A 144,179-nucleotide genomic window follows, 5' to 3' on the forward strand; every position below is an offset into this window, starting at 1 on the left:
CGGAGTTATTACTTTGAATTAACTGATGGTAACTCTATTATCTCTGATCTCTTCTTGCCATTGAGCATCTAATAGCTGTTCTCTTTGAAACATACCTTCTCAACAGGATTGACACAACCCTCAAGGGTGCAAAAATCAGTTCTTATGGGTTGAAAATGTCTTACTCTTTTGATGTACAAGCATGGTTATACATACAGTACATAAACAGATACACAGTATATATCTATATCTATGGTATTAAGATTGAGAGGGTATGGCAAATAGAAACAAAACACCTAAAAAGTCTGTTTAGAAGACAAAATTGAAAAAATATTGAGAAACATTGCTAAAATATTTCAGAATGCAGATTTTCTTTTACAGATCTTGTATGGTACTTAAATTACCCTTACATTATTAATTCCAACCTTTATACCAATTGGACCTTGACCCTACCCCCAACAAAATACTTCTATTGAGGTCATTGTATCCTTACCAGATAAACCCAACCCATCAGAAGTGAGTATAATTTCAGAACTATCATTGTTAGAATAGTCTGTCTTCTGTTCTCTCAGAAACACTCCAGCATGCTTTGCAGGAACTATTTAATTCTACTCATAAAATCTGACCTCCTTGAGGGACCAGTGATTGATTCACTCCAGTTAAAATGAAGGATACTTATCCTACCAAAGGGGATGTACACTTCTAGTGTACTGCTGCTTCTGTGGACATCACTTCTGCTCTTAAAACCCAGCAAAGAATTTTAAGTCCATTAGCCAAGTTTAGCATAGCCTATGATTTCCTCTTAAGGAACTCCCAAGAGGGTGTTGTGTTATAGCAAACACTTCTTTCTGTACCTCATATATGTGAACAGTCAAGTAAACAGCCCATGACTAAGCTAAAAGAAAAAGCCACTTGGCACTTTAAAACAGACCTGTAAAGGACATGTTTTACTGGTCTGGGTTTGATTATCCAGGTCCCTGGTTTCATGGTATATTTCAAGGACTAAAACAATCTTATTGTCTGTGTTGCAGCTGGCTATTTGCTTTCTATCCAAAGTCTTAGGTGCTATTGCACAGCCATTATCACATCATGTGATGCAACAACTTGTCTTGACAATAGCAGCATGATGGACTAACCCTAGTCCAACTACAAATAGCATTCTCTGGAAAATCTCCTGATTCACAGAATTTCAACAATGGTGAAGATCTGGATACCACAGATTAATGTCTTATGACTTGAATTCATCTGATTGACTTTCTTTCTTTCTTTCTTTCTTTCTTTCTTTCTTTCTTTCTTTCTTTCTTTCTTTCTTTCTTTCTTTCTTTCACAGTAACATTGGATTATAACATTATATAGCCCTCAGATGTACATCACAATATACCTTGAACACTGTGCAGATCACATCATGTTCACCACCCAAAAACTAATTATAATCCATCACCACACATGTGTGCCTAATCCCCACTTCTGCCACCCCCCACCATGGTAACCACCAATCCAATCTCTTCTGCTATGTGTTTGTTTGTCCTTGCTTTTATCTTCCACGTATGAGTGAGATCATATGGTATTTGACTTTCTCCCTCTGACTTATTTCGCTTAACATAATACCCTCAAGGACCATCCATGTTGTCACAAATGACCAGATTTCATCATTTCTTATTGCTGAGTAGTATTCCATTAGTATATATACCACATCTTCTTTATCCATTCATCCCTCTATGGGCACCTAAATTGAAAAGAAGACGTGAAACTGTCACTCTTTGTAGATGACACACTTTTATATATAGAAAACCTTAAAGAATCCATTAAAAAAGTTTAGAAATAATAATGAAGAAGTCACAGGATACAGAATCAACATACAAAAATTGATTGCACTTCTATACATTAATAATGAAGCAGCAGAAAGAGAAATTAAGAATACAATCCCATTTACAATTGCAACAAAAAGAATAAAATACCTAGGAAAAAACTTAACTAAAGAGGTGAAAGATCTGTACACTGAAAACTACAAAACATTGTTGAAAGAAATTGAAGGCGACACCAAGAAATGGAAAGATATTCCATGCTCTCGGATTAGAAGAAATAATATAGTTAAAATGTTCATTCTTCCCAAAACAATCTATAGGTTTCAATGCAATCTTGATCAAAGTTCCAATAACATTTTTGACAGAAATAGAACAGAGAATCCTAAAATTTATATGGAAAAACAAAAGACCCCAAATAGCCAAAGGAATCCTGAGGAAAAAGAACAAAGCTGGAAGTATCACAATCCCTGATTTCAAAATATAACACAAAGCTATAGTAGCCAAAACAACATGGTACTGGCACAAAAACAGACACACAGATAAATGGAACTGAACCAAGAGCCCAGAAATAAACCCACACATTTATGGACAGTTAATATTCAACAATGGAGCCAAGAGCATACAATGGAGAAAGGAGAGTCTCTTCAATAAATTACGTTGGGAAAACTGGACAGCCACATGCAAAAGAATGAAAGTAGACCATTATCTTACATCATGCACAAAAATCAACTCAAAATGGATTAAAGACTTGAATATAAGACCCGAAACCGCGAAACTTCTAGAAGAAAACATAGGCAGTACGCAATTTGACATCAGTCTTAGCCGCATATTTTCAAGTACCATGTCTGACCGGGCAAGAGAAACAAAAGAAAAAATGAACAAATGGGACTACATCAAACTAAAAATCTTTTGCACAGCAAAGGAAGCCATCAACAAAACGAAAAGACAACCTAACAATTGGGAGAAGATATTTGAATTCATCTGCCTTTAACCAAAAACAGGGGATTAAGATAGAAAAAAGCATCCCTGAGGGTTCTTCATCCCTGAGAGCTCTTAGCCAGTGTGCCCTGCTTAACATTATAATTTCACAGAATACAAACATTACACAACGTCACTCTGGAACCATGATAGAGTGAGACAAAAACGAGGCCACTCCTTGATCATAGCTAAGCACAGACAAAAATCGGAACACTGTGAAAACTACAAAAATAACTAAATTATCTCCCTCTCCCAGCTAACATAAGTGATTGCAGATTCTTTCCCCATTACAACTTAAGTCTTGCTATGTTCTGCCTGCCTCCTGCATTAAAACTATTAAGAAAGCTTCAGCAATTATACAGGGTTATACAAGTGAAAGGAATCAAAAACTCCAAAATTATACTTAAGTGAAGTTTTAATAAAGGAAAAAATCTGATACCACAGGAGAAAGAAAGCACAGGTAAACATCAGGAAGATCCTAGACGTCCATGCATATCTTCCAGGGTCTTCTTCCAATCATGCAGGACATGCTCTGTCTCTGGAACATGAACCATCATGTTGTGTGTGCAGTATCTCAGTCTTGGAGAAATCAAGACACAAGTTTATTGAGTGTTCTTTTATCCCTCTCTTGTCACATAGCCAAAACCTGTTAAACCTGGTACAGAACAACAATTTACACATTTTCAGTAAAAAATGTATTCAAGCTGATATAGGGCACATGCATGTGCTTTCTGGCACATTAAACATCACATTATAAATCATTAGCTAGTGCATTCATTCCTGCCTTGCCTATGTTTTCAGATGCCCCTGGAGATAATCACGGAGCTACCAAGGAACAGCTGCAGGTTAGCCCCATCCCTCTACAATGCTCAATAACCAAACTGCTCAGTGAACCAAAATGCTGATTTCTGGCAGCATCAAATCCAGAGCAAGCCTCACTTTATTGAACTTTCCCCCAATCACTTAGCACAAAGCCAAATCCTCTAACAAGCCCTTCCTAATACCTTTCTATTGAAATGCTCAACTGTTTAGGATAAAATTACCTTATAGCCGAACTGGATAAAAAAATGTATAGTCTTATCTCTGGGGACTCTTGGTTGTCTGCCTTTGACTCTTGGCAAAGACAAGAGTAGTGGAATTGATAATGTGCTGTTTAAAGTTTAAACTCACATGGCAACCTCTAGGGCCAGTTTGTTGACTCATGGTTTTCAACCGGCACAACCAGTTAGGTAGCCTAACTTGAAAACATGACCAGTGGGGAATGAAAACTCAGAGGGGAACTTCTTTCTTGAGCTTTCCCAGAACTACAAGTCCTTACACAGATCTTGGTAGTTTAATCTGAAGGCAGAACGCAGGTGATGTGTGAATAAGAACCCTGGGGAGATTGCCCTTGGAAGTCTCCAGGATCCCAAATGTTTGTCTGCATTCTCTTTTTCTTGTTGCACTGCCTCTGTGGCCTTTAGTTAAAGGCCTTACGTGAGTATGCTCTGTGAGTCTTAGGATTTCTTTCAAGTGAGGCTAGAAATAAGTCCATGCAAAGGAGCCAAGAAGATACAATGGGGAAAGGACATTCACTCCTATAAATGGTATTGGGAAAATTGAACAGCCAAATGTAAAGGAATGAAACTGGACCTCTATCTTATACCATACACAAAACCTAACTCAAAATGGATTAAAGATTTGAATCTAATAACTGAAATCACAAAACTCTTAGAAGAAAACATAAGTGGTAAGCTCCTGGACATTGGTCTTGGTGATGAATTTTTGGATTTCACACCAAAAGCAAAGGCAACAAAAGCAAAAATAAACAAATGGGACTACATCAAACGAAAGTGCTTCTGCACAGCAAAGGAAACCATCAACAAAATGAATAGGCAACCTACCAGAATGGGAAAGAATATTTGCAAATCAAATATCCGATAAAGGGTTAATATCTAAAATATATAAAGGACTCATACAGCTCAATAGCAAATAAACCTCCAAACAATCCAATTAAAAATGGGCAGAGGATCTGAATAGACGTATTTCTAAAGAAGACAAACAGGTGGTCAACAGACACGTGAAAAGATGCTCTACATCACTAATCATCAGGGAAACGCAGCAGAATGACAAATTACTCCAAAACATAGTGGCTTTAAACAACCATAATCATTTTATTATCTGGTACAGCTCTGAGTGTTGACAGAGCTCAGCCCGGTGTTTCTCTCTTAGAGTTTCTAGTGCAGTTGCAATCAGATGTTGGCTGGGTCTGGAGTCATTGCAAAGCCTTCCTCACCTACTTATTTAGCAGTTGAGGATGGCTGTCACTTGGAACTTCAGCTTGGACTGTTGTCCAGAATACCTCTATGTGGCCTCACTTCTTCTCATCTGGAGGCTGAGTTCCAAAAGCAGACTTCCTAAGAGCTTCTCAACGTTGTCAGAAGCTACACTGAGTTTTACAATCTAGCTTTGGATGTCACATTTGCCGAAGTAGTCAAAGCTCCATCACATCCAAGGGCAGTGGGCAGAGACTCCTCTTCTCAATGGGAAATGTCAAAGGTATTGGGACCACATTTTAAAATTGACACTGAAATTATGAGGGAAAAATCAGATCAGAATCCATAATGCAAGACATTCTATAATAAAATTGGCCTAGACTCTTCAGTAAATGAATGCCATGGAGATAAGAGAAAGAGCAGAGGGACCATTCTCTGTTATAAGAGACCAAAATGACAATAACCAAGTATGAAGGGTAAACTTTGATTAGATCCTGGGTCAGGGAGAGAAGGGGTCCTAAAAAACATTTTGCAAAAATTTGGTTATAAAATATATCTTAGAATATATATTGAATTATTTTTAATTTTCATACATTTATTGATATGTTCAACTTACTTTCAAATCATTCAGAAAAAAAGATAATAGGAAGCAAGAGAGAGAGGTAAAGTTCATGTGGAAAAGTTGTAATAATTATTGGATCCAGTTGAGGAAAATATCATTGCTTATTCAACGATTCTTGAACCTTTTTGTAAACATGAAGCTTTCCCCCTAAAAACTGCTATTTTATAGTTGCAGCTGTACATTATAGTTACAAGGTGGCGAGAGACTCACTTTTGAATTTACTACATAAGAGCCTTCCTGCTGTGAAAGGAGCATTCAGAAAAAAATATTTCTTTGCACAACATGCTCCAATGCTGGCTATAGGAGGAGAGATGTGTAAAAATCTCACAAGGCAAGAATCATGGAGAAAATTCACACTACAATAGAGAGGTTAACATTCAAATAGGCATGCTGGAAAGTGGAAGAAATGCTGAAATAGAAAGAAGCAAAGACTGATCATTTGGGAGAAATCTAATTTGTAGTCCTGGCTCTGTCAATGTTTAATTTGTGACCTTACCTAAGTCAGGTGTGAGTAGCTCTCACATGTAAAGTGAGGAAATTGGACTCAGGAATCTTTGGCTTTCTTTCCACTCGTAAAAAGAGTCACTTCTCTTTTTGTTTGACTTGAATGTGGTAACTCTCTAACAGTGTACTTTCAGAGTCTTAGTCCACAGAGACAATGACACTAGAAGGAAATGTCTGATAAACTCAACTGACATTCTGTTGCTGTGAATAGGTTCCTATGGAGAAGGAAACATAGTTCCTCTTAAAATATGTACATATGTGATTACAGATGCCATAAAACATCTCTGTGCACTCTGTTTGCAGTATATGGATAGGTGTTTCCAAAAACACATTATAGATATATTGGGTTTCTGTAGTTATTACCATAGAGATACTTAATTAGAGCCAATTACTCGTCTTCCTGCTCCTATGCACTGCCATCCCATATACAAGCAAGGAGGAGAGAGTAATGTAACAAAATAATAAAGGATGAAAAGGCAGTAGGCAATAGGACATATGATGAGGACCTGGCAATTAAATGATAAATTTCTTTGATAAGAAAATGAAATAGACCTGGTTCTGAATGAATTACCCTGTGAACTTTATCTTTCTCACACATCAGGCAATTCATCTTGTTCATGATCCTCTGGAACTTTCTGACATGCCACATCCGGGAGCCTGGTGATCTTTTACTGCCTCTGGAACTTTCTGACATGCCACATCCGGGAGCCTGGTGATCTTTTACTGCTTTCCAGTTGCTTCAAAAGGAACTAGATCTTCCTCATTGTTAGAAAGCTATTTGCAGCTTCTTTTCCTCCTCAAAACTAAAGCCCATTCACTAGGAAAAACATACTTTCAAACTAAGTGACATATTTTATTGATTCAAAGTCCGTTTTTTCTCCTCCATTCTAATTTTTGTGGGTATAATCACAGAATTGTTGAATCCTTCTATTGGAAAGCACATTTTGTGGCCATCTAGTACCAATATCCCAATTAACAGGAGAAATTTCTCCATGTACACTGTGTGGAGCATGATACAACTAGAAATAATTTTCAAGGGTTACATAAAAATTGATGAAAAAATTATCACCAGTTCTGGTTCTCTACCTCTCTTTGTACCCATGCCCTTTGTAATATGACTTTGCATCTCCTCCTAGCAAGAGCAGAAGTCTGTTTCCCCCGCCCCTTGAATCTGGTCTGGCCTTTTTACTTGATTTGTCCAAAAGAATGTGGGGAGAGTGACAGTGTTCACTCACAAACCTAGGTTCCTCTACCCCTTGGAACTCTGCCCAGCCACCATGTGAACCACTTGAGATAATGTGATGGAGAATAAGAAACATGTAGATCTGTCAGCCAACTGGACAATGAGTCAACTGACCCACTGGTGACTGACGTCACCCTGGACCAGCCAGTCCTCAGCAGATCAGTCAGTTGCCCACAGATGCGTGAGTGAACTCAGACAAAATCACATGAATTAGGATCAGATCAATAGAATCTTCCAGCTAAACTGTAGTCTCACAAGCAAAACTAAATCGTGTTTTAATCAGTTGAGTTTTTGGGTGGTTTGTTATGTAGTAAAACCTTAACTGATTCAAGTAGTAAGTACAGTTGTACTTCCTGTTTTAACTATAGTCCTATTTAGCATTATATGATTCCACTATTTAAATTTGAAACATTTTTGAATAATTAGGTGCTGATTTGTCTGTTCTGATTTGATTGGTTAGAAATTTTGGGGGTTATTTTGTTTAGCAATTATTTGTCTGAACTGTTTTTGTCTGTCTCTGGCTGGTGACTGCAATGGATGTTCCTTTAGGAAAGAATACTAATAAGCCAGAAGCTGCTCAATTACATGCTAAGCCGGTGTGAAAATTTTACAATAAATATGATAAATAGCCCTAAAGACCTACATTTGTCTTAGCATGATAACAAAATTGAGAGAGAAAGAAATTGATAATATATTTAATACAAAGAATATTAACCAGTTTGAAAGTATAACAAGATTTCATAGAAAACAGCATTTACTGAAGTCTGAACCAATCATGAGTAGCTCCAGAGAAGACAGACTTAATTTGAGTCAAAAAATATTCAAAGTTTTCAACAGGTAAAGAAGAAAATGAGGGTATTCAATTAGAAAAACAGTATGAACAAAGCCATTTTTATCCCATATAGCATCTCCTGACACATTGTTTTATTAACTACCTACAATTTCCTCCAAAGCTTAAGCTCTGACATGGAATGTTTATACTTCTTTTTGTGTCATCATCCATTCAATAGTCACTGAGTGCCTACCACGTGCCCGGCATTTTTCTAGGTTCTTGGGATTCATCAGTGAAGAAACAGGCAAAGATAACTGTGATTGAAGACTTTGCATTCTAGATCCACCCCTCCATTGGAGATTAGACAAAATCACTTAATCTTTAATTTAAACATCCTATATTCCCTTTAGCACCAGACAAGAAAATGAAATAAAGTAGTAACAATTGGATACTGTTTTTCATGCCTGAAAATAATTACTAATGAATAAAAATACCTGAACAAAAACTTGGAGAAGAAAATGAGCTACCTGAAGAGCAATTTCAGTCAAAATTGGAATTACCTTTAGAGATTATGCCTACTGAATGCCTTTGCCTTGGAATTTTTAGCCATGTAGCAGTTACCTACTTCCTAAAGTAGAACATTGAAAATTTCCCATGTAGCGCAAAAGATAAACCCAAAGCACACTGTGATTGTGCAGCATTCCAATGTTTATTTTGAAAGAGCCCTGATTGATTGTTTTGAGATCAAAGAGAGCAACTGGCTTCATATACCTGGGGGATCAGACTTGGGTCCTAGCTCTCTTAGTGAATCACCTCCCAAATGTTGACAAATCATTCTATGCTGCTTGTATTATTATTTGAAAAATGGTCCTTTTAGAAAAACTGCTCTTGTAACTCAGCCACCCTGCTGAGGTTCCAGGCAGCAGTCATAATCAAAAGCCACATGTGAGTGAGGGAGGCCTGGTGATAACTCCAACCCCAGTCACCATCTCACTCCAACTACATCAGAGACCCCAAGCAAGTACCGCCTAGGTAAGCCCATTCAATGCATAAATTTGAATACATAATAATTTATTTGTTCAGGAAATATTCACTGAGCATCTACTATGTGCCAGAACCATGCACTGGTTAATAAAACCATGAAGGTCCTTGCTTTCATGGAACTCATATTCCCATGGAGAGAGTCTAATACTAAGAGCAGTAGTAGTAGTAATAGTAACCAATAATAACAGCAACAACAACAAACTAATAAGCAAATAATTTTCCAATTTCATATATTATGAAATAAGTAAACAAAGGGTTGCAAAAGGACAAAATGGATAAACCCGTTCTGACTGATATAGAACTATTTTTTCTTTGTTTTGTTTTGCTTGGTTGGAAGAGAACGAGCACAGCCACAAAAACAAAAACAAAGCCGAAAAAATCCACAAGGTGGCAGAATGGATTTCATCACAAACAGTTGCAGAAGTAAACTTGAATTGCTGCCAAGGAGTAGACTAAAAGATGTCCCCACCAGACCAGCTTAAGTTAGTTGCTTCATGACTTTATAGGTGTTTAGAACTCAAAATTTTATTTTTTTATAATTATCTTTTTACCCTTAATTCCTGGATTTTCCTTTCCCAACCTGCTTGGTATGGAAGTCTAAAGTTATTCTTGTTTACCCTACCTGCATTATAAAGAGCAGAATCTGATTGCTGACTGCCTACACATCTATAGATTGGAAACAATGGTTAAAAAAAAAAATCTAGTTTTCTCTGCTTTGGCCACGTGGGCTCTGATCCCAGGCATGGACCTATACCACTCTGTTAGCAGCCGTGATGTGCTGGCGGCCCACATATTAAAAAAATAGAGGAAGACTGGCACAGATGTTAGCTCAGGGTGAATCTTCCTCAGCAATAAAAAAAAAAAGAAAGAAAGACAAAACTAGGCTAATGCATTAAGAATATTTTATCATTTATTTTTTTCCCATCATAATTGTTTTTCCATAATACCTACTTGTTAATGCATACCTTGTATATTGAAGAGCTCTGTGGAATGGATGGGCCAGAAGATAAAACAGAAGCAAATAGAGTTCAAATCCAAGCACATAGCATAGAAAATAAATAAAAGGAATCTCTCAGGGGCTGGCCCCGTGGCCCAGTGGTTAAGTTCTCACGCTCCGCTGCAGGCGGCCCAGTGTTTCGTTGGTTCGAATCCTGGGCGCGGACATGGCACTGCTCATCAAGCCACGCTGAGGCAGCGTCCCACATGCCACAACTAGAAGAACCCACAACGAAGAATATACAACTATGTAGCGGGGGGCTTTGGAGAGAAAAAGGAAAAAATAAAATCTTTAAAAAAATAAAAAATAAAAAATAAAAGGAATCTCATTGGTCCAGCCTCAAGGTCCATTTACTACAACATAAATAGACCGTTACTATGCCATTACTCCTCTTAGCTTACTATATTGAAACGTGTCAGGGACTGTCTCTTTTCTTCCTTTAATTGTTCTGTCTTGGTATTTGTCCAACTCTAGCCAGGAGAGGAGTGGAACCAGCCTTACAAACATAAAAACAACTAATTATAATATAGCAAAAAAGAAATTAAATCATCTTTCAGAAAAGTGGGAAGAAAAAGATTGCAATTTGTAAGAGACAGAGAGATTTCAGGAAAAATTCATAAAGGAATTAACATTTGATTCAAGCCTTCCACAATTACTAGGATTTTTCTAGGCAAAGAACAAAGGGGTTGTGTGCACCTCACACTTATGGGACAACATGCATTAAACCATAAAATCATAAAATGTCAGGATGTGTCTGGGGAATGGTGAGGAGTCAATGTGCCTGAGCACGGGCTACACAGAAGAAATGTAGATGGTGGATCTTGAATGGCATAATAGGTATCTCTTTTGACTTGGCTTGGAGTGGCGGGTAGTTTATTACTGATAAACATTGACTCAAATACTGTTACCGAAAGTTTCCCTTGAGATCTAATATTTTTTAACCTGCCAAGAATGTGGTTAGACATGCTTTCTCATGGAGTTGTACCTTCATAGTTTGAGTTTCAGAGATGATGTCAGCAGTATCATATCCAATTGCAAATTTACTCTATTATCCAAAACTGCAAAAGCAAATGACAGTGACAAAACCTAACTTCTTGGGTTAGTTTAATTGTGAACGTTTCTTACAAATGTGTGCTTTAGGGGCACTTGATTTCAGATCTAGCAAGTACAGGAGACGGAAAAGGTCTATGTATGGAATGAATTCTGGACTAACTGAATGGGCTTAGGGAGCCTGAATTGCTTTAGAAGGTTGCTTTGAATATCATTTCAAAGAGATGGAAATGTACTTTGTCAATTGTGGGAATATTTCTTTCATATCCCCCAAAGAATCAAACACTTCAAAATCTCACTTTTATCAAATATTATTTCATAATGATGCTCTTGTCTAGAATGTTTCCCTAATTAGTACAAAACGAATTATACTTTGGATTTTTGATGTGTTTAAAATTTTATATTAACAAGTATTAAAAATCGTCATGCATGGAAAACAGGAATTGAAATATTATTTTCATCATTAGAGTACGTACTTTAATTTATATAATTCAAATTGACATTGAATTATCACAGTAAGTAGATATCTATTTTTCAGAAATTTTATTACATGCCTAAATTGAGTTTTATCATTTATTTAATTTCCATAGAAAATTTGGCATATGTTTTTAAAAAGTGAGCATCCAAGAGATCAATCAGAATAAACATTTCTCTTTTGTTACCTTCATATCCCCAATTGCAGAACTGAAAAAATATCACTTATTTTCCATTAGAATAATGAAAAGTTTGATAACATATTTCCTACAGATTATGTGTGAGCCGTAGAAAGAGACATTGAATGAAAATAAAGAAGAAATGAGAAAATTGAAATGGGAAGAATTTTGGAATGGGGGGCTAGAGGTAAGTTTTCTTTCCAAACTCCTTTAGTTAGGTGTCTCTGATGTAAGAGTCAAGAGAATGGACTTTAATTAATATTCTGCCACAACCCAGTTGTGTGGTGTTGTGAAAAATCACAGACTATGAGAGATGCACAAGACTTTAGAAATCGTTTACTACAACGTTTTTGGAGATCAGCTAAGGCATAGAAGGTATCAATGAAGGTTACGCATATATGCCAGGAGTAGAAACCAATTCCCCTCAGCTGGTCTAGGATTCTTGCGACAGAACATCTCTGTCTCTTAAAATAGTACACGTCTTCTCTGTGTATCTGTTGCCTCATTTATAGAATAAATAGTTTAGACATGAACTTCTGTAAGATTCACAACAATTTTAGAATTTGTGCTATTTGCTCACTTTGTGCCACTAAATGTATATTAAACCATTTTAACAGTATATATAGTTATATAGTTAAAATTACAGAGACTTGTGATGGGAAGTAAATTGAGAGGGGATATACAGTCAAGAGTCTGGACACACTTTATTTCTGACAGATTTTAGTTCTTTTTGGCAGATCCATTTATTTTCTGCCTCACAGTTCTCAGAAAAAATTTTTTCCTTCGAAATTAAAGCACAGTTATTTTCTTCAGCATCCCCAGTAATTTTTAATCTGTGGAGCAAAAGAAAAAACTTTCTTAGTGTTTGGAATTTTCTCACATAATTCTCCTCAACCAGCCAATATTTTCTACAACTTTCAGGAAGCAATGAGATGCTTAAATATTAAGCATAGAGAAAGTATACAGTCACAAATATAATGGCATAAAATTTTAATGTAACGCTAATATGAAGCTCTAGAACTTTCAAGTTCATCTTCACTGGACAAGAATCCTTCTAACATGAAATTTCGTAATGATGCAAAACAAGAGAAGCTTTGGAAATTGGGAATTGAATCTCTTTTTTCTGGTATTAACATGTCATGTGAAAAGTTTCTTCACTGAGCCTCAATCTTCTTAAATATACAGGATATAACCGCCTAATATTTGGAAGAGGCATTAAAATGATGTCCTTGGAAGTGTGGACATGTTTAAACAAAGAACGTGCTCAAAAAGTAATAAGTACACGGAGGGTGCTGGATATATAGGGTCTACAGAATTTGCATGCAGTTAGGAAAAGAGGCTCAATACACATCGTACGTAGTCAGAGATTCCTTTTTTTCACATTCCAAACAAAGGTTGATTGGTGTCTGCTTCAATATACTACTAGTTTCAAACAAGCGTGAGTCTTATGGCTCACTGCAGGTGGACATGAGAATAGAAGTCAAACAATGGGATAGGCAGTATTAGGATTGGGTTGCAAGGATTAGAGGAGTTCAAGACCCATCCATTTGTCTCAAATAGAAAGTGAAGTTGTGACCGTGGGTAGGGTTCCATCACAGCTTTTGTTTTTTCTTTTGTTCAGTTTCTTCACGCAGCCCCCTTGGAGCTGAGCAGCTAATCTCTTCCTAATGCGGACGCTCTAGTCAAACTATGAACTGCTGTCAACTGGGCTATTGTAAAAGTCTTCTCTATTTTTGTCATCTCTTCTACCTTTCTGATCTTTTCTTCAATTTTCAAGATAACTTTTTTAACACTCATCTTGCCAAGTCGATGAATTCCTTTCCAAAAGGTGCTCAGTGGCTTCCCAGGCCTTTCTTGACTTGATATCTGCCTAGTTCTCCAACATTATGTCATTTAATCCCCAAAACAATCCTGTGGAAGAAAATTATCACTCTCTGTTTTTTTCCTTCCCTGAAGATCAGGGCTGAGAGTTAAAATAAAAGCAGAGTCTAACTGATGCCCTTTCTACTATAACATGACACCTTCAGGTTTACCTATCACTACTGTTTTGATCACGCATCATTTTTATCCTCAAAATAAAATGGAATGTTCAACTGAATTTAATCCATCTACTTTACCTATATTTCTGCTTGTAGAAACTTCAGTGTTTTGCAATTTCATTTTTATTATAAACCTCAATAAAATAAACGTCATGGCCCAATGAGAAACACACACACACGTACATGCTAAACTTAATAAACCAAAATTAACCTTCACTATGTATGAAAAAATAAAAACAAGCCAGTATTGAAGTTTCATTTACATGTAAATGAAATATAGAAAATAATTCCCAGAGAGCATACAAAAAATCAGGATAGATTTTATTTAACAGAATGAGCATGTTTGCCTTTTCATAAATTTATTTCAGTCCAGAACACTTACTTTAAAATAATCTTTATTTTAAAAATAAAATAAATAATCTTTATATTAAATAAATAAGATAAATAATCTTTATTTTAAAGTCTTACGTTTAAAATAATATTTTAGAACATAGGTCAAATAATGTCAAAATTTGCTAATTAAGCCATTTCTTTCAATGTTAGTACTTTTCCACACTTAACGAGTTATCACTATATTTTAGATAAACTCGGTCCTGTGTTTTCAATTTCAACCTCTTGTCTTTGGAATGATAAAAACCTACTTTAACTCTGATTTATGCATATTTGATTAAATCATTCACAGACATAAAATGTAACAGTTAATGTTCTCTTTTCTGAAAAACTCATCAAAAATTCTTTACAGAATCTTGGTTGAATGCCTATACACTTTTGCCTGAGAGGGAAAAAACCCCCTTTGCTGTACAATTAACCTCGAATTCTGTTAAAATATGTAATTTAACTGTATAGCATCAAGGCTTCTATTTCATTTATGGTTATTTTGACCATCTTACATAAAAAACTATAATGAGACATCCAACAGAAAACAGCAAATGGCTCCTTTGTGACCTATGCATATATTTGTCACATCTCCTCAAATAACTCTTTTATACCACTGGTTAAAATATACTATAATATTTGTCACAGTGTGCTTAGTTTCCTTTAAATGTCTTGGTTCTATACTCTGATATTGTCTAATTTATTCTTTTCATATTCACGGTTTCAATCCTGGTTGTAACCTACCATGGTATATTGTCCCATAGTTTGAAAAATTCTACTTAAAAAATTCTGTGTGCCAATAGCCTCCAGTGAGAGACTTTTGTATTTCATGGGCCCCTCCCAAAAGAGTTAGCCTATTCTCTGTCTCCTACGACTCCACTGTAGATAAATACATATATTGTTGTAAATGGTTGATATCTTTTCATGTACAGAATTTTTCAACCAACCTCAGAATCATCCATCTTCTTAGCCTATTCTGAACCTCTTGAGAATTTCTAAACTAAACTAAAATTACAAAACTCAGTCTTCAATAACCATATTAATACCTCGCAATGTAAACTATGTAAATTAAACATTAAAATTAGCTTATCTAATACTCACGCATCAGGTTTTAAAAAAGAACCATTTATCCACCTCCAGTTCTTTTCTGGTAATGTAAAATTTAATCCAATCCAGTATAGAATTCCTTCATGTTCTATCAGTTTTTGTATGAGTTTCTGTAAATGGAACAGAAGAAATGGCTGAATACAGAATCTGTTTCACGGCTTGTATTCTACTCATCCTCTAAAACCCAGTGCAGGTATTGCCTCTGTGAAGCCTTTCCTAACTCTGCATCAGAGTTAATTATTCCTTCTTTGTGACATTTCTCTTTACATATTTATATTTATATCATTGTATTCATCAAATTATATTCATTTATTTGCTCATCTGTCTGTTTAGTCTCTCAGATTGTGAGCTTCTTGAAATCAAAGTTGCTACTTCCATCTGCATAGAAATTTTAGGCTAAAGTCCAAAGATGCTGATATGATTAGAAGAAACGGCTAGGTTCTATTCAAATATTTTATTTAATATTTTACCAATTCTTCCTGATCTCGAATAAGCAGCAAAATGGATTCTTTTGTGGAACAGTCAGCTAGACTGTCATTCCAAGGGCTAGGATTTTGAGAAATAAACAAGCATTTTTCTTGAATTAGATGCCAATCCGTTGGGCAGTTTAACAGATTTGGTCTCTCTAAAGTAAGAAAGAGAAAGAAAAAAATAAATAATAAATGTTACACTTCTAATCTGTTCCCACCCCACCACAACCACACACACACACACATCATTATAAATGCTCAGAAGTCTATTATCGCTGATAGAATAATCAATGAATTTATTACAATTTTGAAGTTTTTGAGATCTATTGTTCATTCTGGTACCAAGAATTTGGAAATTAGTGACATGTTATACTGAGCAAAAATGGAATCTTAGAATTTTAGAATAGGAAAAAGACCGTCGAAATAATTTGAGCAGTCACATCTTAAATTTTAAGATAGACAGAATAACTTGTTCGAGTCCATACAATCAAATAGTGGCACAGTCAAAACTATTTCTGAGTTGCCTTAAATTCGTCACCAGTGCTTATTCTATTACATGACCAATGTCAAACTTGTCTTAAAAATACTTACTTTAAACAATATGCAAAGTGTAAAGGAAATAATTAATTTTACTAAATTAATGAAAAATGCCATGAGAAAAAAATCATAAGAAAATTTCTAATTGCCAAATAATATATTTGCCTACTTAATGTGACTTATTGGATAGCATTTTCCAGAAAGATTTTTCAGATTTCTTAAAATTTCTGTTCTGTAAGAATGTGCACACATATCACATTTTGCTACAGTCATTCAACAATAGTTGTCTTTATTAACACACACCACTTACTGGAACAAGATTAATGTCTTAATAATTAATACAGTAAATATTAAAGTATTTTATGTTTGAGTTCTATTAATTAACTTCAGACCAAAATTAACTGTTTGACATTCACTAAAGTATCAAATATTCTACTTAAATGCATATTTTACTTTTAACTTGATATTTGTCTATTAGTTATTGAATATCCTAGCAGCAGCTTTTCATGAGGCAGTGTGCTGTCAGCGTGATCATAGGTTTTGAAGTTAGACCACCTGAGCACAATCCCCTGTGTCACCACTTAGTAGTTGTATGACCCTGAGAGAGTTGCTTATCCTTGCCATGCCTCAGTTTTGTCAAGCATAAAATCAGGTGATAATACTGTCTTAACATGTGGGTTGTTATGAGCCTTAACTAAGGTAATGCTTGATATCTAACAAATGTTGGCTGTTATTCTTAGGAGATTCAAGTCGCAAAATTACCTGTTGTTTCGTTCCTTCTCTCTTGAATATCCACACTGCTTTTTTCTATTGATGATTTTTGTCCTAAGAATATCACTAGTAAATATGAAGAAACCATTAAGATTAAATGCTGAAATGTGTGGTGGAATGGATGTTATCTTTATCACTTGAGAAAACTAAGGTATCTCGATAAGCTTGAATATGGACAGAAGATTAAGGCAATAGCAATGTAGTAACAGAGTCTAGTTAGAAGACAGTATATACAAACAGACAAGAAAATATATAAGTGAACCCACACAGCCATTAGGTTACCTGTTACATACTGCATAAGCAAGCTTTGGGGTGTTACTTAAACTCTCAAATTGCTTACACTCATGCCTGAACTTTCTCATTTTCAGAGTGAGTATAATTTATGCCTATACCAAGGGATAGATTGCCTACTGCAATCTGAGATTTAGTAGATAGTTAAGAAACTCTAAATAATTGGAATTTTTATTTGCTTTGTTATTGTCATGTTTTTGTCATAATTACGATCTTTTTTAAAGTTGTCAGAACACGTGTGAAATATCCCATGAAGACTATCAGAACAATTGGGAAGAGAAATGTGCAAAGGAAATATGAGCTGAGCATTGTTAGAAGCATTATTTTGTAATTATTCTTATTTCATTGGTCTTTCATTGTTTGGGGTGGCAAAATTTTGTTAAGATACTCTAATATTTATGATAAAAGCAAAATAAGTAGAGCAAGAAACAAATGACCTTGCATCACTCACCTGAAACACTCAATACAATCACAGTCAAGGCAAGAAGAAGAATTCCAGCACAACCAAGTTTCAGAGCAAATTGATGCCAACGTGGACACTGACAGATATCTGAGAAGTTAAGAAAATATACTCAGTTAACTCAGTTGGGTTCATCTGGTACAAAAAGTGAATGTGGTTTGGATGACATATAGATAGATAGATTCAGGCTGAGGGATGGGGGCAGGAAGGAACATTTATCAGCCATCTTAAAGTAGAGTCCCACAAGACACAATCTTAGTCAGATCCAACCGAGAGTTTGCTCATTTATAAAATAGAAATATTTATGCTTGTTATGTGTATGGAAGATTGGTGTCAGAATCAAATGAGACAGATGTAAACATATTTTGAAAATTGCCAAGTGCTATACAAAAGTGAAGCATATGCCCTATTGTAGGAAGTAAATCAAAGAATTTTGTGTAAAAAGGATGGCCTTCATTTATTCAAGATACATTTTTTGAGGCTCTATTTTGTGCCAATCACCATTTTAGGTACTGGTGATATATGACAGTTCTATTCTTGGACATGGATTCCTCTGCTTTACTATCATCTAGAAAAATCATCTCCAACTAGCGTCAAATGTATGTCATTCAAGGAAGAGTGTTTTGTGAATTTGCACATTATTTTCAGTATTTCAATAATTATAACGTGAACTTACATCTATAATATTGCGTAGTCTAAAAAAAGTCAAATGCCTTTGTTTTTCTCTGTAATCATATCAATAACAATATACTCTATTATTCATGTTCATCAAAAGTTGTGATTATGTTAATTAATTAATATAATGGGATCATAAATTACTCACGACTTTATCAATGTATTTTGCTTCTAGACATCTTTAAAAATATGGATTTCAGGAGCTGGCCCTGTGGCCGAGTGGTTAAGTTCGCGCGCTCCGCTGCAGGCGGCCCAGTGTTTCGTTGGTTCGAATCCTGGGCACGGACATGGCACTGCTCATCAAACCACGCTGAGGCAGCGTCCCACATGCCACAACTAGAAGGACCCACAACGAAGAATATACAACTATGTACTGGGGGGCTTTGGGGAGAAAAAGGAAAAAAACAAAATCTTTAAAAAAAAAATATGGATTTCATAGAGCAAAATAATAAAGGCACTTACTAATAAAAAAATTCTTGGAAAATACTGGGCTAAAAGTTCCAAAATTAAATCAGCTCCAACAGAAATTATTCTTGTTATTCATACATTTACTCTGCCTCAAGTTGTGTTTAGATAGCTCCTATCCTCAACTTAATTAGTAAGACCCATTTTTTTCCCATTTGGTTTATAACATGTTATATATATTACAACTTGAAACTTGGAAAAATGGAGAAAGCTCCATATAATCACTATTTTAACATTTATTGCTGAAGTATACCGGTGGTTAAGAGCAGAGGCTGTCAAATCTAGCAAATCTGTATTTGAGGACGTTAGTTTGGGCAATGTAACCTAAAAATAAACTGCAAATTTCCTCACCTGTGGAATGTAGAACAATATCTACCTTATAAGCTTTTGGAAAGGAGTATGTGAAACAATTCTAAAATGCTAGACATAGTGTCTGGTACATAGCAACTGTTCAATAAACGCTAGTTATTGTTTTTTCTAAAAGCATTTTTAAAAAATTATAGGTAAAAGGCAATTTGGAATGACTTTAAAAATATTCATTTTTGCTAAAATTTAAGGAATTGAGTGGAGAGTCCTGTGCCTGGGAGGTATGCTTTCCTGTATTAAGTTTTTCTGCTGCACTACATGAGATTGGAGTTAATGAGGTTATAATAACAAACTGAAGAGGCCAGGTAAACTTTAATTATCTGGAAATACTCACTTAGGGCTATTCTTTGTTTTGGTAAAAACAGTATGTTAACTCACCTCATTCCATTACTCCAAACCTTTCAATGGCTTTCTATCAAGCAGATCTGAGTCTATAAAAGTCTATAAATTGTCTACAAATCTGTATTCAATCTGTCTCCCCATTATTTCTCTAACTTCATCTCTTGCTGTTCTTCATATATATACGTGCTGCCATTTCACACTAATCTCCCTGCTCCTCCCACAATATGACAGGCAAGTTCTCATCTCTAGGATTTTGCACTTGCTGCTCCAACTTCTAGAAGGGTCTTCTCCCAGAAAGCATGCCTTTGTTCTTCATTTCTTTCAGCTCTTGATCCAAATGCCATATTGTCAAGGAGGCCTTCCATGATTATTCTGTTTGATACGGTACCCTCTCCAAAAACTAAATCCCAATTCCATTTATTTATGTTTCTTGATTGCACTTAATACCATTTAATCTTTTAATATATACCTAGTTGTTTGGTTACGTGTATGTGTCCATAGTAGTATAATATAAATACAATAAAGGAAACTATTTTTTCTCCATTTTGTTCACTGCAGTATCCTCAGCACCTAGAGCCTTCCTGGCAGATAGTAGGTGCTTATTTTTGAATGAATGAATAAGCTTTGCAGGCTTTTTGCCAACACCTTATCTACTCTTCTAAGAGATCAAACTCTTGGCCATAAACAATATAGGTCACCACTCACATCTCTCACTGGTTTTACTGCCTGCCTTTGATACAATCATTTTTCTACATGGTTACCACGGTCGACAGGTTAGCCAAAGAGCTCAGTTGTGGTTTCACAATAATTGTAATACCAGATCAATGTTTCATAATCACACAATTTTCTCGGACTTTATTCTACTATTTTTTTTTCTGATTTACTTTCAGGATGATATTTTATAGCACAATGATTACTATCAGACTAGACAAGTTTTCTGGACCCATTGATTTAGGATCATAGATAGTAGTTTTCAAGGAAAAACTCACTGTCTTTTTCTATATCTGTTTTTTGACATCTCCTTTCAACATTACTTCCCTTCTGCCCAATTTTGCTAGATCTGAACAGAGAAAAAGAGTCTTGCCCTTTCCCATCAGAAAATAACAGCGGCTTGAGCAAACGCTCACTGTGGTTATCAAAATCCTCCAATTTCCCTTAACCTTCATATGAGGAGTATAGTGAAATTTACTCTTTTTTTTCCTAATTTAGAATGTTGATAATTTAATGGTTTCAAACTGTCCAAGAAGATACAATCCACATGCTTAGCACAATGTAGAATGAATGTCAGGATGGATAAAAATTGCAATATTATCAATGTTAGTAAATTTGTTTAGACTTAAGAAGGTAATACTAGCTCATGATAATTTTATACATGTTTTATGCCTAGTTTCTGGTCCCTTTTTATCCATTCCCAGGCCATGGCTTCCATCACCTATTACCTTGCATTACAGTTCCTCATTCCTTTCACTCAGAATACTAACTCCTCTGACACACAGAAAAGTGCTGACTTCAACAAATGTCAAATGTGTTCATTAGGATTATTCTCTAGTGTCTTGTGGCTTTATCTCCATCTAAGCTGTGATACTTTTCAAGTTAGAAACTATCAGATTGTAATTACATTCAAGTCTTGATCTTCATTACAATTTTCTTCCAGAAGTCTTTTCTCCTTCCCTTTGGAGAGTGAAGGACGTTAGTCAGTAAGCCCACACTTTGTATTCAGAAGGGAGTGCTATGGATGCAAATGCACTAGAACTTAATCATAGTATTGTTATATAGTAGAGGGATTTGGAATAAGTTAGGTTACTATTAGAGCAAGGTAGCAATGTGTCTCTAAAAATATTCCTTTTTTCATACATGTAAAATATTTCTTCAGGGTCTTTTAACCAAGGCTCAGTAATAGGAGCCAGGTTCACCCTTCACACTGATAACTTGATAAAAAAGAAATCTATGAGGTATGTGCTTTTCTGCAGAGTTGCGATTGCTTCCAGGCAATCTATCCTATACCTATTTAACATTAATATAAGCCTGCTGCTCATCTTCAAAGCAACAATTTAAAGCCGTAAATTTAAGAGGAAAATCTAACTCTGAAAGATACACAAATGCTACAGGAAAAAAAGCCACTTACCCTGAGGAGGAGACGGGGGTGATGAACTTTTAAGGCCAGAATCCCGGGGTAAGTTTAAATCAGCATATATCACAGGTCTGTCCATTGCAAACAAGAGAATGTGGCACCAAACTCATGTATCAGGGCAAACTCCAAGTTCTGTGAGGCAAGTTCAGCAAAAGGAAGTGCCCAGTCTGAAATGCTGTGTTGTCTCTCTTGTATCCCCACCCACCCACACTTCTAGCTGTGAGTTTTCTCCATAAATTAGTGAGACAATCCACTTACTGGGTGTCCATTATACTTAAACACGTAATATCTACTTTGTTTAATTAATTGGTCCATTGTTTGACAAAATTCTAGGAAGGTTTGTTTGCAATTATTCCTCTAACCATTCCTTCTGATTACCTCTCTTGGGGCCAGGACCAGGGTGAGGGAAATGCACTCTCCCAGGGTGCAAATTTAAGGGGCCTCCAAAAAACTCAGTAATCAAGATAAATAATATTTAATACAATGTTGTAAAAAAAAAAAAGTTAATGCAAAAAACTGTAGGATGCCTTTCTAATCTCTAAATTCTTCCTGAAACCTTTGTGCTCCAAAGAAAGTTGCAAAATGTAGAAAGCGGTGTTTGTAAAGGTGGAAAAGGTCCCTGAAATAATACAATAGAAAAAGCAAAGAGCTAAAGATGAATAGACTACTCTTAGCTTAGCTCTAAAGACACACGTGAATATGTCTCCACATAAGTAAAAGAATTGGAAATCTGCCAGAATTATAGAAAGTGGAGAACTTGAACTTATGGAATTTCTTGTCTCTTTATAGGAATTTCAGGCATAGATTTTTTAGAACAGGACCCTAGATGCCACCAAGTCTGGCATTCTCCCATTACAGGTGAGAAAAGAAAACCCCAGGGATTTCCTCAAAAGTCGCTTCCTGTGATCACGGCAGAATTGTACCAGGCGCTCCAGTTATTGGACAGTGGAAGCAGTCTTCTGGCTTTGTACCCCAGAAGATAAGAAATTTTCATTCATAGCAGAAAATTTTCATTCTGTGCCTGTCATAGAGGTATACACTTATTCCTTAAAGATCACTGATAATTATGAAGGGAGAAGTAAGCATATGTGAGAGTTTAGTCACCGAAGAAGAAAAATATGAAGATTATAATTTATGCATCTTTAAGATGACAGTGGGAAAACCAAAAGTGATTGCTGCTTTTAGAAACATATGAATCATTATTATGAAAATATAACCAGTATTCTTGGTAATACTCCTCTGAACTTGAGTTAAGGTTTCTAAGATATTTCTATTATTTTTTTGTGAGAGTTTAATTTCTAGCGTGAAGCATCAATGCCAACCCACCATTGTTTAGAAGATGGATGTTTTACTCTCTAAAATATTGTGAAAGTCTTGAGTATTATATAGTCAATAAAACTAACCTAGGTTGATTATGCCATTGTATGCACTCTTTAGTTATTCAATGAAAATGTTTATCTGACGATTTTGTAACTAACAATTGCTTTATTTATGCTATGATATTTGGTTCTGCCTCATACTTCAGTTAAATTTTTAGCATAAACACAGTCTGCCAGAATTACGAAAGAGTGTCCTGGGTCATCTATATAAAACAGTGATTCTCGAGTTTTAGTATATTTAAGAATTACCTGAAAACTTGTTAATAATGTAAAATCCTGCCACATATACTCCTTCCCTTCCCAAGGTACAGTTAGTCTGAGGTTGGGAATGTGCTAAAAAAGTCATCTCAGGTAATTCATATGACTCATGGGCCACACATAAAGAACCACTCATGTGGCAAGTAAAATGTGTGGGGATATTTTAGAAAGATCAATACAGCCAGTCACCAACTTATAATGGTTTGACTTACAAGTTTTTGACCTTATGATAGTGCAAAAATGATACACATTCAGTAGAAACTGTACTTTGAATTTTTATCTTTTCCTGGGCCAGCAATATGCAGAACAATACTCTTTCACGATGTTGGGCAGTGGCAGCAAGCTGCAGCTCCCAGTCAGGCGTGCAATCATGAGGGCAAACAACCAATACACTTAGAACCATTCTGCACCCATTCAACCATTCTGTTTTTCACTTTCAGCACAATATTCAATAAGCTGTCTGTGATATTTAAGATTTATTATAAAATAGACTTTGTAATATATAATTTTGCCCAACTCTAGGCTAATGTAAATGTTCTGAGTGTGGTTAAGGTAGGCTAGGCTACCTTATGCTGAGTAGGTTAGGTGTATTAAATGCATTTTTGACTTATGATATTTTCAATTTATGATAGGTTTATCAAGATATAACTCCGTCATAAGTTGAGGAAGATCTGTAGCGTGAGTAGAATTGTAGTGATCTAATCAGGAGATTAAAACAGAGCTTTTATTGTACTGAAGTTTAATTTCAAGTCACGAAACATGACTGTGACTACAGGAATCCACAATGACCATGTTAAAAATAACTTATTTGAGGTAAGAGTGTTCCCTTCAAGCAGAAGCTGGCAAAAGCCCATAAGCTGAAAAAATATAAACTGGCTAGAAATACAAACCAAAGAAGAGTCTTTACTTGTTCATATGTAGTATGAAACATATTGATAGACCATGGATGGTTTGTTATAACCATCTTCACAATTATATTCTATCACAAAAGACCTTTTTTTTTTTTTTTTTTACAAAAGACCTTTATTATACAATCATTATTGCATACATATAAAGCAAAACCTTCATGAGAATTCACACCTACAGAATTTTTCTAGTTATGTTAATTGATTCATTTGATCATCTAATCACCTAGGTGACACTTTTGCAACAAAGCGCATTGGAATTCAGCAATATAGTGTCACCACTATATATACATACATATATGTGTATAAATATATATATATATAGAGAGAGAGATATTATATCTACACACAAACACACATAATATATATGAAATTAAAGCTAAACATTTCAGAGGGTGAATAATTATAAGTAACTCTGAGATTTAGGATGTGTCAATAGTAGAAATAATTTTGAGTAGCTCAATGAAGAATAAAGATAGATTTTTGACTACATTCCCTATTTTGACATTGAGTTTTGCTAGGTTAAAAGTGAGAGTTGGAGTGAAAAGAAAAATACAGTAAAATAAAAACAAAGTTACTTCTGAATGTGAAGAAGTACAATAAAGGCCAGGAGATGGCTACAACATGGAGAAAAGAGTGATAAGAAAGTGATAAGAGAATCATTTGTGCAAGAAGGTGAAAATACAAGAGGCAACAAGTGGTCATCATGAGACAAGAGAATCCTCTCTAGGCTTAAAATAGAAAAGAAAATGGTGACTTCAGCAAGAAGGCAGACTAGGAAGCCACAGGTCCTCCTTTTCCCACAGAGATACAAAGTTGACAAAAACATATGGACCAGAATACCTCTGTAGGAACTCTAGAAACCAGTTGAGAAGCTACAACACCTAGACCATTGTAAAACCAAGAAGGAATTCCAACAAAAGAGGTAGGACAATTCCCAGCATTTGGTGCACCTGTTAGTGTCCCTTCCTTTACAAGGCATAGTGTGGAGACATAAGGAGGAAATCCTGTATGGAGTGAATCCTCCTTTGAGATGGAAACAAAAGAGCAGATTGTGCATCCAACATTCTGGATTGTCTGGGGGCTACTCAAGGGACTGGTTTCTGTCTTGCCTGACTTGGAGTGCTTATGGGACCAGTGCAAGTTTGGAAGACACTGAAAACAGGCAAGCAGCATGCAGAGCTACAGTTCTGCAGACAGACATGTGAGGAACAAGAGCTAAGAAAGTTTTGAAAAGTCCTAGAACCTCCAACTGGGCTGATTGGTGAAGGTCTTCCTCTTCAAGAAGCCAGTACATAAAGATGGGAAGAGGTGGTTATTTCTTCAAATGCCTAAATCCCATCAAACAAATAAACATACAAAGAAACAAGAAAATGTGGTCCAATAAAAGGAAATAAATAAAATTCTGAAAATTGACCCTAATGGATTTCAGATCTATGAGCTGTGTGACAAAGAATTTAAAATAATTGCTGTAACTATGCATGGTGATGGATATTAACTAGATTTATTGTGGTGATCATTTCACAATGTATACAAATGTCAAATCCTTGTGTTATACACCTGAAAATAATATATTATATGTCTATTACACCCCAATAAAAAATAAAATAGCTGTTATGTAGATACTCAATGAGCTGAAGGAGAATATGGAAAGACAACTTAATGAAAATAAGATTATGAGCAATTGTACACCAACGTATTAGATAACCTTGAGGAAATGGATAAATTTCTAGAAATGTACCAAGACTGAATTGTGAAGAAATATAAAATGTGAAATGATCAACAATGGATAAGATTGAAATAGTATTTTAAAAACTCCTAACAAAGAAAAGCCCAGGACCAGATGGATTCACTGGAGAATTTTACCTAACATTTAAAGAAAAGTTTATACCAATTCTCCTGGAAATCTTCCAAAAACTGCAGAGGATAGAACACTTCCAAGCTCACTCTATAAGGCCAACATTACCCTGATATCAAAGCCAGACAGAGACACTACAAGGAAAGAAAACTACAGACCAATATTCCTGATGAATAATGCAAAAAGTTTCAACAAAGTACTAACAAACCAAATTCAACGGTACATTAAAAGGATTATAAATCATAACCAAGTAGATTTATTCCTGAAATAAAGGGACGGTTCAACATAGAAAAATCAGTAAATATAGTACATCATATTAATAGAATGAAGGACAAAAACCACATGATGATCTCAATTGATGGAGAACAAACATTTGACAAAATTCAACAACTTTTCATGGTAAAAACACTCAACAAAGTAAGAATAGAAGGAAACCACCTCAATATAATAAAGGCCATTTATGAAAAGCTCATAGCTAACGGCATATTCAATGGTGAAAGACTGAAAGCTTTTTCCCTAAGATCAGAAAAAAGACAAGAACATCTTCTCTCACTACTTTTATTCAACATAATATTAGAAGTCTTACACAGAGCAATTAGACAGGTGAAAGAAATAAAAGATCTCCAAATTGAAAAAAAAAAAGTAAAATTATCCCTGTTCAGAGAAGCTATAATTTTATTTGTAAAAAACCCTAAAGACTCCACCAAAAAAAACCCTGTCAGAACTAATAAATGAATTGAGCTAAGTTGCAGTATACAAAGTCAACACACAGAAATCAATTGTATTTTGTATACTAATGATGAAAAATCTGGAGAGAAAATGAAGAAATTAATTTCATTTTTAACAGTATGAAGAAGAATAAAATACTTAGGAATAAACCTAATTGAGGAGGTGAAAGACTAGGACACTGAAAACTACAAAATATTTCTGGAAGAAATTAAAGAAGATATAAATAAATGCAAAGAAATATCATGTCCATGGATTGGAAGACTTAATATTGTTAAGATGTGCATAATACCTAAAGTGATCTACAGATTCCATGAACTCCCTATTGAAATTCAAGTGGCTTTTTTTTTCAGAAACAGGAAAAAAAAAAGTCCTTAAATTTACATGGAATCTCTAGGGACCTCAAATGGACAAAACAATTTTTTTTTTTAACTTCTGAGGAACTGCCGAACTGTTTTTTTTTTTTAACGATTTTATTTTTTTCCCTTTTTCTCCCCAAAGCCCCCTGGTACATAGTTGCATATTCTTCGTTGTGGGTCCTTCTAGCTGTGGCATGCGGAACGCCGCCTCAGCATGGCTTGACGAGCAGTGCCATGTCCGTGCCCAGGATTCGAACCAATGAAACACTGGGCCGCCTGCAGCGGAGCACGTGAACTTAACCACTTGGCCACGGGGCCAGCCCCTGGGCAAAACAATTTTTAAAAAGAAGAGCAAAGTTGGATGACTCACGCTGATTCAAAACATATTGCAAAACTACAGTAATCAAAACAGTGTGGTACCAGTGTAAAGACAGACAAATAGACGAATGAAATAGAATAGAAAACTCAGAAATAAATCCCCATGTATGTGGCATATGATCTGCAACAGGGGTGCCAATACTACTCAGTGAGGAAAAGACAGTTTCTTCAACAAGTAATGCTGGGAAAACTAGATGTCTACATGCAAATACAATGAAATTAGACCCTTACCTTACACTACATACAAAAATAAACTCAAAATGGACTAAAGACCTCATGTAAGACCTATAACTATAGAACTCCTAGAAGAAAACATACTGGAAAAGCTTTATGACATTGAACTTGGCAATGATTTGTCATATAGGGTACCCAAAACACAGGCGACAAAAGCAAAAGTACACAAATGAGACTACATTTAACTTAAAAACTTTTGTGCATCAAAGAACACAATCAACAGAGTGAAAAGTCAACTTATAGAACGGGAGAAAATATTTTCAAATTATATATCTGATAAGGGCTTAATATCCAGAATATATAAAGAACTTCTATGACTCATTAACCAAAAACAATCAAAGAATCTGATTTAAAAAATGAGCAAAGGACTTGAATAGACATTTTTCCAAAGATGATATACAAATGGCCAATAAGCATATGGAAAATGATTAACATTACTAATCATCTGAGAAATGCAAATAAAAACAACAATGAGATATCCCTTCACGCCTGTTAGGATGGTTAATAATAATAATAAAAAGAACAGAAAATAGCAAGTGTTGGCAAGGATGTGGAGAAATTGAAATCCTTGTGCACTGTTGATGGGATTGTAAAATGGTGCAACCACTATGGAAAACAATATAGAGATTCCTCAAAATTTAAAAATAGAACTACCATATGATCCGGTAATCCCACTCCTGGGTATATATTTGAAAGAATTAAAAGCAGTGCATTGAAGAGATTTTTGCATACCCATATTCATAGCAGCAATATTCAGAATAACCAAGAGTTGAAAGCAACCCAAATATCCATGGATGGATGAATGGATAAAGACAATGTGATAATATACATACAATGGGATAGTATTCAACCTTAAATAGGAGGGAAATTCTGTCACTTACTACAACATGGATTCTTGAGGATACTATGCTGAGTGAAACAAGCCAATTACAAGAAGACAATAGTATATTATTCCACTTATATATGGGATCCAAAGGAGTAAAATTCATAGAAAAGAAAGTAGACTACTGATTCCCAGCGGCTGGAGGGAGGGGAAAAAAGGGAATTGTTTAGTGGGTATAGAGTTTCAGATGTGTGAGATAAAAAATTCTGGAGATCTGTTTCACAACAGTGTGAGTATAGTTAACACTAATAAACTGTACACTTAATTGTTATAAAGATAAACTGTATTTTATGTATTTTTACCAAAATAGGAAAAAGAAAAAAGACAAGTTGTGGAACTGGGGGAAAATTAGTATTCAGTAATTACAAATAAGAGAAAGGAGGGTATATTATCTGAAAATATTCGAGATGTAAGGGCAATGTTTTCAATGGAATCTCCCCCCTCTCCCGAAGCTAGAGAATTGGAAAATGGTCAATTGTTGGAGGAATGCAGTGGGACAATGGAGATGGGAGATGGAGTAAAAGCAGGAATTAAAAACTGTGCAGCAGCATCACCCCACCTATGTTCTCCCTCATTTAACACTGACACGTGAGCCTGTGTGCACCATTAACTAGCTTATTCAGATATGGAATTGTAAACAAAATGATTCTGGCTAAATTTAAACAGTTAAACAATACTTACTGCCTTCTAAGAAAATTTTAAAATATTAGAGAGTTAGGTGTGGTTTCAGAGAAGTGAGACAAACTCTGACCACTAAAGAACTCATCCTTTGTCCACGGGTTGTGATCTCTTTGCTTGGCCTTCTCACTCATTAGCATCAAGCTGTACTGCTTAAGTATCAATTTTTTTTAAGTCTCAGTACTTCAATGTTCTGTAAAAACAGATACATTTTTATCCCTTCTTCTTCTGTGTTCCTGCAGATTTTGCACACAAAATATACTTATAATTTATTTGCAATGTGGTAATATCAATTTGTTTTTTCTATTATGGAAATTTTCCCTTGAGCCATGACTATTTTTGTAATGCCAGAGAAGAATTACATGGATATATATTGAAGAAATGAATGAATGTGTGATGTATTTATTGCGTTTATACTATGTACGGGGGAATAGATAGAGAACACCTCCTGTGTTAGTTTGCTAAGGTTGCCATAATGAAATACCAGGGACTGGGTGACTTAAACAACAGATACTTATTTTCTCATAGTTCTGGTGTCTAGAAGTCCAAGATTAAGATGTCAGCAGGGTTAATTTCTTCTGAGGCCTCTCTCCTTGGGTTGTAAATGGCTGTCTTCTCTCCCTGTCTTCACATGACCTTCTCTCTGTATGTGTCTGTGTCCTAACACCAGTCATATTGGATTCGGGTTCACCCAAATGATCTTATTTTAATTTAATTACTTCTTTAAAGAACCTATCTCCAAACAGAGTCAGAGTCTGGGGTACTGGGATTAGGATTTGCATATATGAATATTGGGGTCAGAGAGGAGCGCAATTCAACATATAACATTTCCTAATGAATTTTCCACCTTTAAGTCAGGCTAATGGTTATATTTGGCTGTAAAAGATGATTTTGTGTATGTATGATTGGGTATTATAGCTGAATTTGCTGTTATTAATATAAGCAGATCATACACAGATCATACACAAATTAAAGAATTCTAAATACCAACTGAACTTACTGATTAACACAAGCCCAAATATAAACTCTTCCAAATAGCAAATGCACTTCCTACAGCTTGTTCCATAATGAATTATACCAATATTCGGAACATTTTCAACATTACAATGAGAAAAGATACCACACAGAAATTTTTTGTGTTCAAGGTCAGAAATTTCCACTGCAAACAAAATTAGATCAGTTGCCTTTATGCACAGGAAATACTTACCACAAATGTTTCCCCAGAAACATTTAAATATTTATAGTTATGGTCAATCAGTATGTCAGCTAGCCATGACCCTATTAGTATTTGCCTGAAGTCCAACCGCTAAAATGTGAATCAATATTGTTAAAACTCACTTTTATAACCTTAAGAATTGTGTTTATTTTTAGAGTAGCACAGTTCTCCTATCATTTTTATGTTATCAAACACAAAGGATATAAATGGAGGATGAGGCAGCTGCTAAAAATCCAATTCTCAAGGTCTTTCCTTTATAAAGTGATGTGATATCATGAGATTACTCCATTTTAATCATTTGGTCTATTTTCATAAATGCAGAACATATTTCTATGTTATACTTCATATTTTTTGTTGGGAGGGTTATGTAAGTAAAATTTAAATATAAAATACAAATATACAATGCAAATTTAGCAACAGAAAATGTAAAGAACTATCTAGGTCTTCAGAAAAAAAAAAAAGGTGTGTAAATTCTCAGCTGATATTGTGTGGGTGGTTGTGGGGCTGGGGATGGTGGTGAAGATAAGAGAATTTATCTAAGGGGAAAAAAGTCTTAAACCCAGGTCAAGAGACTTGGGTGTTGAGCACCACACAAGGTAGAAAATTGCATGCAATCATTCTCTATGTTTTTCATCAGTAAACATTTATAGTAAATGCATAAAAATCATTCATGTGCATTATCTGCATCAACCTCATGTTAGATCTTACCCTGGGAGAGAGGAAAGGAGAAAAATGGCTTTAGTTGTATCTGTAAATTTTATCTGTTCATTTTTTAACTTGATAGAGAGGAAATACAGGCAAAAGTGTTAATATATGTTTATATATGTGTCATATTCTTTTGAATCGCTATTTTTCCAAATTTTTTTACTTGAATATGTACTTGGCCATAATATTATTACAATATCTTTAGTCATTTTGCTTAAGTGCAGTTCATAATCAGCAATTTTTTATACAAGCATCAACTTCAACTAATATGTGATTTTATCCAATTTATTTTTGTTGATATAACCGATTACCCATGAATGTACCTTCTTATTTTGTGTGTGTATGTGTGTGTGTTATAGTTATGTTTGGCTGTATAATCTATGTTTTCTTTCTTGGTGTAATATGTGGGTGCACATCCTCCTTTTGAAAATTTGGAAGTTTCATGATCTTATTGAAGTCTTTAGTGGTAATTTTTATTTATTTATTTATTGGATGAAAATTTACATTGCCTTTATTTTGAGTGGGGATAAATACTTGTTCAATGCTTTAGAGCCATTTGTAGGTCCTTTTGATAAATTTTCTGTTTTTGTCATTTGACTATATTTATATTGAATTGTTAGAGGTTTTCTTAATGAATATTGAGTTCTTAATATATTAAAGAAATTAGCCCTTTTAACCCAAATTTATTTGTAATAGTTATTTGTATGTATTCAAACAGTTAAAGGATGTTATCACTTGACTCAAGCTCGTTCAGTACCTCGCTTCCAATTTATAACTTTTATATCTGAGGTCAGCAATTACAGGTCGATGGGTCAAATCCAGTCTGCCACCTGTTTTTTGTAGCCCACAATATAAACATTTTTTATTTTTATATTTTTAATTGTTTAAAAACTCAAAAGAGGAGTATTTCATCATATATTGAACATCTTTTTATGTATCTGTTGGACATTTCTATGTCTTCTTTGGAAAAGTATTTATTTGGTTCCTCCGCCCATTTTTAAGTCAGATTGTTTGTTATTGAATTGTATGAGGTTTTTTTAAATGTATTTTGGACATTAGTCTTTTATTAAGTAGATGGTTTACAAATATTTTTCCCATTTTGTAGGTTCCTTTTCATTTTATTGATTGTTTCTTTTGCTGTGCAGAAGCTTTTTGTAGTCCCATCTGTTGATTTTTTATTGTTGCTTATGCTTTTGGTGTCATATTTAAAATATCATTGCCAAAATCAATGTTAAGGAGCTTTTCTTCCCTGTTTTCTTCTATTAGTTTACAGTTTCAGGTCCTCTGTTTCAGCCTTTAATCTATTTTTAATTAATTTTTGTGAGTGTATATGATAGGCATCCAATTTAATTTTTTTGCATGTGGTTATCCAGTTTTCCCAGCACCATTTTTTGATGAGACTATCCTTTCTCTATTACATTTTCATGGCTCCCTTGTCAAATATTAGTTTATATTATTTTGGGAGGGGTTATTTCTGGCTTTCAACTTTGTTTCATTGGTCTATGTGTCTGTTTTTATGCCAGTACCATACAGTTTTGATTAATATAGCTTTATAGTATAGTTTGAAATAGGAAGTGTGATGTCTCTAGCTTTGTTCGTCTTTCTTGGGATTATTTTGACTATTAGGGGTTTTTTATGGCTCCATGCAAATTTTAAATTTTCCATTTCTGTGAAAAATGTCCTTGGAATTTTGATAGGAATTGCAGTAAGTGTTTAGTTGGCTTTGGGTGTTATGGACATTTTAACAATATTCATTCTTCTGATCCATGAACATTTATTTGTGTCTTCTTCAATTTCTTTTCTTTTTTTTAAAAATTTATTTATTTATTTATTTTTGGATGTACATCATAATATATTTCAAATTCCCAAAAAACTAATTATAACTAACTAATTAGCTAATTATAACTAACTAAACTATTCCCAACTAATTCAACAAATTCCCCAAAACTAATTATAACTAACTAATTAAACTAATTATAACTAATTTAAAAACTAATTAAAACTAACACCCAAAAGCTAATTATAGTCCATCCCTTCACATTTGAGCCTAATCACCCCTGTTGCCCTCCCCTCTCCCCCCTTTAGTTTTCATTCAACAGCATTTCACTTCCTTGGTTAAATTTATTCCTAAATATTTTATTGTTTTTGATGTTATTATACTTGGGATGGGTTTCTTTATTTCTTTTTCAGATATTTCATTTTTTGTGTAAAGAAATGCAACTGATTTCTATATGTTGCTTTTATATCCCACAACATTACTGAATTCATTGATTAATTCCAATAGTTTTTGGTTGGTTTTGTAGGATTTTCTGTATATGAGACCATACAATCTACAAATAATGACAATTTCATTTATTTATTTCAGATGTGGATGCCTTTTATTCTTTTATCTTGCCTGATTGTTCTAGCTAGGACTTCTAGTACTAGAGTCGTAAAAGTGTGCACACTTGTTTTGTTCTTGATCTTGGGGGAAAAACTTTCAATCTTTCACTGTAGAGTATGATGTTAACTGTGGGCTCGTTGTATACAGACTTTATTATATTGAGGTGTCTTCCTTCTATACCCAATTTGTTAAGGGTTTTGATCATGAAAGAATGTTGTATTTTGCCAACTGCTTTTCTGCATCTAGTGAGATGATCATATGATCTCTATCTTTCATTCTATTAATGTGGTGTATTACTTTTATTGATTTGCATATGTTGAACCATCTTTGCATCTCAGGGATAAATCCTGCTTGACAATGCTGTATGATCCTTTGAATGCACTGTGGAACTCGGTTTGCTAATATTTAGTTGAGAACTTTTGCAGCTATATTCATCAGGAATATTGGTCAACAGTTTTCTTTTCTTGTAGTGTCCTTTTCTGGCTTTGATATCAGGGTGTTGCTGATCTCATGAAATTAGATTGAGAATGTTCTCTCCTCTTCAATTTTTTAGAAGAATTTGAGAAAGATTGGCCTTAATTCTTCTTTATATGTTTGGTAGAATTCCCCAGAGAAACCATTTTGTCCTGGGCTTTTCTGTATTGGAAGGTTTTTCTTTACTGAGGTAATCTCTTCACTCGTTATTGGTCTGTCCAGATTTTCTAATTCTTTATGATTTAGTCTTGGTAGTTTGTATGTTTCTAGGAATTTATCCATTTCTTTTAGATTATCCAACCTGCTGGCATATCATTGTTCATAGTAGTCTCTTATTATTCTTATATTTCTGTGGTATCAGTGGTAATGTCTTCTGTTTCACCTCTGATTCTTTTGAGTCTTCTGTCTTTTTTTCCTGTTAATCTAGCTAAAGGATCGTCTATTTTGTTTATCTTTTTAAAAAAACAGCTATTATTTTTGTTGATCTTGTCTATTGTTTTTCTGGCCTCTATTTTATTTATTTCCATTGTCATCTTTGTTATATACTTCCTTCTCTAACCTTGGCCTTAGTTTGTTCTTTTTCTCCTGGTTCCTTGAGGTGTAAAGTTAGGTTGTTTAATTAAGATCTTTCTCTTTTTTTTTAATATGTGTATTTATCACTATAAACTTCCCTCTAAGAACTGCTTTTGCAGCATACCATTAATTTTTGTGTGTTGTGTCTTGATTTTCACGTGTTTCAAGATATTTTTTATTTCTCTTTTGATTCTTTTTTGACCCATTGGTTGTTTAGCAATGTGTTGTTTAATTCCATGTTTGCAATTTTTTCAGGTTTACTCATGTTGTTGATTTCTATTTTCAGACCATTGTGGTTGGAAAAGATGCTTGATATGGTTTCAATCTTCTTAAATTTGCTGCAACTTGTTCTGTTATCTGATCTATGCTGGAAAGTGTGCACTTGAGAAGAATATGTATTCTGCTGCTGTTGGATAGAACACTCTATAAGTGTCTGTTAAGTCCATTTAGTCTAATGTATGGTTCAAGTCCAAAGTTTTCTTGTTGATTTTCTGTCTGGATGATCTATCCATTGCTGAAAGTGAGGTATTGAAATCCCCTACTACTGTTATATTGTTGTCTGTTTCTCTCTTCAAACCTGTTAGTATTTGCTTAATATATTTAGGTGCTCTTATGCTGGATGTCTATATATTTATAATTGTTATATCTTCTTGAAGAATTGACCCTTTTATCATATAATGACCTTCTTTATCTCTTGTTAATGTTTTTGGCTTAAAAGCTATTTTCTGATATAAGTATGGCTACCTCTTCTTTCTTTCGGACCAGAGAGGATTGACTTGTCCAAAGCAGATCTAACATTCACCCAGACAAATATTCAAAGTTCACTGATTATGTCTCAATACATAGGAGTAATTCTCCATGGCTTTCAGCTCCACTCTCTGTTCTACCCATTGGGTCATTCTTCTTTTATCGCAAAAGTTGGTACAGATTTGTAGCTGAAAAATTTTCTCAGCTTACTTCATGAGAGTAGAAATTTGGGGGTCCAACTGCCCTTTCATTTTATGTTGTCTCTGACCTTTCAATCCAAATTGACAATGTTTCTGCTGATATCATACTCTCAAAAACCTTGGGGAACTCCTATGAATTTCATTAGGGTGTATGTCATTAAACAAAAAAAAACTAAACTCATAAATCTCTTCAAGATAACCCTTTTTCTAACTTTGACCCCTGCTGAGATACTAAGGGACAATGCCCTTAAGCATCCTAGAAGTCCTACTCTTTGGTTGAGAGGACCTGTGGGTTACAACCATAAACTCTCTGAAGGGGTCTTAGTGTGACTATAGTACTAACAGTGTCAGTTTTACTCTTTCTGAAATCTAACAAAAGTTTTTACTGCAACATCCTAGGCTTTGTCTTTAGACCACAGTATTCTTGGTATTACCCCTCATTTGGTTTTTGTGGAGAAACTATTTGTTAATGTTGCCACCATTCGGAGACGCTGCAAATCTTAGAATCCATGAAGCCCTGGCTCTATTTCGTTTAAAACATTCCTTCTCAATTTCTCTCTCTCCTCTTGCATTTTACTATAAATAGCAAGAAGGAACCAGAATGCACCTTCAACGCTTTGTTTGGAAATTCCCTTAGCTAGACCAGCACATTTAATTACAGACTTCTACGTAACTGCAGATAACAGAATTGCTAAACTTTCTGGCAGTATTTAACAAGGATCTTCTTTCCTCCAGTTTCCAATAACATGTTCTTCACTTTCTTTTAAGCCCTCACTAACAGCATCCACAAAGTCTAGATTTCTACTAAAAATCTGTTCAAGAGAATTTGGGCATTCTCTAACATACTCTCAAAAATCCTTCCAGTCTCCATCCATTCCCAGTTCCCAAACTACTCCTACATTTTTAGATATTTGTTATGGCAACACATCCTGCTACATACTAAAATGTGCATCAATTACCAATTGCTGCATGACAAATTATCTCAACCACAGCATAATGAAAACAAACATTTATTATCTCAGTTTCTATGGCTCAGGAATCTGGGCACACAGTAGCTGGGTGTCTCTGACTCAGGGTGTGCAATCAAGGTATTGACTGGGGTCAGTAATCTCAAGGTTGACTGGAAAAGGATCCACTGCCAAGCTTACTCATATAGAAGTTGGCAGGCCTCAGGCAGCCAGACACATCCATTCCTCGCCAGTGGGACACTCCATGAGGTTATTCACAACATGGCAGCTTGCTTTTGTTAGAGAGAGGGCTCTTATAGTGTTATGGGTTGAATTGTGTCCCTCAAAAAGAAATGGTGAATTCCTAATCCCCAGTACCTCAGAATATGATGTCATTCAGGAATGGGGTTATTGTAGATATAATTCATTAAGATGAGGTCATACTGGAGTAGGTGGGCCCTTCATCTAATTAAACTGGTGTCGTTATAAGAAGAGAGAAATTTGGACACTGACGCAGACACAGAGGGAAGAACACTGTGTGATGACTGAGGCAGAGATAGCAGTTATGCAGGTACAAACCAAGGAATTCCAAGGATTCCTGGTGACACCAGAATTTAAGAGAAAGTAATGGAACAGATTCTCCTCTAGAGCCTTTAATAGAGCATAATCTTCCCAACAGCTTTATTTCAGAATTTTAGCCTCCAAAACTGTGAGAAAATAAATTTATGTTGTTTTAAGCTGTGCAGTTGGTAGTAATTTGTTATGGTGGCCCTAGAAAACAGAAAGATTGAGAGAGCTTGAGAAAGAGAGATTGAGAGTGAGAAAGATTGAAAGAGAGAGAGAGAGCAAGACAGAAGAAACAGTCTCTTAACCTAATCTCAAAAGTGACATTCATGCTTTTAGCCCACAAAAGGAAGGGATTACACAATGGTAGGAACACCAGGATGCTAGGACCATTCCAGACCATCCTAGAAGGCACGTATCTTTATCTCTCATTAGATTTCTGAAGATACGAATCAGATTTATTCAACTATATATTCACTATAGTCTAAAACAATGGTTGACACATATATTACATTCTGAATGACATTTTGATGTTCATGAATCGAACAGAACAGAATTTGCAAAATTAAATATTATCTACTTTCATAATCAGAATAATCTTCAACACTGACTTAAACACTCCCTTTCTCAGTCAGGACAGTCTAAATTATGCTGTGACTCTTTGCTCCCTTAGAACTGAAAGTCACACTACACTTAGAGATTTTTCACACATTTTAAGTCTTATAAAAGCAAGCCCTCAGTATAAACACTGTTAGAATTTTCTCATAGATCTTGAATTAACATCAGATATTTTTAGAACATGAGAAATAAATGTTGTCTTAGTTGAGACATTTATCTCTTTGATAAGTGAGAAACAGAAGCCTTTCAACTGTTAAACCTGGTAGCAACAAATTATCTCAAATTCCAATATTTATTTTTTTCTCATGCTTCATGTCCATTAAGAGTTAACTGTAAGTTCGAGTTTGCGTCTAGCTCACTCCAGGAACCAGAGGCACGGAGAAGGTACCATCAAGAATGTTGCTGTCTACTATGGTAAGGCAAAGAGTATGTGGCAAATTACTTTGGTTTAAAACTTCCAGCAGTAACACGTATTGCACACATTTCATCGACTGAAACAAGCAATATGGCCATGCCTGAGTTCAAGGAGGCAGAGAAGTGTAATCCTGTCACGTCCCTGGAAAGACAAAAGCCAGAATATATTTGCAAACAGAACTAACGCTATTAACACTCCCATAGAGCATTTCAGAATCCAGACCAATATAATCCTTAATACTTCAGAGTGTATGCTCAACGATAGCACTCTTAACCATATAAATAATATAAGCTATGTGGTATCTATGAAACAAATACAGAGAAACGGATCTTTGTCTACCTTTTATATCTTTGGGTCTAAAAGTCTGAAAAGTTTTAAGATTCTTGACACCTTGCCAGTTGCTTTCCAGAAAACTTGTGTCAATTTAATTTCATGCCAATTATGTATAAAAGTGCTAAGTCTCATCTATCCTCACCACCCCCACATATTTCCTCTTTATTTCTCTCATTTACTAGCAAATTTGATAGGTGAAAATGGAATTTACTTATTTTTGTATTTTATTCTAGTTAGTTAGTCATTTTTTTCCCTGGGGCAAATTCATACATACTTTTGGCTTAATGTACTAAGCCAGCCCAGTGCAAAGGAGTGAGCAGAGCTCTGGAGTCAGACCTGCAGAACCGTGCTTGAATCTTAGGTTTCACTTAATAGTTGAAGTATATTGGGTCCTCCAACTACCAGTTTGTATCAACTGTAGAATCTAGATTGTGTGGATTCAAGTCCAAGCTTTCCCATTTACTTATTTGTTGCCTTGGACAAGATATATAACCTTTTCAAATTTGTTTCTTAATCAGTACAACATGGAGATAACGGTGCTTTGTGGAGACTAAGACAATATATGAAATGAGTTTAAGAGAGCTTCTGGCTGGTGGTAGGCTCACTCTGTGGCAGGCTCAATATATGTTACCTATACTGTCTATGTTAGTCACTATCAAAATAAAAAATAAATGATGCCTACAAAGTATACCTAGCATCCTTTACTCATACAAAAAAGTCATTGAGAAAAGTGTTATTACTTATTTTAAATATTTGTGAAGTAGAGAGGAAAATCATTATTCTCTATGTCAGATTTTTTTACCTGGAAGGGGTTCTTATTTTCAGTTTTACACAGGAAGCACTAAACTTTATCACAGGGCATACGGCCTGATCTGGGCAGTCAACAACTTGATTTTTCTCTGTGTGATTTGGAGGTAGTTAGTAAAGTGACATATTATCCTCACCACTAAAATTCCTACCTTCTCCTGTAAGCTGTTCCCCAAAGATGTTATCCCATGAACACCATTCCATGAACTACTAATTCTGACCACCAAGTCTTGAAGTGAATTTCCCTTTATCCACCTCCCAGATACGCCGGAGGCAGGAGGGAGGGACATACCATGAGCAGCTAACCCTCTCTCCTCATCTAATTCACTTTCTAAAAACACTCCTTTCCAAATTAGGGAAGTCACTTCCTACATCCATCTCAGTCACTCTCAACACCACTCAGTTGCTCCTTTGCCCTTTCACCAAAGCCAGGCTTAGAAGAAGTGGAATTTCAGGAAGAAATATTCCTTGGGCTTTGAAGAAGTCTCAGTACAGATCCTTAAATCGGCCCCAGGTAAGTGGCTTGCATCCCTTCTTGTGCCTGAATTTTGTGTAGTTAGGGTGAAGGGTGGAGGAGGCTGATGGGATCTGAAAACAGGAGCTGCTTGCTCTTCTGGGCAGGTTTCCCCTTTTATGTCGTGTGGCACGCACTTCTTTACTCAAAGCAAACTTCTCCTGATAATACGCCTCCACCACACCCTGCTCTGGGAGGGGATTTTCCTAAGGAATGTGGGAACTGCTGTTTTACTGACCTGGCAGTGAGTGTTGCTGAGGGCATGCCAGGGCGGGAAGTTGATGGAAGGTCCCTCACCGGTAGCATATGCCTTGCCTGGGAGATTGTTAGAAATGCAGAACCTCAGGTCCCACCCTAGACCCAGTGAATTCGAATCCGCAGTTTAACAAGATGCTCAAGTGATTTGTAGACAGATTAAAGTTTTGGAACCGCTGCTGTAAATGACACAGTTCCCTGATCAGTTATTCTGGTTTTCATTCCAGCATCCCCTTGGTTGCCTGTGTTGGGGGCGGGGCAGGGCAGGCAGAAGATGAACTTTGGTGCTGCTCGTCAAGACTTTGCATTGCATGTTTGTGCACACATTTGAGGGTATCTGTACATAAAGAAATGGAATAGTGATTATTAGAGTGAAACTTCTCTTGTAGCTGCTCCAAAACCTATGGGCTTTTTATCTGAGTTCATTTACTAACAGTTCCTACCAGAGGGCGCTGCAACGCCTTTCATTTTTGTCCTTAAAACTTCCCTAGACGTACTGAAGTCAGAAAATTAAAGTTATCAGTAAAACTCTTAAATCCATGTTATTTCATTTGATGCATCAACACCTGTGTTACCCCGGTATTATTTTATTGACTCTATAGGTGAGTAAAGACAGACTAAGCTTCTGTTTCCTGACTCCAAAACCCAGGTTTCCTTTGCAACATCCAGGGCCACTTGTTGCTGTTAGAGTACTACAAATATCAAATTATATGGAGAAAAAAGAACTAATACAAAATTTTGCCAACACAAAACTGCCAGGAAAAAAGTAGTTTTAGGTTTGCAGAAAAATTGAGTAGCAAATAGAGTTTTGCCTAAGCCTGGCGATACAACTTTAAAGGTAGCTCTGCTCCTGGTGAAGTAGTCTGGCTAAATTTAAGTGGATTAAAACAATATTTATTGGGTTGCTTTGCTAAGTGTCTTTTAACTGTTTGCAATACTAAATGTAATCCATATTGTTTAGATTTCTCAAACTTAAATATTTTTAGTTCTTCTGCTGAAGATTTAGAGGGTGAGTGAATATCGAAGTATCTCTGAACGAGATTTGTATGCATATGTATGTATGATGACCTAGTCAGCCTTAATGTTTCCCTCAGCTTATATAAACTTTAGACAGGTTTCTTCCTGACTATGGGCCCCTGATCTCCCTTCTTAGACCATTTAATTTAGAAAACTTGCCATTGTAAATTCTTTCTCTGTCCCTTGATGTCAGTTTTACAACCCAGGAATGTCTTTCTCAAGGATCTGGCAACCATCCCTTTGAAATATAGTCATCAAGAAGGATAGTTCCAGGGCTGGCCTGGTGGCGTAGTGGTTGTTTGCGTGCTCTGCTTTGGTGGCCTGGCCCGGGGTTCACAGGTTCAGATCCCAGGCATGGACCTATACACTGCTCATCAAGCCACACTGTGGCAGTGACCCACAAACAAAATAGAGGAAGACTGGCACGGATGTTAGCTCAGGGATAATATTGTATTGTATACATATGGCTGTTGTATACACATAGCTATTTTGTATTTTATGTTACCTTTGTTTACTCCTGTAAAGGTAAGTTTTGTTTGCTTTATCAGCTGCTATAATTTGGATGGTCAGTGTACTATTGCTACCTCTAATTCAGTACCTTCAAGGAAAGGTTGCCAATTCTGCTCACTCATAAAAAGAATTTGTGTGTCCTACTCCTGACCTTCTCATTCACAACCTCTGTTGTCAGGACACAGCCAGGTGGCTCCTCCTGCTGCTGCTGTTGGTTTGTTTGTTTACTCCACGGGTGATTCTGATATACAAACTTGGAAACCCCTGCTTTGTAAGCTGTGCTATGTTGTAAAATAAACGTCTTTAAAATTATATTTACCCTTCAGCAAAGGTAGATGGATGGTTGGATAAAAACTCCCTAAAAACTTACTGTGGTCATAGAAAAACCAAAATATAGCTATCAGCCTCATTTCTTTTTTTCTTTATGGGTTAGCGCTTTGCCGGGAGCTGCCCACCAGTCAGCTAAACCTCTACCCAAGGACAAGGTCCAGGAGAGAGTTGAGGGAACGCGCAGTGGACCCTCAGAAGACGGCGGTCGGCCGCTCCTGATCCTACTCATGCTACTAATCTTACCAATATTGCTCTTGCTGTTCCTTTTCTGTACATGGGGATATCTTGGGGAAAATCTCTCCAAGCAGGGGGAAAAGGTTGATGTAACTTGGCCTTCTAGGGAAGGTTCAAGGGAGCAACAGCCTGAAGGGAAAAAAAGTTCTGACCCCTCCTGGAAAGGCGGAAAAGGGAGCTTGGACAGCCCTCCAGGAGGAAGCCTTCCAATAATCAGCCTCAAAAGAGAACATTCCCTCCTCAAGTATTATTATCCTAGGCCTGTTAGGACAGGAGGTAAATGGTGGCACCCACCCAGGAGCAAAGGTATGCAAAAGGTGCACTCTCCTAAAACAACCCATAACCCTGATGAGGTTGCAAAGAAATATCATAATATATTGACACAGAGGAACTGGGATTATGATGAGGATTGGAAACCCTATAAAATAGTTAATGGTAAAAGAGAAACCCCAGGCACTGTGCCTGTATGGCTTTCGCTCAGACGGAGATGAGGGCCTCCGTGTACTTGGTCCCCTTATACTTTGCAATACTCCTGCTTTCGTTATTACAGGAATAAAGATAGAGGCTTAGGGTCATTCGACCCACGGGGAACTGAGTCTAGATGTGGCACCCCGTTTTGCAATCAGTCTTAGGCATCAAGACGCCTAGTAGACATATAGAAAAGGTCAATATCTATATTTAATAAAGGTTGCTTGCTTCTCATAGACATACTGTGCTAATATTATAACAAGATATGCTTGTGTACCCATTTTGTCTGCCAAAATTATGTACTGAGACAATTCCATGAGATCATAAACACGTGACCTGGACCCTATATAAGTGCTTGAATGCTCCGAATAAATCAGACTTGGAAACCTCACTTCCAGTCTCACCTTGTCTTCTTTCTTCGCCGACACCGTCCATCCCTCAGGAAACCTGGACTTGGCTGGAGCTGGACTCCGGCAGCGCTTTAATTTGTTTGAGAAGTCTCCTGCGGTTTCTAAGTTTCCAGATTTGTGTTTAAGACATCCTGCAGCAAATGACCTTTTATTAGGATCTTTAACTCATGTTACACATACACAGCGCATTTACTAGAGCTCTGTAACATTTGGTGCTAGGTTAAGGCTGAGGGTAAGTTCCTATGTGACTGAGCTAAAAACAATTATAATCTGACTAAAAGTCATCTGCTTTTTTTTTTTTTTTTTTGATTACTGGCCTTTCTTTTATGTTTGTGGGAAAAAGAGCAGTTTTAGGTTTGCAGAAAATAGAGTTGCCACATGCCTTTCTTCGTCTATTATTAACATCGTGCATTAGCGTGATACATTTGTTAAAGTTGATGAACTATTGCTACATTATTGTTAAAGTCCATAGTTTATTTAGACTTCACTCTTTGTGTTGTATATTCTATGGATTTTGATGAATTTATACGGACATGTCCATTTGACTATAGAGGAGCTATTTTTAAATGGAATCAGAGCTGCCTTTCCAGAGAAACTGCCTTGCTGTCTTGAACCTTGGACTGGGCCAAAAGGCAAATTGCTTTACAAGTAATTGTTTGAAAAGTTAACAGGAAAACATGTTACCAATTAAACTTTCTCACTGGCGGGGGAGGGAGAGACATCTTACTTTCCTTGAATACAAATGTGTTCTCTTTATTTACTCTTAGTAGCTTTAAGTACCTATATTAATCAGAATTTTTAACCCCTGTAGACTTTAACTTCTAGTGAAAACAAGGAGTAAGCAATCATAAACAGTCTTTTCCATTAGCATTCTGTGGCTTAGCAAATTTATAAGTACTTTTTATAACTTCTGGAAACATGTTACTTTATAGCACAATTTTTAAATAAAATATAAGACAAGGGTGCCACCTCTTTTCTTTCCTTATTTGGTTATACCCCGCCATTCCCATGGCAATTGTAAACTCATGGTGCAGGTGAGTGTGTTAGGTAGCACGGTAATGTATTACAATAAGCGTATAATAAGCTGTGGGGCCTATGTCAGGTCAAGTCAGACCCCCTTGTTGCCTTCAACTGGTGTTAACTAGTTTCAGCTATATCTCTCAGCTATCTCCTTCCTGTATTTGTGGTTTCCTGTAAGCTAAGGGGAACATGTTAGGCTTGTTCTGAGCAGGGCTGTGGTTAATATTTATGCAGTCAGTGGGTTCGGTAACAGACATACTGATTACAAAGACTGAGAACTGTAGACTTTCTGAAGACAGAATCAACAGTCATTGTTTAGCCAAGACTAGCTCTTTGCCTCCAACTCCAATTAAAATTCTTTGTAATACAACCTCCCTTCGTTGCCTTTAAAAGCCCCCGACTTTTACTCCTATTTGAGTTTCTACCTGAATCTATTCTCCCTCAATTGCTGTTCTTTGATCCCACATAAATACTTTGCCTCTTAAACTGGTTTCTGTTTATGCAGGTTGACACATGTATCCATCATTATGGTATCATAGTTTCACCAACCTGAAAATCCCCTGTGCTTCTCCTATTCCTGTCTCCCACGCCTGCCCGCTCAGCCCTGTGAGTCACAGATCTTTAAACTTTCTCTATAGTTTGGCCCTTCCCAGAATGTCAAATAATTGGAATGTCACAGTTTGTGGCCTTTTCAGATTGCCTTCTTTCACTTAGCAACATGCATTAAAATTTCCTGTATGATTTTTCTTGGCTTGAGAGGTTTTCTTTAAGTTCCTGAATAATACGCCATTGTTTAGATGATCCACAGTGTGTATCCTTTCACTTACTGAGAGGCATTTTGGTTGCTTCCAAGTTTTGGCACTTATGGATGTAACTGCTAGAAACACTCGTGTTCAGGTTTTGTGTGGACATGGTTTTTAACTCATTTGCCTAACCGCCAAGGAGTGAGACTCACATGATGAGTATATTTAGTTTCTTAAGCAACTGCCAAACTGTTTCCCAAAGAGCCACCTGCTTTTCATCACCACCTGCTGAAACTTCTAAATAATTTCAGAGACTAGAATAGTCCACCAGAAGAAAAAAAAATATGTTGATCTAAGACTGATTTCTGCAGTTACTGTCCTGTTTTAACAGTATTTAAGTAAACACTGCTCGAACCAGAGCACTCTCAATGTGGGCAGATCCTCAATTTGAAATTTGATCACCTCAAGAAAGTCCAAGAAAGGGTGATGGAGACAGGCGTAACTCCAACGGGGCAGAGCCCTGTCCTCATCTTTGGTAGGCCAAGGCGACTCTCAGGCTGTGGACCGCTTAGCAGACCCACCCCTGCTCTACCAGGAAGGGACTGAGTTTTGGAGACCCACTTTGGTGGAGGCCTCAGCTCGGTCCCCCACCAAGCCTGGGGTTCGTCGGTTCAGATCCCAGGTGTGGACATGGCACCGCTTTGGCAAGTCACGCTGTGGTAGGCGTCCCACATATAAAGTGGAGGAAGATGGGCACGGATGGTAGCTCAGGGCCAGTCTTCCTCAGTGAAAAGAGGAGGATTGGCAGCAGATGTTAGCTCAGGGCTAATCTTCCTCAATAAATAAATAAATAAATAAATAAAATAAACTCTCTTTAAAAAAAAACTGTTTACAAGTTTTCAGTTTTTCTCTTCTCTTGGGGGCTGGGGGGTTGTTGGCCTTTGTGAAGCCTCCTTTCTCTTCTCTGAGAACGTGGCAGGAAGTTGAGGCCTGGCTGGGAGGGGTTCTGCAGATGGTGAGGAGCCTTGAGGCCACCGGAGAGGGCGTGGGCCTGGGGAGCAGCAGAGAGTTCTGCAGCCCTGAGATCCGTGGGTCCGCACATCTCTACTTTTTCTCCAGAGCTCCTAGTTAAGGTAATTTATTTTATTTTATATTTTTTTATAATTAAAAAAATGTTTTATTGCAGTAACATTGGGTTATGACATTATATAACTTTCAGATGTACATCATAATATATTTCGAATTCCATGTAGATTACATCAGGTTCACCACCCAAAGACTAATTATAAGCCATCGCCACACACGTCATCCTAGTCATCCCTTTCACCCTCCCACCTCCCTCCTTCCGCTATGGTAACAACCAATCCAATCTCTGTCTCTATGTGCGTGTTTGTCACAGTTTTTATCTTCTAGTTATGAGTGAGATCACATGGTATTTGCCTTTCTTCCTCTGACTAATTTCACTCAGCATAATACCCTCAAGGACCATCCATGTTGTCACAAATGGCCGGATTTCATCATTTCTTATGGCTCAGTAGTATTCCATTGTGTATAAATACCACATCTTCTGTATCCATTCGTCCCTTGATGGGCACCTAGGTTGCTTCCAAGTCTTGGCTACTGTGAATAATGCTGTGATGAACATAGGGGTACGTATATCTTTATACATTAGTGTTTTCAAGTTCTTTGGATGAATACCCAGCAGAGGAATAGCTGGATCATATGGTAGATCTATTCTTAATTTTCTGAGGAAACTCCGTACTGTTTTCCATAGTGGCTGCACCAGTTTGCACTCCCACCAGCAGTGTAAGAGGGTTCCCTTCTCGCCACATCCTCTCTAACACTTGTTGTTTCCTGTCTTGTTAATTACAGCCATTCTGATGGGAGGGAGGTGATATCTCATTGTAGTTTTTTTTTTTTTTTTTAAGATTGGCACCTGAGCTAAAAACTGTGGCCAATCTTTTTTTTTTTTTTTCCTGCTTTATCTCCCCAAATCCCCCCTGGTACTTAGTTGTATATCTTTAGTTGCAGGTCCTTCTAGTTGTGGCATATGGGACGCCACTTCAACGTGGCCTGACGAGCGGTGCCATGTCCGGCCTAGGATCCGAACCCTGGGCCACCGCAGCAGAGCACGCGAACAAAACCACTTGGCCACGGGGCCGGCCCCTCATTGTAGTTTTCATTTGCATTTCCTTGATAGTTAATGATGTTAAACATGTTTTCATGTGCCTGTTGGCCATCTGTATATCTACTTTAGAGAAATCTCTGTTTAGATCTTTTGCCCATTTTTTAATTGGGTTGTCGGTTTTTTGTTGTTGAGACTTATGAGTTCTTTGTATATTTTGGATATTAACCCCTTATCCGATATGTGGCTTGCAAATATCTTCTCCCAATTGTTAGGTTGTCTTTTCGTTTTGTTGATGGTTTCCTTTGCTGGGCAGAAGCTTTCTCGTTTGATGTAGTCCCACTTGTTTATTTTTTCTTTTGTTTCCCTTGCCTGGTCTGACATGGTACTTGAAAATATGCTGCTAAGACCGATGTCAAAGAGTGTGCTGCCTATGTTTTCTTCTAGAAGTTTCATGGTTTCAGGTCTTACATGCAAGTCTTTAATCCATTTTGAGTTGATTTTTGTGCATGGTGTAAGATAATGGTCTACTTTCATTCTTTTACATGTGGCTGTCCAGTTTTCCCAACACCATTGATTGAAGAGACTCTCCTTTCTCCATTGTATGCTCTTGGCTCCCTTGTCAAAAATTAGCTGTCCATAATGTGTGGGTTTATTTCTGGGCTCTTGATTCTGTTCCATTGATCTGTGTGTCTGTTTTTGTGCCAGTACCATGCTGTTTTGGTTACTATAGCTTTGTGTTATATTTTGAAATCAGGGAGTGTGATACCTTCAGCTTTGTTCTTTTTCCTCAGGATTCCTTTGGTTATTCTAGGTCTTTTGTTGTTCCATATAAATTTTAGGATTCTGTGTTCTATTTCTGTGAAAAATGTTATTGAAACTTTGATTGGGATTACATTGAATCTATAGTTGCTTTAGGAAGTATGGACATTTTAACTATGTTAATTCTTCCGATCCAAGAGCATGGAATATCTTTCCATTTCTTTGTGTCTTCTTCAATTTCTGTCAACAATGTTTTATAGTTTTCGGTGTACAGATCTTTCACCTCTTTGGTTAAGTTTATTCCTAGGTATTTTATTCTTTTTGTTCCAATTGTAAATGGAATTGTATTCTTAATTTGTCTTTCTTCTACTCTACAGTAGTTTTTGTAATCAAACATTTACTGCTGGGGGAAACTAAGTAAGGGGTATAAGGCTCTCTCTGTTATTTCTTAAAATTTTTCCCTCACAACAAGCAATTCTCTGCAACATCAGCTGGATGTCTTAAAATTTAACTCAATTCTAACACTAGGTACCAGGAGATAGTGTCAGCTTCCACAGGTTCCTGGTTCAGTCCCACAAGACTGCTCCCCACCCCACTTTACATGCCAATCGCAAGTCGTAGGTCTCCAGGTTACCTACAACTTATATCCGATTTAGCTACAAATTGGAGGTTTCTACAACCTCCTTCTCAGGTGTGATTAATTTTCTAGAGCAGCTCACAGAACTCAGGGAAACACCTATTTTATGTTTACCAGTTTAGTAAAGGATATGATAAAGGACACAGATGAATAGCTAAATGAAGAGATGCATAGGGTGAGGTCTGGGGGTCCCCAGCACACGGGAAGTTAAGGTACGTCACTCTCCCAGTATGGATATTTTTGCCAACCTGGAAGCTCTCTGAACCCTGTACTATTGGGATTTTATGGAGGCTTCTTGATGGAGGCATGATTAATTATTACCCCATTTCTAGCCCTTCTCCCCTCTCTGGAGGATGGAGGGTGAGGCAGAAAATTTCAAGCTTCTAATCGTGACCTGGTCTTTCTGGTGACTAGTCCCCATTCAGCAGCCCACCCAGAGTTACCTCAATAGAACAAAAGATGCGCCTAGTGCTCTTATCAGTTAGTGATTTACAAGGGTTTTGGGAGCTCTGTGCCAGGAACTGAAGAAAGATATATATATCTCACACACACATATATATATATATATATATATATATATATATATATATATATATATATCTCACACACACATACATATATATATATATATCACACACATATATATATGTGTGTGTGTGTGTTCTATTATCTCACAGTTTGTTAGAGGGGACCAGGCCCCCATTTAGTCTATGGCTACTGGTTCCCCACTACTGAAGCAAGATGTTTCTGAGTGCTCTTGAAATGCCCCATAAATGATGCGGTTCTCCAGTCTGACTGGTCTGAACAGGCATTGTTCCCATCTGGATGGAGCCTGGATACTGTTTCCTCTAATCATCTCATGTTTTTTTTCCTCTGTCCTCTGGTAGCTTCCTCAAACACATCCTGCTGAACACTCAAGGAGGACACTCTGTAGATCTCCAGAGTTCTCTCTGTGTGTATCTTTCTCCTTTCTGATAGTCTGTCTCCTAGAGGCATTGTCTCTGAGCTTTGCTTGCTCAACTCACTGACTCCATTGGCGTTTGCTTGGACTTCTCCTTTTTAATCTATGCCTATAAAGCTGTCTCAGCAGTAAGTGGAGGCAACTGTGGAGCTCAACAATTTTGTTTTCAGAGGATCACTGCCCTTCATTGCATGATAGCCAGACTTGAAAAGGATTTTTTCATATATTTTATCTTTTTTTTTCTTTTTAGTCGATTAAGGCAGAAGAATAAATCTGGTCCCTATTATTCTATTTTGACAGGGGACAGAAGTTTGTAGAGTTGATCTTTCTAAGTTGAAAGCACTTTGCGTTTTAAAGTTCGAAAGCCGGGCTCGCATTTTACATAACACATTATCTCTCTTCTTCTAGCGTGTTCTGCTTTCACTTTCATGTTCCTTAGAGCCGACCTTCTTATAAACAGCACAGAGGTTTTGCCGCTTTTTCAGAGGATTTGCCATTTTTTTCAGAGGCTTTGTCGTTTTCAGACGGTTTGTCGCTTGTCTAAGCAGCAAAATGACAGAGGCTTCACCGAAAGTACTGCAGACAGACCTTATTTTCAGAGATGGCATGGAGGATGCGGAATCTGGTAATGTGAAATAGATTAAACTTGAAAAAACTAAAAGAGAGGAGAGGAGATTTTCCTCAATTGAAGTATGTTGGAAACTGCATTTCATGAGTGTTAGCACTTCAGAGTCAATCTCTAAAAAAGGAGATATGTTTTGAGGGAAAAGAGGTAGGTGGGAGGACAGGTAAATAATTGTTATGTTAGTTGTTGGATTACTGTGTATGTTACTTAAGCATTTCTGGGGCAGGAGAGATGAACAGTGAATTAAATTACAAGAGGATAAGGGGAAAATGTTCTTTGTGTTAGTTCTAATATTTTTCACAGGTCCCTGGCAACTTGCACCCTGGCAAGTCACATTATGATGTTAAAGAACAGCTCATTTATATCCCAGAGTGATGGCAAACCCAGACTCCAACACTTTGTAATGTATTTACTAACAAAAGTTGCTTGCAAAACTGAGGCTTTGGGTGTATGTATCCTTTGTAATTTAAAAACACATGTGGAGGGTCGTGGTGGGGGTGGAAGGCTGAACCAAACCTCCAGCAAATCTCTTAGCATTTTTAGCTTGTAACAAATTTGATGAGAAAGAGGAAGAACATAATGGATGCATGTTTGTACTTAGTCCAGCAGAAAGGTGCTTTATACTGAACCTCTTATCTTCTGCTGTTTAAAAAACATATCTTTCATTTTTTTCTTCTTTTTTCTCCTCCCTCCTTGAATTTATTTTTTATTTGCAGAACAGGATATTGGATTCTCTGAAAAACAGTGTTTATATTTAATGAAAACACAAAGTTTTTAAAGAATGTTAATGTTTACCAGCTAAGCCAAGTGCTCACAAAGCTGAAAGTTATACTTGTTAACACTGAGCTATCAGAACGTTACACATTGCAGTTATGAAACATGTTTTGAAACGCCAATGATTTTGTAAATTAACTAAGTATTTTGGATGATGAAACTAATAATTAAAATTAGACTAGTTATATCGTTAATTTATTTGTTCTCCTGAGATAATTCCTAATACCATTTTTCCAACTAGAAATTTGAAGATTAATGTGTTCAGAGTGTAGTATAAGAGACATATGAATTTGGAGGGAGACTGGAAGAGGACATACCATAAGAAAGGTAGAAGAAAAATAAGTAAGCCAGAGGGAGAAATGGAGCATGATATAAGGGAAGATGTTAGTAGCAGGAGCTAGATATAGAGAAATAAAGGAGAAGAGAAAAGGGGGCTTTTAGAAGATTTGTAAGATGGACAAATAGGAGATTTATTGGGGAGATTTACATCTTACCCTTCTAACAATGAAAAAATTGTGAAAGTCATGATATTCTGAGTTTTTAAGACACTTTTGCGGTTAGTGTAGAAACAGAAAGAATGAAAGTTGGGATTTTTATATGGAGTCAAAATCCATTTGTCATTGTATACTGTTTAAGACAATCCAATCCTATTTTCTTCTTCCCTGCCTAGAATTTAAACTGAAGCTCCCTGTTATTATGGGAGATATATATGAAATGAGTGAGACATAGTTGTTGACAGAAAGTCAGCAGGAACTTTTTTTAAAGCATAATTTACACTCAGTAAAATTCACTCTTTTGATGTCCATTTCTATGAGTTTTGACAAACACTTACAATCATTTAGCCACCATCACAACCAAGATACAGAATAGTTCGTCCCTCCTCTACGTCGAATATATCATCCCAGTCTCTCTTAGTCTGCAAGGTTTCTGCTGAGAAAAACACTGATTACCTTATGAGGGTTCCCTTATATGTGAGAAATTTGTTTTCTCTTGCTGCTTTTAAAATTCTCTCTTTATCTTTGATTTTAGACAGTGCTACTATTGTGTGTCTTGGAGAAGATTGTTTTGGCTTGAACTTTTGGGGTGATGTGTTAGCTTCGTGAACTTGGACATCTAAGTGTCTCTCCAGGTTTGGGAAGTTCTCAGCCATTATTTCTTTATATAAGCCTTCTCTTCCTTTCTCCCTCTCTTCTCCTTCTGGGAGTCCAATCATACACAGATTATTTCTTTTAATGGTGTCCCATAATTCACATAGGCTTTCACTCTTTTTCGTTCTTTGCTCGTCTGACTGTAAGATTTCAAAAGACCTGTCTTCCAGTTCACTAATCTGCTTGCTTGAGTCTCCTTGATCTCATTGAATTCTTCAGTTTAGTCATTGTAGTCTTCAACTTTAGGATTTTTGCTTGATTTATTTTAGTGCTTTCTATTTCTTTGTTGAACTTCTCATTTTGTTCATACATTGTTTTCCAAATTTCATTTAGTTGTCTATCTGTGTTTTCTTGTAGTTCACTGAATTTCTTTCAAGGATTATTCTGAATTCTTTGTCAGACAATTCATAGATCTCCATTTCCTTAGGGCCCATCATTGGAATTTTATTAGTTTCCTTTGGAAGTGGTATCATGTTTCCTTGATTATTTATGATCCTTATGGTCTTGTATTGGTGTTTGTGCACTTGAGGATGTAGGCACCTGTCCAGTCCTTACAGAGTGGCTTTGGAAGGCAAAGGCCTTCAATAGTCAGCCTGTCTAGAGATTTTGGGTGGGCTGTGTAGTGCTATTCGTAGGTGGGCTTGCTGTTGCAGTCCTTGGGCAGCCCCATCTTGAGAATGGTTAAAAGCCTGGGCAGCAGTATTCAACATGGTATTGGGCCCCATGAGGACCCTGGGTTCACAGGTGCCCCCCTGGAGCCTGGGTTCATAGGTATTGATTGGGAACTTGAGTTCACAGGAGTCACCCAGGGCCATAGGGGCCAGCTAGTGCTGGGATGTGCCAGGAGACTTTTGAGGCCAGCTATTTGCTGGAGCTCACTGAGAACCGCCTGGTGACATAGGAGTTGTGAAGTGCTGGGGTGAGCCGGGGATACGGGTTCATGGGAGCCTACCAGGAGTCTGTTAACAAAGACCAGAAGCCTGGGGCCACTGAAACTGCCTGGGGCCATGGGAGCCTGCAGGTGATGGAGTGGATCAGGAGCTTGGGTTCATGGGCTCCCTTTAGTAACCTGAAGCCTTGGAAGCTACCTGGAGCCATGAGCACTCCTTGTGGGCCCTCTGTGACCACTGAGCCACCTGGAGCCACTGGAGCTAGCTGGCACCCAGGTTGGCCAAGAGCATAAGTTCACAGGGGCCCTCTGAGAGCCTGGGGCTGAAGAAGATGCCTGAGGCCATGGAATCTGCCGGGGGCTGCCAGAGACAGCAGGTTACAGGGTGAGCCAGGGTCTGATTTCATGGGAACCTTCCTGGAGCCTGGTGCCGTGGGAACTGCCTGGGGCTGTGAGGGACAACAGGCACCAAGAGCCTGGATTCACAGTGGCCTGCCAGCACCCTGGTACCAAAGATGCCACTTGGGGCCGCTGGAGCCTCCTGGAGCCACTGGAGCTGTCAGTTGCCTGGGTTCTCAGGACCCTGCAGGTAGCCCTGCCATGGGAGCTGCCTGGAGTCATGGATAGTATCTGGGGCCTCTTGATTAGGCAGGCACTGGGGTGAGCTGATTTCTTGATCCCTGGGAGTCTACAAGGTCACCACAGGAGCTGCCAAGGGCCACTGGAGCCAGCAAGCACCTGGATGAAAAGAGGTCTGGGTTCCCAGGAGCCTGCCAGGATCCTGGTGTCACAGGAGCCAGCTGGGGCTACTGAAGTTGGCAGGTGCAAGGGTAAAACAGGGGCCTGGGTTCCCAAGAGCCCAGAGGAAGCCCTGCTGTGGAAGCTGACTGGGGCCACTGGAGTAGGCAGCTCTAAGATGAGGCATGTGGGGAGACCCTGGAGTCCTTGGCTCTTGTGAAGGTATTTTTATGTGCAGATAGTTTAAATTGATATTTCAGGGTGAGGAGTACCAGCTGATGTTACTTCTAGAAGCACTTTTATTTCCTCCTAATCTATATGTCTTTTATTTCTTTTTCTACTTCTTGCCTTTTTGTCCCCATAAAACCTCCAGAATGTGAAATTGGGCTACTGAGAGCAGACATCTTTACCTTCTTCCTGCTCTTTAGAGGAAAGCATCCACTCTTTTCACCATTAAGTATGATGCTAACTGTACTTTTTCTGTAGATGACTTTTATTGGGTTAAGAAGAGTCCTTCAATTTTTAATTTTGGGAATTTGTTATCGTGAATGAATATTAAATTTTTCATGAATTTTCTTTTTATTTTATTTATTTATTTTTTCCTTTTTCTCCCCAAAGCCCCCTGGTACTTAGTTGCATATTCTTTGATGTGGGTCCTTTTAGTTGTGGCATGTGGGACACTGCTTCAGCATGGCTTGAGGAGCAGTGCCATGTCCACGCCCAGGATTCGAACCAATGAAACACTGGGCTGCCTGCAGTGGAGCGCGCGAACTTAACTGCTCGGCCATGGGGCCAGCCCCTGAATATTAAATTTTTACATGCTTTTTCTCTATTTATTGAGATGATCTTAAGCTTTCTCTTTTCGTATTCTGTTAAGGTGATGAATTGCATGATTTATTTTCTAATGCTTCTCTCAGTACTTTTAACCAGATTTCTTAATTATGGTGGTAAATCTGGATTGTTTGTCTATGTCTTTTTCATCCTGATTTCTACTCTTTTTGTTTTTTACTCTTTCATTAACTTTTCTTCCAATAACTGGAAGATTCTCTAGGGGAAAACAATTCAGTTTCTCTTATCTCTGGCCCTCTTTGGGCCATGGCTATCATTTATAGACCAGGACCTTTTGTGAAAGGGGTTGACAGTAGGAGAATTGAGGTACAGCTTACCTTAGAGGTTGACTCTGTGATGAAGTTAAGTTTTTTTTTCCCCTAAGGCCTTCATGAGGTTGTGATTATGACATTTGTATTTTATAGGTAAAACTCTCCAAAGAAAATGTGCAGCAATAATACCTCCTGTAACCCTTGCCAAGATTTATTGTTGCTTCAGCCTTATAGCAGTTCTAACTGCAAGTGTGATTGTGCTTTCTATTCTTTTGGCAGGTAAGTTACTTGTTCTCCAAACTTAACAATGTTCTCCACGCATTTATGTCATCAATAAATATTTATTGAGCTCTGTCACATGCTAGGTGCTGTGGGAAATGTGGAGGTATATCAGCAAACAAAACACACAAAAATCCCTGCTCCTGGGAACTTATACTCTACTAGAAAGACACAGATACTATAATAAATAAAAGTAGGGGTGGGACAGTTTGTGGTACACATATAGTAGCCAAGGTAAGCCTCCTTGAGAAGATGATCTTTCAGGAAACTTTTGAAGGAGACAAAAGAGTCATGTGGCTACCTGGGGACAGCACTCTGGGGAGAGAGCAAGAAGAGTGAAGGACCAGGAGAGGAAGCTCCCTGGTGTTTCTGAGGACCAGCAAAGAGGCTGATGCAGCTAAAGCAAAGTGAGAATAAGGAAGAGGAATAGGCCGGGGGCAGGGAGGTAATAGCTTTGTAAGTCATCTAAAGACTTTAGCTTTTACTTTGAGTACAGTAGGGAAGATCAGGAAGAGGGAAGTTGTAGGAGAGAATGTCATGATCTGACTTTCATTGCAGAATAGCCATTTTGACTACTACGTTGAGAATAGATTTTTAGAAGACAAGGGTAGAATGAGAGAGACCTGTGAGGGCAATTCTGCAGAAATCCAGGTGAGAGATGATGATGGCTTAGGCCTGATGATAACGGTGGAGGTGGGATAGGGTGGTCAGGTTTGGATATTTTAAAAGTTGAGTCAAGAGTATTTCATATCAGATTGGATATAAAGTTTTAGAAAGATAAAAGTCAAAGAAACCTCTAAAGATTTTTCTTCTGAGCCGTGGCAAGAATGTAGTTGCCATCCCTGATAGGAGAAGGGCTGTGGGTGTAGGAGTTCCATCTGTGGAGCTACTTCTTAACGTATCCTAGTCAAAATTGCCATTTGATTAAAGAAATACTCAGGTGAGATCTGAGTTTTTATCTTCTACTTACACAGATTGAGAATGTACAAAAGTAAAGGAGAACTATATATTAAAAAAAATTCCATTGTATATAGAGGTGATAGGTTCTTAGCATTGCTTAGCACGCTAAGGTCTGTTCAGGAAGAAATAGCATCATTTTAGTGAATAACTATTATGTATATTCTGATCATATTAGTGATATTCAAAAGCTTTTTGTTTCTACAACTCCTAAATGTGACCTGAACATTTTGAAAATTAAACATCCCCAGCAAATTTTTGTGTTTTCATCTAACATTTTTCATCAGAGATTTAAATAGTTGCAATGATGTAACTTCCAGCTCATTGTAAATGTTGCATTTTAAAATTAATCTGTTATATTGTTCTCTTAAACGTATCTCATGGAATCCAAATTCTGTTGTGATTTGATACTTGCCATTATCCATTTAAAAAAATACGTGAACAAAAACTTCCTTAATCTTGGAAAAAAACTTTTTTTTTTTTTTTTTAAGATTGGCACCTGTGCTAACAACTGTTGCCAATCTTCTGTTTTTTGGGGTTTTTTTTGCTTTATCTCCCCAAACTGCCCCCCATACATAGTTGTATATCTTAGTTGCAGGTCCTTCTAGTTGTGGGATGTGGGACGCCACCTCAACGTGGCCTGACGAGCGGTGCCATGTCCACGCCCAGGATCCGAACCCTGGGCCTCTGCAGCGGAGCGCATGAACTTAACCACTCGGCCACGGAGCCGGCCCCAATCTTGGCAAATTTTACTTTGTCATCTTCAAATGCTTGTTTGTATGTTGTATTTCTACTTGATAATTTTATCACAGCATAATACGTAATATCTTTGTATCCTTAAAAGTCACTTAGCTTTTATTATTTAATACATTTTTGCATTTTTTCTGCCACAAAATACATATATACATTGAAATTTAATTTTAAAAAATCGTATAACCATAAGCCTCTCTTAAAATAATTTCTTCTAGATTAAGTCAAAATTATAACTTTTAGTAATACTCAATATTTTAAAGTAACATTATAAATTCTAATAATTATCAAGAGAAAAGTAAATTTATGTATTTTATTAGTAAATCATAAAATGTGAATTAATGTATATGTTGTTCTTGATAGTTTGCCAAAATGCAGTGTCTGTCACATATAGCTAAAATTATAAGTTGTTATTTGTGGAGTATGACAAAAAGCATGCTAATTCTTCAGTACATGCCTGCACATAGTGCATTTAACTCTAGTAGTTTCCTTTTGGTGTAATTAAATTAGAATAATTTATAAAATCTCAGAGATATCTCCATTAATAAAGCTAGACGTTGTGATGAATTTTTTCCTATGAATATAATGAAAGAGATTGTTTAATCTACTAATCTCCTCCACCTCAAAAAACAAACCTTAATTGGTCTAGCAGTAAGCATCAAATTTTATTTTATTTTATTTTATGTTTTTGGCGAGGAGGATTGACCCTGAGCTAACTCTGTTGCAAATATTCCTCTTTTCACTTGAGGAAGATTGTCCCTGAGCTCACATCTGTGCCAATCTTGCTCTATTTTGAATGTGGGATGCTGCCACAACATGGCTCAATGAGGGGTGTGTAGGTCCATGCCCAGCATCCAAACTCACAAACCCTGGGCTGCCAAAATGGAGTATGTGAACTTAACCACTTCCCTACTGGGCTGGCCCAAATTTTATTTTTGTTAATAACAGGAAGAACCAGGGCAGGCTCCATGGCTGACTGGTTAAGTTCACTTGCTCTGCTTCAGTAGCCCAGGGTTTTGCTGGTTCAGATCCTGGGTGCGGACATGGCACCACTCATCGAGCCATGCTAAGGCAGTGTCCCACATAGCAGAACCAGAAGGACCTACAACTAGAATATACAACTATGTACTGGGGGGCTTTGGGGAGAAGAAGAAGAAAAAAAGAAGATTGACAACAGATGTTAGCTCAGGTGCCAATCTTTAAAAAAAAGTAAAAATTAAAATAACAGAAAGAACATATTAAATGTTTTATATGAGAACATAAGATGAGCATTATAATGGAAGTAAATATTTTGTGATTTTATTTGGTAAGATCAACTTTAATACCTGAAAACAGTTCAGTTATCTAAAAAAGAAAGCAGTCATACTAACATTTACAGCTATTCGTTTTCACTCCATTATCCGTTGACTTAACTAGGGATGAGGATTAAGAATAGCTGTAAAGAAATTGCTTACCTTTAAATATAAGGGAAAATAAAAGCCATCTTTGGTATTTGGTATTTCTCACCAAATCTCTTTTTGCTTTGCTTTCACTAGAACTTCCAGGAAGCAATGTATTCTTTCTTAGATGTTAAGAGAGGAAAAGGTGAGGTTATGAAACAAAAATTTGAATCTTTCAATAGCCTACACTCTGTAATCTTGCTGGTTTCAGAACAAGGACAAAAATATTTTTTATACATATTTAACAGAAATACATATAAATGAGAAAACTACAGGAATCCATATGTTGTATTTTTGGTACCCAAGTCAATATTTGAATTGTGTTATGTTTTGTCTACTGGAAGCTTTTGTACCCCTTAAGAAATGTACCATAGTAAAACCTAGGAAATGTAAGGAGTTTGCCTTTCTTTTGTCAAGAGGAAAGAGGGCTAATACTAAAGAGGCTGTGGGAAAGGAGAATCTATGATACTAGAAAAGAGTACTACTGTACTGTGGAAGTTAAATCCTATAGAAATTGACTTCCTTAAAACCATTAGTGTCTATGTATCCCTTGGAAAGTCAGGTGCACGGCTACCTGTTTCAAGACTGATGACTATTGTGCTTAGGATAAGACTCTTAGTGATGAGTTGGGAAAGCAAATATTGAACATACATACTTCAAAATGGACCTCAGGATGGTAAGTAGAAAGATAGATAAAAGGGATGAGAAAATTTATTTATTATACTTTCTTGTGATTTTCCATGTTTTAGTGGGACAGGCAACATCAGTCTTAGAGGTCCCTGTGTCCGTTGGCTGCCCAAAACAATGGATTGGATTTGGAAGTAAATGTTTTTATTTTTCTGAAGACGCAAGGAATTGGACATTCAGCCAGGCTTTCTGTGTCTCATTAGAAGCTGATCTTGTTCAGTTTGAAACCCTGGAAGAACTGGTAAGAAATGTTTTTAGATTATGTTCTTTATTGAACACTTAACCCCTGAGAAAGGGAGACTGTACAGAGTTAAAGCGGAAGGATGAAGGATCCCATGCCGGGCAGACTTGGGGATATGGGATGCAGAATACTGCCTAACATTTGTTGGGGCTGTATTCTCTGCCTGGAACTCTGTTAGACATTTTAGATACATTTTTTCATATAATCCTCATAGTTAACCTGCAAGCTTAGAAGAATTGTTCCCATTGTACAAAGGAATATGGTAATCATATAATTTTATCATCTAACTCAGGACATTTTGGGGAGTGAAAGTGACAATATTGATATTATGCTGGAACAACAGGCATAATCTGGGACTTTCCTAGTCAAACGGGGAAGTATGGTCACTTTAAATAAAGTAATTTGGGATCAGAGACATTGAATTACTTAAGCTGAAAATTGGGGAAAAAGTCTAATTCCAAAGTTTAAGCTTCTCAATTATACCACGCTGCCATCCAAAAAGAGAAGGCTGAGGGGAAGGGAGACTCAAGAGTAATACGAGAGAAAGAGACGTGTTTTCACTTCTGTGTTTTATAACAGAATTTCCTGAAGAGATACAAAGGCCCTTCTGATCATTGGATTGGTCTTAGCAGAGAATCATCATATCACATTTGGAAATGGACAGATGACAGTGAATATAATGCCTCGTACGTTTTGCGACCACTTTTTCTTCTACTGTGCTTATGTGTGGTTATGTATGTGAGTTGTGTTTATGAGACAATAAATTTAATTTCCTGGAAAGCTAACTGCATTATGAGGGGAGAAATATAAATGTTTTTTATACTCTTCCATTTATTAGCTGTGCCTTTAGAAAAACTTCACTTACTGATTTCAGTTGAAATTCTTAACATGATGATGACATTTGACATAGTTCTTACACTTTCATCAACTGATTTAAACTTTGCTGAAATCCCTATTTAGAACGTAGAGAGAACAGCTGATGCACAGCAGGGGACCTAAAATCATAGAAAGCCACTGAAGGACTGATATCCAGAAGATTCTAAAATCCACTCTTCCAGCTGCTGCATCCATTCATAAAAGGCAGGTCTCCAGGAAACATATGGAAATCTCTTCTGAAGTTTTATCACCAAAAGAAGGATCTTAGTAATAGTTCCTTGGATTGTGAACATTTCAATGGGGGTATTTTGATTGTAGCCATTACATTGAAGCAGATAAAACGTAGGGTCTCAATCACTCCCATCAATCAAAGCTAAGCTCTTTTAGGATTTTGCAAGTAAGTAACTATAATTATTTTCACATATTTGTGAAACAGTTCAGGAGAAGACTGAAAATAATCTTCACTGAAGGCCACTGATGCAGCAGTTCATTTAGCTACAACAGCAAGTACTGGTTAAATACCTAATCAGCATCATAACTGGGTTTGGTATAGATGGATGAAAACTTGTGATAGTCAAGCAGGGACCTTCAGAACATAAAAGGAACTGAATACAGAAGTGTTGTATATTACTAAGAAGCCATATTAATGACAGATTTTTACTTTCCTCTTATTCACATTAAAAAAAACCCTGGAGTGGGGATGCTGAAGATTATAGTAGAGAAATGAACGTAGGTGTCCAACCCATGAATTTTTAACATTTTTGTGTTTGGTTTTAGGTATGTTATCAAAGGAGTTGGAGAATGCGCCTACCTGAATGACAATGGAATCAGTAGTGCCAGGACCTACACGGATAGGAAATGGATTTGTAGCAAGCCAAATGATATCTACAGGTGCCAAAAGAGTCCAAACCCTTTTTAGGAAATTTAGAAAAGATGCATTGTAAATTTGTTATATGCAGTTGCTGCTCCGTTTCTTGGTCTACCAAAAATATTACCAATATGCATTCATCATATTCGTTGATGGTAAAGATGCAAACTATCATAGAGTGTATAATACACAGATTTGGAAGAGCATGATTCTAAATTAAATGGGGATTAAATGGTATTTATATTTTAAACACAGAGTGTAATCAGTATCAGTGAACACCTCTTTTCCTATACAGATATTCCTTTCTTTGCATACATGGGACCATAAAAATGACCATGCTAGCTGGAACCATGCAGAATGATTTTAAAAATCAATGAGAAAAATAACAACTGTTCTATGACCTTTAAAAAGATTTGTAAGCACATTCAAAATTCTCTCACTTTCAGTTACAAATATAAAGGAAAGTTTAAGAGTACTAAAACTAATATTTATTTTGTACTCTGTATTTTAAAACATACATACACTGATGAAGTGCTTTTTATACTTTAATTCTCAGTGTTTATATTTTAAATTACAGTGTGCTAAATAAATGTTATACCTATAAACAAATACATTCTTTATTTTACCTTTTCTTGGATTTAAAATTCTGCTTTTATACCAGATTAAATCACAAATAGTTACATTACTTGAACTCGTTAAGCATTCAATGCCCAATCTCAGAACTCTTTATATACTATTGAGTTTTAGAAATGAAATGTTGTAACTTTTTAATGGCATAAGCTACACTGTACTGATGAGTCCCAAAAAGGACGAAATAACAATTTACAATGCATCTTTTCTATTTGGTACTTTCATTTCTCCTATTTTATTGGTGTATTTGTCAATTTCTTTTTTTAATTCTGTTAAATTTTATTGTATAAAGTTTAAGGTTATGTTGTTAGATGCATACAAATAAATTTCTTTCAGGAATTGGATCTTTTTTTCAGTGAGCAGTAACTTTAGTTAACTCTAACAATGCTTTTTGCTGTACAATCCATTTTATCTCAAGTTTTCTAAGAAGCAGAGACTATGTATAGTTCACTTCTGTATCCTCAGAGACTAGCACAATGTCTTAAATGTAGGATACTTTCAAAATACATCTGTGGCTATACTTTCATGGCTGTGAGACTCTGCCCTATTTGCTTGGTTTCTGCTACCTTTCTCACAAAGAAAGCTAAATTTCTACAGAAATCTAGAAAGTTGCGAAAAACCAAGATTTTATATTTATAAACTGTGTGTGACCAACTCACAAATGAAATTTGAGTCAAACTTTTACGAACTAGTTTCTAAGCCAAATATCTAAAGCGTAAATTCCATTTCTTACTGGCTGTGACCTTGATACATTATCTAGCCCCTCAAGCAGAGTTTCTTCATATGAAAAATTAATGTAATAAAACAAGTTTCAGTGGCCAGTTGTAGATTCAAATGAAATAACAGATGAAAATCTCTTGCCAGCATATCTGACTCATGGTCAATGTTTAATAAATTGTTGTTCTTCCATTATCTTTTTATGGAAATAAAAGTAAAAATAACAGCTATAGATCTACTTTCAGAGTGGGAACTTCTAAGTAACGTTAAGTTCATTGTCATTTTTGAGCAGAAAGTCAGTGAGCTGTTTAATCAATTACTAATGCTTCAGTGAAAATCAGTACTCATTGAATTAATCATTCAAAGCACATGTGGGAAACATTTCTTCACAGGAACAAGGCTGCAAAAGTACATGGTGTATCACATAGGAAAAATCTACATCATTTGGGACTTACCCCCTCCTTCCCCTTTAAACCCATTCTGATTCATTTGTTACATTGCAACCAAAGTGATCATTATAATCCAAAAAAATGATCAGGTCATCGCTTGCATAAAATCTTTCAGTGACTTCTCCTTTACTCTTAGTATACAACCCAAACTCCTAATGGTAATCAAGATCATGTGATTATATCACTGCTTTCCTCTCCATCTTCTTCTCCTAGTCGTCCCCTTCGAAATCCTTGCCCTCCCCCAAAATTTGACACCAAAAAAAGTAATAATAAAAGAAATTATATATCAAGTACATTTCCTGCTAGTGTACAGCATCCCAGCTTGTAGAAAGATCCAAGAAGGTGCAAATGTCAAGCCGGAGTTTATACAGAAACTCCAGAGTGATCATGTCCATTGGAAATAATATTACTGTTTCAGCAATTCTAGAAGCAATCAGGGCACAGCCATCTATAAGTAATTGGGATTAGAGCCACATCAGCAGCTCAAAGATCGAAAGAACTGAATTCCAGTGTAGAGGATGAAAGCTCCAAAGGAGCCAATCAACTTTTGGGGTGGCAAATGACTTGAGAGATGCAACCACAGAGACGAAGTTTGATCGGTTCATCCTTAGTTTTAATGTAATCATCACCTTCCATGGAAGTGCTTTCTGATCTTTACATTAGGTTATATTTTCCCATCCCTGTGTTCTCAAAGCTGTTATTTCCCCCAATATAAACCTCATTACTTTGTATTGCTATTGCTTAATCAGTTTTCTCATTTCTCTGTGAGGATGTAGCTACATGCAGGGAGGGGACACAGTGACTTTTCCTTCACTATGTTCTCAGTGCTTTGTGTAGTCCCTAACGGTAGGAATACAGTTAATATCTATCAAATGAATTAATGTTGAATATAGTTTTCTGTTGTGTATTTTTTAAAATCATGTTTACTCTTAATAGTTTGTGGCTTAAAAACATGGGTAGTCCTTCTGTGCCATGGAATATACTTAACATCTTCTGAGTTTCTTGGTTTTGAGTCAAGGAAAATACAGCAGTTACACAAACTCTCCCCAAAATAACCTGGAAATATTTAAGATAAAGTATCTATTCTAAACATAGCAATGATGCAAATTATATTTAAACATTTTTGAGGTCATCATTCATCATACTTATATTATGACTAATAAATAAATAAACTGGAAATAGATTTTGATGTTTGTTCAATGGAAATGAATGTACAATGTATGTATAACTATTATTTTTCAATGTGTGAAATAGATTTAGTGCTGATATTTAAATCTTTTCAGTGGGAATCCCATTTGAGATGTTTCATTTTGCAAATTGGATGCTTTTAATATTTCAGTCAGAACTAGACTTGGACTTCTAGTGTGTCTCAGAATATGATGTAATGACCAGAAAGGACATTGAGACCTCAAGAGCAGAGATAACCAAAAAATAGGTGGAGAGCAAGAAATAGAAAGACTCAAAGTAATAAAAATGGAAAAAGAGAGGAGCCAGGACAAAAGAAGTGAACTCATATTAGATTTGTTGCAACAGGAATTCAGATGGAAATTGTGGGTGGGACCACAACTTCTGGTGGGACAAGCTAGGGTAGATTCATGTCTCCCTGAGCCTCATCTGAAAATAGCACAAAGGAAAACCAGTAGAGAATTTTTAAAGATGACAAGATGAAGGTGAGCTGGTTTTGGACCCCAGGACTGGAGAACCAACACAGTGGCAGGGCATCTTGTGTCCTCTTCTCACTACATCCAAAAGAAAGTTACTATGACTTGGCATTTCCTGACCCCCAACCTAAGAATAAAAGGCAACCCAGGCAGACTCTTCCCTTATCCTGATTGATGGCTTCCCACTGACAAGATTAGGTGAGTCCAGCAGCACCAGCAAAGAGGAGATATTGGGAGACCCACTGACAATGTGCAGCCAAGGAAAGCACTCACCGTTCCAGACCTGAGACTCCCCTCTCTCACTCAGAGACACACAGGGTCAGGAACACCAGCAGAGATGAACCCACCACAACAAGCACACCATCCAGGAAGCTTCCTTTATCTTTGGGCTGGAGACTCCCTTCCTCCACCTAGATGCGCGAGCCTGAGCAGCTTGGAAAAGCTCCTTCTGCCCGTTCCAGCAGCACCAGCAGAGACCAGGGGAGCCCTTGTGGTACCAGAAAAACCAAGAAGACCAAAATAACACTGTAAAGTCTCTGAAAATTAGAGTGTCATTGGAACCACAGATCACAAAAATGGACTAGAACATGAATACTAAATCTAAACAGGGTGACTGCCTGCTGAAAGAAAAATAAATAAATACTTCCGAGAGTCTCCATACATAATAGCCAAAATGTCCAGGATACGATAGAAAATCACCCATCATATCAAGAACCAGGGAAACTCTTGACAAAAACTCTTAGAAAATTAAGAATGGGAGGAAGTACCTCAAGTCAATAAAAGGCATCTACAAAAAACATACTGCTAACATCATATTTAATGTTGAAAGACTAAATGATTTCTCCCTAATATCGGGAACAAGGGAATTATTGTGGCCACCTCTTGCCACCACTGTTGCCAGTGTTCAACATTGTAGTGGAAGTTTTAGGCAGTGCAATGAGACAAAAATAGATAAATAAATAAGACATAAAGATTAGAAAGGAAGGAATAAAACTACCTCTATCTGCAGAGCCCAAGTTTGTCTATGTAGAAAGTCTACAGAGTATAAAAAACAAAACAAAACAAAAACCTCCTAGAACTAATAAGTGAGCTCAGCAAAGGTTGCAGGTTACATTCAACACACAAAAATTAACCACATTTCTATATAGTACCAACAATTAATACGTGGAAACAAATTAAAAACACAATAGCCTCCGTAATCATTCCAAAGAAAGTGAAATACTTACGTATAAAATTAAAACATATTCAGGACATGAATGCTGAAATTTTAAAATGCTGATGAGAAGAAATGAAAGAAAATCTAGATAAATGGAGGTACATACTGCCTTCATGAATTTGAAAACTTAACATAGGGAAGGTATTCCCAAGGTGATCTACGGTTCTTCCCAAAGTGATCTGTAGCTTTAATGCAATTTCTGCCAAAATCTCAGCAAGATTTTTGTAGGCATAGACTATAGACTAGCTTACTCAAGAATTTAAATGGGAAGACACAGAACCGAGACTAGCTAAAACAATATTGAAAAAGAAGAATAAAGTGGGAGAAATCATTCTATATGATGTTAAGATTCACTGTATTGCTGAGATCATCAAAGTAATATTGACAGAATTCTGGACACACAGATTTATATAACAAAATAGAGAACCCATAAATAGACCCACATAAACGTGATCAAGTTTTCACAAAGGTACAAAAGCAATTCAGTAAACGATGCTGGAGCACTTGGACATCCACTGGCAAAAAAATGAACCTTCACCTGAGCCTTACATCTCAAATATTAAGCCTAAAGGGATCATAGACTTAAATCTAAAACACAAAACTAGAAAAATTTAGAAAATAAATAGGAGAAAAATTTTTGCATATAGAGCTAGGCAATGAATTTTTAGGCCTGATACCAAAATAAAAAATCGATAATCTGGACCTCATCAAAACTAAAAACTTTTATTCCACATAAGACCCTGTTAAGATCATGAAAAGACAAGCTAGGGACTGGGAGGAAAATTTGCACACCAGCTGCCTGACAAAGGACTAGTATCTAGATTATATAAAGAACTCTCAAAACTCAACAATAAAAAAATCAATTAGAAAATGGGTGCAGTGACTATTTTTAAGAAAGATTTCATGTTTTTTAGAGAAGTTTTGGGTTTACTAAAAAATTGAGAGGAAGGTACAGAGATTTCCCTCTCAATTTTGTTGTAAAGCCAAAACTTCTCTAAAAAAATAAAATGAACCTACATTGACACATCATCATCACCCAAAGTATATACTTTACCTTAGGTTCATTCTTGTGTTGTATATTTTATGGATTTGGACAAAAGTATAATGACCTATATCCATAATTATAATGCCATACAAAATATTTTCACTTCCCTAAAAATCCTCTTTGCTCTGCCAATTTATGTCCTCTACCTTCCCACCCCTTAACCTCTGATCTTTCTACTGCCTCCATAGTTGTACTTTTTCCCAGATGTCATGCAGTTGGACGCATACCCCCTTTTCAGATTGATTTCTTTCACTTAGTAATATGCATTTAAGTTTCCTCCATGTCTTCTTATGGATTGATAGCTCATTTCCTTTTAGCTCTGAATAATATTTCCTTGTCTGAATATTCAGTAGTTTATTTATCCATTCACCCACTGAAGGACATCTTAATTGCTTCCAAATTCTGGCAATCATGAATAAAGCTGTTAAGAATATCTTTCTGCAGGTTTTTATGTGGACATAAGTTTCCAACCCCTTTGGGTCAATGCCAAGAAGCGCGACTGCTGAATCATGTGGTCAGGTATATTTAGTTTTGTAAGAAACCACCAAACTTTTTCCAAAGTGATGACATCACTTTGCATTCCTATCAGCAACGTATGAGAGTTCTTGTTGCTCCACATCCTTGCAAGCAGTTGGTGTTGTCAGTGTTCTGAATTCTGGCCATTCTAATAGGTGTGTTGTGGTATTTCACTGTTGTTCTAATTTGCATTTCCCTGAAGGCATATGATGTGGATCATCTTTCACATGCTTATTTGCGTTTGCATATCTTCTTTGGTGAAGTGTCTGTTAAGGTCTTGGCCCAGTTTTCAATTGGGTTGTTTATTTTCCTATTGCTGAGTTTTAAGAGCTCTTTTATATTTTGGATAACGGTCTTTTATTAGATGTGTCTTTTGCAAATATTTTCTCCTGGTCTGTGACTTGTCTTCTAAATTCTCTTGATAGTGCTTTTCACAAAACATAAGTTTTTAATTTTAATGAAGTTCCATTTATCCATTTTTTATTTCATGGATCATGTCTTTGATATGTCTAAAAAGACTTCACCATACCCAAGATCATCTAGGTTTTCACCTATGTTATCTTCTATGAGTTTTCCAGTTTTGCACTTTCCTTTAAGTTTATGATCCAATTGAGTTAATTTGTGAAGGGTATTAGCTCAGTGTCTAGATTCTTTTCTTTTTTTTTTTTTTGCATGTGGATGTCCATTTGTTCCAGAACAATTTGTTGAAGAGATTATCTTTGCTCCAATGTATTGCCTTTGCTCCTTTGTGAAAGACAGTTGACTATATTTGTGGTAGTCTATTTCTAGGCTCCCTATTCCATTCCATCCTTTGACCAATACCACACTGTCTTGATTACTGTAGCCACGCAGTAAGTCTTAAAGTCAGGTAGGGTCAGTCCTCCAACTTTCTTCTTCTCCTTTAATATTGTGTTGATTATTCTGAATCTTTTGCATCTCCATATAAACTTTAGAATTAGTTTGTCAATATTCATAAAATAACTTGCTAGGGATTTTTGATTGGGATTATATTGAATCCATAGATCAAGTTGGGAAGAATTGACATCTTGACAATATTGAGTCTTCTTATCCATGAACATGGACTATCTCTCCATTTATTTAGTTCTTCAATTTTGTTCATCAGAGTTTTGTACTTTTTCACATATAGAACTTGTACTTATTTTGTTGGATGTATACCTAAATATTTCATTTTTTAGGGTCCTAATATAAATGGCATTTTGTTTTAAATTCCACATTCTACTTGTTCATTGTTGGTGTATGGGAAATCAATAGACTTTAGTATAGTCTCCTTCAACTCCCAGACATAAGGCTAATATCATGTGGCTCAAAACCCCAACCTTCTACTCACATGGTTATTTTTTCTGCTGTGTGTGGCTAGCCTCACTTTAGCATAAACTATCTAACCAGGATGCTTTTATTACTTGGGAAATTCTAAAGGTTTAGAGGTTACTTCCTAGCAAGCAGGACAAGGGGTCAGACTTCTCTTCGGGTAAAGTTAATTCTTCACTACACAATGGGCAAAAGACATGAACAAATATGAACAAAAGAGAATATACAGATGACAAGCCCGAGAAAAGATGCTCAACATCATTAGCCATAGAGAAATGCAAATTAAAACCATAATGATATATAACTACAAGCCCACCAGAATTACTAAAAAAGAGTCACAATACTAAATTCTGATAAGGATGTAGATAAACCGGCTCATACACTGCTGGTGAGAATGTAAAATGTTACAGACATTCTGGAAAATAGTTTGACAGTTTATTTTTTTTTAATTGTGGTAACACTTAATAGGAGAGCTCCGCTTTTTACAGATTTTATTTTTCTTTTGAAGATTGGCCCTGAGCTAACACCCGTTGCCAATCTTTTTTTTTTCTTCTCCTGAAAGCCCCCCAGTACGTAGTTGTATCCTAGTTGTAGATCCTTCTAATTCTGCTATATAGGACGCCGCCTCAGCATGACTTGATGAGCGGTGCTAGGTCTGTGCCCAGGATCCGAACCAGTGAAACCCTGGGCTACCGAAGCAGAGTGTGAGAACTTAACCTCTCAACCACAGGGCTGGCCCGATTCTTTTATAGATTTTTAAGTGTACATATAGCATTGTTATCTATAGGCACAATGTTGTACAGTAGATCTCTAAAACTTATTCATCTTGCCTAACTGAAATTTTATACATGTTAATTAGCAACTCTCCATTTTTCCCTCCTCGCAACTTCTGGAAACCACCCATTCTGTTCTTTTCTTCTATCAGTTTGACTATTTTAGATACCTTATATAAGTGGAATCATGTGGTATTTGTCCTTCTGTGACCGAGTTATTTCATTTAGCATAATGCCCTCCAGGATTCATCCATGCTGTTTTGTATTGCAGGATTTTCCTTTTTTCTAAGGCTGACTAATATTCCATTGTATGTATGTATAACATTTTAAATCTTTATGCTTGTCCAAACCTCTATCTTTGTTCTTAGAGGCCCCCAGGAATTTAGAGTATGCCACGTTCCATCAATATTAGCATGTGCTGGGCCTCATTAGCTCTCTGAGACAGCAAGTTACAAGCCAGACCCTTGGGTAGAAGCCAGAAAAGTTGTGGTTCAAGTACGGTCCAACTCCTTCTAATGAGAAGCTGGGAGCTGGTTTTATCACCTTTTCACTCTACACTGAGCTGAAGGGAGGAGCTGTCGGAAGTGCACTCAGGCTTATCCAAAACTGCCCCTTTGTTCTCTGTAGTTCCCAGGGGATTAGTCTATGCCCAGCGTCATCAGCTCTTCAAGACATGCAAGTTAGAAGCCAGTTCCTTGGTAGCACCTGGAAAAGTTGGGATGCTAGATGTGCTGTCCAAACTTCTTGTTTTTCTGGGAGACTCTGGGAGCTAGGCACCCCCTCCTGATTATATGGCACTATATATGAGGGATGGAGAGTATGATGAAAGAATGTTGTCAGTTTTTTCTACCAGCTTCATGTAGGCAGTTTCACACTTACCCAGGGTGCAGGGAAGAGTCCAGAGTCTCCTATTCTGCCATCTTGTTGGACCTTGACAGTTTCTTTTAAAACTAAACATGTAGCTTTATTTCCAGTGGCGAAAACTTGTAAAGAACCAGATGTCCCACAACAGCTTAATGATTAAACAAATGCTGTTACAACCATGTTACAACCACACAATGGAATGCTACTCAGCTGTAAAAAAGAAATGTACTATTGATACCCGCAACAACTTTGTTGAATCTCAAGGGAATTATGTTAAATCAAAAAAGCCAATCACAAAAGATTACATAATATATGATTTCATTTATATAACCGTTTTGAAATGACAAAATTGTACAGATAGAGAACAGGGGCTAGGGACGGATGAAGGGAGAGGAAAGAGGAGTGTGGTTACAAAGGAGTTACAAGATGTATCCATGAGGTGTTGGAATGGTTCTGTATCACAATTGTGTCAATATCACTATCTTGGTTGTTATATCGTACTGTAGTTTTTAAGATGTTACCACTGGGGAAAACTACGTAAAGGGGGCACGAGATCTATAATATTTCTTACAACTTCATGGAAATCTATAATGATCTGAAAATAAAAAAGTTTAATTAAAAAATAAAAGCTAGGGGCTGCCCCCGTGGCCGAGTGGTTAAGTTTGTGCGCTCCACTGCAGGCAGCCCAGTGTTTCGTTGGTTCGAATCCTAGGTGCGGACATGGCACTGCTCATCAAACCACGCTGAGGCAGCGTCCCACATGCCACAACTAGAAGGACCCACAACGACGAATATACAACTATGTACCAGGGGGCTTTGGGGAGAAAAAGGAAAAAATAAAATCTTAAAATAAATAAATAAATAAAAGCTATATTCCTCCCTTTCATGCACAGAGTCAGAACCCACTACTTAAGTTTAAGGGTCAAGTGCAAAATAAATATGTGGAGTGCCTTGTTTAAAAATTATTAACTTCAATACATTGATGGTAGATTCTTAAACTAAGTGTGGGGCCCTTTTGAGCATGGCAAACTGGACTACTGGACAGACTGCATGCCCTTGTAGCTTGTCTTGCATATAGAATCACTTTTTGGCCAGTCACAATTCACTATTGACAGCTCATGCTCAGTGTTTTTGCTTCTTGAAGATGGTACTTTTCTGTGTCGACCTACTTAATAGTAGTTGCTTGGCTTAGCGGACTTCACTCATTTCTCTCAGGTCCTTTTCATGAGGCACTAGGGTGAAACACACCACTTCTCCTACCCTTGAAAACATTGACATTCAGAATATCTGAACTCAGGCTCTGGCCAGTCAGAACAGTCTCTCGCCAGTGTTGTACATTTGAGGGAAACAGCTTTATCTGAGCTCAGGAAAAAAAAAAGGTTGCAGGTATCTTCCAGATCAAAGCTTCATCAGGAAGATTTTAGATACTAAAGTTCATAATATCTCCTTAACCAAGCAAGAATTATTAGTGACTGAATGATAGCTATATTAACAACTGAAGTTTGGACATCTTTACCTAAATCATAGATTTCATTCTTCAGAACAAGGCTGTCACCATATGGATCTTAAAGGTGAGAGAACTTAATATGCTATAATAACTTGTAGAACAATAAATTATCACATTAGCATTTTAAGAACAACAGGAATTATTATCTTACAGTTCTGGAGGTCAGAGTTTCAAAATGGATCTTATTCAGCAAAAATCAAGATGTTGGTAGGGCTGAGTTGCTTTTGTGCTATAAGGGGCAATCTGTTTCCTTGCATTTTGCAGCTTCTACAGGCCACTTGTATTCCTTTCTTGTGGCCTCTTGCTCCATCTTCAAAGCCAGCAGCATGGCATCTTCAAATCTCTCCAACTGTAATACTGCTGCCTTTCTCTGATAAGGATCCATGTGACTAAATTGGGCTCACTCAGAAAATCCAGGATAAATCCAGGATAATCTACCATCTCAAAATTCTTAACCAAAAAAAAAAGAAACAAGAGGAAAAAAAGGTGGCTGGCCCCGTGGCCAAGTGGTTAAGTTTGCACACTCTGCTTCGGTGGCCGGGGTTTGCCAGTTTGGATCTTGCGTGCAGGCCTATGTACAGCACATCAAGCCATGCTGTGGTGGCATCCTACACAGAAGAACTAGAATGACTTACAACTAGGATATACAACTGCTTACTGAGGAAAACTGGCAATATATGTTAGCTCAGGGCCAATCTTTGTCATCAAATTTTGGCTCTGGAGCCAACATTGAAAAAAAGAAAATCAACCATAAATGGTTGGCACCAAGATTCTGTGGCCAAAGGCAATCAGCAACATCAAAAAAAAAACATTCTTAACTACATCCTCAAAGACTTTTCTTTTCATGAAGAGTAACATATTCACAGGTTTTTGGGATTAGCACATGGCATCTTTGGGGGGCCATTATTCTGCCTACCACATATGTGTAAAGTCAAACAGCTATCAGGCTACAAGAATCATATTTGGGTTGGGTTTATTTTTCTCCAAAGGCTGTGTTCTTTCACATTATAGCGTACTGCCTTTTATATTCCTTTCTCATTGAATATATCTACCATACATTCTGTTGTCAAAGGCAGAAAGGCCCAAGGGAAGTGGGGCAGAGGTCAGCTAGGAGTTAATAATTTTCATGAGGTTTTGCTGTTTCCTGTAACTTCACATCAGTGAGCTGTTCCAATTTTAAAAATCTGATAATATTACTTTTATATCAGTCGGTTGAGATAGTCATTTCTTCTATTGAGTAGTAATGGGTATCCTGAAGGGGCTTTTTCCTCTCCTTTCACGTCCAGTCTCTCATTTCTGTCACAATTAGTCTCTCATTTCTGTCTCTCAAATATAGGCCCAATTCTAACAGTCTTTTTTTGGAAAAGAAAAAAATCCTTTTCTTGAGTGAAATTATAAGAACACTCTTTCTGTGTACTCACTCCCCTCACACTGCAACACCCTAGGGACCATGTAAAAACATGTCACTGTCAATGGTTTCAGCTATTAGACATAGGGTTGCATAAGAAACAGGGTGACATGTCTTAGAAGTTATGAAATTCACATAGTTTAATATAAAGCCCTTGTGTTAATTGGAAAGTTATTTTCTCACATTTCTCATTTCATAATTTGTGCTCAAGCCCTCTTAAATTTCAGGTAATTTCCCAACGATACTATATATTCTCTTCTCTCTGGGCATAAATGAATGCAGTACCCTTCACCTGAAACACTTCTCCCTCCATCTCAAATGCCTCACTTTTGCATTTAGTTAACTCCTACTCAGTTCTTCAGTTTGTAAATTTAGTTAACACTCCCTTGAGAAAACGCTCCCTGAGATAGGTATCCTCATTAAACTTAAACTTATTCTACCGTCTTTTGCAACTTGTTACAATGAATCAAATATACCCATTTACTTTTCAAGTTCCTATTAAGTTCTTCAAAGGAGATGTGGGGACCTGGAATTGGCCACCCCAAGATATGTCTCTTTGGCATCAGGATTATTTGAGGCTGATTGCTTTTGATAAACTGGGACAGGGAAGGAGGCTCTGAGGAATGGAACTTGCCCTTTGTTAGGACACGTTTACATTTGTAAGGTAAATCTCTATCTGTAAAAGGTGCCTCCCTCTCTGTACCAGGAAGAAGAAAGGAGATGACTTTCTCTCTAGAAACTCTTAATCAATACCGAAGGCAAGGACTTAAATCTGCATTTTATTGTGCTTGTCTGGTAACCTCCTGTAACTAATTTCCCTCCCCCTCCCAACTTTGGCATTTCTTTAAGGATTAAGCATCTTTCCTTAGGCTAGGAACTGATCGTTGAGCTCACCTGTGACTGCCCAGCTCCAGACAATCGACTTGCCTCCTGCTACGCCCACCAAGATAGCAGACCATTACCTGCTGTGTCCACCAAGCACTGTGCCAACAGGGCAATCTTGTGACTATTGTGGGAGGGATATTTCAATCACATGTGAAACACCCTGTTTGGGGGTATATAACCACTATGTGCACCCCACTTCTTGGGTGTCCTTTCTTCCTTCGGGAAGAAAAGCCCCGGGCCATGGTTCCTCATAAAGCTTTGTTTAATTTTCTCTTGCTATTCTGTCTTATGTGAATTTAATTCGTTCTCCGGCCAGATGAACCCACTTTGGGAAGAGGAAATGTCTTCCTCCCCTACAGAGAGTACAACATCTTGTTCATTAGTGTATTCTCAGAGCCCATCTGGCACAGTGGTTGAAAGCTATGAGGCTCTGAAAATACATGCCAAATGGCAAATGAATCACTTCACCACTGCACGCCCTTACTTTTCAGTTTCCATTTCTCGTACTGAGGAGCAATTACAAGAATGTAGAAACTGAAAGATTTTTTGTTCATGGACTTGGTGACTAACACAAATGCCAAGTAAGGCAAAACTATTTCGTGATTTCTCAGAGCAGTAAAATGTCAAACTGTTTTTCAAATCAGTCATTTAATTGTGGACTTTACCACTGATGTGTGAACTTGGACAAATTACTTAGTCCCTCACCCAAGGAGTTCATCTTAAAGCAAAAGTAATTATCAGCCTCATTATCTAGTTGTACTAATTAAATGAGAGTACATATTTAAATCTTTTGTAAATGTTTCTGGATCATAATAAGTGATAATAAACTGTAGTTTTATGTTATCATTCCATGATAATAACAGTAAGAGTAATATTATTAGTTCTGCCACCTGTGTTGAAATTTTAGATGATGTGAAATTTTTCAAGGTTTACTTCTTGTCCTCTTTAAACTGATAACAAAATCATAAAAAATGTAAAAAGGATAAACCTAAAAGTTTATATCCACTTCTGTATATGATAATACAAGTTGAGAGAGACCAAGCTCACTGAGATCAACTAAAAGAGCCAGGTTTTGTTTTTTTTTTTAAATCTCTTTTAATGCATTGGAGAGATTTCAAGGTAACTGGAGGAGCAGCAAATACTCTGGAAGGGGGACCACAAAGAAGTGAGTCAACATTTTGGGAGTTACTGTTCTCCTAGGGGCATCTTGGCAATGAGTCACATGCTGAGAATCCGGGCAGAGGCCATGGCTAACAGTTCCTCTCCTAGGGGAGATACAAATCTCTGACGAGGCACCTGAAGGGCCAAAATCCCAAAAAGAAGGGAGGGCCAAAGAAGTGAGATCAATATTTTTCCCTCAAGCCATTTGTCAAATTATCAAACTTCACAGGGAAAGACACTAAGAAGAAAACTGTGAAAAGCAGAGTGGAGGTTTGGCAGTCACGCGCTGTTGAAAGAAAAATTCCGATTCAGCCTCTGACAAGGAGAAGGAGCTTTAGTAGAGGTTTTACCATAGGAGCTAGGACAAACAAGCATTACCCTGACAACATTCAAGCAAAAATTCTTTTATTGCAGCAAGAGGTAAAATAAATAAACAAACATATATAAATAAGAAACAGACACATAGATGACCCAGCTATTAGAATTACCAAACACAAATTTTAAAATCACTGTGATTAACATGCTTTAGAGAATAGGTGACAAAAATGAAGGGTTTCACCAGAGAAGTAGAATCTCTAAATAAAAAGCAAATGGAAATTTTATAATTGAAAAATGCAATAGGAATTGGCAATGAAATAGATAGGTTCAAAAGCAGATTGATCTCAGCAGAAGAGAGAATTATTGAAATGCAAGATAGTTCAGCAAAAAATCCAGACTAAAGAAAGTACAGAGAGCCAATACAGAAAATACTGTACCAGATACAAAGCAATGATAAAAAGATCTAATGCAGTGCAGTTGGATGCTCAGAAGTGGAAAAATAGGATAAAGGAAGAAAATAATACTTTAAGAGATAATAGCCAAGAATTTTTAAAGAGAATAAAGACGTCAAGCTACAAGTTCAGGAAGCTCAGCATATTTTAACCAAGACAGAGTTTAAAAATTTCACCCAGGAAAATCATAGTAAAAATGCTGCAAATTAAAGGCAAAGTTGAAAAGAAAAAGCAGTAAAAAGAAGGAGGAATGATAAGAAAGAGCTGTGGATCTGTGCCTTTATAATGAAAATAATGGGAGCTAGAAGACAAGGAAATGACGTTTTTTAAAGTGGTGAAAGGAATCAACAGAAAACCTAGATTTTTAAAACCAATGAATGCCGGGAGCCGCCCACCAGTCCTCTAAGCCTCTACCCAAGGACAACGGTCCGGGAGAGAGATGAGGGAACGCGCGGTGGACCCTCAGAAGATGGCGGTCGGCCGCTCCTGATCCTACTCATGCTACTAATCTTACCAATATTGCTCTTGCTGTTCCTTTTCTGTACGTGGGGATATCTTGGGGAAAATCTCTCCAAGCAGGCGGAAAAGGTTGATGTAACTTGGCCTTCTAGGGAAGGTTCAGGGGAGCAACAGCCTGAAGGGAAAAAACGTTCTGACCCCCTCCTGGAAAGGCGGAAAAGGGAGCTTGGACAGCCCTCCAGGAGGAAGCCTTCCAATAATCAGCCTCAAAAAAGAACATTCCCTCCTCAAGTATTATTATCCTAGGCCTGTTAGGACAGGAGGTAAATGGTGGCACCCACCCAGGAGCAAAGGTATGCAAAAGGTGCACTCTCCTAAAACAACCCATAACCCTGATGAGGTTGCAAAGAAATATCATAATATATTGACACAGAGGAACTGGGATTATGATGAGGATTGGAAACCCTATAAAATAGTTAATGGTAAAAGAGAAACCCCAGGCACTGTGCCTGTATGGCTTTCGCTCAGACGGAGATGAGGGCCTCCGTGTACTTGGTCCCCTTATACTTTGCAATACTCCTGCTTATTACAGGAATAAAGATAGAGGCTTAGGGTCATTCGACCCATGGGGAACTGAGTCTAGATGTTGCACCCCGTTTTGCAATCAGTCTTAGGCATCAAGACGCCTAGTAGACATATAGAAAAGGTCAATATCTATATTTAATAAAGGTTGCTTGCTTCTCATAGACATACTGTGCTAATATTATAACAAGATATGCTTATGTATCCATTTTGTTTGTTAAAAATAAATTAGATAATCAAGAAATAACCTTTGTACTCAGAGATATTGAGTGGGATTCTTGCCAACCACACAAAACTCTGCTTGGGTTTGCCAAAATTATGTACTGGGATAATTCCATGAAATCATAAACGCGTGACCTGGACCCTATATAAGTGCTTGAATGCTTTGAATAAATCATACTTGGAAACCTCACTTCCAGTCTCACTGCCTTTCATTCTCCGACATCGTCCATCCCTCAGGAAACCTGGACTCTGCTGGAGCTGGACTCCAGCAGATGAAGATATGTTTCAGAGTTAAAGTCAGCACAAGACATTAAAAGAGGGGGTCATTTATAAAAGCAGGGGGAAAAAGGCTGTATACTTGTTGAGAGGGGCTGTCCCTGGTACAGCCAGTATTCCCAGGAATAGTAGCTCACGTGGAATGGCTGCATTCCTTTAAGACCTGATGTTCTTTGAGTAGGATAAGGTGAGATCCCGACTGGCCAGGCCCTGGATCATTATGAATCCTAGCAGCTGAGCACCCTGCCCAAGGTTGGCATACTGCTCCGAAGGGGGCCAGAAGGTCACATGGCTGTTAAAGTGCACACAGGCTAGTGCCCCTACGCTGCCAAACCTACACTGAAAGAAATATTAAAAAGAATTCCTCAAGCAGAAGGATAATGATCCAGACAGAAACACGGAAATGCAGCAAAGAAATGAAGAGTCATGGAAAGGGTAATATAAATTAATGTTGATTGTACAAAACAATAATAAAATACCTTGAGAAGTGTAAAAATGAAAGTAGAATCAAATGCATGACACCAATAAAAAGTTGGGAAAGAAGTAATTTGTGCAAAAGCGCTCTAAGATCTTAGTATTTCTTGGGAGTGGTAAAGCACTAAAATATATTAGACACCATGAAGTCAAGGACAATATTTTAATCTTAGAATATTCACTAAAGCAATAGTAAAATAATGGTTAGCCAGTTGACATAGAGAACACGCTAACCAATAATGAGAATATACTTTTTTTCTAGGGAATTTGAAACGTCTAGTAAAATTGATTACATGCCAGGCTATGAAGTAAGTTTTAATATATTTTAAGGGATTGAAATAATTCAGAGTATTTTCACCAACCACAGTAGACTTAAGATAGATATCAATAAGGAAAGGATAATTTAATAACCCAAATATTTGAAAGTTAAACAATACACTTCTAAATAACACCCTGCCCCAAAACAGAAATTAAAAATATTTTAAATGGATGAAATAAAAACAAGATACAATTGAACCTCATTATTCACAGTTGTATTGCAAAATAGCCTCCTGGCTAAAATTTATTTGTAACTCCAAAATCAATACTTGGGGTGTGTTTATAGTCATTTGAGGACACGTGCAGAGTGGCAAAAGCTTGTCTCTCAACAAGCACTTTCTTAGCTGAGGTTGAATAAGATGATGCTCTATCTTCTCATTTCAGCTCTCATACTGTAAACAAGCATCCTTTTTGTCATCAATTTAGTGTCATGTTTTTTGTTTTTGCATTTTTGTTGGTGATCTCACTGTTTACAATGGTCCACAAGCATGGAGCTGAAGTGCTGTCTAGTGTTGCTAAATGAAAGAAGACTATGATGTGCCTTATGGGAAAATACGTGTGTTCTGTAAGCTTTGTTTAGGTGCGAGTGACTCATAGTGCTGTTGGCCATAAGTTCAATATTAATGAATTAATATCTATCAAATAAGATGTCTTTAAACAGAAACACACACAAAACAAGGTTGTGTACTGGTTGATAAAAACTTTATGACTAGAGTATCACAGGAACTTAACCTTGTATTTCTCCTAGGAACAATGGCTCAATATTCACTAATTCAGTGTTCCTGGAAATTTTATAGAACATAGCTACCACAAATAATGGCAATCAACCTATATCAAAACTTCTAGGACTTAACACTGTGCCTATGAAGAACTTTATAACCTTAAATGCACATATTGGTAAAAGAGAAAGGATGACAATCAATGAGCAAGGTATCTATCTCAAAAAGTGAGATAAACAAACAGCAAATTGACCCTCCTCAAAAAAGAAAGAGGAAAATTTAAAGATCAGAATTTAAGACAATAAAAAAGACATGCATAGAGAGAATTAGCCAAACCAAAAACTGGTTCTTTAAAAAAATTAATGAAATGGAAAAATTAATAAATCTACTAAAGCTAAATATAAGCAAACCTATCACACAGAAGTTTCCCTCCTCAGTAAACACCCAATAGAAAGGCGTACATATGTTCAGAAAATAGAAGCAACTCAAATGTTCATTAATAGCAGACAAATAAATGAGTAAAAAATGGATAAGTAAACCTACTCAGCAATAAACATTAACAAACTACTGATAAGACTAACAACACAGATAATTCGTAGACATTCTGTTAAGAGACAGAATCCAGACTCAAAAGACAGCATATTGTACAATTCTGTTTATATAAAGTTCAAGAATAGCCAAAAATAGTTTATGGGGTCAAAAGTTAGGATACTGGTTATATTTTGGGGTAATGAGTGTGACAGGGCATGTGTAGGACATATATGTTTTATATCTTGATCTGGGCACTTATACTGTGTGTCAAATTTTAAAAATTTGTTCACTTATGATTTGTGCACATTTCCCCAAGTTTATAAACAAGAGAGAGATAAATTTGATAAGATGCTACTGCTACTGAAGAGCCTCTTTGCCTACGGGAATACTACAGCGGGAGCAACTTCTTCAGCCAGAGCTTACACAGGAACTATATACTTTTCATGTCCATTTTTTAATAACATTGAGTTTTGGGAGCAGCTATTGTAGCAGTAACTTCTTGAAATATCTCAAAAGGTTTTAGAATAGCTGAAGTTGTAGCCAAATTGTAATGGCACTGCAACAAACCTCTAATTTCCAGAGCAGAGGAGAAAGATTTCTCTTGGGTCATTCGTGGAGCAAAGGGCCACCATCGGGTGAGGGGTGATGGAGAGAGAGAGGCGGCTGCTGTGAGGGAGTTGAGTCTGTTTACCCTTATTGTTAGTTTAATCATCTCTCTACTACAGAGTCATTTCTTGACCCCCTAAACTAGGTTAGATTTCTCATTCTTGATGTTTTCACAACTACTTTTCTGTATGTATCCTATATTTCAATGATAAAAGAGACTGCTCAAGCATCTTGAGACTTAAGAAATCTTTAGATAAAGACAATCTGTGCACCTTTCGAAAATAAGAATTTTTTAAAAACTTAATGAATTAGCTTCAATGTCTATTAAAAAATTCTTACAAACTCCAGTCTATTCTTTTACTTTATGACTAAAAGTTGCCTTCTGACAAGTTACCTTCTGACTAAAGGTCACGTTCTGCCTCACTGTGTTCTTCTTTGACTCTTACTCATATTTAGCTTAAAAGTTTGACATTTTGTTATAGAGGAAGCTGTAATGGAAGTTTTGCTGGCTTTTCTTTTTCAACTTATTTTTTGAGGCTGAGAATTCTGGTTGACTGTAGGTTAGCTCACTCATGGAAACTAAAGGCAAGAATGTATAATTCTAATAATAGGGAAAAAGATTTCATACCAACTGAATTGCTGGAAAACCCAGGTAAGAAGGTGAGCTGTATGGAGTGAGTGTGGACCTGAGTGGTAAGGTAGAGGCAGTGGTGGGATACAGTTTCTACACAGGAAAAATGATAACAGGCGAAAGGTTTCCCAAGATGAGAGATGGGGTCCTAGAGGTCATAGATTCATTTATAATTTGTGTAAAAATATGCACGTACTTAAATCCTTGTCCGAACAAGTATGGAAAGGGAACTATTAGATAAAGACGTAAGAAAATGGGATTAGGTTAAATTTATGATTGAGAATAAAAATGATTAATTTCACTGAAAAGAAAGTCCAAACTGTAAAGCATTACACAGATGCAAGGTATTATCCTTTTAAAATAATACAGAAAACCAATCATGGAAGCTCATAGGAGAGGAAAAATTAAAAAGTAAGTAAACGACACTTACAAATAAAATAGTAAACATAAGTCCAAGGAAAAACCTAGTAGAGCAATCAAATGGAATTATCTTACATTGGATGTAGTGCAAAATGAAAAAAATATAATTATAAGATATATGTTTAAAATATTTTAATATTTAATTTAAATACTTTAACATTTAAATATATTTTTAAATATTAGAAAATTTTTTAGTTAAAGAATTTAAATATAAAACAAAAAATCATATGTATAATATCATTTATATTACATATTTATATGAAGGTTGAAATTTTAAAAAAGCCTTGCATTTGAGGATTAATATGATGATTTAATAAGTAAAAAAAGTAATTTTATACCACTTGGGGAAAATTAAGGTGTCATAATTTAGGACTAAAAAATGTTTTTGTCCTTGATAAAAATAATCAATTTAGAAAGAAGCCAATTCAGATAAGGAAAAGATGATTTCTAATTCTTGTTAAATGACTTCATTTATTTCGCATTCATTTGGTATTTTGAGTATTTTTATAGAAGCTGCTTTAAAATACTTGTCAGAGAATTCCAACATCTGTGTCATCTCAGCATTGGCTTCTGTAGATTGTCTTTTCCCATACACGTTGAAATTTTTCATGGTTATTCATGTGCTGAATAATTTTGCACTGTATTCTGGACATTTTGAATATAATTTTGTCCTGAGAATCTTGACTTTGTTTAAATTTGAGGGGTATATTGATATTTTTGGTTTTAGCAGGCAATCACTCTGGCTAGGTTCAGGCCTTCTTCTGTGGGCTCTGGGTCCAATGTCAGTTCAGTTTTCAGAGACTTTGTAGCATTACTCAGATCTTTCTTGCATGTGCATCAACCGGTGGTCTGGGACCTGGATCTGGGCAATGTTCTGTTCATTAGTTTAGGTCTCCATATCTTTGGCAGGTTAATGAAGGTCAGATCTAGGCATGTGCAGCTTGTGGGGTGGTAAGGAGTGAGTCCAAGAGTTCACAAATAAGATTCAGGGTTCCCTTTTCAAAGTTCCTCTCTCTCCACCATCTGCTTAATACTTAATGGTTCCCAGGGGCTCCTCTTTTCCATTCTTCAGCCAGAAATTTGTGACTTCTGTTACGCTGCTCTACCACGCACTTCTGCAATTGCAGCTGCATCTGTAAGTCCATGTGACAGGAGAAAAGAGAAGAAAAAAGGCAAGAGATTTGGTCTCAGACTCCTAGAATCACAGCGCTACTGAATGAAAAGGAGGGTTCACCTCCCTCAAGTTTTGGCTATTAGGTGTTGTCAGCATTGCCACTGCCACTGCCATCATGAAATTGCCTGAGGTTTGAGGCACTCAAGAATGGAGAAGAAAGAGAAAAAAAAATGAGATATGTTCATATTCTCTCTCGATGTTAGGAGGTCACTTTCCTGCTCCTTAAACCAGAGCCAGAGTGCTTCTTCTGGTGCTCTGTTTGTGCCTTGATAGATGCTCAATTCCAGCTCCCACTTTCCATTTGAGGTCCCTTGACTGGCCTGTCCTCTTGCCCTCACAAATGCTCATGAGTGCCTAAATTTTCTAGTTTAGGCTTAGCCTGAGATCTCTGTTCTGTCCTATACTGTAAGGTATATCAATTTAGTATCAGGGCCTAACAGAGAAAACTGTCTGCTAATGGACTTCAGATTTCTGGTCTAGCATGTCAGGAGCTTGGAAATCATTGCTCTGATCTATATAACAAGAAAAAAACTGAAAAAACTGGAAATCAACATCTTTTCTTAGATCCATCAGAGAACCGTGGTTACATAGAAAGCCACTGCTCCAAAATTGAAGAAAGATACAGAGAACCACAACTTATCAGAGCAGGGAAAAGGAGGGACACTACATAATACTAAAAAGATTAATTCTCCAAGAAGATATAACGATTCTAAATGTATACGTGCTTAACAACAGAGTGTCAAAATATGTGAGGCAAAAATTGACAGAATTGCAAGGAGAAATAGACGAATCCACTACTAATTGAAGACTTCAATATCCCTCTATCAGAAATGGACAGATCCAGCAGGTAGAAAATCATAAGGAGTTAGTTGAACTAACAGCACCATCAATCAACTGGATATAACGTAGTTGACATTTATAGACTACTTCATCTAACAATAGCAGAATATACATTTGTCTCAAGGTCATATTGAATATCCGCCAAGTTAGACCACATTCTGGATCATAAAGCACACTTAAAAAAATGAAAAAAATAGAAATCACACAATGTATGCTCTCAGACCATAATGGAATTAAACTAAAAATTAATAACAGAAAGATAGCTGTAAAATATAAAATACTTGGAGATTAAACAAGTTTCTAAATAATATATGAGTCAAAGAAGAAGTTTCAAGAAAATTAAAAAACTTTTCAAACTAAATGAAAATAAAACTTAAAACTTGTGGAAGACAATGAAAGCAGTACTTAGAGGAAATTTATAGCATTGAATGAGTATATCAGAAAAGAATAAACTTCTAAAATCAGTCATCTAAGCTTCAACCTCAGGAAACTAGACAAAGAAGAGCTAATTAAATACAAAGTAAGCAGCAGAAGAAAAATAATAAAAATTCAAGCAGAAATCAAGCAGAAAATAAGAAATTAACAGAGATAATCAATAAAACCAAAAGTTGGTTCTTTGAAAGATCAATGTAATTGAGAAGACTCTAGCCAGGCTAAATAAGGAAAGAATAGAGAAGACACAAATTAATCATATCAGAAATTAATGAGATGACATCACGACAGAAACCATGAACATCAAAATGACAGTAAAGGAAAAGTATGAACAACTCTAAGCCTACAAATTCAATAATTTAGACAAAATGGACCAATTCCTTCAAAGACACAATCTGCCAAAATTTACACAATAAGAAACAGACAATCTGAATATATCTGTTAAAGAAATTGAATCAATAGTTAATAACCTTCCAAAACAGAAAGCTTTAGGCCCAGGTAGGTTTATTGGTAAATTCTACCAAACATTTGAAGAAGGTATCATACCAGTTCTCTACAAACTCTTCCAGAAAATAGAAGCAGAGAGAATACTGCCTAACTCATTCTACGAGGCTGGCATTATGCTAATATGAAAACCAGACAATCACATTATCAGAAAATAAGGGTACAGACCAATATCTCACATAATCATAGATTAAAAAAAATCACCAACAAAATGTTACCAAATCAAATCCAATAATATATAAAAAGAATTGTATACTACCATCAGATGGGATTTATCCCATATATGCAAGGATGTTTCAACATTTGAAAATCCATTAATGTAATCCACTAGGCTAAAGAAGAAAAATCCCATGATCGTATCAACAGATGCAGAAAAAACATTTGACAAAATTTAACAAGTATTCATGGTAAAAAGTCTTAGAAAACTAGGAATAGAGGGGAACTTTCTCAAATTGATTATGAACATCTACAAAAACATCTATGGCTATCATCATACTTAATGGTGAGAAACTAGATGCTGTCCCACAAAGACCAGAAACAAGGCAAGGATGTCTGCTCCCACACTCCTATTCAACATTGTATTGAAGTCCTACCTGATGTAATAAGACAAAAAAAGGAAATAAAACGTATATAGATTGGGAAGGAAGAAATAAAACTCATTTTATTCACAAATGATATGACTTTCTATGTAGAAAATCCTTAAGAATCAACAACAACAAAAAAGCTCCTGGAACTAAGAAATGAGTATAGCAAATTTTAAGGATACAAGGTTAATATACAAAAGAGTAATTAAAGACACAATGGAATTTTTAATTAAAGACAATGCCAGTTCTATTAGCACTAAAAAATAAACACTTGGATAAGTTTAACAAAATATATGTAAGATTTTATGAGGAAAACTATAAAACTCTGATGACAGGAATCAGTGGAGATGTAAATGGAGATAGATTCCATGTACATGGATAGAAAGACTCAACATTGTCAAGATGTTAATTCTCCCCAACTTAATCTATTGGTTCAATTCAATCCCAATGCAAACCCCAGCAAGTTATTTTTTGTATATCTGCAAACTTATTCTAAAGTTTATACAAAAGAGCAAAAGACCCAGAACAGACAACACAATACTGAAGAACAAAGTTGGAGAACTGACACTACCTGACTTCAAGGCTTACTATAAAGCTACAGTAATTAAAACTGAGTGGTATTGGTGAAAGAATAGACAGATCAATGGAAGAGAAAAGAGATCCCAGAAATAGACGCACTCATAGTCAACTGATTTTGACAAAGGAGCAAAGGTAATGGAGAAAGGATATTCTTTTCAACAAATGGTGCTGGAACAATTGGACATCTATATTCAAAAAATAAATCTAGACCCAGAGCTTACAGCTTTCACAAAAATTTGAATGGGTCAAAGACCTAAATGTAAAACACAAATTTATAAAACTCCTAGGTGATAACATAGCAGAAATTTTAGGTGACCTTGGGTTTGGCAATGACTTTTTAGTACAATGCTAAAAGCATGATCCATGAAAGAAAAATATTAATAAATTGGATTTCTTTAAAAACTTCTGCTCTATAAAAGACACCATTAAGAGAATGAAAAGACTTGGGAAAATCTTCAAAACACATATCTGATAAAGGACTATTATCCAAAATATATAAAGAATTCTTAAACTCAACAGTAAGAAGGCAAAAGTCTAATTAAAAAATGGGTAAAAGATCTGAACCACACCTCATCCAAGAAGATATGCAGAATGCAAATAAGCATATTATGCTCAACGTCATACGTCACTGGGGGATTGTAAATTAAACAATGTGATACCATTGTGTGCCTGTTAGAATGACTGAAATCCAAAACACTGACACCACCAAATGCTGGTGATGATGTACAGCAACAGAAACTCTCATTCGTTATTGAAGCGCAAAATAGTACAGTCACTTTGAAAGACAGTTTGGCAATGTTTTACAAAACTAAATATATGCTTACCATATGATCCAGTAATCACACTCCTTGGTATTTACACAAATGAATTAAAAATTACGACCACACAAAAAAACTGAACATAAATGTTTAGAGCAGATTTACTTACAATTGCCAAAACCTGGAAGCAATCAAGATGTCCTTCAACAGCTGAATTCATAAACTGGTACTTACATACCATAAGGTATTATTAAGCGATAAAAAGAAATGAGCTTTCAAGCCACAAAAACATGCGAAGGAATCTTAAATGCTTACTGCTAAGAGAGAAAAGCTAATCTGAAAACGCTATCCTTATCAGAGGAAGACGCTTGCTGTCCAGCTCAGAAGTCGTCCATGTATTCTGCACCATTAGCTCTTCTTTCCTCCTATGGATAACACTAATTTGACTTTTATGGTAATCATTTTCTCACTTTAGTTTTGCCTTTGAAGTCCCTTTTAATCAATCACTTGATCACTTTTGAAAATCTCCTTTATACTTTTTTTTATGGAATCAAGATGAGTTATTATGTAGAAATTTCAACAGTCTGGATTTTGTTGATTTCCTCCCTGTTTTTAATTGACATGATTCTCTCTCTCTTATATTTCTAGTAAATTGGTAGCTGGGTCTGAAGGTTTAATCAGATTTGTATTTATTTTGGGGGAGCGGTGCAAGGTTACTTTACGAGTTGTATGCTCAGGATTAGTTTTAACTAGTGTGAACAAACCCCGGAGACAAAACTTTAAATTCATAGCATAACAGACAAAATTGCTCCCTCAGGTGAAAAGGGAAGAGATTAAGTGGAAGTAATATTTTGATGGTTAACGTTTTTAGTAGTCTGATGTCTGCGTTTAATGTAAAAGATGTCCTTCAACAGGTGAATTCATAAACTGGTATGTATATTTCAATAATTTTTCCAGGTTATCTGCCTTCCAAAAAGCATTCTAGTCAAGTTACCTCAAATAAATGCTTGGTTTTCATCATAATCACATGTCGGACAATCACAGTGTGTGGAGTGAGTACTGCTTTGTTAGGTAAGTGAATTGTAATATTTGTGAATCCAGAGAATTCCACTTAGCAAAAGAAGACTTCTTGGTAATTTTTATATTCTTTACACCTCGTAGTAATTTTTAAAGTTTCACTAATTGAGTTAAACTACAGTAACCTTAGAAGTGGAATCTAAAAATTAAACTGCGTAAGATAGGGGTCACATTATTTCAAGTTTCATGAATGAACAGAATCTGCAGAAGGTGGAACCCAATTACTAGTCATGTTATACTTTAACATATTATTGCTAGGCTTTTTATCTTGTGGTTTTACTATATATATGGGTTTTTTCCTCAGAAATTACTTTTTCAGATAAAATTACTTCTTAGTCATTATGCATGGGTCCTGATGGAGGGCATTTCAAAATAGAGCAGTAGCAGCCTATGTATATGACTTATGAAATTGTGTTTATGCTGAATATTGGACAAGAATTCAGCACGTATTCCTTAAACAATATATCCTTTAAACAATTTATGGTCTGAGGTAATAGTCAAAAGAAGAGAGGACCGAAAAAACATGGTGGTTTCCAAAACATAGACTTCCTTGACCTCTAATAATCCAGAGACAAGTGAATTAGACTGTGGGGTTGCTATTTTCCATCTTTCTCTAGGATATCATTGGCTTCTGCAGGATGTCACCATCAAGCTTGGATTTCCTGAAGGAAAGGAAAAGAGTGTGTTGAGGAGGGATACACAATCTTTTAAGACCTAGAACAGAAAGTGGCATACATCTCTTCCACTCAAGTTTCAATTGTGGAAATTTAGTAACAAAGCCACAAATAAACGAAAAGAAGTCTGGGAAATGTGAATTTGCCCAGGTTCTACTAAATTGTTATAGAAGGAGAAGAAAACAGATTTTGATAGACAACTTACAGTCTCTGCCAAAATAACATATAACTGTAACCTCTAATCATATTTAAACTTTCCATAAATTTCCAGGAGGAGAAAAGATCTGCTCTTTGAAATACAGAAAAGTCACCTTCACTAATTCGCCATCCAGTGATCATGGTCTCATTTCTCTTTCTGTCTCTCATTCCATTCTACTATACAGAGACAAAAATATTTATTAACAAAAAACTTTCAGAAACGGATATTAGGTCAGGAGTTTATAAACATTGATTATGAATGTAATGTTTTTTGTTGAAAATATTCAGGAAATAAAGAACTGTAAGAAATAAAAATCATCCATAATCTACTGTACTGAGTATAGCCTTCCAGATGTTCCTTCTATGTTTTAGACTTGGCGTGAGTGCTTTCTTTTGTATTTTTCTTATTGTGGTAAAATATACATAACATAAATGTTACCATTTTAACCATTTGAAATGTGCCATCTAATTGTTTTAAGTATAGTCATCATATTGTCCAACCATAACCCCTATTCAGTTCCAGAAACTTTTCATCATTCCGGCAGAAACTCCATACCTATTAAACAATCAATTCCCATTCTCCCTGTGCTTCAGCCCCTGGTAACCATCATTCTTCTCTATATCTCTATGAATTTGCTTTTCCTAGACACTTTATATGAGTGGAATCACACAATGATTGTTTTTTTATGTTTGGCTTATTTAATTTTGCATAATATTCTCAAGGTCCCTCCATTTTGTAGTATGTATTAGATTTGCATTCTTTTTTAAGGCTGAATAATATTTCATGGTATGCTTATACTATGTCTTATTTATCCATTTATCTGTTGCTAGACATTTGTGTTGTTTCACCTTTTGGCTATTGTGTCTAATGCTGCTTTAAACATTGGTGCACACATATCTGTCTCTGCTATCAATTATTTTGGGTATATACCTAGAAGTGGAATTGCTGGATTGTATAATTCCATGTTTAACTTTTTGAGGAACTGTCAAACTGTTTCCACAGTGGTTGCATCATTTTACATTCCCACCAGCAAGGTACAAGTGTTCCAATTTCTCCACATCCTTGCCAACTTTGCTATTTTCCTCTTTTTTTTTTTTTTTTTGTAATCACCATCCTAATAGGGATGAAGTTGTATTTCATTGGGGTTTTGGTTTGCATTTCCCTAATGCTTGGTGAGGTTGAGCATATTTTCAGGTACTATTTAGCCGTTTTTACATCTTCTTTGGAGAAATGACTATGAAAGCCCCTTGCCCAATGTTTAATTGGGTTGTTTTTCGTTATTTAGTTGTGGGAGTTCCTTTTGTATCCTGCGTATTAATTCCTCATCAAGTATGACTTTAAATATTGTATCCCATTCCATGAGTTGTCTTTTCACTCTCTTGATAAGTCCTTTGAGGCACAAATTTTTTTATTTGATGTAGTCCACTTTGTCTATCTTCTTTTGTTGTTGCCTTTGTTTTTGGTGTCATATCCAAGAAATCATTGCCAAAGCAAATATAATGTAGATTTTCCCCTATTTTTTTTACCTAAGAGTTTTATAGTTCTAGCTCTTAAGTTTAGGTATTTGATCCATTTTTAATTGATTTTTACATGGTTTAAGAGTATAACTTCATTCTTTTGAATGTGGATATCCAGTTTTCCCATCACTGTTTGTTGAAAATACTGTCCTTTCCTCATAGAAAGGTCTTATCACCTTTGTCGAAAACTGTTTGACCATATATGTACGGGTTTATTTCTGGAGTCTCTATTTCTTCCATTGATCTATATGTCTGTCTTTATGCCAATATCACACTTTTTTGGTAACTGTAGTTTTTACTAAGTTTTGATATCAGAAAGTGTGGGTTTTTCAACTTTTTAAGGACTGTTTGGATAGTCAGATTTCCTCAAGATTTCATATACATTTTAGGATGAGTTTTTCTATTTCTGCAAAAACATTATTGGGATTTGGGGAGGGATGGCATCAAACATGTAGATCTCTCTGGGCAGTATTGTCATCTTAACAATGTTAACTCTTCCAATCCACGAACATGGGATGTCTTTCCATTCATTTGTGTCTTCTTTAATTTCCTACAGCACTGTTTTATAGTTTTCAGTGGCAAGTCTTTCATCTCCTTGGTTAAGTCGATTCCTAATTATTTTATCCTTTTTTGGTGCTGTTATAAATAGAATTGTTTTCTTAATTTCCTTTTTGCACTGTTCATTGCTAGTGTAGACAAACAAATGATTTTTGTGTGTTGACTTTTTATCCTGCAACTTTACTGAATTTGTTGATTAGTTTTAACATATTTTTGTGGGACTTTAAAGATTTTCTATATACAAGATTATATCACCAGTAAATGGAGATAATTTTACTTCTTACTTTCCAATTTGGATTTTTTAAAATTTTTTTTATTGTTGAATTGTTCTGACCAAAACTTCCAATACCATATTGAATAGAAGTTGTGAAGGTGGACATCTTTGTCTTATCCTTATCTTAGTACTAAAGTTTAGGTGAAAAGCTTTTTGTAATTTACCACTGAATATGATATTAGCTCCAAGTCTTTTATATATGGCCCTTATCACGTTAAGGAAATTTTCTTTTATTCCTAATGCTTTGTATCTCTCTCGTTCTCTTTTTTAAAAAAAATCATGAATAGGTATTAAATTTTGTCAAGTGGTTTTTCTTCATCCTTTGATACGATCACAGGTTTTTTCCCTTCGTTCTATTAGTGTGGCATACAATCATCCCTCAGTATCTATGGAGGATTGGTTCCAGGATCGGCCCCCTCCCCCCCGTGGATACCAAAATCAGTGGATGCTCAAGTCTCTTATATAAAATGGCATAGTATTTGCATGTAACCTACACACATCCTCCTCATTACTTTAAATCATCTCTAGATTATTTATAATATCTAATATGATCTAAATGTTATGTAAATAGTTGTTATACTGTTATGTTTAGAGAGTAATGGCAAGAAAAAAGTCTGTGCATGTTCAGTACACACACAACCATCATAGGTCTTTCAATTTGCACTTAGTTAAATCTGTGTATGCAGGACTCATGGATACAGAGGACCAGCTGTATTATGTTAATTGACTTTTGTATGTTGAACCATCTTTGCATTCCAGGACTAATTGCACTTGGTCACAGTAATTAATCTCTACCCCCCCCCCCAAGTTTTCTGAGGTATAATTGACAAAATTTGTTTATATTTAAGGTGTGCAAATTGATGTTTTGATATATGTATACATTGTGAAATAATCACCACAATTGAGCTAATTAACATATCCATCACCTCTCATTACCTTTTTGTTGCTGTTGTTGGAACACTTAAGAACTACCCTCTTTATTAATTTCAAGTATACAATACAGCCTTGTTAACTATAGTCACATTGTTCAACATTATATCTCCAGAACTTATTCCTCTTGCATGACTGAAACTTATACACCTTGAGTAACATTTCAATGTTTCCCTCACTTCCCTACCTCTAGCAATAACCACTCTACTCTCCACTTCTATGGATTTGACTATTTTATATTCCATATATAAGTGAGATCATGCAGTACTTGTCTTTCTATGCCTGGTATATTTGACTTAGCACAGTTTCCTTCAGGTTAATCCAGATTATCACAAATGGCAGGATTTCTTTCTTTTTTAAGGCTGAATATTATTCCAATGTATGTGTATACCACATTTTCTTTATCCATTCACTAATTCTTTCCTACATAATATCAGCTCTACTTTTTAAGAGTTCTAGGTTATTTCTTATCTAATTAATTGTGTTCTTCATATTTAGAATTTTTTATTTTTTTTGTAGTTTCAATCTCTTTGGTGAGGTATTCCTTCTTATTAACTTTATTCCTGAGCTCATTGAACTGTCTTTCTGAGTTGTCTTCTAACTCATTGAGTTTCTTTTTGGCAGCTATTTTGAATTCTCTTTTATTTAGATTGTAAATTTCTGTGACTTCAGTGTTGGTTCCTGGTGATTTGTCATTCTCCTTCTGCTCTGAATTGTTGCTGTAGTTTCTCATGGTGTTTGATGAAATAATCCTTTGCTGGTGCATTTGTGGCAGCATCAGTTCACAGATTGCACCTGCTAACACTAGGGGGAAGCAGCAGCTGTGTTTCTGATACCACTCCATCTGCTAGAAGTTGTGTGGGTATGGTGGTTGCTCTTACCAGCTGGGAAAGCATTTGCATGCAAGCTTAGGGCTACTGCCATGCTGAGGTGCATTTCTACTTTTGGGGCTGCAGGAGTACTATGGGCACTTGCGCAGGCTATGAAAAGCTTTTGTGTGCATGTATATCTGCCTCCAACTCTTCTTACGGTTGTGCCAGCCACTGTGCTTGGTGGGTGGGGCTTCTTCATAGGGTCCAAGCCTGGGCCACTTATTGGGACTGCAGTGGCGGGTGGGACCACAGTGGACTCTCCCACTGGCTGGGAAAGCATTCACGTACAGGCCCAGGGCTGCTACTTCCCCTTTCCACAGTTGCACTGAGGTGCATTCCCACTTTTAGGGCTGCAGTGGTACTACAGATACTGGCTGGGAAATCATTCAGGCACATGCACAGGGTGGCCAGGGAATGGTAGTGGAGTGTTCACCTATCTCTACCACTTCCTGGGGAGCCAGTCCATCCACCTTCAGATGTATAGCTGTGTGGGTCTCGTCTCTCAGGTGTCCTGTTGAGCTGTGTGGGTATCCTCTGTTGGTCAATGAACGTCCATTTAGTTGTAGTTGAAATGGGGAAAGATAAAGGGAACACCTCACTCCACCATGTTGCTGACATGTCTCTCCAGCCAGATTTACTGAATTTGTTTATTAGTTCTAACAGTTTTTTTCTTTTCTTTAGTCATTAAGATTTTCTACATATATGATCATATCTGCAAACAGAGATAACTTTAATTCATCCTTTCTGATTTAGATGCTTTCTATTTCTTTTTCTTATCTAATTGCTCTAGGTATGACTTCCAGTACTATGTTGAATAGAAGTAGCAAGAATGCACACCTTTGCTTTGAACCAGATCTCAGAGGGAAAACTTTCATTTTTCACCGTTGATTATGATGTTAGCTGTGGGCTTTTCATATATGGCATTTACTGTGTCAAAGTAAGCTCCTTCTACATCTATTTTGTTGATCATTTTTATCATAAATGAGTGTTGTATTTTGTCAAATACTTTTTTTGTCCATTGAGATGATCATGTGAGCTTTTTGTTTGAGTCCCTTACTGTGGTGTATCACATTGATTGATTTGTATATATTGAACCATCCTTGCATCCTAGGGATAAATCCCACTTGGTCATGGGGTTTAATCCTTTTAATGTGCTGTTGATCTCAGTTTGATAGTATTTTGTTGAGGAGTTTTGCACATGTATTCATCTTGAATATGGGCCTGTAGCCTTCTTTTCTTGTGATGTCTTTGGCTTTGGTTTCAGGTTGATGCTGACCTCATTAAATGAGTTTGAAAGTGTTTCATTTTCTTCAATTGTTTAGAAGAACTTAAAAAATATCAACACTAATTCTGTTTGAATGTTTGGTAGAATTCTCCAGTGAAGTCATCGTTCTTTCTTGAGAGGTTTTTGATTACTGATTCAGTGCTTTATTTGTTATTGGTCTGCTCAGATTTTCTATTTCTTCATGATTCAGTCTTTGTAGGTTCTGTTTTCCTATGAATTTGTCCATTTCATCTAGACTATCCAATTTGTTTGCATACAATTTTTCATAGCATCTCATATTTTTTATTTCTGTAAAATTGGTAGTAATTTCCCCATTCTCATTTCTCATTTTAGTAATTTGAGACTTTTCAGTGTTTTCTTGGTCAATCTCATAAGGGTTTGCCAGTGTTGTTGATCTTCTCAAATAAACATCTTTTGCCTATAAAGGTGCTTCTCTTTTGTTTTTCCATTCTCAATTTTATTTCATCTGCATTTTAAACAATTATGTCCTGTCTACTAGTTTTGGATTTAGTTTGCTCTCTTTTTCACTAGTTCCTTAAGGTGTAAAGTAAGGTTATTGATTTTCATTATAGTTACTATACTTTTCATCTCTAGAATTTGTTTGATTCCTTTTTATAATTTCTATCTTTTTTGATATTTTCATTTTGTTCATGTATCTTTTTCCTAATTTCTTTTAGTCTTTGTCCATGTTTTCACTTAGCTCTTTTAGCATATTTAAGATAGTTGATTTAAATTCTTCATCTGGTAAGTGAGATGTCTAGGTTTCCTCTTGGGCAGTTTCTGTCAATTTTTTTTTTACTTTTGAATGGGCTATAAATGCCTGTTTATTTGCATACCCTGTAACTTTTTGTTGAAAATTGGGCATTTGAAAAAAGCATCACCTCCCTCTCCCAGGCTTTGCAGAGTGGTAGTCCTTCATCATTTATCTTGGTTTTCTCTAATCCTAGGAATCAAACTGAAGTGAAGGTTTAAGGTCTTTTCAGGTATTTTCTGATTATGTGTCTTTCCTGAGCCTATATGTAGCTTTCTAAGTTCCCCTATATGCATAGATGCTTTTGAGTCTTAATTTTCTAAAGGGTCTCCATCTAGTTTCTTCTCAGCATCTCAGATGGTCTATTGTCTTTGTCTACCTGTTATCACTGGTCCCAGGCATTTGCAGGTCTGTAATTCCCTTGAAGCTTTCACAAACATTGCCTGCTGCTTTTTCTGTCTAATACCCAGGTTAGGCAAAACAGAGATCAGGCCTTCAGGCCCCCACCCCCAGACTGGTTAGAACATTGCAAAAAGGTCTGCTCTGCTCTCTCTATTTTGAAAGAAGGAACAGAGAACTGGTTTGCCTCCTTCTTCATAACGAGTCTGCTGCTGCATCTAGTCAGAGTGAGTAAAAACACTACAAAGTTCTCCTACCATTTGAAGATGACTCTTTCTTGATTGAATGTTTGCTTGGTTTTTGCAAACCTTTGACTATTTTCCAAAGGTCTTATAAGATTAGTTCAGCTAATTTCTTGGGGTGTTTTTGTTTGTTTGTTTGTTTTGCTGAGGAAGATTTGCCTTGAGCTAACATCTGTTGCCAATCTTCCTCTTTTTTTTTTTTTGCCTTGAGGAAGATCAGGCCTGAGCTAACATCTGTGCCAATCTTCCTCTATTTTGTATGTGGGTTGCCACTTTATCATGGCTGATAAGTGGTGCAGGTCCACTCCCCAGATCTGAACCCATGAACCTGGGCTGCTGAAATGGAGCATGCCAAACTTAACCACTACACCACAGGGCTGGCCCCTGTTTGTTTTTTATAAAATGTTTTTCTAGAGAAATGAGAGCTTGGAGTTTCCTTGTCCACCATTTTGCTGCCTTCCAATCCCAGGGGGGTGCTTTTGAGGAAGATATTCAAGTGCACACTCCCTGCAACTGTTTCTCCTTTTTTACTACAAGAAATATGCAAGAATTGCTGTAATAAAAAAAATCTTGGATTAATATATAGTTTTATCAGGAAAAGGTCTGCTGTTGAGGTATAGCCTAGACAAACTTACACGTCCCAGGAGACAGTGATAGATTACACTAAGTCAGACTCCTTGATAAGTCTTGGTATTAGCAGAATGTTACAGAGAAATGTAACCTTGAGTAATTTAAAACAAAATCCATGATTTAAGTCAAACACAGGTGCTAACTTATTGAAATATATGCTAATTTCTTCCTATATTTTTATGGCCTTTCTTCTCCTCACCACATTTAAATACATACTTGTTCATTGTTTATTAAATTTCTCTTGGGTTACCAAGTTGTCAGCCAAATTATAAATTAGTCAGAGTATAGAGTTTAAGAGCACAGATTTGAGTGTTGATTCTGGATTTAGTCTGCTTGGGCTTGAATTCCAGCTCTTTTACTTGTGAGGGTTTCTCACTTTGGACAACTCTAATAACTTTCCCATTCTTCAGTTTACTCAAAGTTGTTGTAATGATTAAATGAATTTGCATAAACTCGGGCAACGTTTGGAACATAGTAAGTATATAGTGAATATCACTGTTCATCAGAAAACGCAAATTATTTTTATTTAAAATATGATGTTACAGTTATGAGCATATTTCTAAAAATGTCAAAGTTTTCTAAAATCACATGAATCCATAATGTAGCAAAATTTGACGAGAATCAGAAATGGTTAGATAACTGTCCCAAAGTCATGTATTTCATATATGGCATAGACAAAATTCTGACCCATTGTTTTGAATTACCCAGAATTTATTCTCCTTTGCAGCAAATATATTTTCACACAAATTTATAAAGTGTTTTTATCTTTCAGGAATAGTATATTAATTAATACTGGTTTTATCCTTTGAATTCTTATAGCATCTGTGTAATTATTTGTTGTGTCTGTGTGTTTTATGTTTGCTGTTAGCAACTTCAGGGAAAAATATTATTGTTTCTGTATCCTTAGCCCTTAGCCCATTTACCTGGTACAGAGTAAGTATTCAATAAATTATCACTGATTGAAAAATTTTTAATATTTTACCCTTTTGAATACAATTTTAAATATCTAAGATTCATTTTCCAACTTCTCTAACCATACTGTCCATACTAAAATTTTGGATAGAGACTTTTCCTTCTAAAAGTTAGAAAGGGATAGTAGTCAAATGGTTAGACACATATACATTACACCACCAAACTATCTGGGTTCAAATCCCAAATCTGCAAGTGTCTGCTGTGCAAATTTGGGAAAATTACTTCACCTCCTGTTCTTAATTTCTTCCTATATAAAATGGGCATGATAAATCCACCTTATAGAGTTGTTATGAGGATAAATAAGCTAATATAAATAGAGTACATAGACCCCTGCTGGGAATCTAATAATACGTTTAAAAGATAATTCTTATCAGTTTCTGCTTTGGTTTTCTTCTGTATGTTTTACAACATAATTATGGTTGATATCTAACAGGCACATTTTCCAATCCTGTGTAAACTACACTATTTATTTATTTTAGTTCTTAATTTCTTGTATTATTTTGACTGAAAACTTATTTTGGGACCAATGGTACAAACCACTCAGCATGACGTGACATGTAAACAACTTTCTAATAGTGCCTACCTTTACCTGTGACTTTTGCCCTTATTATGTCATACCATAAGTTTTGAAATCTGTGACTCTGCCTTATGGTGTCAATAAGAGATTATATAGTGTCTTTTAGTTGAAAAGAATCTGCTTTTCAGTATCTAGGTTGAAAAAGGCCATTAGCGGACGAGAGACACAAATCTTACCCTTAGCTTTATAGTGGAAAGGTAATGGAATAAATAATTGCAATTTTAGTGCAGTAAAATGCTATTAAGATTAAATATCTTGATGCATATGTACTGATTAGATCACTCCTGATAAAAATAAAGCCTTCAAAAACTGTTTGCTGCTGTTTTTATTACCATAATCAACATCACTACCACAATTATCATCCTTAATGGAAATGTTATAAGGTTACAGATACAGAAAAGATAGAAGGGGTAAAAATTAACCTATCATGGTCACCTTTGGTTTAAAGATTTCTCAGCATGATATTTACTCAGGATGATCCCTGGGAAGAAACCTTGAGCAGAGTGATTATTCATCACTTTCTCTACCTAAACTGAACCTTGTAAAACAAATATCATTTATCAATATGTTTGTCCTCTGGTATATACTGCAGTCTCTTGTCTCATCTGTCATAGCTAAGGACAAAAATTTAATTTTACTTCCAAAACACACATATTGCATGAATAAGAACAGACCAGATGGTTGGGTGATTGCAGGAGAGAGGGAAAGAGAGAGAATCTATGCTACTAATCTATGCACTGTATAACAGTGCAGGCACAGGTGCATTATGGTCTTCTCTTCTAGATACTCCAGCGTGTTCCAGCCCTTGTTTTTTTTATTTGGCAGATACAGCCAGTTTTCCTTGACAAAAACTTCTTTCTTGGATCACATATCCTGGAACCAGCTTAGCTATGAAGATGCCCTTATAGTTTGAAACATGCTTGCACTGAATCCAAAATAAACCAAACTAAGACATAGAAAACTATAAGGACGTTTCTCTTAATTCTACCCCAACCCGGCTTCAAAACTAACCCTGTTACTACATCCACAGGCAATATCATAACTGAGCCTTCAAATACTGCTTACAAATCTTAGAGTCAGCAATACTTGAAATAGTCCATGTTCTAGGTGATCCTCATTTCTCTTGTAATATTTTTATGAATTCACAGAGGATGGTCTGTTCTCATTTCTCTTGTAATATTTTTATGAATTCACAGAGGATGGTCTATTCTTGTCATTCTGTAAGCAAAAATAAAATATATTATACATTGATGAAGCAAAAATAAGTACTTAAGGTTGTAGAAATTTAAATCAACAGTACCTATTTAATAAAGGAGAAAAGGACAAACTGGAAGGAGGCATTTTTTCTGTTGTGAATATCTCAGTATTAATCAAGAAAATGTTTTTTGAAACACATTTTAAATCTATAGCCCTCATTCTTTGAATGATCATAAGGACTTAATAGATACTTATGACTGCCTTCCTTCATTACCCATACTGTGTTTCTTTTCCTTTCAACCAGCACTTTAACTGGAAAAGATTCCTCATGAGGAGTCAATAGCTGCAGTTATCTTCTAATCTGACCCTCGTCTTTAAATTGGTTGATATAGAAGCAGTGATAGCATAATAGGTATGCACAGATTTGGAGGAAGGCAGTCTGCTTTCAGGGATAGCCCTCGTGGGTCATAGAAGCTGAACAGTTAGGTGCTAGCAGCTCAGTAAAAACCATCTGGAGAGACTTTCCTAGCTCTCAATCCCACTTGAAGAGAGCATCTCTCCTGGTTATATGGGAAGTGAATCAGAAAAGCCTGACCAATTGAGTATTGTTGGCTTCAAAATACAGAAAGTCTCACAAAATTTGTTTAGTTGAAGGAAGCTCCTCAGTAGAAGTATCTAGAGCACTTGGAAAACTATCTGTTCTCTAAGGCTGATTAAATGTTGCTATTGATGTATCTGACTCTTTAAAGAAATGTAGCATTGCTGAAATCCAAGAAGAAAGGTACTTGACTCAGAGTTTAAGGCATTACTAACTCCTTCTTCAGCTCATCTATTACTTAAAGCATTAGATACAATCTCAGCTTTGCCATTTGCTATGTCATGTACACAACAACTTTCATCATCGTACTCTTCATTTGAAAAATGAGGATAACACAGTTAGTATTTCACAAGACTACTGGGAAATGTATTAGAAAGTATTTGGTAATATATAAAGGAAAATATAAAAGTAAGTTGTTTTTATTTTCAGTATCTAGAAGTACATTCCATGAAAAGCCATCTGAATGTCTTAAGCTGCTTGCCCAGAAAACTGGATTGGTTTCCAAAGAAATTGTTTCCATTTCTCTGATGACACAAAGAATTGGACTTTCAGTCAGAGGTTTTGTGACTCACAAGGTGCTGATCTTGTTCAGGTTGAAACTCTCCAGGAATTGGTAAGAAAATAGTTCTTGCTAGAATAAAAAATTTGGCCCTATGAAGACACTATGTCATTCCATGTGAGAGTGTCTAAGATACAGGTTTAGACACCTGCCTAGACATTGATTTTTCAGTATAAAGAGGGGGGAGCCCTGCAGGTACTACATTCTGCAGTGGACCCTCTATTGTTACCTTAACATTCATAGCAGGAAGATAGCCAGTGCCTTCTTTGAGTTATCAGCAAGAGTTGTGAAAATAAAGTTTAGAAAATTAAAAGTGGAAACATAATTTAAAATTTTTATAATAACATGTTGAGTTAATAACATCGCTTTGAAATAAAACAAGTAGAAGTGATGTCTGAGAAGTTGTTGGAATAAGAAGCTCCTGAAATCTGTACCGCCCCTAAACAAGTATTCAACTGGAAGAAACTCTTTAAAGTAATTACTTTGAAACTCTGGAGTCTAGTTGAATATTTGCATCATCCAAAGGAGTGCTTGATGAAGATGTCAGTAAGTTTAGTTAATCTCAATGAATTTTGGGCTTTCCACTCAGTAGTGGCTACAATTCCCCACACCCTATTGTGACAGGGAGCTATGAGGACTACTTTCATGTTCTTGATGTAGCTTGCTGGAGCCAGGGTGGGCAAAAAATTCGTGTTCTCCAAATATTGGGGTTATGTATTGTTATTTTAATTGCTACTTTTCATTGCTGAGTGGCAGGCATGGAGGTGGGCTGCCATCTTTTTCAACCCCCAGCAAATGAAGCAGCTTTCATGAAAGTTAAAGAAACAGTGCATGCATTTTTTCTCCTTTTGGGAGTCAGGCATTTAAGAAAATCTTTGGCAGATAACTGGCTGATCATGGAGATTACAGAACAGAAATTTCAGGGACCACAGAATACAGGGAATACACATTATGCAAAAATAGTTTGGAAAAGTCACAAATAAATGGCTCCACACCTCAATAATCAAAATTCAACAAACCTTGAAAAGCAGGAGAATTAGATTCCAAGAGTTACCTCAACAAAATACTCATAATGTCCAGTTCTCAACAAAAAATAACAAAACAATACAAAGGAACAGGAAGGTATAGCCCATCCACAGGAAAAAATGTCTGACAGAATCCATCCCTCAGGGAGCCTAGACATTGGAGTTATTAGTCAAAGATGTTAAGTCTACTGTCTTAAATATGTTCAAGGAGTTAAAGAAAACCATAGACATAAATATAAAAGAAATAAGTAAAATAGCATAGAAATAAAATGAAAATATCAATAAAGAGGTAGAAATTATAAAAGAGAACCAAATAGAAATTCTGGAGCTGAAAAGTACAGTAACTCAAATGGAAAATTCACTAGAAGGGTCAACAGCATATTTGAACAAGAAGAAGAAAGGATCATGAGACTTGAAGATAAGACAATTGAAAGTATCCAATCTGAGGATAAGAAAGGAAAAAGAAAGAAGATAAATGAACAGATCTTGAAGGAACTGTAGTACACCATCAAGCAGACTAACACACACATTATAGGGATCCCAGAAAAAAAAGAGACAAAGGAGAAGAAAAAATATTTAAAGAAACAGTGGCTGAGAACTTCCCAAATTTGAGGAAAGAGATGAATATAAACGTCCAAGAGGCTCAAACAAACTCCGATCAGTATAAACTCAAAGAGAACCACATTAAGACAAATCAGAGTCAACTTGTTGAGACCCACAGGGAAGTTTGAAAGCAGCAAGAGAGAAGCAATTGGTCATGTACTTGTGATTCTTAACAACATTAACACCTGACTTATCCTGAGATACCATGGAAGCCAGAGAGCAGTGGGATGGCATATTTAAAGTCCTGAAAGAAAAAAACTATCAATCAAGAATTCTGTATTTGGCAAAACTATTCTTCAGAATGAAAGAGAAATTAAAACATTTCTAGATAGACAGCAACTGAAGGAGTTTCTTATTAGTAGATTTATCCTACAAGAAATTATAAAGGCTAAAATTAAAGCACATTAGATGGTAACTTGGAGCCAAAAGAACAAAAAACACTCGTAAAGGTAACCAAATAGACAAATATAAAAGCCAGAATCACTGTACTTTTACTTTAGTTTGTAACTTCTTTCTTTTCATGTATAATTTAACACGTAACATCATAAAACAATAATTCTAAATCTATATGAATGGGCATACAATGCATAAATATGTAATCTATGACAATAACACAAAGAGATAGGGTTGGAAATGCATAGGGGCAAAATGTTTGTACACTATTGAAACAAAGCTTGTATTATAAACTAAATCGTTTAAGATGTTAATTGCAATTCCCAAGGTAACCACTAATAAGATTACTAAAAAGTATATATAAAAGGAAAGAAGGAAATCAAAGAATCAAAAAAAGAAGGAAATCAAAATGGATAAAAAATCAACTAAATACAAAAGAATACAGTAATAGAGGAATTGAAGAATAAAAAACATACAATATATAGAAAAGAAGAAGATAAATGGCAGAAGTAAGTCTTTCTTTGTTAATAATCACATTAAATGTAAATGTATTCAACTATCTTATTAAAACGCAAAGACTGGAAGATTGATTTAAAAGAACAAGATCCATCTATAAGATCTCTACAAGAGACTCACCATTGATATAAGGACACAGGGAAGTTGAAAGTAAAATGATGGAAAAAGATATTCCATGCTAAGTAATAAAAAGAGAGCTGGGTGGCTATATTTTTGTCAAACTTGTAGACTAAAGCAAAAAAGTTTACAAGAGACAAAGAAGGACATTATATCTCAATAAATTTTTGAGGGGCCAGCCTGGTGGCCCAGCGCTTAAGTTTTCACATTCTGCTTCAGTGGCCTGGGGTTTGCCAGTTCAGATCCTAGCTGCTGACCTACACACCGCTTGTCAAGCCATGCTGTGGCAGGTGTCCCACATATAAAATAGAGGAAGATGGGCACAGATGTTGGCTCAGGGCTAATGTTCCTTAGCAAAAAGAGGAGGATTGGTGGCAGATGTTAGCTCAGGGCTAATCTTCCTTAAAAAAAAGTTTTGATATAGCAGGAAGATCTAACAATTATAAACATATGTTTACCTAATAATACAGCCCCCAAATAGATGAAGAAACCTTTGACATAATTGAAATAAAAAATAGAGAGTTCTACAACAATAGTTGGAGACTTCAATACTTTACTTTCAATAATGGATAGCGCAATAATAAGAAAACAGAGGTGTTGAACAGCACTATAAACCCCTTAGACCTAACAGACATATGCAGAACACTACACCCAAGAACAGGAGAATATATGTTCTTCTCAAGTGCACATGGAACATTCTCCAGGACAGATCATATGATAAGCCACAAAACAAGTCAATAAATTTGAAAAGATTGAAGTCATACTGAATTCCTTCTGCAATCATAATGGAATAAAAACAGAAATCAATAACAGAAGGAAAACTGAAAAATACACAAATGTTTAGAAATTAAACAGCCCACTACTAAACATCCAATGATCGGAAAAAAAAATCCCAAGGGGAAAGAAAATCCTTGAGACAAATGAAATGAAAGCATACCATATCAAAACTTATGGTATGCAGTGAAAGTAGTAATAAGGGGCAAACTTATAGCTGTAAATGCAGAGCTTAAAAAAGAAGAGATATCTCAAATCAATAGCCTAACTGTATACCTCAAGGAACTAAAACAAGAAAAGCAAAAAGAAAGGTCATCTTTATGCCTTCAAAAGAGTAAAGATTTTCCCTAAGAAGTTAGTAAATCCACGAATCATAAAGGAAAATTATACATTTAATTACATTAAAATTAATACCTGTAATCATAAAAAGACACTATAAGTGTTGACAAGGATGTGTGGCAAAGGAAACTGGTCTACACTGCTGCTATAACTATAATGTGGTACGATTAAATTAGAGAACCGTTTGGTATCATTTGGTAAAGCTGACAATAAGCATGCGCTGTAGCCTAATACAGTTGTCTCTCAGTATCCATGAGGGATTTCTTCTAGGACCTCTCACGCATGCTAGAGTCCCCTATATAAAATGGAGTAGTATTTGCATACAATTTCTGCACATCCTCTCATATACTTTAAATCATCTCTAGATTACTTATAATAACTAATTCAATGTAAATTCTATGTAAATAGTTATTATACTGTATGTTATAGGGGATAATAGCCAGAAAAAGATGTCTGTACATGTCCAGTACAGATACAACCACCTTAGGCCTTTCAATCTTCAACTGGTTGAATCTGTGGATGTGGGACTCGTGGATATGGAGGGCCAACTGTAATTCTATTCCAGGACAGGTGCCAAGAATGTCATAATAACATTCCTAATAATCTCAAACTTGAAATAACCCTAGGGTCAATAAATAGTAGAATAGATAAACAAATTGTGGAATAATAATACAAAGGGGTATTATGCTGAAATAAAAGCAACAAGTTATCAACTATTTCACTCAGTTTTAATCTTCTTTATGTATGTATGATAATAAAGCATACCTATCCTCTATTAACATTACATAATACAAAATTAAAAAGAAGAAAATTACAAGAACAGTTAAGAATATAGCATAGATGCCAGATTTCTTCTGGGAGAGGCTGAGTAATGGTGGAATAATGAATATCATCTCTGTGTCTTCTGAAAGGGTTTTCTACTGAGGTATAAAGGCCCCTCTGACCACTGGATAGGGTTGAGCAGAGAACAAGGCCAATCTTGGAAATGGATAAATGGCAGTGAATGGATCCGATGGTAAGGTTTTAAAAATATGGCAGCAATATTTGTGTTTGAATTTACTTTGCTTGAAACCTAGTGTTCTTCAGTTATAGGCTGTAAAAATTATTTTAGGTTTAGTCATAAAGAAAGATAGTGTCAACTTGTATGTTGCACAGGTTGCTCCTTGAATCAGTCCAAAGCCTATCACAGGTGGCACGGTGAGGTAGAATGACTGTGAACTTGATTCCAGCCTCGTCTATGTCATTTACCAACTCTCCCACTTTGAGCATGCCATACAACATCTTGATGTCTGTTTCTTACCTCTACAACAAAATCAGCAGCACTTGTTGATCTCACAGAGTTGATGTGAGGATAAGAGGTTTTGTTGTATATGACTGTACTTTTCAAACTGTAAAATATACAAGTGCAAATATAATTACTAATACAACTACCATTGCATCAATCTTCAGCCATTTACAGGGGGATTATGAGTGATGGTAATAATACTTATTTATAATAAGATCATAGTTATAATGTGTAGGACAGGTAAAGTTTGACATTGTTGAATTTAATCTCAATTGTATATGCATAAGACCTTTATATTACTGAAAAGATTTTGAATAATGTTGGGAAGTTTGGATTCAGACAATTTCACTAAACATCTGCTTGTCTGAGATGAGGAGGTTTTGAAAAGTTGCTTTATGATGATAAAGTAGTCAACACTGGAAATATAAATTTATTTGGTGAAAAGGGCACTGGACTGGACATTGGCAGGTTTGAAAACTAGTTCTTACTCGTTAGCTTTTTGACCTTGTACAGATGGTAAGTATAAGTAATCAACGAGAACTTTTGTGTTTACACATTGTTGTATCTGCAGTGTTTAGCACATTGTGCATACTTGATAAATATTTGGAATTAACCTTTATTTCTTTCTTTACAACACTGAAATAGCAATATTTACTCTGTCTAATTCTCAAAGAGTTTTAAGGATCAAATATATTGTTAACTCTCAAGTTGTTGAAAACTGTTCATCACTATAGAAATGAAAAATATTATATTTATTAAGGCCTAGGATGTTTCAACAATTAGCAAGTCACGTCAGACTATAGCAGTTTCATCAAGTAAAGAGGAGAAATTTATAATCTGAATGCTGGCCCAAATTTCTGTGTCAGGCCATTTACACTGCTGAGATCTTCAGTTGTTTAAGACAGCAGAATACTGCTGAAATCGTGGAGAGAAAACAGGTGTCAGACCTCTTCTACCAGCAAATCAGGCTTTGGATGCAGTTGAAATAACACTATGCTTAGAGATACAAAATATGTTTGATTTACTGTATAGTATATTGCTGGTTTATTGTATATCCAGCTAATCAAAGCCCATTGACTGGTTACTGATCACTACATAAGGCAGGAGAAAATCAGGGCCTAAGAACAACAATAAAAATTACCTGTGGGGCTGACCCCATGGCTGAGTGGTTAAGTTCGCGCGCTCTGCTGCGGCGGCCCAGGGCTTCGCTGGTTTGGATCCTGGGCGTGGACATGGCACTGCTCGTCAGGCCACATTGAGGTGGCGTCCCACATACCACAACTAGAAGGGCCTGCAACTAAGATATACAACTGTGTACCGGGGGGGATTTGGGGAGATAAAGCAGGAAAAAAAAAAAAAAGATTGGCAACAGTTGTTACCTCTGGTGCCAATCTTTAGAAAAAAAAAAATTACCTGTAACAAGCAGCATTTTTCCACTCTTCTCTTTCCCAAAGTGAAGAAGATGAAAATAGCCTAGGCCCTGTTGTTTCATTGATCTAGGTATGAATCTTAGTTTTACTTGTTATAGGATCTTGGGGAATTCATTTCCTCTAGCTGTAAAAAGGGATAATAATACATATCTCACAGGGTAATTTTTAATGTTAAAGAGATGATATGTGTAATCCATCTTATATTTAGAGGCTGAATTAATGTTAGCTTCCTTATTTTCTCGTCTTTATTCTCTCTGCTTTTGAAGAAATGTCCAGAAGCCAACTGATTGATTCTCCTTCTTCTATTACAGCTCTCCTATCACAGGAGGAGGGGAGTGTGCCTATCTGAATGACAAAGGTGCCAGCAGTGCTAGGCGCTACACGGAGAGGAAGTGGATTTGCTCTAAACCTGACACATATACCCAGATGAGGAGGGAAAGTCTTAACTGATGTATATGTACATAATAAAAATATATAAGAAGGAGAGGAAACAGGAAGAACCACAAGACAAGATTCCTTCCATGTCTACTCCTTCTGCTTCCTTGCCTGGACCATTTGGAAACAGGTATTTGATGGAGGTTTTTTGAAGCCATCTGGAAAAAATAAATGATCTACTCAGCTTTTCTTTAAGTTTAAAGTTTTCTTAAAAACTTTAAGCTTTTTAAAAAAACTATCTAAATACATGTTAAGTATTTCATATATAGACTTTGACTTTTATTATAGTTTATAGGTTTTCTCTCAACATATAATTTTAAAGAATTGAGAAAGCCTAAAAATGATTTAATTACAATAAAACCAAATTTTTACAATAAAAAAATCCCAAGTTCAATAATATTGAATCCTATTGTTCAGAACAGAGAATGAATAACATTCACCAGGCAGTCTGAAATGAACATGGAGTTGAGAATCTGAAGAAATGACTTTAATGAAAAATTCCAAAATGAACTGATTACAAGATCTTGAATTATTCCCAGAATCTCTCTGAGGCTCAGTTTCCTCAGCTCTAAAATGAACATAATATTAGTGATATTCCTACTTCATAAGATCTCTGTTTTGCTTGAGATACTAAAATATAGGGTCATCAGCATAGAACCCAAGATTTGTTATTTTGCAAAATATAAAAAGTGTGCTGAAACAAGGTGCTCAAAATAAAGCTAATAATGGGGGCTGGTCCCGTGGCGCAGCAGTTAGGTTCTCACGTTCTGCTTTGGCGGCCTGGGGTTCACCAGTTCGGATCCCAGGTGTGGACATGGCACTGCTTGGCATGCCATGCTGTGGTAGGCATCCCGCATATAAAGTGGAGGAGGATGGGCACAGGTGTTGGCTCAGGGCCAGTCTTCCTCAGCAAAAAGAGGAGGATTGGCAGCAGTTAGCTCAGGGCTAATCTTCCTCAAAAAAACCCAAAAAGCAAACAAAATAAAGCTGATAAGTACTATTCAGAAGAGTGCCCCATTCAGACCCTGATTCAAACTTAGTTATGTAGCTACATGATGCACAATTCTAATGGGTTTCCTTATTTGGCTAGCTCACAAACTATAAATAGTAGATTAGAAGTAAGGGATGAACACATGTCTAGAGAGGAACATGAGACCAAGCAGCAAGGGAAGACAGCTGGGAGAAAAAACAAATAATACAAAGAAGACATATTTAACAAAAAGCTTGTCACTTTGAGTCCCTTAGTTTGGAGCTGTGTAGCAGTATGTATCTCCATTTTTCTTGATGTTTTCATTATATTCCAATATTGTTTAAAACTCCATGTTCAAAGTGGGTCATTAACACAAGCTTCATTTTGTTCCATATGCCCCGTTTAAGGCAGCAGGTTGAGAAGAGTGGAATAAAGTGTGGAGACAATACACACACCGGTGAAGAAAGATGAAGAGTTACAGTGGTCACACTGACACTTTGAACTCAGGGCTTGCTGTTGGGCAAGCCACATGTTCAGCAACCATATGCCTTAAAAGTGTTCTGATTTTTTTTTTTTTAAAGATTGGCACCTGAGCTAACAACTGTTGCCAATCTTCTTTTCTTTTTTGGGGGCTTTATCTCCCCAAACCCCCCTGTACACAGCTGTATATCTTAGTTGCAGGTCCTTTTAGTTGTGGCATGTGGGACACTGCCTCAACATGGCCTGATGAGCGGTGCCATGTCTGCGCCCAGGATCAGAACCCTGGGCCGCGGCAGCAGAGTGCGCGAACTTAACCACTCAGCCATGGAGCCGGCCCCAAGTGTTCTGATTTTACCCAGAGCAACACCTGGGGGTGGGGGTGAGCTAACACTCTGCTTTAAAGAAGTAAGAAATGACATATGGAGGAGATTTCAAGAGAAATGGAATATCCTATGCACTGTGAACATCTCCTTTAAGTTTCTCTATTAACATGAAGTAACACATATACATCCTGCTAATGGTTTGAAATGAATGGATTTATTATGGTGGGATGGTATTGAGTCCTGCTTCAAGGATGTCATGGAGTGAAACTAAATATTACTTGGCTAAGTTCCAGCGCTTTGTCATAGGGCTAAGGAGATATAGATAAAAGCTTTGTGTGAAGAGTAGGTCATACCTTATTTGAGAAATAACAACAAAAAACCTCTCCTAATTTGAAAAAAAGAGGCAAAATTAAATTCTTAGCATTTTTTTATTTTGAGCAATTGAGCAAAAAAATTGATCAGCAATTTTGAGCAATTTTCTGACAGTCTTTTTGAAAGGCAAAAATCATTTACTCTTTCTGCTAATTGACCCCTATAATGCCTAGGAGATAATAGTTTATGACACCTCTATCTAATAGATCTATGGAGTTAAAAACCTTCAGGATATATTGGATTTCCTGGAAAAAGAAGGGAAAGAAGACTGTTCCAAGGAAAGAGCTGTGAGATAGAAAGACAGAAAATGCTGTGTCAGAGGAATATGGGGGAAAGTTATTTGGAAAAGGAGATTATTTGGAAGCTACTTGACTTCCTCCTGAAAAACTACTTCCAAACTCCCTTTCCAGTTTTATTTCATTTTAAAAACAGTAGCTACTCAGTACCAGGCCTGTGAGCGATGAGACAAAAACACAGCTTCCACTTCTCGGAAAGCCCCCTCAACTTCCTCCACACCCTCAAGCCACTGTCAAATTATGTTTTCTAGTTAACTCTTACTTCAAATTCATCTCAGGCTTTTTACCTCCTCAGATAAACTCATGCTCACCCTCCAGTGTAAACACTTGGAGTGGAGGAAGCTGTCTGTTTCATTTCCCAGGAGCCAAAAACCGTAACAAGTAGGTAATCCCTCAATGAGAGACTCAAAATACCCTTCTTACAATGGATTATTATTTTTTTAAGTCACAGAAAGGAATAACATAAAAATATGATTGCAAAGAAAATTTCTTTGCTAATAATTAAATATTAAAACTATGAATATTTTCAGCCATGATTAAGTCCTCACCAGTTCATTTGGATCCTGGATCATGACTATTGCATATGTTTTTCTTTGGAGATCGTTCTGCTTTTCAGCTGTATTTCATCTTTCTTTGAAAACTATTAGCATGTTTTGTCACAAGGTTTCATCGCTGATGGACAAAGTTGAGCTCTAGAGACCTCTCGTGGCAAAACGCAAATAAGATAATGAGAAGATTGTCAGCATGGAGTGTCTTGAGCAAAATTGCAAAGAATGTTGTGTTTTTCTATTCCTCTTCAACACTGTTCCTTCAGTTTATTCAGTTTCTAGTACCCAATTTGAAACTCTGACGCTCCAGTCCTGCCTCTGTTGTCCTCTGCCAGGTCACCCTTTTCAACAACATTGCGCTTAGCAGATTTTTCTCCATCATTAGCCATTCCATCCAAACTCACTTGTTTTATGCCCTATTCCCTATTCCCTAAGAATTTGGCTCTCTGGCAGGAATAAAACAATCAATGGTTTCAAGCTAACTGATTTAACTCCTAAATAAGTTAACATAAAGCACTGCCTAGGAAAGTTCAGGATTCCTTTGGGTTAAAGATAAACAGCTGTAATCACTATTGCACTGTAATGAGTATAATTATCAGCTATTTCAGTGCTCCTTTCACAGCACATCTTTTCAAAAGAGATGTGTATAATCCCCCTCTTCAGTTAACTCTCCTCCCATTCTCTCCTGAACCCATATAGGGAAATTGCAGTGTTTTTTCTTCCTACCAGTTGACCAAAACTGCTCCTGTCAAGGTCACCAGTGACCTCCATTAGTCGCAATCCAGAGCTACCACCTCTCGCCTCCTCCACACACACACCCCCCTTCTCCTTCCCCTGTGTCTGGCCAGCTGCCTCCCTGGCCCACATGCAACCAGTCTCGCTCCCACTTCCAGACAGTGGTCCAGCGGAGGTGGGACCAGGTCCTGAGCTCAGGGCAGGAGAATGGTTCAGGGCCTGGGAAAATCCTTGCAGCGCCTGGGGAGCCCCAAGGAACCCCGCCCGTGGGGCAAGGGAGGCGCTGGCCTGAGCTACGGAGAAGTTGCCACTTTCTTCTCCATTCAAGTCCCGGCTGGAGAGCTGAACCGCGCCTGCCAGACCAGGAACAGGAGCGATGAGTGGGAGGAGAAGCCTGGGGAGAGTGCAGAGCTCTGCAGGGCAACGGACAGTTGAGTCCCTTTGAGAGCAGGATGTCCCCACCCACCTATCCGCCAGCAGCTCCCCGCACCTGCTCCACCCCCTCTTCCGCAAAGACAAAAAACCTAAAGCCAGTGCACCACTTCCTCAAGCTGAGACCAAATACACTGTATCTTCCGTTGACGTTCTGAACAATCTTCTACTTTCCTCATGGAACAGAAAGAAAACATGACATAGACATTTATCTCTCTACCGGAAATGTTATCCACTCTACTACATTCCTGGCAGTAAACCGATGATGGACTTGTTGATATTCCTGTGTGCACAGTATCGTTAAATCCTTCAAGCTGCGCTGTTGATCTGTCAGTTGTAAAGAATTTCTTTATCTCTAAGCCAAATACTCCAAACGGAATGTTGGAAGACGAGAAAGTAATTTTAAAGTAAACAACTTTGGAGTCGAAAAGAACCCGACACTTATAATAGGAGAAAACTGTGAGACGAGTGATCAATTTTAAGAAAACTCATAAGTCCTGTATTTGGGTGGATTGAGGTGGTGCTACCTCAGCCCAGAAAGGGCACCTTTTGTAATTCTTTAACTCAGAGGAGGTACCTTTATAAAAAAGTATCCCCCCCCCAAGGGGTGTTTTTCCTCCTGTGTACAAAGGGCACTGCGTGACTAGCAGTGGTCTTGTCTCAGCCCCTCACGGTTCAAAGGGGTTAGTCTCAGAGTTAAATTCTCTCCAGTCATATGGGGAAAGACAGCTCCAAACCGTAGGCCCCTGGGGCTTACTTGAAGGAGGTACATCAACAGAAGCACCTCAAAACCGGAGAGGGATAGGGCTGATTATGGAGCTTGAGACTCTTAAGACTGAGAAGTCTCCTCTGACTGTGCTCAGAAGGCAAGTGGCTTTGCCAAGAGCACTAACACGTAGGCCCAAGGGCAATTTTGTGTGACAGTTTAGGATTAAGGTGTAGGAACCAGGCTTCCTGGTGGGAATCCTTGACTATCTGCACTATACTGCCTCTGTGATCCTGGACAAGCTACTCAAATTCTTTGAACTTCCGTTTCATCTGCTGTGAAATGGGCCAAAGAAAAAGTGTGCAGCTGTCATCTACAAATAGCTTTATTTTACTCTGACACATGTCTGAAGGGTCTGCAACCAGCTAGAGGTCAGAGTTTGTGACTTCAAAGAATAAGGACCACCTCAGAGCTCCATAGATCAGAAGTGCACCAGGCACTTCAAATTCCCTGCACTCCAAAGAATAGACTCTTGGGGACAAGCTTCTGGTGGCTTTGCTTGGACAATGCTCAGCCCTTTCTAGTGTGCTGATCAGGATTTCCAAACTCTTTTCAGTTGAGAAACAGACAACTTCACGAGGTTGCTAAGCCAAGATCCAGTGGAATAAGAATTAGTGACATAAAGCTGAATGAATTGTTGAGGGAAATTTTACGTGGTTGTTTGGAATACTGTTGATGTTATTTTAATGTTTGATTTTCTATATCTGTAAGGAAGGCCTTATTCTTTTGAAGCTGTGTGTAACGCTTAACAATCTAATAGATTCTTTGGTAAATTGAATTGAAACGTTTTTAAGTAATATCTGATTTTTACTGTCTGCCTTCCATCACTCCAAATTCAGAAATGTATTTTAGTTTTCATGGTAATATAGTCATTGCAAAGTTCCAAAAAGAAAAGAAAATCCAGAAAACAATAGTGAGAGTTAGTTACGTCTCCCTGTTATTTGCAGCAACTGTTGGTTTTGATCAACCCACTCTGTCAAACTCAGGAGCTTCTCTACCCAACAAAATCCCTTAATGACCTGGGACAGAAAGAATGATATGCCGTGGACGTCAGCAAAGAGTCTTGCCCAACATCACAAAACCTAGACATTACGGAAGAGAAAGAAAAATGGTTTCTCGGCTTTTTCCAAAGTAGTAAGAGAAAGCAGGAGCAAACTGCAAGTGTTACATCAATATTTACTTCTAATAAGTAAGCCTTGTCTGAATTTTAGGACTTTCACTATAATTTCCAAATTGTGTATTTCAACTCCCTGCCATCAGATCCACCTAAGAAGACATGAGATCCATTGCCTTCAATGCTAGAGCCTCAGAGTGCCCCACAGGAACTTTCCCACACCCAAGGGAGACCAGCTTTTTTGCAGTGCATTCCATGAATGTCGATGAAACAAGTTAGAGTCTCTGTGAAACAAGTATAGTGAGAACAGGCTTCCCACAGCTCAGTACCACATCTTTGGGGATTTGTCTTTGAGAAGAACAAAGCAAATATCACCCTCTCCACCCTCTAGAGTACTTCCCACATAAAAGTGATGAGAAGAACCACATGAATGCTCTGCAGTCAGTAGAAGCTGTTGATGCAAATAGCACTCAGAAAAAACTCTGCTGAAAAGTTACCCAACCCAGTTACGTCCTTGGCCATTGACTTCCCAGTCATCAACAGTGCCCTGCCCCCATGCTGACAGGTGAGACTTCTGTGTCTGATTGCCCAGAAATGACTTTTGCAGCCACAGTATCACTGAAGTCTGGAATAAGTTCTTAATCCAGGCTTGAAGAGATAGATAAAAATGAACTGAATGCAATGCCTAAAAAAGAGGCTGAAAATATTTCTCTGAAGTCACAAGACATTTTTTCTGTATCTACTGATGTATAAAACATATGCCAGAAATGATACTGACTCAACCCCTGGCAGTGATACTGGAGAGTCCTCACAGAACTCCATGGAATAAAGCAAGAAGCTGGAAACACAGATGGAGAAGGACCATATGTTATGACACACCATACAAACAATGACAAGGTGGCAGTTGGCTGAGTAAGAAAATTGAGTTTTTGGGCCCAAACCAAGAAAATGATAGAATGAAATGTTTCTTTCCAATTAACACAGAACATAATATGACAAATGGAGTGAGGAGAACAGAAATCAATGTAGGGGATGTTGGCAAAAGTAACAACATGGTCCTGGAAGTTGACAGACTATCAAACTATCAGGCATATACAACTCATATTGCATACATTACAAGGAAAATGCTTTAGCAGCTTGGATCAAAAATTGAATCAACCCAGTGGAAAGGTAAAAAGGCAAGATACACAATGTAATGATGATCTTTTGATTCCTTTAGATGAGATTGATAAAAATTCAACTGCTTTTTATCTAAAGAATCATCCATTTTTATAGACAAGACAACAAACCCAAGTCAAAACGTCAAATGAAATTACAAGACAGCATATATCCAGAATTGGAATGGCTACTCACTTAATCTGAAATCTCATCTGTGGAGTGGAGCATCAGGTGCACAGTGCAATGAGCATGACTGATGGGGCAGAGGCTAACCTTCTGAAACCCACTTCCAGATCGAGGAGAGATGCTGGGACAACTCCACTTGTGCCAAATTTAGAAGACATAAACATTATCTTGGAGTTAAAACTTACATCAAAGTTTTCAAATCGCCAGGTCAAATCAAGTTCTTTCTTCTTGCAGAAGCAGAAAAGACTAAGTGACATCTGCAGCTGCCAAGAGCGTCGACGTCACTCCCAATCCTACTCAAAATGACTAATAAGATACAGAAGTGAAAAGGAATGCAGTCATGTGTCCCTTAATGATGGGGATTCTGAGAAATGTGTCATCAGTTAATATTGTCATTGCGTGAACATCATAGAATGTACTTACACAGCCTAGACATTATAGCTTACCACACACCTAGGCTATATGGTACTAATCTTATGGGACCACTGTCACGTAGTGGTCTGTCGTTGACCAAAGCATCATTATGTGGCACATGACTGTATGCTGTTTCCCCCAGAGCAAACTCTTTCTCTCGTACTAATCAACTAACTTTTCTCCCCAGCCTCATATTAAAAAACAAGAAAAACAAATAAAAGAGTTAGTGGTGATATCGGTTGGAAACTTGTAGACATCTGTACTCCTCCAATAATTCTGAAAACTGTTCTTCTTCTTGCTGCTCAGTTAGTAGCACTAAATCTGAAACCGAAAATTTTCAGTTCCCCACAACCAGGCTAGTTCTTTTTCAACTTTTACCCTTACAATAGTGAGATCACAGTCTTTCAGTAAAACAGGTACACTACCCCTAAGGAGTCATCCAGTGAAGGACTTCTACCAGGCCTCCAGTGAACACAGAGGAAGGGAAGACTAGTTGTGCAAATAACCTAGTAGACATCCGACAATCCAGATAAAATAACTCTGCTTATAATGAACTGAAATCTCAATTACTGTGTCCTATGGCCTGTTCATCATTCATCTTTAAGAGACAAACTTCTTTAACATTCCAAAGATCTGATCCAGAACAGATCTAAAAGTTTTTTGACTATTATCTGTTCTGAAGAGGTTGCTGTCAAATCAAAAAAATTTACTGTTCATTTAAGTATATTCCTTTAAATACTGTTGCTTTAAGTCTGTGAATTGATGATTATGACTCATGCTCCCCAACGCACATAATAGCTGTTAAATGTTTTGTCTCCAGTTCACAAACCAACTTCACAGTACTGAAGAATATTTCCAAAGTGTGTGTGAGTCTGTGTATATATATATAGTCTTAAGTGTATGTGTGTATATATATATATAAGTCTTTTGTATAAGACATATGGGGGCCGGCTCCGTGGCCGAGTGGTTAAGTTCATGCGCTCCACTGCAGCGGCCCAGGGTTCAGATCCCGGGCGCGGACATGGCACCGCTCATCAGGCCACGTTGAGGCGGCATCCCACATCCCACAACTAGAATGACCTGCAACTAAGATATACAACCGTGTACAGGGGGGGTTTGGAGAGATAAAGCAGAAAAAAAAAAATAAAAGATTGGCAACAGTTGTTAGCCCAGGTGCCAATCCTTAATAATAAAAAAAAAGACATATAAACTTATAGACATATATATAGTGTAGAAAGCTAGAGATGTAAAAAATGTGTTTAGTTTGACACTTTTAATGATGAATCATTTAATATGCAAGACATCTTGTATTTTTTATGTAATTACAAAATCAGTGCCAAGTTAATGGGGAGCTCATATTATTTTAATGTTTTATTAACGTATGACTCTGGTTTTTTGCATCTTTAGAACTTAAATTGTACAAGGAGAATTTCAAATAAATATTTTCTGTATATAATTGTGACATTATTGTTTCACAAACATTAGACATTCCATGTGCCCAAAGCTTTAAAGAACTTATGAAAATGCTGCTACATTGTGACAGTTATTCACAGTTGATATGTAGAGAAGAAGAAGGGTTCATTTATGTCCATTTGAAAAAACTTAGACTATTGAGAGTTCCAGAGATCCTGGCTTTAATTCTAGTGAAATGATAAAATAAAATAATTATGTAGGGTTACATTGAATGTCAGCCAAGAGTTCTGGCAAATATCCCAAAGTTAGTCATTATGAAGGATAAAGAGAATAAAGAGTTCTATACAAATTTGCAATCTTAGTATCTGAACCTACATAGCAATTTTAATTTACCATTTTATTAGAATTGGAACCCTGATTTCTGGAACACGTATACGTACATTAAAGCTAGAACTGTTAACAGAGACAAAGCCTAATTTGCTAGCTTACACCTATTTTGGATCTAGAGGTTCTTGGCGTTCTGTTCCTACCTTAAGAATTGAAAAGGTTGCTTCCACTAAGAGCTGATTGTGGTGTTAAGTTGGTTTTCACTAAGACTACTGGGAACTTCACTAAGTAGCTTCACAAAGCCTTTTTGGAAAATGTGTTGGCTATTTCCTGGCTTGGTAAAAGTAAGTTATTTTTTAAAAAAGTATACAGTGACCACGTCTCAGCTATCATCTTACCTAACCATCAGCAATATTTAACATATTTGATTATTACCTCCTTGAAATTCTTTCTTCAAAACACCAATATTTTTTCCAGGATTCTTCTTCTTTTATCGTTGGTCCATTTTCAATTTCCTTTGCTGGTTTCTTTTCTTCTTTCCACTCTCTAAGTGTTGGAGTACTCCAGTTCTTGGACTCTTTTATCTGCACTTACTTCCTAGATGTCATTCAGTCTCATCTGTGGGCTGATGCTAGCCACATTTATATCTCTAGACCTAGTCTCTTACCTGAGCTCCAGTCTAATGTATTCGACTAGATTCCTGACATCCTTGTGATGATATTTAATAGGCACTTAGCATTTAACATGACCCAAACTGAAAGTGTAATCCTTTACTCTATACAGGCTTCTCTCTCTTTTCTCATTAATTATCAAATACATTCTACTAGTTGTTTTTCCTCTCATATTTCATATCTAATCCATCAAAATAAATCCAGAGCATATCCAGATATTCTCTCCCTTCAAGATATATCTACCTTAAAAATGGATACCAACCAGTGCAAATCATTTTCACCTCTCACCTGATTATTGTGATGGGCTCTTGACTGGTGTCCTTGCACCTATCTCCTCATCCGCATAGTCTATTCTGCACACAGAAATCAGAATGATTTCATAAAAATGTAAATCTGATGATGTAAGCCTCATGGCAAAACTTCAGTTGCTTTCCTGTCTCACAGGGTAAAACCTGAAGGTTTTAGAAGTTCAAAAGTTACTACATAATCAGGCCCCCATCTACTGTCCTTCTTCAAATTTGTATCTTACCACAGTTCTCGTTGCCTGTGGTACTGTCACACTGTTCTCCTTGAGCCAAGCCTTCTGCCTCAGGCCTTCGTATTTGTTGTTTCTTCTTCCTGGAACACCCTCTTCCCAGGTTCCAACATGGCTTGTGTCTTATTTCCTTCAAATTTCTCCTCAAATGCCATCTTATCAGAAACATTTTTCTGACAATCTTTTCTTTCCTCTGTAATCACCCAAATCTGTTTTATTTTTCTTCAAGCTATTTGTAGCTTGACATATAATATAGCCTGACATGTAATATACGTTTTTTTTCATTAGTGAGGAAGATTCGCTCTGAGCTAACATCTGTTGCCACTCTTCCTTGTTTTTGCTTGAAGAAGATTGTTGCTGAGCTAACATCTGTGCCAATCTTCCTCTCCCTATTTTATATGTGGGATGCTGCCATAGCATGGCTTGATGAGTGGTGTAGGTCCACACCCAGGATCTGAACCAGTGAACCCAGGCCACGGAAGTGGAGCACGCTGGACTTAATCATTACGCTACAAGGCTGGCCCCATAATATGCATTTTAAATGTCTTCTGCATCTTCTTTCTAGAGTGGAAATAGAAACTTCACTTTTTTAAAAAAAACTAATGTGTTTGTAGTACCTAGAAATGTATGTGGCTTATAGTAGATGCACAATAGTGAATGAATGAATAATTGATTAAAAATCCATATTGTGGATTTTGAAACATGTTATTGTCACATATAAGATGAGGAAAAGTGTTTAAAATTCTGTATTTCTCAATCAATGGCACAGGAACTACAATATATATTTTACTACACTGTACCAGACAACCTCTCATCAAGGCTTAGGGAGTGGCAGGTTCCTATACAGGGAATTATAAACTATTGAGTCATTGTTTGAAGTGAAAATTGACATTTTTGCTTTTCATAACTGTCTTCTGATAGTTCCTTTATGTGATTATTTTTCATTGTAAAGATTACCTTTTAAAATTTTTCTTTGATTCTTATTTTTCAAGACTTTTATTTTGAGATAATTCACATACAAGTGTAAGAAAAAATACAGAGAGATTCTATAAATCCTTCACTCAGTTTTCCCTGATGGCATTTTGTTGTTTTTAGTATACATATCTTATAAAAATGTTGTTAAATTTCTGCTTAAGTACTTCATTTTCTTTGGAAGAATTGTAAATGGTATTGTGTCTTTAATATTCACATATAGAAGTTTTTTGTTGTTATATACAAACTTGTGTGTGTGTATTTGTATGTGTTGATCTTATATAATGTAACTTGCTGAACTCATTAGGTGTAACTTTTTTTTTTTGAGATTCCTTGCGATGTTGTACATGGACAATCATGTTATCTGCAAATAGGGCCTGTTTTATTTCTTCCTTTACAATATATATGCCCTTTATTTCTTTTTCTTGTCTTATTGCACTGGCTAAAATTCCTAATACAATGTTGAGTAAAAGTGAGAGTGAGCATCTTTGCCTTTTTTTCTGATCTTAGGGGGAAAGCACTCAAGTCTTTCACTATTAAGTATGAAGGTAACTGGAGGTTTATTGTCTTTATCAAAATCAAACTTTCTCTCTTCCTAGGTTTATGAGTTTTAATCATGAATGGTTACTGGATTTTGTCAACTGCTCTTTTTGTATCAATTGATATGATCATATGAAGCTTCCAGTGTAAGTATAATTGAAACCCAGAATCAGAGGACTGAATAATTAGTCCTGCCTTTGAATAAAATATTTAAACATATTAAATATTTAGTAGCCATAAAAGAAATAAAAACTATGTAGCAGCTCATTTCATATTACTATTTCACAAGGAAAAGGGAATTTAATAAAGGAAATGAAAATCTTAACCCAAAATTCACTAATATAGGCCTCTGTTAGAACATATTAAGCAGACACATACAAGACATATCACCTGCCTCCAGATCCTCTGGATGTAAACTGGGGAAAGGATTAAAGGTATTTCAAAGAGACTTATTAAAATGTGTTCACTTTTTTCTGCAGATGACATTATTTAATAAACTATAAATCTAGCTTAGTATCTTTTAGCTTAAAATTTTAGCTGAAAATTTAGTAAATTTTAGCTGAAAATGAGTCATTCAAATACAACATATACAGTGACAGCCTAGCTCTTTAGTATTTGTGTCACAAGTTGGAAAAACTATAGAACAATTTTAGATCACTGTCATCTGAATGGGGCAATTTCAACTTTTTCCAGCATTGCCATTAGCTTGTTATCAGGAAAATTGTAGCAGACTTATCCCTTTGGTTGAAGTAGGAAAGATTCTCCAGTGGGTAAGACATATCTTGAGATTGTTAAATCGACGTAGGTTAGTTCTCCAGCTGTGTCTTACACAGACACTTAGTAAGCATTCTTTGTTCAAGGACAGAGTTGGGCTTCTTTAAAAAAGGAAAGAAAAAAGACGTATTGAAATCTCTAGAAGTGACGTCTTTTTCCATTAATGAATTAAATTATTTCAGAATATAAGCTGCTGACAAAGTCCTTAACTCTAAGGACATTAAATTTGGCTTGTTTTGGGCCTTAAAAAAGGTTGAATTAAAGATTACACATTTTATGTGAAGATGATTAGTCACAGAGGTTTAATAACAACTATAAAATACTTTGTTATATGTATTTTTTCTTTCTTATAAGTTATGGAAATATATAAAAGATCTGTAAGCCAAAGAAAAAGACAAATGTAAAATTCTGCTATCCTAATATAAACACTATTGCCATTTCCTACCATTTATATACCTATTTATGGCATTTTTAATGACACAGGTTAAACAAATTAATAATGTTTGTTTTTATTTTTCATTAGTCTTGGTGACCTTTAAGCTTGAAATGAGGAGGAAGAGATTGTCCTTTGAGAGCTGGACTATGACATCAACATTTAGATCATAAGCAAAAAATTTTAACTAAGAATTGGAAAGCCTCTTTCAATCAAACCATTAGAATACAGCTCCAGGCAATTTGGACTTTTTTCATGAAAAAAAAAATAATGTTAAAGCTAACATCCAACATTTAAGGAAAAGAAAGTAAATAAACAGAAGAGGAGGATAGTCCAGTGAGAAAGTAAGAAATATATAAAATTTAGTTGGTGTTTGACCAATGTTTTCTAGGGAAGAGGCATCTTAATTAAGGAATTGCGTTACCACAATCTTCTCGGTAAGTTTCTTTGTATATATTGGCTGAGGGACTTTTAGTAAGAGTCTCAGTTCTTTGCTTTGACTGACCACAGAAAGAGAATTCACAGTGGAGGAGGACTTATGCTTATGGTTCTTATAACTGTCCTTCTGTGTAAACATCGATATAGCTGCATTTCCATGTGTACCTGAATCTCATGTTTACTTTAGTTTCCATAAATTAGATTCCCTGGACACAAACAAACTTCTGAATTTTCAAATCAAGTGGCCAAATTCTTGATATGGGTATCCAGTTCAGTTGGAGCCAGCTTTCCTTTATAGATAAGAAGGAGAAAGCTGCCCCCGACATGTGGGAATGGCCCGGCACCAAGAGCCAGGACTTGAAGTTGCCAGGAGCTGGCCTGGCATTCAGTCGGCCCTTGGCATTTTCCTGCTGAACAGACAGAGCATCACAGGACACCAACCTCAGCCAAAGCCACTCTGTGACCATAATAAAACAAAACCAAACCTCCAAAACAAAGGAATGAACAACAAAAAAGCCAAGACCATCTCATAATTGTCTAACTACAACAAAACAAAGTCACAAAATCCGTGAAAATACCAAATAACTCCCCTCCCCCCGCTAACATGATTGACTACTGCTTCTTTACAGATTACAGCTTTAGTCTCGCTTCATTTTTTCCTCCTGGATAAGATTCCTTAAAATATCCAAACAAAGTCACTCTCCCTTCCTGACTGTTTCCAATTTAGAGCAAAGCCTTACTTTCTTAACACTCCCCCAAATCATCTAACATAAACCCAAATTCTGTAATAAGTCTTTTCTAACATTCCTTTACTGAGAAGCCCATTGTTCCCCATGGAGTGGAGTCTCTCTCAAGGCAAGAGGAAGTAAAGCAACTTTGTTTGATTATTGGTTTATTCTTGGTCATCTTTGGCTATTGGGCATTGACACATGACATCATACAGTTTAATCTCTAAATTTCATCACTGTATTATTAGTCATTAGGGGGGAAAAGCTCTCTTATTCCACATTATTACTGTAACTATAATTTTATTTGCTGCGTCATATTCTATCAGTTAAATTTTCCATAGTTTAGTTAAGAACTCTCTTATTGTTGGATAGAAATTATTTCCAATGTTTGTTTTTAAAATTATTGTGGCAAGAAATATACCTGTAGAAATTGTTTTTCTTATTTAAGAATTTTTAAATGTATAAATTCCTAAGAGTGCAACTACTTGGTCAAATTATTTAAACATTTTAAATCATCAATAAATAATGAATAATCACTTACTTATTACTTAAATAATAAGTGATATATTAATATTTTAGTTATTGCCAAATTGTTTATAAAACAACTTACATGACCACAAACTACGTATGACTGGCCTTTTCATAGCACTTAAAAAATACTAATTATTATCATTTTTATGTTAATTCACTAGGTAGAAAATTGTAGGTGGAACTTCTTTTAGGTATGATTTTAGTGTCCTTGATTATTAATCTGTAAGTTAGGTTAATAACACCCCATACATTAAATTATTACTTATATTTACTGTTTTACTAATAATTTTCTGATTTTTTTCCATAAATCTATTGGAGTATTGATGTTTTTTCTTTTTGATTTGTGTCTGTTATTTAGAAATCCCATAAGGGGAATGCTAATGTGGAAGGACAGAGCATTAGCATTAAAGAAGGATCCTTTTCTTGCTCAGAAAGACTTCCTCTTCAACCAAGCATACGTTTATGGGAAGGATATCGTGAAGCAGCAACAGACAGAAAGAACAATTTCTTGGGCATCCAGATTGGCCAAAATGAATCTTAGCAAACAAGATGTTGCTGATGTCCCAGTCAGAGTCCCTTCATGTCCTATATGAGATTTTTATATAATCAATGTATTTACTATTTGCAATATTCACTGAAAATATTTCAGTATTTATTATTTTGAAATTTAGTTATTTTTGTCTATAGAGTTAAATATGTTGAGCTTAAATAGCCATTTAACCCATTATACAATTCAATATTTTTTTAGCTTTTAAAGACAGAGTATTGGTATTCATGGAAAATTCCATTTAGATTCATACATGCATACATATTTCATTCACCTAGAATTTATCTTGGTGTCTAGTATAAAATAAAATAATTTTTCCACAAAATTGTGACCCATTTGGTTCAACACATTTAGTGAGTGATGTGTTTATTCTCCACTGATTCATTTTACCATCTAGAAAACAGATTTAATACTTTTGCATGAAAATATATATTTATAGATTACATATTTTGTTTCATTTATCTTTCTCTTATGTCAGATTCACATCAGAAAAATTAAGTTTTGAAATATGTTCGATGTCTGATAATATTCAATTCTCTCTGTTATTTCTTTCAGAGTTATCTTTGAAATTTTTGCTGTTTATTCTCTTTATTTCAACTGCTCTGAACACTTATTGTTTAATATATTTTCAAATTTGGAGAGTTAACTGAGGTAAATATTTTTCAGAGTAATAGATTTTTTCTGTTTCTTCTCATAACATTATTTTTCTTCTGCACAGAGGAATGTGTTCATAAAATGCATATCTTTCTGTTTTCTCATCCTTGGATGGAGATACATCCTGCTATGCAACCAAATATCATTAAATTTGAAAGTATAGCCCTCAGTTTCTGGACATTTTCATTAAAGAATTGGCAACTTTTAGAACACCTATCTCTAATACAGAACTGGAGAGCAGTTTGGTCATATAGTGATATTCTAATTTCTAGTACTTGACAGTATTACCAAATGCTGCTACTCCTCTCCATGAGTAAACCTAAGTGGCCTCTTAGGCCAGTGGAAGAAGATCACAAAGTGTGTTTTTGGTTCAGAGGAGAAAGAAGCATTCAGGGTAGACAGGCCCAAGCCTTCTGTTACTGCTGTCGTCAGGACTCTAAGAATGGAGGTGCTCCAAACCAAAAGCGATGCAAAGGGACTCTTTGCTGAACTCTTTATTCCAGCTCTTTAGGTGGAGCTATGGACTATATTCTACCCTCAGTTGTGAAAATTCTATGACTGATTTATTGCATCTATAAAGTTGTGGTGTAGCTAGTGTGCAAAAATCAAAGGAATCCTCTTCTCAAGTAGGGGATCTTCACTGGCCTGCTGCACTATTCCTAATGTCATTTCCTAAGTTAGCATAGGATTGCTCATCTGTGCAGTTTCTCCTTCTTTTCTCCATACTTATTTTAAAGATGCCCATTAGAATTAATGCTATTAGTACTCAAAGGCTACTTTTTTAGTCCCTTCTCAGTTGTCTATCTATCGTGGCTAAGGTGGTAAAACACCTACTGTCCATTAACGAACTCGATTAATTCTGTTCCATCAGTTGCTGTATTTGTAGAAATTTCTTCCGTATTCTGACACATATTCATTTTATAATTTAATTAATGGTACCATTCTGAACTTTTCTCACGTCATCTGTGTTGCAGGATGTTTTAATGAGAAGTTGGAAGAAATCACCCTTCACCAGAAGTTTCTTTCATTTTCAGACTTGTGCTGCTATTTGCTTTAAAGGTATCTGTACTTGATCCCCTATTTAAAGGTTCTCTTTAAACACCCTCATCATATATCCAGTCTTGCTTCACTTGGTTCTTAAGGTCTATACTTCTTTGTTAAGAGGGTTATTGTTCACAATTGCCTTAAAATGTATTGAGTTATACGATGTTCATTGTTTGAGAACAAATGGGCTGAAATTCCTTTTGCTCAGCATCTGGAAGAAAACTGTTATCTTTATTCTAGACCAGCCCTGTCCAGTTAACTTTCTGCAATGATGAAATATTCTATATCATTGCACCCAAAATTGTAGCCATTAGCCACATGTGACTCTTGAGTACGTGAAATGTGGCTAGATTTTAAAATTTTATTTAATTATAATTAATTTAAATAGTCACATACGATTAATGGCTATCTATTGGACAGCAGCTCTAGAGCTGTTCTTTGGATCTAGGCATTAAAGCATTTAGGGAAGAATTTTTTCACCGTCAATCTCTTTGTCAGGAGTGGAGTGGCAAAATTAGTGCACACTTCAGAACAAGCTCTTGATTACTTATCATGGAAAAGTGGTACATTCATAGATCATAGGGTAATCAGATATTTGTTTGTTATGCTTAACAAATTAACACCTGAACAAGGTATCAGTCAAAGAATGATTTTAAAAGATCTGAAGCTTTTGGTGGTCAGAAGATATTGTGTTGGAGAAACAGTAAACAGACAGTGAAAGAATAGAGCCTCAACCAAAATTATAATTAGGGTAAACTATAGTAGGAAGTGTAATTCATGCTTACTAGGATGGACTTTGTAGGAGAAGTGAGTGTGAGCCTTTGCTTGGCTTATACTAGCTGCATTATATTGACAAGTTACATAGACTTTACAAGATTTACTTATTTCACTACTAAAGTAGGAATAATAATAATAGTTCCATAACTTTTAGGGTACGTAGTACAATGCCTGGGATAAAAATAAACATTCCATGATATTAACTATTCATATAATTAACTCCTCCCAACATGTCCAAAGCATAAAATTATATAAGTTCAGAAAGATTCAAATATTGAAAAAGAGCATGTTTGATATACAGCAGAAATTACTGTAATGATGGACAAGTAAACAGATCTTCAATCTTCCCAAATCCGTAAGAAAGGGAAACAATATAACTGTTTCCAGATGCCTGTGAATACAAGTTTGTACCACCAGGAGGTAGCATAATACATTAGATAAAACAGAACTTTGGTGCAGGAACAGATTTGGGTATAAGTCTCAGCTATGTTATTCAATAATTCTGGGACCTTGAAAGAATCATGTAAGCTTTCTAAATCAAGTGATGAGTGGAAATAATATCTGTCTTGACTACATCACGTGAGAGCTGTGAGAATCACTTAAGAATTGTGTTAAAGCATCTTTCACTTTAACCTGTTATGATGAAAGGCCTCATTCTCCAAGCTTTCATCCACAGAATCACTGCAGTTATGAGGTTATGAAAGAAAGCAATAAACACTAAAAACGTTATTTTAAGCAGAATTATTCACTGAAGAACAGACGTCTACAAAATTGGCTCCCATTCACCCTCTCTTCCAACCTGGCATTAGCCTCTATCTCTCTCATGACATCAAGAACATGTGAACTGTCTTTCACTAGCTGTCAGATGCTAAAACTTGATAATATAGTGCAAAAGTAGTGTGCTATGCAAATTAAAATTGCTTTCAAAGTATTTATGATTTTATGAGAGCCATGAAAGTAATATTAGAGATTTGTTTAAATCACAGGCAAAGTCACTGACAAAAAGGAGAATATCAGAGTTACACAAGTTAATGATTAAATATAGAAAATAAGCGGGGACATGAAGAAGATTGGTAGATGCTTCAAAGGAGAGCGAATTGAAGAATGAAGTATTACGTGACACTCGGGAAAACTAAAATCTGGAAAGTATTCCTTTTTTCTTGCAAAATGGCACATTATATGATCATGTTACAAAAGTCAAACGTGAGGTACAGTTGTGCTGTCATACTATTATAAGATGATGTTCAAAAGTAATGGCCTCCAAAGATCTCAACACTTGTTTCTTTCCTCACTCTAATAATTACTGCATATACACAATTGCAGCTTAAATTTTAAGTACAAGATCAACTTATTTTCAAAAATATTTTGATGTATTTTTCAAAATAAAGCCCAGAGAAATCCACTCCCCCACCATTTATTATGAAATGTTAGTCCTTCTTTTATGTCAGTTTATATAAATAGCTTTTTCCAGTACCAATCATCCTTATATAATGAGAACCTCTAGTATGTATTAAGGTGATTTATTTGGGAAAAAATAAAATTAGATTTGGCAATTGCTAAAATAATTTGACATGATTAGCTACATACCTTGCTTTTTCCACTTCATGCCTTTGCATCAACTGTACCTCCTCCTGACATTTACCACTCTTCTGAATATATAATGCATAAAGTTAGAACAAATTTTTTAATAATGTGCTCAAAATATAAAGAAAAACCAGAAAAACAAAATCTAGACAAATAAAATTATTTATATATAATTATATATAAAAATTATATATATGGTGACTTTCTTTAATATTATGTTTGTGAGATCCAATTTTGTTGTCAAATGTAGCTACATAGATCATTAATTTTAATTACTGCAATAGTAATTAAATTAATTCTTTAAATGGACATCTGAAGTGTTTCCTGTTTTTTGGGGCTTTAATGAAAATGGCAACAAGGAACATTCTTTACATGTATCCTGGTGAATATAATCCCAAGACCTTCACTAGTTTCTGTAGAAAAAACACCCAAGAGTAGAATTCCTTGTTCCTTGGGAATGATTATCTGCTACTTTACTTTACTTTAGATAATATTAAACTGTTTTTCAAAATGGTTGCACATTTCCATCTTCGATGGATCATTGTTGCTGTTACTTCATAATCTCTTTGATATTTGGTAGTGCTGGAATGTACTAAATTTTGCCATTCTAAAGCCTATAACGCTATCTTGTGGTGGCTAAATTTTGCGTGTTTTTCTGATTATGACTAAGAACGGTCATCTTTTTATATGTGTACTAGTTATTTGGATATCCTCTTGTTGTGAAAGGCTTTTATAGTTTTTTGCCCATTTTTACTTGTGGGTAGTCTGTATCCTCTGTTTTTGTTGATGTTTTCAAATACGGTTGGATGCTAGTCCATTGTCTGTTGTAAGCGTTGCAAATATCTTTTCTGATTTTTCCATCTATATTCACCAGGAATATTGGCCTGTAGATTTTTTTTTCTTGTAGTGTCCTTATATGACTTTGATATTAGGGTAATGCTAGCTTTGTAAAAGAAATTTGGTAGTGTTCCTTCCACTTCAATTTTTTTGAAGAGTTTGAGAATAATTGACATTGATTCTTCTCTAAATGTTCGGTAGAATTCACCAGCGAAGCCATCTAATCCTGAGGTTCTTTGTTGGGAGGGTTTTTGATTACTAATTCAATCTCCTTGCTTATATTGGTCTGTTCAGATTTTCTATTTCTTTGTGATTTAGATTTGGTAGGTTGTATGTTTCTAGGGATTTATCCATTTTTTCTAGCTTCTCCAACTTTTTGGCATATAATTGTCAAATGATCTTATGATCCTTTGTATTTCTGTAGCATTAATTGTAATGCCTCATCTTTCATTTATAATTTTATTTATTTGAGAACATTTTTTTCTTGTAATTCTAGCTAAAGTTTTGTCAATTTTGTTTATCTTTTCAAAAAGCTAACTCTTAGCTTCATTGATCTTTTCTATTGTTTTCCGATTCTCTATTTCATTTATTTTTGCTCTGATCTGTGTTAGTATCTTCCTTCTGCTAACTTTGGGCTTAGTTTGTTCTTTTTTTCCTTGTGGTGTAAACTTAGGTTGTTTATTCCAGATCTTTCTTTTTTCTTAACCTAAGTATTTCTTGCTATGAACTTTCCTCTTAGGACTCCTTTTGCTGCATCCCATAAGTTTTCATGCATTATGTTTCCATTTTTGTTTGTTTCAAGATTTTTTTTTATTTCTTCTTTGACTCTTTGGTTGTTCAGAAGTGTGTTAATTTCCACATATTTGTAAATTTTCTAGTTTTCCTCCTTTTATTGATTTCTAGTGTCATACCTTTGTGGTAGGAAAAGATATTTGGTAAAGTTTTAATCTTTTAAAATTTTCTGAGACTTGCTTTGTGACCTAACATATGATCATATATCTCCATCTTGCAGAATATTCTGTCTGTGCTTGAGAAGAATGTGTGCTGTGCTGCTGTTGGATGGAATGTTCTGTGTATGTCTTTTAAGTCCATTTGGTCTAAAGTATAGTTTAAGCCCAATGTTTCCTTGTTGATATTCTGTCTGGATGATCTGTCTATTGTTGAAAATGGGGTATTGAAATCTCTTACTATTATTGTACTTTTGTCTGTTACTTCCTTCATATCTGTTAGTATTTGCTTAATATAGTTATGTGCTTCAATATTGGATGCATATATATTTACAATTGTTGCATCCTCTTGATGAATTGACTCCCTTATTATTATATAATGACTTTCTTTGTCTTGTTGCAGTTTTTGACTTAGTGTATTTTGTCTGCTGTAAATATAGCTACTTCTCTCTTTTAGTTTCCATTTGTGAGGAATATCTTTTTTCTTTTCTTTGTCTCTATGTGTGCCTTTGAACCTGAAGTAAATCTCTTGTAAGCAGCATATAGTTGGGTCCTGTTTCCTATCCATTCAGCCACTCTATGTATTTTGATCAGAGAATTTTCTCCATTCACATTTAAAGTAATTACTGTTAGGTCAGGACTTACTATTGCCATCTTACTAATTGTTTTCTGGTTGTTTTGTAGTCCCTTTGTTTCTTTCTTCCTCTCTTGCTGTCTTCTTTTGTGAATTGATGCTTTTCTCTAGTAGTATGATTCCCTTCTCTTTATCTTGTGTACATCTACTATAAGTTTTTGTTTTGTAGTTGCCATGAGAATTCCTTAAAACATCTTAGAGATATACTAGTCTATTTTAAGTTGGTAGCAATTTAACTTTGAATGCATACAACAGCTCTGCCTTTTTATTCTCCCACACAAACATTTTATGTGATTGATGTCACAATTTATGCCTTTTATATTGTGATCCATTAGAAAATTGTTGTAGTTGTATCTGCTCTTAATATTTTATCCTTTATGCTATGCTTTATCCTTTACATTAGAGTTAAGTGATTAACACATCGCCATATTATAGTATTAGAGTATTCTGAATCTGACTATATAGTTATGCTTACCAGTATGTTGTATATTTTCATGTTACTAATTAGTATCTTTTGGTTTCAGCTTGAACTCCTTTCAGCATTTCTTGTAAGGCAGGTCTAGTAGTGATGAACTTCCTCAAATTGTGTTTGTCTGGGAGAGTCTTTATCTCACCTTCATTTCTGAAGGACAACTTTGCTGGCTAAAGTATTCTTGGTAGGCAGTTTTTTTCATTCAGTACTTTGACTATGTCATCCCATTCTCCTTTGGCCTGCAAGGTACCTGATGAGAAACCCAATGATAGCTTTATAAGGGTTTGTATGAAAAAAATTTGTTTTCTCCTCCTGCTTATAAAATTCTGTATTTGTCTTTGATATTATACAGTTTTTATAATGTACCTTGGAGAGGCTTATTTGGATTGAAATTTTGGAGTGACATATTAGCTTCATGAACTTGGATGTCCAACTCTCTCCCTAGGTTTGGGAAGTTCTCAGTCATTATTTCTTTAAATAAGTTTTCTGTCCCTTTCTCCTGCTCCTCTTCTTGGACTTCAATGATGTATACATTATTTTTCTCAACAGTATCTCATACAACCCTGTAAGCTTTCTTCATTTTTTTATTCTTCTTTTTGCTCTTTTGATTGGATAATTTCAATTGATTAGTCTTTGAGCTCATTGATTCATTCTTCTGGTTGGGCAATTCTGCTATTGAAGTTCTCTATTGAATTCTTCAGTTCAGTCGTTGTAGTCTTCAGCTTTGAAATTTCTGTTTGGTTCTTTATTATGTTTTCTATCTCTTTTTTGAACTTATTTTGTTCTTGCATTATTTTTTTGATTTTGTTAAGTTGTTTATCTGATTCTTTTGTCACTTTCTGAACATCTTTAGAACAACTACTTTGGATTTTTCTTTTGGGTAATGAATTGATCTCCATTTCTTTGGGGTCAGTTATAAGTTCACTGTGTTCCTTTGGTGGTGTCATGTTTCCCTGACTCCTTGTGATCTCTGGAGCCTTGCATAGGTGTCTGCACATTTGAAGAAACAGTCACCTCTTCTAGACTTTATAGACTCACCTCAGTAAGGAAAAACCTTCACCTGTGGTGGAGGCCTACTGGAGTATGCTGTGATCTTGAGTTTAGTGGTGCAGGGGCATGTGGTGACTCCAGGTCTCAGGAGGCACGATATCTCTTTGGTTCAGACTGCTGGGGTACACAGCATCAACAACTGAATTATACTTGGTGAGTGCTGCAGGGGTCTTCAGTGGCTGTAAGAGCTATTGAGGTCCTCAGCAGCATCTCCAGGTCCAGCAGTTAGGAATCAAGGCAAGTAGTCGTTGTGTCTGTAGCCAGTGGTGTGCACACACTTGCCTCAGGGGCCTATCTGCAGGTCCCTGTGCAGTGGCAGGGACCAGTTGCAGACACATATGTAGTGGTGGGGGCCAGGAGCAGCAAAAAGGGCTGTGGCCAACTATGGGAACACTGGCAACTGTGGGAGCCCTGGCTCTCAGCATGCACTGCTGGGTCTCGACATGGGTACACAGCAGTGGAGGCTAGCATTTGGAGTCAGGCTGGGGCACACAATTTCACAGCTGAAGGGGTTAACTGCAGTGAGCCCCATGGTGCAGGTCCGTGACAGTAGCTAGAGCCAGATCCAGGCCAACATGCAGCTATGAGGGCCTTGGCTCTTGGCGTGCACTTCTATGGCTGCAGTATCTTGCCATAATGTCAGTGGAGGCCAGTGGTGGGAGTCAGGCTGGTGGGGTTCAGGTGCACAGCTGGAAGGGTGTGCCCTGAGAGCATGCACGTTGCTGGGAAACAGCCCTGGGGATCTAGGCTGGTGTTTTGCACTTGTGCAGGCACAGAGGCCTGGGCTGGCTACTGTGTGGGTCCTGGGCTTCCTCAGGGGTAGATTTGGGGAAAGGGAGCCAGGAGAGACTCTGGAGGCTAGAATCTACTAATGTGAATATCTGTGGGACGAAACCCGATGAAATCTGCAGTGGTTCCTCGGTGGTTGTACTGGCCCTTGGTTTCTTCAGTGGTGAAAGCTGCTGGAGTTCTCTGTAGAGCAGATGACTAGAAACCACAATCACACCTATGTGTGGCTGATACTGGTAGCCCCTGATTTTCTTCCTTGTTTCTAGTTGTCTCTATAAGTCTCAGTTTCTGGTCAGGGTGAAACCAAAACAGTTTCTTTCTCATGGTGCCGGGAAAGGCTGGGGAAGCTGGTTGCTCACTCTGCTCTTCCTTTCCCAGTGAGGGGAACTCTATCTGGGGAGTTCCCTCTTGCTGCTGAACAATGCAACCTTGGGTTGGGATGATGAAGGTAAAATATAGCTGCTTTCCTTCCCTTTTAGTGTGGTTATTCTTTGGTGTTTTGTTCTACTGCATGGCTGAAATTTCCTAAGTGGATTCCAGATCTCACTCAGAGCTGTTTTTGTTCGTGGATAGGTGTCTAATTACTGATATTTGTTGGGGAACAAAGACTGGGGTCTCCTATGCCACCATTTTGGTGACCAGGTCTCTGCTTTCCTACTAGATATAAGTTGAGGGCCATGCCCAGCTTTTAGAAGCTGCTGCACTCCTTGGCTTATGGTTCCCTTCCTCCATCTTCAACGCCAGAAAAAGGTGAGTCAACTTCTTGGAATCCTTTTCACATTCCATCTCTTCCACTTCAGGGACTCATGTGATTAGATTAGGCACACCCAGATGATCTGTGATAATCTCTCAAGTCAAAGCCCTTAATCATTTTCTCTTTAGATTATTTGATTTTATTGAGGTAACAGTGGTTTATAACATTACATAAATTTCAAGTGTACATTCTTATATTTCTATTTCTGTGTAGATTACACAATGTTCACCACCCAAAGACTAATTATCATCCATCACCATACACATGTACTCAGTCACCCCTCTTGCTCTCCTCCCTCCCCCTTCCCCTCTGGTAACCACCAATTTAATCTCTGTATCTACATGTTTGTATGTTGTTGTTTTTATCTTCTATTTATGAGTGAGATCATATGATATTTGGCTTTCTCCCTCTGACTTAGTTCGCTTAGCATAATACCCTCAAGGTCCATCCATGTTGTAGCAAAAGGCAAGATTTCCTCCTTTTTTATGACTGTGTAGTATCCCATTGTGTATATACACCACATCTTCTTTATCCATTTCTCCCTTGATGGGCACTTAGGTTGTTTCCAAGTCTTGGCTATTGTGAATAATGCTGCAATGAAGATAGGAGTGCATATATCTTTACATATTAGTGTTTTCACATTTTTTGGATGAATACCCAGCAGTGGAATAGTTAGATTGTATGGTAGTTCTATTCTGAATTTTTTGAGGACTCTCCTTACTGTTTTCCATGGTCACTGCACCAGTTTGCATTCCCACCAGCAGTGTATGAGGATTCCCTTTTCTCCAAAAGCTCTCCAAAAGTAGTCTTTTCTTGTCTCGTTAATTATAGCTATTCTGATAGGAGTGAAGTGTTATCTCCTTGTTATTTTGATTTGTATTTCCCTGATAATTAGTGATGCTGAAAATCTTTTCACATCCCTGTTGGCCATCTGTATATCTTCTTTGGAGAAATGTCTGTTCATATCCTCTTCCCATTTTTTTTGAGTAAGTTGTTTGTTTTTTTGGTTATTGAGATGTATATAAGATCTTTATATTTTGGACATTAACCCCTTATCAGATCTATGATTTGAAAATATCTTCTCCCAATTGTTAGGTTGTCTTTTTTTTTGTTGATGGTTTCTTTTGCTGCACAGAAGCTTTTTAGTTTGATGTACTCCCATTTATTTATTTTTTTCTAATGCTTCCCCTGCCTGGTCAGACATAGTATTTGAAAATATGCTGATAAGACTGATATCAAAAAGCGTACTGCCTATTTTTTCTTCTAGAAGTTTTATGGTTTCAGGTCTTACATTGAAGTGTTTAATCCATTCTGAGTTAATTTTTGTGTATGGTGCAACATAATGTTCTACTTTCATTCTTTTGCATGTTGCTATCTAGTTTTCCCAACACCATTTATTGAAGAGACTTTCCTTTCTCCATTGTATGTTCTTGGCTCCCTTGTCCAAAATTAGTTTTCCATAGATGTGTGGGTTTATTTCTGGGCTCTTGATTTTGTTCCTTTGATTGTGTCTGTTTTTGTGCCAGTACCATGCTGTTTTGATTACTATGACTTTGTAATATATTTTGAAGTCAGGGATTGTGATCCTTCCAGCTTTGTTCTTTTTTCTCAGGATTCCTTTGGCTATTCAGGGTCTTTTGTTATTCCATATAAGTTTTAGGATTCTTTGTTCTATTTCTGTGAAAAATGTCTTTGGAACTTTGATAGGGATTGCATTGAATCTGTAGATTAAAGCTCTTAACCTTAATCACATCTTCAAAGTCCTTTCTTATGACAGAAGGTAACGTAGTCATAGATTCCAGGCTTTAGGGTGCAGACCTCATTGGGGGTCATTATTCTGCCTCCCACAGCAGGCCTTTTTACTTTCTTTCACTAAAGTTTTATTATTTTCCTTCTTTAGCTCTTGCCCATGTGCTTTTTGGTTTCAGATTTACTTTTATGAACTTTATATTCTTAATATTATTTACATTGAAAATAATTTACCCATTTTTTTTAAAAACAATTTGACTATTTGTTTTTACCACAGCATTTCCCCTGTAATCTTCCCTGATTCTTTGCAGCAGATTTGGGAATGCTCACTCATGTTCCAGTCATGTTTAATTCATGCCACAACTAGAGCACTCTCATCTTGGGAGGTATTTGTTTTTAGTCTCTCTTGCCCAGTTTACTACTTTGAAAATTTCTTTCAAACAAGAACTCAGCTTTTCCATCTTTATAGCCTCATTGCCTGGGGTATCGCCTGGCACATAACAGGTACTGATTAAATATTGTAAGAATTTGTTGAATGAATAAAAATATTTTTTTTCCTCTTTGGAAATTTTAAAAATTGTATCAATCATTATTATTAGGTAAATTGAATATTGTGAAACAAAAGGGATTTTTTTAAATAGGATAATCTTGGGTGAATTTGCATTCCAAGTTTCCAAGAAACTGTGGAACTAAGTCGTGACTCACTCATCTGGACCCTGCTGCTGTTATTTTATAGCTGGATCATTTAAGATTGAGCAGCTCACATTTTGAGAAATGTACTAATTTCACACCATTGTGTGTTTATGGGAATGACCATTTCTATGGTTATCCAAATTAAGGTGAAGTTCATTTGGGGCAGGAGACAAGGGCTTAGAAAGAATGTCTTCCATTTAGATGAAAGAAAACACTCTCCTCTGTTTGAGGCCCGGATATTTTGGCTCATACCACAAGGCTTGGGGATGGCAGCAGCTCTTTCGGGTGTTGGGAGTGGAGGAGGAGGAGGAAAACTGCTCACCATACTGGGGCGGATTGGTGCGTTGTTCCTGGATGGCTCTAGCTCTGTGTAATTGGGGTAAGAGTGATCTTGTGGTGTACTTCCCATCTAGTATTCTAAAAACTTTTGATAAACTTTACCAAATTTTCAGCCTGTTGTCTGCTGTGTTACAGGGAATTAATGAGTAAGATTTTTATAATGCTTGAGGACAGGCTGTATAGGGAAAAGCAACAACAACACAGGAAACCTATTGATGAATGGTTGGGAAAAAAAAAAAGGAACTGTTGAAATGCATGGTACGTATCCAGAGTCATCCCAGCTGAAGGAGTAAACAACATTTAATGCATAGTTGTAAAAAATATAAAAATCTCCCTGGAATTATTGGAGATTTGGGAAGGGGAAACTTGTCAATACCGACTTTCTTCTGTAAAAATGGACTATAGCTTGGATATCATGATTTGGGTACTAAAGGGAAACATTACCTGGCATACAACCTAGCTAGTAAAGTTTGAGATATTTAGGGTAATGAGAAGACACTTGAATTTACTTTTCTTACAAGGTATCAATTTCATTTTAGTCAAAATACATTTTTTTTAAAAAAAAGAGTTACTTTTACAATCACATATGCAGTAATTAATAGAGTAATATTGTATGCTAAGAGGAATGCTGGAGTCAGAATCAGGTATACTGTGTTCCAATTTCTTAACTACAGTTATCTGGGTTAGCAATTAACATCTCAAGATTTATTGTTTCTTTTATTTTCTTTTTCAAAACTGGACTGTTAGTTTATATCAATAGCTCCAAATTATGATGTGTGTCATAATAATCTGGAGAGCTCTTTGTTTAAAATATATATTCCCATGTACTATCCCAGGTCTATTGGATTAGAATCTTTGGGCTGGGGACAAGGAATCTGAACTTTTTAAAAGCTGTGATGACAAACTTGGAACAATGCTTATATCTATGGTTGATTTCAGCTCCAAAGTTACAAATTTGGTTCATTATCTCCTTGCACACTCAAATTCTATGATTCTAAGTTATGTATTTCACTAGTTTCAAAGACACTTTTTACAATCTTATAATTATTTTTGTGTTGTTTCAATATATATTGCCATATGTCACTTTCTAAAGCATCCCAGGGTCAACAATTTGAATTTTTATGCTAACTGGGCATTACCAGAAGAATTATGAAGCAAGACCCTAAAAAATGTTTTGGTTCTGTTAGCTCATGGTTTATTTTGAATTGTATTAAGTTTTCATCAGCACAAAAAAGACAAAGGAAATTTTTGCAATAATGTGTTGAGTTGCAGTGACCAAATCCTGTATAGCTTGTGACCAAGCTCCGCTTTTCTCTGATCATTAGGTAGCAATGACATCAGATTACGTGCAAATGGGAGATCTTTGCTTTTCACAGAGATTGTGTCTGATTTCTCTGACTGGTACTTCCTTTCTCTAACACTCCAGAAGCCAACTCTGATATTCAGAATTAGTATTGTTGCAAAAAAGACCACAGAATTATCTTTCATAAGATCATTCAGAATACGTGATAATGACCAGAGAAAACAACTGAGATTATTTGCATGTTTGCTCAGAAAAAAAGTGTAAATTAATAATTCAATCCCTCATTTCTGACTGGAGAATTGTAAACTCATAATTTTTTCTTCAAATAATAAGACATTGTTGGAATGTGTGAAAAATGAAGAATTTGAATGAGCATTTTAACTAAAGTAAAAAAAAAACCCGTATATTTCTATCTCATTTTATGTATTTCTTCACTGTAGACTAACAATTAAAAAGTCACTCTATTTGTGTGATGTGAATTGGCATTCATTATAGAAAAATAGGCAGCAAATATTTTTAATAATTTTGTGAGGGGAAGGCATTTAATTATTTCAACTGACTTATTTATAAGGGATAAAAACAATTTTAAGATATAAACAGATATCAAACTCTCCCATCATCTGATTAAAATTTTTTTTTTAAGATTTTTGTTTTTCCTTTTTCGCCCTGCAGTACATAGTTGTATATATAGTTTTTTTTTTTTTTTTTTAAAGATTTTATTTTTTCCTTTTTCTCCCCAAAGCCCCCCGGTACATAGTTGTATATTCTTCGTTGTGGGTCCTTCTAGTTGTGGCATGTGGGACACTGCCTCAGCGTGGTTTGATGAGCAGTGCCATGTCCGCGCCCAGGATTCGAACCAATGAAACACTGGGCCGCCTGCAGCGGAGCGCGCGAACTTAACCACTCGGCCACGGGGCCAGCCCCCTGTATATATACTTTTTTAGTTGTGGGTCCTTCTAGTTGTGGCATGTGGGATGCTGCCTCAGCGTGGCTTGATGAGCAATGCCATGTCCACGCCCAGGATTCGAATCGGCGAAACACTGGACCGCCACAGTGGAGGGAGCAAACTTAACCACTCGGCCACGGGGCCAGCCCCTGATTAAAATTTTTAAAAATGAGATAAAATAAATAAATGAATGGAACATAATCTCAGTGTTGAAACAGTAGTATGATGAATTTCTCAGTCCTCAAATTATAGATAAACTGTCATGAAGAGGACCAACTGGAACTTTAACTTCTCTGGAAATTCTGAAATCTAATACAAATTCAGTGATTCTCTTGGTAAATTTACATTGCCTCACCACACCTTTAACTGATCTTGGCTACCATTTTATTACTTTTTCTGCATAAACCACCAGTAACAAATTTTTATTTCTGCTTCAGAATTAAACGCTTTCTTTAAAGACTTAGGTTATATATTCTTATACTCTATAAGTCACTTTTTTAGTCTCAAGAGCAGCAGATTATTCCCTCCTATATTTGTTTTCTCTTCTTCTGTGCTGTTGGCTTGTCATCACAAATACAGACATATATAGTTTCCACACTGCTATGACCTCAAAAAACATTTGTTCATAGTTTTGTTTGGTGTTATTTCTTTTATGATTTTTTTTTTTTTTTTTGGTGAGGAAGATTGTCACTGAACTAACATCTGTGTTAGTCTTCCTCCACTTTGTCTGTGGGATGCTGCCACAGCATGGCTTGATGAGTGATATGCAGATCTGCACCTGGGATGTGAACCTGTGAACCCCAGGCCGCCAAAGTAGAGCACGTGAACCTAACCACTACACCACCATGCCGGGCCCCCTTTTATGATCTTTTAGATTTGTTCATAGTGACAGTGTTTCTGATTTTTACATATAACTCAGATTCCACTGTCAGCTAAGATGCAGCAAGAGGAAATGGATTTATCTCCCCATTTGAAACTACTAAAAAGTCAGGTTCAGGAACACTGCACATCAGGCAATGGATCATAGTCATCTTTGAGAAATGGGAAACAAATGAGATTTGTCCTGTGATTGCACTAGCTCACTGACTTGAGAATGTTTTCAGGTTGCAATGAAGTGAGAACCCAGACAGATTCCATCCTGGCAGTGTCTCTGAGTTGAAAAGGAGCCTAGAGATCAGAGAAACTAAAGCAGCTACACTTCAAAGGACAAGAAAGGAGAATGCTGCTGTTAAGTCCTTAATACCCATATTTATAAGTAGCATCCTGAACACATCTTTTCATGTGCTTATTAGTTATTTATCTATCTTCTTAGGTGAAATGTCTATTCTCATATTTTGAATTTTTTTTTTGAGGAAGATTAGTCCTGAGCTAAGTACTGCCAGTCCTCCTCTTTTTGCTGAGGAAGCCTGGTCCTGAGCTAGCATCTGTGCCCATCTTCCTCTACTTTATGTGTGGGATGCCTACCACAGCATGGTATGCCAAGTGGTGCCATGTCTGCACCCGGGATCCGAACTGGCGAATCCCTGGCCGCCGAGAAGCAGAATGTGTGGACCTAACCACTGCACCACCAGGCCGGCCCCCTGAATATTTTTAAATTAGATTATTTTCTTCTTGAGTTGTAAGTATTCTTTACATTCTTAATAGAAGTTCTTTATCATTTATTTAACTTACAAATGTTTTCTCCTAATCTGTGGATTGCATTAGTTGGCATTTATGGAATACTCCATCCAACAACTGAGGAATACATATTCTTTTCAAGTGCTCACAGAATGCTTAACAGAATAGATTATACTCTGGGCCATAAAATGGGACAAGTCTTAATAGATGTAGAACTGTTCAAATCATACAAAGCCTGCTGTTAGATAAAAATGGAAATAAATTAGAAATCAACAGCTGAAAGATGTCTAGGAAATCTCCAAGTATTTGGAAGTTAAATAATACACTTATGATTAATCCATGGCTCAAAGAAGAAATCAAAAGAAAATTTTGAAACTATTTGGAAATTAATACAAATATAAAAACTTGTTAGATGACAGTAAAGCAGTACTTACTCAAAAATTCTACCTCTAAATACACATTAGAAAAGAAGAAAGTCTTAAATGAAGGATTAGAGTTTTTAGCTTACAAAACTGGAAAAAGAAGGCAAACGAAATCCAATGTAAACAGAAGAAAGGAAACAAGATAAAATTGAAAAATCAAAGAAATAGAACATAAAAATAATACAAAAATCAATGAAAGAAGAGCTGATTCTTTGAAAAGAACAATAAAATTGATGAACCTCCAGCCAGAGAGATGAGGAAAAAAGGAAGAAGACACAAATTCCCTATACAAGAAATGACAGAGACTACTACGTATTCTATAGTCATTAAAAGAATAGGGAATAATATGAACAACTTAGTGCTAATAAATTCAACAACTTTGATGCAATGGACAAATTCCTTGAAATATACAATCTTTTATTCACTAATACATATATAACTAGGAAAGCCCTATATCTATATTAAAAAAATTGAAACTGTAGTTCAAAATATCCTCACCAAGAAAGTCCAGGCCCATGTGGCTTTACTGTGGACTTTACCAAACATTTAAGAAAGAACTAAAACAGTCCTTCCAGAAAATTGAAGCAAAGGGAATACTTGCCAACTTATTTTATGAACCTAGCATTACTCTAATACCAAAATCAAAGACATTACAAGAGAAGAATAACAGAAATTAATATTCTTCTTGAACATAGATGCAAAAATTCTTATCAAATTGAATATGTAAACATAAATATAGATAATACATAATGACCCAAATAGAGTTTATGCTTGAATGCAATGCTTAATGCTGAAAAATTAATAAATGTCATTAACCTATTAATAGACTGAAAAAAGCAAGAACATATGATCTTTTCAATAAATGCTGAAAAAACATTTGACCAAATCTAACTTCCATTCTTGATAAAATTTCTCAGCAAATTAGGAATAGAAGGGGGTTTCTCAATCTGGTAAGGGGCATTTAATAAAAACCTACACCTAACGTCATACTTATTTGTGAAATACTGATTTCTTCCCCAAATCCAGAGCAAAAAAAACAATGTCTGCTATCATTACTTCTACCAACCCTTGTACTGGGATAAATAACTGCAATAAGTTAAGAAAAAAGAATAAAAGGTATCCAAACTGGAAAAGCAGAATTAAAACTTCTTCACAGGGGGCCAACCCCGTGGCCGAGTGGTTAAGTTTGCATGCTCCACTTAAGCACCCAGGGCTTGACCGGTTCGGATCTTAGGCTCAGACCTAAGACCGTTCATCAAGCCATGCTGAGGTGTTGTCCCACATAGCTCAACTAGAAGGACCTACAACTAGAATATACAGCTATGTACTGGGGGGCTTTGGGGAGAAGAAGGAAATAAAAAAGAAAAGAGGAGGATTGGCAACAGATGTTAACTCAGGGCCAATCTTTAGAAGAAAAAATGCTTTTTCACAGATGACTTGTAAAGAATACTAGAGAAGACAGAAAAAAGTTGCTGTAACCAACACTGAGTTTAGCAAAGTTGTAGGGTATATGATCAATATGCAAAAAAAAAATGAACTTCGGTCTGCAACTCATATACAAATATTAACCTGGGGATAAATTCAATTATTTCTAAATTAATCTATAATGGATCTTAGATGTAATCTGAAACCTTAAACTATGATATTTCTAGAATAAAGCATAAAAAAATCTTTGTGAGTTTGAATTGAGTAAAGATATATATTTTTTAGACTCAACCCCAAACACAAGATACATAAAAGAAAAAATGTAAATTGGACTTCATCAAATTAAGAACAAGTCTTTAAAAGATACTTTTAAAGAAAGGAAGAGACAGGCCACTGACTAGGAAAACCATTTTGCAAATCACATATCTCATAAAGGACCTGAATAAAATACATATAAATCACTCAAAATTCAATGATAATAAAACAAACAATTCAAAAGAAGACAAAAGATTTGAATAGACACTTTACCAGAAGAGATATATAGATGGCAAATAAGCACATGAAAAGATGCTTATCATCATTACTCATTAGGAAAATGAAAATTAAAGCCAAAATTAGATACCAGTACACATGTATTATAACGTACAAAATAAAAAAAGATTGCTGACATCAAGTGTTGTAAAGGATACACAGCTATTGGAATTCATATGCTGTTAACGGGGGAACAGAAAAGGGTGCAAATTCTTTGGAAAACAATTTGGCCACTTCTTAAAGATATAAACGTTGTGCCAAGTCAAAGATACTGGTGACAAAGGCCACGTATTATATGATATTATTTACATGGAATGTCCACAGTAAGCAAATCTGTCGAGACTGTAAGTAGATTAGAGATTGCTTAAGGTCTGGAGCAGGTAGGGAAGAGGGTGGAGAGGGGGAATGAGTGACTGCTAATGGTCACAAACTTTTATATATGGTTGCACAACCCTGTAAGTATACTGAAAACATTGAGTTGTACATTTTAAGCTGATGAATTTTATGGTATGTAAATTATATGTCAACAAAGCTATTTATAAAAAGGTAAAATACACACACCATATTATTGAGCCATTCTACTCTTAGGTTTTTATTCAAGAGTAATGAAAGTATATGTTCACATAGAAACTTGTATAGAAATGTTCATAACAACTTCATTAGTAATAGCCCAAACTGGAAAAAAGCCAAGTGTCCATCAACAAGTGAATTAGTTAAAGAAATTGTGGTATATTCTCATTTGTCTTTCATTTTTGTTATGGTGTACACTAGTTTTACATTTGAATATTAATAAATCTATCGATTTTTTAAATTGTTCCTATATTTTCTAGACAGTTATGGAAAATCATTCTTTATATAACCTATTTCCCTTGTAGAATCTTTTGGTCGAACCTCTCCACGACTAAATTGTTCTATGGCTGTCTAAAGACCACTTTGCTCTACTTTCTCAGTCTTGGAGACCCTACAGTTCTCAATGCTTATTTTGATTATTTTCCCTATCAAAATGTTGCTTTCTCAATAATATGTAATTAGGGCGATATCATTCTTGATTGAACCAAGTTCACAGTAGGTGATTAAAAAGATGACTTATTCACATATTAATACTCACTAGTAAAATTTCTCGTAGGATAAAGGGAAATTAAGTCAAGACTTTTAGGTGACATGAACAGATATCTTTTAGAAAAAAAATTTTCTGAGAATGATATAGCCATGTGTTTAAGAGTCGTCTCTATATCAGACTGCACAGATTCAAATTCTAGTTCCAACACTACATTAAGTAATTTGTTCTCTCTGCCATTGTTTCCTCATCTATGAAATGGAGATAATAGCCCTAATTGAAGGATTTGAATGGTTAAATGAGATTATATTGTCCCTGAAATATTGTAAGTACTCAATAGTATTTTTAAAAGAATATTTATTATTGGGGGCTGGCCCCGTGGCCGAGTGGTTAAGTTCGCGCGCTCCGCTGCAGGCGTCCCAGTGTTTCGTTGGTTCGAATCCTGGGCGCGGACATGGCACTGCTCGTCAGACCACGCTGAGGCGGCGTCCCACATACCACAACTAGAAGAACCCACAACGAGAAATATACAACTATGTACTGGGGGGCTTTGGGGAGAAAAAGGAAAAAATAAAATCTTTAAAAAAAAAAAGAAAAAAAAAGAATATTTATTATTTAAATAAGTAATATAGATCATAAAAAATGTGCTTTAGTGTTTTCCAAATAAGTGAATACCCTTCTCATCTTTTCCATTACTTGCCTCCAATCATATGTGTGTTTATGTAAGCGCTTTGTATCAACTGGGCTTTGTCAACCCCATTCATGTATTTGTTTATTCAACACATATTTTTTTTAAAGGTACATTTGTCAGGCATTCTGCTAGGTGATGTAAATCCAAAGATGAAAACCAGACTATTCCTGATACACATATAACTCCAATACTCATACAGTAAGGACAAGGACATAAAAATTCATAGTTACTGAATGACCTTGAGGTCCACTTTAGCTTTGTACTCTGTTTTTTTAATTCTATAAATTTCATTGCCATAGTATTGTCATCATTTCCTTTCTTTTTAAGCCATTTTCTTTTTTCTTCACTTATTTGCCATATTCTCCCCTCTATTTCCCCCCACTTCCTTCTAATCTCTTACAGAATAGTCTTTTCAAGTAAAGACTGTTGAAGGATCTCCTTTAATTCCAAACTTTCTCTTTTTCAGAGCAATTCTTCTGATAATATACCTGGCTCCTAAGCAGTCTGTTCGCTGCTTCATATCTACTTACATGCTTGCTGGTCTGAATTATCATTTTTTGTGAAAAATTCAAAAAAATCAGGAACCACTGGACATACATAGTAAAATTTTAGGTAAACCGCAGACTTCAAAATATGTCCAAGAAAAGCCATACCCACTGCTGAGAGGAAGTAAGCTGCCCACAAAGAAAGAGATTGTGCTTGTCTTTCCTCTTTCCGCAGCTGCTTTGTTTTTGATATAGAAAAACAACTTAGAGATCCGTGCACAACTCTTGGTAGATGAACCAAATGTGTCTAGAATTAAAAGCATGGAATAATCGTTGCTCTATGCACTAAGAATATCTATTTAAAACCTATGTCTCTATTACTACAGTAGAAATAATCTTTGTTCCTATAAAAAGCCAACCCAGCCATTTGTACTCTGGAATCCAGCTCCTCTTGACCTCTCAAAACATTACTTCAGTAATTATTTCTCTTCTACCCTTCTCTTGCAGGATCAATTTTTCCCTTTTCACTGATTTATTTCTGTTGCCATAAAAATGGTCTAGAGCCCACTATATTTAAAAAAAAAATCATCTCCCTTGACCATACATATCCTCTAGCTATTACTCCATTATTCCTCTCCCTCTCAGAGCATACTTACCAATAGATTTGGCTAAATACACACTCAAATTCATCATTTTATGCCTTCTTTTCAACTCCTTCCATTTCTCTTCTCTCCATAAAATCAATTCTGATCAATGTCAGTAGGGACTTCCACATTTCCAAATTACATGGCCATTTCATTGTCTTTATATTTCTTGACATTTCATCAGCGTTTGACATATTTGACCACCTCTTGCTAATAAAAACTTCCTTTTATGGGTTTCTGAACATGTCTCTACTTTTCTTCCTACAGCCTTAGACGCCCCAATAGCAATCTCATTTACTGGCTTCCTTTTCTCTGTTTTAGTTCTAAGTGTTGAAATTCCTTAGGGGAAGTAATCAGCCCTGAATATGTACTCCTATCTAGGTGAGCTCATTCTGCTTCGTGTACAGTTCTGTTCTTTTCTTTTCTTTTTTTGGTGAGGAAGATTGGCCCTGAGCTGACATGGGTGCCAATCTTCTGTACTGTGTATGTGGCACGCTACCACAGCAGGGCTTGATGTGCAGCGTGTTGGTTCAAACCCAGGATCCGAACCTGTGAACCCTGGACAGCTGAAGCAGAGCACATGAACCTAACCACTACTCCACTGGGTTGGCCCCTCATGTACAGTTCTTTTTCCTGAGCTCCAGGTTCAAATAGCTAACTGCCTATTTGACATTTCCATTTGGATGTTCTATAGGCATCTCAAACTTATGTCCAAAATCAAATCACTCTTTTTTCCTAATATGTCTCCTCAACTCTTTCTTCCCCAGTCTTTTTTATTACAGGAAAGACATATTTAATTTCTCTTATCCTACATTTACTCCTTCTGTAATTTCCTT

The 144,179-nt window shown here is 36.3% G+C and overlaps 3 protein-coding genes, 2 long non-coding RNA genes and 1 pseudogene across 11 annotated transcripts in view; 4 read left to right on the forward strand and 2 right to left on the reverse strand.

Moving 5' to 3' along the window:
* The window catches only part of LOC139083334 (uncharacterized), a 5,787-nt gene extending 1,891 nt beyond the window's left edge, over nucleotides 1–3,896 (reverse strand). The window contains exons 1-3 of the long non-coding RNA XR_011539973.1: nucleotides 3,806–3,896; nucleotides 3,202–3,417; nucleotides 1–1,705 (exon numbers count right to left, since the gene is read on the reverse strand). The exon at nucleotides 1–1,705 is cut by the window's left edge and continues 1,891 nt beyond it. This is a non-coding gene — a long non-coding RNA (uncharacterized lncRNA). The remainder of the gene's footprint in view (nucleotides 1,706–3,201; nucleotides 3,418–3,805) is intronic.
* An 8,327-nt stretch (nucleotides 3,897–12,223) lies between these two features.
* On the reverse strand, nucleotides 12,224–22,176 carry KLRB1 (killer cell lectin like receptor B1). Of its 3 annotated transcripts, none has more exons than XM_008537497.2 (6): nucleotides 21,926–22,176; nucleotides 17,944–18,042; nucleotides 17,193–17,267; nucleotides 15,894–16,048; nucleotides 15,418–15,533; nucleotides 12,224–12,735 (listed from the first exon to the last, which is right to left on the reverse strand). In XM_008537497.2, the coding sequence occupies exons 1-6, from the start codon at nucleotides 22,008–22,010 to the stop codon at nucleotides 12,588–12,590; spliced, it is 678 nt and encodes a 225-aa protein (XP_008535719.1). In that variant the 5' UTR covers nucleotides 22,011–22,176; the 3' UTR covers nucleotides 12,224–12,587. The 3 variants fall into 3 exon arrangements, with proteins under 3 accessions (XP_008535719.1, XP_008535720.1, XP_008535721.1); XM_008537498.2 differs by having other exon boundaries at nucleotides 17,193–17,255; nucleotides 21,926–22,113; XM_008537499.2 differs by lacking the exon at nucleotides 17,193–17,267 and having other exon boundaries at nucleotides 21,926–22,173.
* A 24,453-nt stretch (nucleotides 22,177–46,629) lies between these two features.
* LOC103562458 (C-type lectin domain family 2 member H-like) lies at nucleotides 46,630–74,065 on the forward strand. 5 transcript variants are annotated; one of them, XM_008537496.2, is made up of 6 exons: nucleotides 46,630–46,721; nucleotides 54,985–55,110; nucleotides 56,660–56,844; nucleotides 59,006–59,184; nucleotides 59,764–59,870; nucleotides 60,838–63,907. In XM_008537496.2, the coding sequence occupies exons 3-6, from the start codon at nucleotides 56,769–56,771 to the stop codon at nucleotides 60,977–60,979; spliced, it is 504 nt and encodes a 167-aa protein (XP_008535718.1). In that variant the 5' UTR covers nucleotides 46,630–46,721; nucleotides 54,985–55,110; nucleotides 56,660–56,768; the 3' UTR covers nucleotides 60,980–63,907. The 5 variants fall into 5 exon arrangements, with proteins under 5 accessions (XP_008535718.1, XP_008535717.1, XP_070475138.1 ...); XM_070619037.1 differs by lacking the exon at nucleotides 46,630–46,721 and adding an exon at nucleotides 49,990–50,182 and having other exon boundaries at nucleotides 60,838–61,165; XM_070619035.1 differs by lacking the exons at nucleotides 46,630–46,721; nucleotides 56,660–56,844 and adding exons at nucleotides 49,991–50,182; nucleotides 73,893–74,065 and having other exon boundaries at nucleotides 60,838–60,951.
* A 6,572-nt stretch (nucleotides 74,066–80,637) lies between these two features.
* Nucleotides 80,638–106,341, forward strand: LOC103562463 (C-type lectin domain family 2 member D-like). The gene is given in 5 exon segments (XM_008537501.2): nucleotides 80,638–80,698; nucleotides 99,150–99,188; nucleotides 99,191–99,333; nucleotides 103,958–104,061; nucleotides 106,073–106,341. Coding segments are annotated over 5 exon segments (486 nt in total). The 3' UTR covers nucleotides 106,212–106,341.
* A 3,786-nt stretch (nucleotides 106,342–110,127) lies between these two features.
* On the forward strand, nucleotides 110,128–113,507 carry LOC103562462 (cordon-bleu protein-like 1; annotated as a pseudogene).
* An 8,908-nt stretch (nucleotides 113,508–122,415) lies between these two features.
* On the forward strand, nucleotides 122,416–126,152 carry LOC139083686 (uncharacterized). Its single transcript, XR_011540599.1, has 3 exons — nucleotides 122,416–122,550; nucleotides 123,528–123,612; nucleotides 125,361–126,152. It is a non-coding gene; the product is annotated as an uncharacterized lncRNA (long non-coding RNA).
* Nucleotides 126,153–144,179: the final 18,027 nt, after the last annotated feature.

This window comes from Equus przewalskii, chromosome 5 (genome assembly GCF_037783145.1).
Source record: "Equus przewalskii isolate Varuska chromosome 5, EquPr2, whole genome shotgun sequence".
Classification (NCBI taxonomy): Eukaryota; Metazoa; Chordata; class Mammalia; order Perissodactyla; family Equidae; genus Equus; species Equus przewalskii.

Bases quoted from the DNA above. Each gene is read 5' to 3' on its own strand.
- KLRB1 (XM_008537497.2), bottom strand. From the start codon at position 22,010: ATGGACAGACCTGTGATATATGCTGATTTAAACTTACCCCGGGATTCT. The intron at 17,268-17,943 runs GTGAGTGATGCA...CATATTTACTAG, and splicing joins GATTGTATTGAGTGTTTCAG to TGATATTCTTAGGACAAAAA. The intron at 16,049-17,192 runs GTAATTTTGCGA...TTCTTACTTTAG, and splicing joins GAGAAGGAACGAAACAACAG to AGAGACCAAATCTGTTAAAC.
- LOC103562458 (XM_008537495.2), top strand. From the start codon at position 50,110: ATGACAGAGGCTTCACCGAAAGTACTGCAGACAGACCTTATTTTCAGA. The intron at 50,183-54,984 runs GTAATGTGAAAT...TGTATTTTATAG, and splicing joins CATGGAGGATGCGGAATCTG to GTAAAACTCTCCAAAGAAAA. The intron at 59,871-60,837 runs GTACGTTTTGCG...GTTTGGTTTTAG, and splicing joins GACAGTGAATATAATGCCTC to GTATGTTATCAAAGGAGTTG.